At 48.5% G+C, this 143,417-nt stretch overlaps 3 protein-coding genes across 3 annotated transcripts; 1 reads left to right on the top strand and 2 right to left on the bottom strand.

The window, feature by feature from the left end:
• Window positions 1–3,488: 3,488 nt before the first annotated feature.
• LOC148118416 (uncharacterized) lies at window positions 3,489–13,383 on the bottom strand. Its single transcript, XM_087900371.1, has 5 exons — window positions 13,255–13,383; window positions 7,982–9,252; window positions 7,398–7,595; window positions 5,036–5,420; window positions 3,489–3,753 (listed from the first exon to the last, which is right to left on the bottom strand). Exons 2-3 carry the CDS (start codon window positions 9,208–9,210, stop codon window positions 7,562–7,564), a joined length of 1,263 nt encoding a protein of 420 aa, XP_087756497.1. The 5' UTR covers window positions 9,211–9,252; window positions 13,255–13,383; the 3' UTR covers window positions 3,489–3,753; window positions 5,036–5,420; window positions 7,398–7,561.
• A 29,831-nt stretch (window positions 13,384–43,214) lies between these two features.
• LOC148118415 (voltage-dependent P/Q-type calcium channel subunit alpha-1A-like) lies at window positions 43,215–109,590 on the top strand. The gene is given in 31 exon segments (XM_087900628.1): window positions 43,215–43,232; window positions 44,273–44,363; window positions 52,605–52,717; window positions 54,639–54,751; window positions 54,854–54,985; window positions 55,247–55,319; window positions 58,329–58,383; window positions 58,386–58,445; window positions 58,559–58,638; window positions 61,869–61,975; window positions 64,185–64,433; window positions 64,435–64,606; window positions 64,608–64,686; window positions 64,689–64,842; window positions 71,099–71,544; window positions 72,816–72,954; window positions 74,613–74,742; window positions 75,505–75,564; window positions 76,132–76,155; window positions 76,157–76,199; window positions 76,202–76,238; window positions 83,086–83,208; window positions 83,924–84,088; window positions 84,965–85,102; window positions 86,838–87,039; window positions 98,202–98,366; window positions 99,302–99,412; window positions 106,657–106,831; window positions 108,897–109,051; window positions 109,290–109,355; window positions 109,460–109,590. Coding segments are annotated over 31 exon segments (3,795 nt in total). The 3' UTR covers window positions 109,580–109,590.
• A 20,313-nt stretch (window positions 109,591–129,903) lies between these two features.
• On the bottom strand, window positions 129,904–139,950 carry LOC148118414 (uncharacterized). The gene is made up of 5 exons (XM_087900346.1): window positions 139,835–139,950; window positions 134,460–135,847; window positions 133,876–134,073; window positions 131,496–131,880; window positions 129,904–130,147 (listed from the first exon to the last, which is right to left on the bottom strand). The coding sequence occupies exons 2-3, from the start codon at window positions 135,803–135,805 to the stop codon at window positions 134,040–134,042; spliced, it is 1,380 nt and encodes a 459-aa protein (XP_087756472.1). The 5' UTR covers window positions 135,806–135,847; window positions 139,835–139,950; the 3' UTR covers window positions 129,904–130,147; window positions 131,496–131,880; window positions 133,876–134,039.
• Between the last annotated feature and the right edge of the window lie 3,467 nt (window positions 139,951–143,417).

The following is a 143,417-nucleotide window of genomic DNA, read 5'->3' as shown; positions in this document are numbered from 1 at the left end:
AGTGCTCTCAGGGTCGTGGGAACACAGGACTAAGGACGAGTAGTGGACCCTTCCTGAGTCTGGCTCAGAGAAAATGGACACAGGACTCCATTTATTCCACATGCAGAATTGCTCTTTCCATGCTGAGGCTAGGGGAGTTACTGGATCAACATGCCTACATGAGGATACCTTGTCATTGTTAGGCGATGATGGAGAATTCTTCATGACAGCCAGTAATGTATGTGCCTCACCTGCCCCAGGCTTGGCAGGACACCACACCATTGTGACAGGACAGGCCTCCTAGGAAGGGGACCAGACTCATTCGGTTGCCACTGAGATGATACCTGTTGCTTTGGGTTTGCTGAGAATTTCCTGGTTAGCGTAGGTCATGTGAGTTACAATGTACAAGTGCATTGTTTCTGGTTCCTTCTGGAACTGGTTGACTGTGTACAGATCTGTGTTTATGATTTAGTTAGATGTTTCATAGTGCATGGATCCTAAACTCTAGTCAGATAAAAAAGATTCTGACTCAAGCAGACAAACTTGTGACGACTGGGAACATGGAATCCATGCTCCACTGGCTGCTGCACTCACAGATTCATCTTGACAAGTTGCTGAAAACTTTCCAAACATGATTTGGGGTGTGTGTGTGCATGTGTGTGTTATCTATGTGTTAATTTCAGTGTAGTTGTTCTTGGATCCAGAATTCAACTCATGGTTCTGTTCTTGCTGGCCTTCCAGTGCGAATTTAGAGAAACTGTCTCCCACCAGTTCTGGAGCTCATTGGTTCTCCTAGACTCCGTCCTGAGACTCTCAAGAGTAGGGATCACCACTGTGTGCTAGTGCTGCCGACATTATATGTGGGTGCTGGGACACCATGTAGGTCCCACTGTTGTCTAACAAGTACTCTGCCAACCGAGGAATCCCCCCAACACAATCCCTAGTTCCGCTTTCTTAGTCCCTATGTTCGCCATGATTGTCACTCTCTGTGGCTCTCACGAGCTGGATGTTCCTCAGAAGGTGGAAACTCATATCCCATTTCCCAGGACAGAGGTTATGTGGTGTCTGTTCATCTGTGTCGATGAGACTTTTGTCTCTGCCCTGACAGAGATGATGACCCAAAATGGAGAACACTAAGCAGTTTTCTGCCTGTTGGTCAGAACCGTCATCAGGTCCTAGAGGTTTGGCTGTGTGGAGTCAGCCCATCTCCTAGCCTCATTTCTACCATTGACTGTCTCTTCTGAGGCTCTCACTGGCTCTGTCCCTAGTCTCTTTGAGCTTTGGGAACTGAAGGTGATCATGGTGTCTATTGATATTTCTCATCCTGTGATACCATTTCTTTAGGTTCTGACACCTTTCTCAGTGTGAATATCTGCTAAGAGGGACCCAAGCTACACAACATGAGTTGAGAGCATCCACACTAATTCTAAGTCCAGAGGAGATTCTCCTTCCACTTCCTGACGCCAGGCCTTTCTGTGGAATAGCCCTTCTGTACACTGTGAATATGTACTCTTTTTATTGTTTGATAATAAAGCTGATTTGACCTGCAGCAGGGGAGAATAAGGGTGCAGGTTTGGGGAAGCCAAACAGAGGTACAGGGAGAAAAAAAGGCGGAGTCGTAAGACAAGAGCCAGCTGCCTGAGAAACAAGACAACAGGGAACCGGTAAAGCCACAGCCACATGGCGATACATAGATTAATAGAAACAGGTTAATTTAAATGTAAGAGATATTTAGTAATAAGCTTGAGCTATAGGCCAAAATTCTGTACTCAATATAACAATATGAGGGATTATTTCAAAGCTGCTGCTGGATGGTACAGTCCAGAGAAACCTCTGTTTCCAACCCCTCCATGAAATTTGTAAAATGGTTTCAGGATCACCTTAGAAAGGTTGTTCCAGCATGCTACAGTATCTGATACAGATTTGTAGCACTGGACAGATGAAGAGGGAGGCCAATACCTGTAATGTCAGCACTTGGCAGTAGAGAGAACAAGTAGATGTTTGAGGTCACCATTAGAGATACATAGGGCCTTCACTGAACTGCAGACTGAGCCGCTAGCCCTGTCTCAAAGAATCAAAAATTAAAATAGGTTGAGACACACCAATCAGTCCACAAAAGTTTAATTGATCTTTTGATTCTCTCTCTCTCTCTCTCTCTCTCTCTCTCTCTCTCTCTCTCTCGTGTGTGTGTGTGTCAGTGTGTGTGTGTGTCTGTTTCTTCTCACACATATACAGATGCACTTGTGTCTGTGTGTACACATACATTCATTTGGTGTATGTGCATGTGGAAGCCACAGGGGAACCTCAGTGTTTGTTCCTCAGACACACTTTTTTTTTCGATGCAGGGTCACTTGACAGTGAGACCCAGTTATCAGCAGATGGCTGCCTTGCCGGTGGTGGGATTCCAAGCACATGTCACCATTCCTGTTTGTCATACAGGGACATGGAAGTCAGGCCTCATGCTTGCCTACCAAGCAGTGTACAGACTCAAGATTCCTTTGTTTTTTTGGGGGGGAGGGGAATTTTGATTCTTCAAGAAAAGGGTTCTCTATGTAACAGCTCTGATGTCCTGGAACAGCTCTGTGAACATGGCTGATCTTGAACTCACAGAGATCCTCCTGCCTCTGCCTCTTGAGTATGCTTCCTTAGCTTTGGTTTTCATGTTTTCCCTAGTTGTTCTGATGTCATTTTGTGCCTCTGAATTTCCTAAGGCAGACATTTGCTGATGGCTGGACAGCTGAGCAGGGACATCTGAATTGAGGCACGTTCTCTGCCTCTTTTAGTTTAATTGACCTATAAACGTTTTCCTCTGTGGTTGGCAGCTCTACATCCCTTGATGTCTCCTTTTCATTTGCCCATCACAGAAAATGTTTGTTTTGTTCCCACAAATGAGAGCCCTGTGACCATGTGACCCCGAGCCCAGAAGGCCTTCCTAGCTCCTTCCTGGATTGCTCATGTCAATGCAATCAAAGCATCAGGTTGCTGAGTGGTGGTGGTGGCGAATGCCTTTAATCCAGTACTCGGGAGGCAGAGGCAGGCCAGCCTGCTCTACAGAGCAAGTTCCTAAAGGTACAGAGAAATACTGTCTCCCTTTAAACAACAACAACCACAATAATAACAACTACTACAACAACAACAACAAAACAAAACAAACAGCATTGGGTGTCTCTGTGGCCATGCTGTAGACTTGACATGTCTGTGGGTGTCAGAAACAGTTACCAATAAGACATAGGTATCCTGACACACGAGTTGCTACAAGTACGGTTGCTCTGTCAGGAAGCCTGGGTTAACACTTCCCAGGTGATCTCCATAATGGCAAAGAAAGAATCAGAACAATATTAGCATATTGTAATCTTTTTAGGATGGCGACATCCTGTCTGGAAGTCATGTGACCACCTTCCCTGTGGCCAGGTATGAGCTGGCCTGTAAGTCTGGCTGCCATACAATGTAGGGCCTGTATAATATTGCCCCACAGGTCAGGATAAAAATCAAGTCAGCGTTTAATAAAGTAAATAATAAACAGAGGAATTTATTTATTGAATAATGAAATAATAAACAGAGGAATGTCTATGTCAGGCCTTGAACTGTTCTTTCAACTCAGAGTGGAACATAGTTCTCATGTGCCAAGTAAAGCGAAAAAAAAGGTAGCAGTGGGAAAGGCTTCCACCCAAGCTAAGGATGCCATTCTGTTGCCATCCCACAGAGGCAGCTTACAACAGGTTACCCCGCTGGTCTTCATAGGTTCAAGTGACCCGTGATGTTCAGCAGACTTATCTGAGGAGACAAAAATGAAGTTGAAACCTTTCGCTAGAATGCTGTGGACAAAATCACAGTTATCGCAGAAATCGATCCCTGCATTTTCTGCATATTTTCTTTTCTTCATGCCTCCCATCTTTTGTGTGTGTGTTCATATGTGTCTTCTGGAGCACTGCCTGTGTCCACTCCCATGTGAGTAGGAGGGTCTCAAGTGTCATACTTACCTTGCTTCCTGAGACACTCTCCTTGAACCTGTGACTTGTCAGTAACTCTAGATCACCTGTACAAGGATGAAAAGGGGACTTCTCCCTTCCACCTCCATAGAAGTAGGATGATGCTCTCCCACTGGCCTTTAAGGCTTTTATTAAAAAAAATAAAACTGAGCCCACGCCCCCACGTTTGAAGAGCGAGCACTTGGTGGAGTGAGTTATTCCTGTCACTAGGAGGGCAATTTGATAGAGACTACGTTCTCATCTCATGATATCTCTCAGGAGCCTAATGTTGTCAACGGAACAAATGAATAATTGACCCTGTGTGGTGGTCAATCCCCTATTGGAGCTCTGTATGGAAAGCAAGAAAAGCTTGTGGTTGGATGTGTTCACAAGTGCCTGCAAGCTAAGGAAGACAAAAGGCTATTATCCATTTCCTGCCATGGTGAGCAGCCTGGGGATCAGGAAGTTTGGCTAAAAAGCAAAAATAACAACAACAACAAAAAAAAGGTTTCTTGACTTGTGTGAAAATGAGCAGTGTGGATTTGCTGTCTGAATGGGGCAGAGAAGCCACCACATGCTTTCCTGAGGTAAGACCGAAGGGCAGATGAGGCTGGTGCCTTCAAGTCTTTGAAAGGAAGTGCCCTGGCTTTATTGGATGGTGTCCCTAATGGATTCTGTAACCTTGTCTGTCAAGGACAGATTTCTTTCACATTGTCCCTGGCTAGACAGTCGTTGCTTGGGGAGAGCTGACCAGACATGTGTGTCCCATTCTAACCTTCCATGGTGCTCAGCCTGAATTCTCTGGCCACCTGCCCACCTGCCTCCCATTCAGCTTCACCATGATAGGTGACAGATCATGATGTCAGAGTCACACAGAGTTTCTTATTCCCCCCTGCTTTCCAAAGGCTCATGAGAAAACTGTGAAGATCATCCTTTGCTTGATTAGATGGCTTTCCCAACACAAGGAGCTGATTGACAGGGCACTCCCTAAACTCCATGGTGCCCTGTGCTGGTCCAGGACTTATGTTCACATTGACTACTATGTCTGATAGTCAGGGGAAGGAAGACACTAACGCTGAATGCCCCACCTTTTTCAGCAAGTTGGCAGAGAGGCTGTGGCATGGGTTGGTTGACGGGCTGCCACTGTGGTCAGACTTCCGTTGTCATATAAGGCAGATCACTGATGGTTTTGTATGTTGTGTCTCCCAATGAGGATTGAGGGGTGTGCCTGTTGTTCTTTTTCTGAGACTATCTAGCCCATTCTGACCGTGTGAGGTGGTTCCAAAATCCAACTGGGTGCAAAGAGCCAAACAAGGCTCCTCTAGGTGAGGGGCTCCACTAAAGAATCTTCGTTGCAGATAAAACTAGAGTGCAAGGGTCTCTTCTGTCTTCCAGACATCTGTATGGAAGTGCAGGTTTGCAACTTTCAAGAGAGACAGTGGTGTCTTCTGCTCTCTGAGAGAGCAAGGAGAGCTGAAAAGTGGGGACAGCGACAGTCAGAACTCAGGGCGATGCCACCCAAGAGTGTTTCCTCTCCCCATCCTGGTTAATATGTGGCTTAGGTTGAATGAGAATGGCCCCCGTGGATGAACATGTTTGGATATGGAACAGGAGGTATGGCCTGGAAGGAGGAAGTGTCAGTAGGGGTCACAGAGCTTTAGGGATTCTACAGCCAAACCCATTCATTCTCTCCTCTCTCTCTCTCTCTCTCTCTCTTTCTCTGTCTGTGTGTGTGTGTCGCTTGAGAATCAGTGTCAGCTATCACCTCCAGCTCCAATGCCATGACTGTCTTCCTATTGCTAAATTCCCATCAGGATGGTCATGTCCTGTCCCCCTCTGCAACTGTGGACCCCTAAATAACATGATTTCTCACTTAAGTGGCCTTGGCCACAGTGCTTTGACAGCAGAATGGGCAAATTCAGTAAGTGAATGCTAGAATAGGTATCTGTCTGCACCAAGGTCCTATCTCAAAGGGCCTAGGGTATCTGGCAAATGATTCATGACACAGGGAGACAAGTATCAAGCCCTCCTCAGGATGACCTGCTGACCCACTGCCCCATCAACACTAGAGTTCGGCACTGTAGGCTGCCACAGAGACTGTGTGTGCAAGCTGTGCTATGCGGTGGCTGAGGACGTAGATTGCTGTTTGCTAAGCTGATGCAACACCCATATTCAGAAAAACCAATGCCAGCACTCTCAGCAGACATAAAGCCCGATTCATTGGTGGATTCCGTTAAGATCAGGCTTCAGAAACTCATCTTCCACACAGAGACATTCAGAGAACTCAAACTAATTCATCACTTCAGCGCTTCTCAATCTGTGGGTCTCAACCTCCTTAGGGATTGAATGAGCCTTTCACGGGCTCACCTAAGATCAGAAACAGGAGCAAAGGTAACTGTTTTTTGGGGGGTCTCCACAACATAAGGAACTGTATTAAAAGGTTGCAGCATTAGGAATATTGAGAACTACTGATCCAAATAATCACCTCAGACAAGAACCCTGGATTCCCTGTCAGCTGGGAAGCTCTCACTGACACAGAGCTGTTCACAACCTGCATGGTGACCATGAGGATTCTGCAGACACCTCACTCAGCAAGAATGTACACAATAACACTGGCTGATAGCTTGTAGCTCCATGACAGTGACTGTTTTCCCCAATCTAGACCCTGGATGTCATCACTGGACACAAAGCCGGCCAAGGACACAGGCCTTGTCCAGCAGTGATGTTCCACAGTCCTCTCAAGTCCTAGTTACCTTTTCACAGTACCCAAAAAAGTCCTGTAATTTTAGTCAATCAGAGGGAAAGAATCATTCACTGGGATAAAAATACTACCACAGTTTCTAAACTTCTGGAACATGGGAAGGGCAGCATGGACCCTGGTGGCAGGAGGCTGTGAAGAAAAGGACGTAGACGCTACCAGATCAGCCTGTGGTTGGATAGAGCAGGAAGAGGAGGCTCCTGGGAAGGGGTTGGCCTGAACCTAGGGAGACATGGTCTTCTGCTCCCGGGAACCCATGCCCTGCACCCCATATATCTCTTCTCCAGGGAGTTTCTCCTGATCAGGCCGCCCACGGTCCCTGTTCCTGCCCTACCTGCTCATCTCTTTTTTCTCTGCTGCCTGACTGGAACTGGAATTTCCTATGGGCAGACCCCTCCCCTTCCCCAGCATCATGCCCTGTCCCCCTCACTGTCTTACTGATTTTCTTCTCTCTTGCCTTGTCCCACAGACCCCTCTCCTCCTCTCTGCCCTGTACATGGAGTTCTTTACAGCTGTTTATCAATAAGGATCTTCAAAAATTATGGGATGATTTGATGAAGACCCCATATCGTGTGGAACATGAAGTTGCATAACGTGGATTGCAGAAGTCGGACGGCTGGCTTTTTAAAACAGGGTGGCCGTGTGTCTGACTTCTGTGTCCAGCCATAGTGCTGGGACAAGTATGAGCTTACCTTGCGGGAGCTAACAGCTCCCACTGCAGGGAGAGGAGGGATAGAGAGCTAGCCTTGTGTCACAAGGCGTGATGACTTCAGGTATATGGCTCTCAAATGTTCTGTTCCGGCCTGGCCCCCTCTTGTGGCTGGTAGGCCACACCAGGCCGAACAGCAGCCATGGTTTACGAACCATGGCCCCAGGCCTGTTCTTCAGACCTTGAAAGGAGACACAAGCAAAGGACTCTGTTAGTGACTCTGACACAGGCAGGACTCACCACTGGGCTAGCCTGTTGTCCCACAGCTCTCTACATGATTCCTCTTGCCTAACCTGATCTCCCTTCCCAAAGCCCAAACCCCTCTCCTTCCCTCCGCTGCCCCTGGTTGCATCCTCTGCTTCTCTGCTTCAGGCTCAACTTCCCCCAAATCCATATAAAGGGGTAGAGTGGGAAAGCTCCTTCTAGGGTCACAGATATTAGGGTTCATGTCCTATAACTGGTGCAGCATATCCTTGGCAAAAGCCAAGATCAAATACACAAGAAATCACTGGGCTTGTCTACCCGGTCTCACTGGGACTCCATTTCCCACCTCTCCCTGTCCCTCACCTGGGGGTTGGGGCTCCTTCCGTTGGGGTGAGGAGGCAACAGAAGAAACAGCAGCACAGACGACGGATTTGCCTCCTCACCCCTTTAAGGCGCCATCTCTTCTTCTTCTTGTCAGGGTTCTGGTTTTCAGCATGCAAGTTGTCTTCACGGTCCACATTTGGGCTAGGCGGGCTGCCCACGGATTCTTCATATTCCTCCCTCTGGCTCAGGAGAGGGTGCAGGGACTCCTCACTCTCCCAGGGGGGGCCAGGGATAATGATGACTTTGGGATATAGACAAGGGGGCACAGGACCACCAAATGTTACATCATTCTCTGTGCCCTGGCTTGGGCCATCACCTATGGTGCCCTCATTCTCCCTGCTGAGGCCAGTGCCCCTGGTGACGTCGGGGTCTTCACTATGGCTCAGGGGATCACGATTGGTTATATCCGTTTCTATGTCTTTGCTTGGGCCATGGCCAGTGGTGTTCTCAATATCCCTGCTGGGACCAGTGCCCTCAGGCACCTCAGGGTCTTCCCTGTGGCTCAGGGGATCACAATAGGTTACATTAATATCTATGTCCCGGCTTGGGCCATGGCCAGTGGTGTTCTCAATATCCCTGCTGGGGCCAGTGCCCTCAGTCACCTCAGGGTCTTCCCTGTGGCTCAGGGGATCACAATATGTTATATCCGTTTCTATATCTTTGCTTGGGCCATGGCCTAGGGTGTTCTCAGTATCCCTGCCGGGACCAGTGCCCCTGGTGATGTCAGGGTCTTCCCTGTGGCTCAGGGGATCACAATAGGTTACATTAATATCTATGTCCCGGCTTGGGCCATGGCCAGTGGTGTTCTCAATATCCCTGCCGGGGCCAGTGCCCTCGGTCACCTCAGGGACTTCACTCTGGCTCAAGGGATCACAATCTGTTACATCAATTTTTATGCCTTCTCTTGGGTCATCACCTATGGTACCCTCATTCTCCCTGCTGAGGCCAGTGCCCTTCATGACCTCAGGGTCTTCAGTGTGACTTGGGGGATCACGATGGATGTTGATGCTGCCCTTCTCCTGCACCTCATCCTCTCCGCTGTCATCCTCCATGTCTAAATCCTCCATGCAGGAGAAGTAGTCCTCCTCTGACTCACTGTCAAGATCAGTTTCATTCGAATTAGTACTCTCCATCTCCTCAGAATAAATCTGTGAGGCCAACAAAACCGGCCAGCTCTTATGCCACAGTATTCCACTTTCCTCCTCCATGACCCCCACCCTTAAGGTGGGGGATGGGACCACCACAAGATCCTAGAAGGAAAAAGACAAAAGCGGTCTAGTAGAGAAGTTATTGCTCCAAATGTCTAAATCATGAAAGTCATCAATAAATTAGCTACCTCAACCCTCCTAATGACACATCTTAGGGTCAGAGGTTAAAAAGAGAATAAATGTCAACCCAAACCCCAAAGCAATTATGAGAAAGCATAAGAAAGAGCAGAGACGAAATAAGTGGTCTCTTAGAGTTTGAATCAGAGACCAAAGAAACAAGGATCTGGTGATTTGAAAGGATGAAGTCTGACAAACCCTTGACCTACATCACCCAGAGAGAAGATTCAAACTCTTGAAATGTGAGACAAGACATAAAGTATGAAGGAAGGACAAGTAGGACCTAGGGAGCCCTGCGTGTGTGTGATGTGAACTGACTCTAGAGAGTTGATACTCCTGTAAGCAAGAGATTTCTTGAATCATATAAGAGACACTAACATTGATAAGATGTTATTAAACCTACATAGCACTTGTTGCCTTCCAGCTAATCCACCCTGGGCATGAGGATCAATTCCAGATGTTATAAAACAATGTGATCAATTTAGGGATGACATGGAAAGAGAAACAGAACTTCTGTTAGCAAGGACATCCCAGGACCAACAGAGTGCATGATGGGTCTTTCCTGACAATGGAGACCAGTGCTCCCCGGGAAGCATCAAAAAGAGAAGAAGAAAGGTCATTGCAAATATAGTCTTGAAAGCCAGAATAACCCTGAGGCTGAACCCATAACAACAACAACCACAACACACACACACACACACACACACACACAAACACACACACACAGAGGATTAAGTGTACTCCAGTGTCCTTGACCAATATCCACTTGTACATCTGTTATCAGATTCCTTGCTTCTTCACACAAATTCAAACAATCCATGACAGCTAGGATGTTTCCTATTCACAGAGAGTTTAACAGGGAATCCTAGGACAATTCTATGGGGAAACTAACAAGTATGTAAGGAGATCAAGTGAAGAGGTCCATCAAGTATTGTCATTCTCTGAAGAAGAAATAGACATGAGGTTCGTACTGCAAAACCCTCCTCCCAGTTCCAGAGAAATGGTGAATAGAGCTGTGGATAAGTAGCTCAAACCTTAGTTGAAATGGGGGACTTTGGGGCACACACCAGGGGCAGCTGTAATGTCACAGAGCAGATGAAAAGGATCCCAGGTCATTGTATACATCTATAGAAGTATTCCTTATTTCATACAGATAAGGTTTAAAATAAGAAAAAATGAAACCAAAGTAAAATGTGGCAAAAAATATTTAATGGAACAATTAAGCAAAATGAACACATAAGCAGAAATCTGTGCCTCAACAAAAAGCACTGCGTGTATGTATCAAAAATAACAACTGAACACAGAATCCAGCCAACAAAGAGGAAATCTCCCAATGTCAAGGTTCAAGAGATTAGGAGATTCCAGTTTATGAGGTCAAGTATAGAAGTCTGGCTGCTCTCTATCCAACAAGAGTTTCTCTGCAGCATCAAGACAAACCGCAGTCTGCTGCAGGGCTTTATAAGAAGAGATTTTGATAACTTCTCACAAAGGCCTTTTGTGATGTCACAGTAAGGAATGGACTAGTAACAGCAAAAAGACCAAAAGATGATTCTCTACCCTGCTCCAGGGACTACATAACTTTTGTCAAGGCTGTGAGCAAATCCCCAACAAAATACAGCTTAAATGACAAAGGGAAACCCTCTCTCAGGTTCTCAGGGGCCAGGGAGGGATGGCAGATGAGGAGCTGGGGACTTGGGAAGATAGATCTAAAGAAGTTGGGTACATGACTTTGGCTGGTCCCTGGTGCATCCAGTCACTCAATTGCTCCTGATGCCCTGGGCTTTTATGACTTCCCCAAACTGCATCAAACTGCACCTCCTGCTAGATCCCAGGCATTCAGACACATGAGAAGGTGTGAGTACCTCCCTATCAAACCTGAGCAGGACACTTTGACTTTAAGAACATAGTAATCAGGTATCACAGTAACAAGGTAACAAGTGATATAGTAACAAGGTGGACAGACTCAGCAACTCTGTGCTGACCTTTGCTAGGGACATGGATATGGACTAGTTAGAGAATGAACCTATTGTTTTCCCCAATGCCCTTTGCACTAGGATGTTAAAGTTCTCTAAGTATTCTGATGACTACAGACATCGTCTCCACACTTCGCACCTTCAGTTCCTTTATCTAAAACTCATATAGACGGTCATCTAAAGGATGCTAGCCCTCCCCGACACTGGGATGCTGTGATGAAATGGACTGTACCTCATGGTACACATGACATGTTTTTGGTTTTTTTTTGCCGGGTGTTGGGGTGCAACATAGCAAGTGTGGAAGATAGCTACCAGGGTAGATGAGCATTTAAGTGCTCCAAAGGATCTGTGAGATAAAAGATGGCACAGGTAGATGTGATAAACCTTCACACGGGGATGAAAGAGATGGCTTTAAAGCATGTCCATACTAATAAACTTTGAAAACCAGAAGTATTAAATTTAAAGAATGTCAAGGAATCATGCTAAAGAATAGATATACAGGACTAGTAAAGAGAAACTGAATGAAAAGCACAAATTAAGTCAAGAACCACCTCAGCGACAGAAATCAAAACCAGAAAACTGGGAAGCAAACTCACTGTTTGGATGTCAAAGCAAATGAACAGCGTCGGTTTTCGTAGATCAGTAATAGCAAGGTTTATGTGAATCAATGTATTAGTTCAACAACTCTTCAGCTAACCAAGCTACAGTTTCTCTGCAGAGCAAGAAGCCCCAGCCCCAGCCAGAGCCTCATGTGGGCAGAGTCTACAACTCATAATGACTTCAGTGAGGTCATGCTGGAAATGAACCAATCACAGCTATTTACAACCAAAAAAAAAAAAAAAAAAAAAAGAAAGAAAACCCACTTCACCTTCTGTCTCCCAGGACTGCATGGTTGTCTCACTGCCATGACCAATTCCCTGAGAAGCACAACATTTGCTCCATAGGTTGTGCTATGGCTCAGACTCTCAGAGGACAGGGAATCCATGTCTGGGGACTTGGGAAGATGGGTCTGAAGCCGCTGCTTACATGGCTTTGTTATGTCCTGTTGCCTCTAATGACTCAATTCCCCTTGCTGGGTTCCACCACCATAGGGTATTACAATGCTCGGAACAGCACCCCGTTAGAGATCAGAAATCCAGAGAATTGAGGAGGTGTGAAACCTCTCCCACACAAACCTTGAGGACATTTGGACTTTAATAACAGCAGCAGTAACAACAAGAGTGGACTCAGGGGCAGGAAACCCTGACTGCCCTTAGGGACGAAGAGGGAGGAGGAGAGAGAGTGGGGGGAGTGGGAGGGTGTTGGGAGGAGGGGCGGAAATGGAAACTTTTATAATTTAATAAAATTACTTTCAAAAAAAAAAGAGTGGACTCAGGTGGCTTTGGGCTAACCTGTGTTAGAGACAGGCTATGGACTAGATAGTGAACACACAGGCTTCTTCAAGGTCCTTTTCCCTCAGACCCTCAAATTCTCTGATGACTCCAACTACTGCAGCCCTCTTCCTCTCCACCCTCAGGACACTCAGTTCCTTTCCCTTAAACTCGCAGTTGTGGGCACTGAAAGGATGATGGCCTGTCTGAGCCACTGCGAGGCCACCAGGAAACTGTCGTCCCTCAAACTATCCAGAGCGTGTTCTGTTTGATGAGTGGCATGGTGGGCAGGAGAAGAGTCTTAACGTGGTAAGAGGATTTATAACCACAGGGAAATGGCGGGGAAAGTAACAAGGCAGGTGGGTATGCTCCGAGTGCACGACCAAATCCCTTATCTTTTACAGCTATCTTAACAAAAGTTAGGTAGAGAAATAAACCAATGTATGAAATGTCAAAGATGAATGTATAGAGAATAACAGAAAATGGTTGATGAGGAAATAAACTGAAGCAGGCATGAACTAAATCTAAACAAAGTCAGTCAAAATTCAGGCACAAACCCGCCCCCCACTGGGAGGCACACTCACGATGTTCAGGTCAGTGGTGATCACAGATGTTCACTTCCAAAGACGCACAATAAAAATCAAAATCTATAAAATCTATAAAAAAAATCTAGAGTAAAGTTCTCTGCAGCCAACCAACGGTTTCACTGCAGCCTAAGAACAAGGTCTAGGCCCAGGCGGTGCCTAATATAGGTGGGCCTCTCTCATTCATCACAATGGTTCCTTGTGAGGTCACGGAGTCATGCACCAATCACAGTTGACCAGAAGCCAGCATAGCTTTGGAGTTCTTTGCTCATGGCTCCTCCCACATCGATGCCAAGACTCAGTGTAAGGCTCAGGCTTGCAGAGGATCAGAACAGCAGGGTGGTGGGCTCAGCTGGTGGCACTGGCAACAGGGCCTCAGGCGACTGCTTTCACTGCATAGACATCTCCTCACCCTCGAGCCTATTGAAATATCCTTGCCATCTAGGCCACTCCTGAAATTCTTTTCAGCGTCAAAACCACAAATCCTGGTTCATCCTGAGTCAAGATCCCTAAAAGCTTAAACTGCTGAGGGTGACAGTTCGAAGTTAGTTTCCTGTCACGTCAATGACTGACATTTCAGGGGCAGAGAGCTGACTGTGTTGCCTGGTGGCCTAGGTTTACCTTCTGCATTATTCCTATATAGAATGAGAAATATATAATAAGCAGATCAGGTGACTGCTTGGTACTTATCTCTTCTACAAGCTGGGAGCTTTACTCTCTACCTGTATCACACTCCAGGCATCCTGGACTATGACCATACAGCCTGATCCCATCAGCTAAGCAGGGCTGGGCCCGGTTAGCACTTGGAGGGCACGCCAGGCATGTTGGCACACATGGTAATCTTACCATATGGGGGTGAAGGCAGGAGGATCAGAAGTTCAAGGTCATCCCTAGACATATGTTAAGAACAACATGAGCTCCATGAGACCCTGTCTAAAAAAGGAAATCAAAACATTTTAATACATTTCCGCAGCTTTGGATTCAGCAATGCTTTCTTATCCCAGCAGCATAAGCACACACCGGGTGAGAGAAGGCTGTTAAGGGAGAACCCGGAACAGACAGACCTGGGTGCTCACAGGGGAGGAAGAGCAGCTTATGTCCAAACACTCAGAAGGTGGAAGATAGACCCCTTGTTGCAACTCTGAATCATGGAAAAAGGTCAACATCGACTCTGCTCCCCACAAAATGGGAGCGTTCAGGGTTTTATGTAGCCCAGGCTGGTGTCCGATTTACCACATAGACAAAACTAGCCTAGAACCTTTGATCCTCCTGCCTTTGTCTCCCAACTCCTTATACTGCAGGCGCGATTCCATGCCTGGCATTGCCTTCTAAATTCACTTAATTATTATTTTTAGTACTCTGTGTGTGTTCCTAGTGTATGTATGTATGTTCCTATGTGTATGTGTGTTCCTATGTGTGTTGCTATGTGCATGTGTGTTTGTTCCTATGTATATGTTCCTATGTATATGTGTGTGAGAGTTCCTATGTGTGTATGTGTTCACAGCATGTGGCTATCAGAAGTATATCATATCCAAAGCTGGCACTGAACTCATGGGAATCCTCCTGCCTCTACCTCCTGTGTGCTGCTGTTATTCCAGGTGTACTTCCCCATACCTGGTTTAATTTATTTTACATTATGAAAAAAATAGTTCACTTAGTTTGTGTGAACAAAAATGTCTGAAAAGATGCTGTCTGGCTGTGAACAACAACAACAACAACGCTCCTGGAAGGAGTCTGTGCTGTGTCTGAAGAGCCAGTCAGACTAGGTAGAATTTCAATACTGTGCAGAGGTTTGAATTTGATAGGTCCAGAGGCTAATTACTTTACCTTGTGCTAGTTCTAGCTCCTTGCCGCACTCAGTATCTGAGTTTCTTCTTGTCTTCCTTCCCTCTTTTTTTTTTTTTTTTTGACTTTTCAAAGCACACAGGGTTTGGTTGCCTATCCTGGGCTGTCCTGGAATTCACCCTGTAGACCAGGCTGGCCTGGAACTCTGTAGATCCACCTTCCTCTGCTTCCTGAATGCTCGGATTAAAGGTGTCTGCCTCCACCACCCAGCTGTCGCTCTATCGAAACTAGCACCTCATGACAATAAATAAAAACCTCCTTGAAGCTATTAACTTAGCAGAACATTAGCTTCTCCAAATCAAAGCTCTAAGAATGTTGTCAGATTGCCTGTTTGCCTGTAGAATACCACTCCCCACTTCTCGATGGACCTGCTGCTCTGGTGTGCCCACAAATGTATTGAAGCTGCCTTGACTTACGATTGTCTTTGTTGTGTAAAACTGCACAAATCCTGTAAAAGGCTTCCACATCGGAACATGGAATTTTGGGTAACCTAAATTTGTGTTCCTGGGCCGTGCTCACTCTAAATGGCTCCAGAATAAACCATCTCTTATTCCCTTTAGGATGAGAGCTGAGGTGCTAATGTTGACGTTTCTTTATACCTGAGAGATCAATAACACGAGGCGTTGTCCTCAGCCACCAAATGTTCAGAAACATTGGAAACCCCGTGTTCAACACAGCGATGTGGTGTGTTGGTTATTTCCTGTTGCTGAGACAACAGTGACTTGAGGAGGTTGGAGGGTAGAGTCTGCCATGGCAGTGGGAACTGTAGGTGGCCTCTCACATGGCATCCACAGTCAGGAAGCAGAGAGTCTCTCCAGATGGAGCTACATCCCCAGCTCCTATATTTTGGTTTGGAAACAAGGTCTCTTGTAGTTACACTGGCTTCACACTGTTAGTAGCCATGCAGAGTCTGAACCTTCAAGGGTAGTCACTGTGTCAATGACGGGTGGCCTTTTATTTCCAGATAAAACTTTATAGCACAGACTGAGCATGCGCGGGAATGCACCCTCCCCATAGGAACAAGTGTGGCCTCTCTATAAATTCACACCTGTTCTTTGGTTTGAGAGAGCCCGGCTGTAGAGATGATGCTCTGATTCTCCTCCCTGCTGCAGCTGATAGGTCTTTCTTCCCTCACTTCCCTCTAGGCATCTTCATTATTTTGCCTTTGCTGGCAAAGAGGAGACTCCACTGAGATCTATCAGTCAGGCCTGTAACTTCTCACAGAAGAATGCACTCACATCCTTCCTCCATATCAGAATGTATTGAATAACACTAAAGCTGTAAGGCTGAGCAGTTTTAATGATGGCAGTTTGTATAAGTCTGCCTACCTTAGCAGTTTGGCCAAGGCAAATTTTGGTTCTTGATTCCCAACCTTTTTGTTTCTTTTTATTTATTTACTTTGAGACAGAATTTCTCTATGCAGCCCTGGTTATTGTGGAAATAGCTATGTGGACCAGGCTGGACTCAAACTCACAGAGTTCTGCCTGCCACTGGCACCCAAGTGCTGGGATTAAAGGTGTGCACCCCACTACCTGGCTTTATTTCCCTTTGAGTTGCTAATATTTATTCATATCAGACATCACACTGTAAATGTAGCTGCATATCTCTCCACATACAGACAGGTTAAGGAAAGAAAGCCACTGCAGAGTGCAAGGGTTTCAACAGTGTGCTGGGAACGTGGATCCACAGTGTAAGGAAGGAATACAGTGGAACTGCTCCTGGAATCAGGTTTGAGAATAAAGATGCAGAATTCATCTGTGAGATGAAAAGTCTGAACCAAGTCCACAGCAAGAAATGGGTCAAGAAGCATGGAACAGTAGTGGGTCAGGTCCAGGTCCATCAAGTAAGCTCTGTCAGTAGTGAGGGAAAGAGCAGAACAGGGAGTCCTCAGTTCTTGCACACACAGCATCAGATGGTAGGTGGTGTGCCGTCATGCCATTGCAGTGTTTTTGTTTGCTGTCAAAGGGTTTTACTGTTTTGGATCACGAGGAATCGAACCCAAGTTCTCACACATGACAGGCTAGGGCTCTACCACTAAGCTGTGCCCCACCTCCTGCCACTGCAGTCAGAGGGGGCATCATTTTATGAAGCCCATGTGAGGAAGTTGTGCCATTTCCACAACCTGGAGTGTCTGGTACGTCCTTGGGCCTGATCTACCTGATTTGCTTTAAATGCAGCCACGTAGTGTGGGTCACTGCAAACACCACGGGCAGCAGGGTAACAGTCAGATGGTGGTTGAAATTTCAAGTCTGATGCCAAGTAGTTCATTTGAGGCATTTTTAAGCACAGCACAATTTGATGAAGTTTCCTAGTGGTAATTCACTCAATCTTATGTGCACAGCAAAGCTAAAGACATGACCACACCAAAACTCCGTGTTAGGTACAAATGCCATCTTCTATAAAGATGGATTCTACAGATTAACTAAGAAAACAAGTGAGAGGAGGGTCTGGGTGAGGAGCTGGTGTAGTCTCGGCCACAGAGGTAACCCAAAGGTCACCAGGCTATTAAACACATCTATCCTCACCTTTCTGGGCAGAAAACCAGTTATAGCCTATTGTTTTAAGGTCAGTAGAAGTCCATAGTGGCCAGGGGAATTCTGGGCTTCCAGCTCAATTGAAGATTTGCTGTGGCTCCTGGCAGGAGTGCTCCCCAATATGATGTCAACATTTCCAGGCCAGCAAAACTTAAGGTTGTGGGAACAGGAAGGAAATTTTTTCCTAGGGAGTCACTATGGTATAATGATTGTACATATTTCCTATTCCATCCTGCCTTGACTCCTGGACCCATGGATCTTGGCTATAGGAGAAACTGTTCCCTATACTGGATGCTGATTCAAAGCATATAGCACCTTCTAGAGAACCCTGTCCCTGCCCTCCATGCTGCTGCCATCTAATCGACACTGGAACTATGTCTTCAAAAGACCATTCTATCTTTCATCAGGTCAGCTCCTGCAGGATAGAGGAGAACATGGTGAACCCAGTGGATTTCATGATCATGGGCCCACTGTCATGAACTACACTTTCTACCTCCACTTACCAGCCTACTGTGCCTTAAGTCTGGTTATAAGTCTAGAGGCAGCTATTGGTGGCCCTGAGGGGCATCAGTGTGGTGTTGCCTGACATTTCCTTCACAGCTGGTTTAGAAGACAATGAAGAATGAATTTTCTCAATCACAGGTGACAATGATAACATTTCAAGAGGGGAATAAGGGTGGAGTGATTATCCCCCAGGTGGGATTAACCCTTGAGAGCCTGAGAGCTCACCGCTCTCAGCCCTAGTAGAGTACCCCAACACATCCGCATCTCAAGTCCCAAGATCCCATACTTTACTATTTAATGCCCTGGCCTTAACTGCAGACACTCTCTGAGTCTGGGACTTGAGTATTTGCTTTAGTTCAACAGGCCTTGTCACGTGGGCTTCTCTTTGATTTTCTGTAACTTGAGGTCTATGACAACTGATCATGAATTAATAAATCAGGAGGGCCATGAAATTGATCATCTAAAATCATTGTATGAGTTATTCTGATATGGTACAAAATCCCTGTCATCAAAACTCTCAGTTTTTTAAATCTGTGTCCATGCCTGTCACCTTGCAAACACAGCATGAACACCATCAGGGTAATCTACATATCTGTCTGTTGTAATAAGAAATTGAGATCCATGTAGATGGAGCACGGGACCCTTCTTTTGTGTAATCCTTGATGCTTTTTATGTTGGCCTCACAACGGTTGCTTGAACACCATGCAGTCTTCCAAATATAGACTCTCCTTTATAGTCAGTCTCTGTAGGCTCTCCTGTTTGTATGATAAAAATCCTCCTGTACATTGTAAATAAGGCAATGGTTGTAATATTTTATTTGCACGATGTGGTAGTTTGAACAGGAATGGCTCCGATAGCCTCATTTATTTGAATGCTTCGTCATCAGCGAGTGACACTACTTAGAAGATTTACGGGTGTGGCTTTGTTGGGAGAAGTGTGTCACCGGGGCAGGGTTTTGAGATTTCAAATGCTGAAGAAAGGCCCTGTGTCTCTCTCTTCCCCTTCTCCGGTTCAGAGAATGAGTGCCTTGGTGTTCATTTCACATTTTCCAGAATTCTCCACATTTACAAAATCAGAAGAGAGCTGGCATGTTCAGAGTGAGTATAAACCTTTATCCTCTTCCACATTTTCAAGGTCCATGTGACTCATTCTGGCCAATGGGCTGTCAAAGATGGTGCTGATGGGCAGAGGGGAGGGGTCAGACTTTAGAGCACTTGTTGTGCAAACACGAGGCCTGAGTTTAGTCCCCCAGAATTTACATGAAAAGTCAGCCCTAAAGCACTGGGGTGGGGTGGAGGGGGTGCTGTGGCAGGTGGGTGCCTGGGGCTTTCTGAACAGGCAGTTTAGCCAACTTGGCAAGTTCTCGGCCAATGAAAGACCCTCACTAAACAAGCTGGGGCGGCTGGAGAGATGACTCAGCAGCCAAGAGCTCTCCCTGCTCTTCCAGGAGGACATGAGTTTGACCCCCAGAACCCACGGCATTGTAAATAACTCCAGTCCCAGGGGATCTGACGTCATCTTATGACCCATGAGGGCACCAAATACACATGTGCACATAAACACACAGAGATACACAGACACACGTAATAAAATTAAGTCTGAGAGAAAAAAAAGAAAACACTAGATGCCTGGGATCTAATCAAATAAACGTGGAAAATAACAGAAGGAAGTTTCTGTTCTACCCAGATGACGGAGTCCCCCCAAAACCAGCCAGGAGACCAAGTCCTGTGTGTAAAAGCAAAGAGCCTTTAATCTTAAGCAAGTTTACAGACTCGGACTCTTCATGTGTCCAAAGTATTGGACTGATCTGAGAGCCCCAAGCTCAGCTGGGGTTCGGTTTTTAGAGTAGCAAAGGTGGGGGTGAGGGACTTCCAAGGTGCCAGACCCCTGATTGGCTGACATTTGTCTAGGGGTGTCCTGGTGAAAAGTGATAGGTGTGTGCTAGTGGGTGATCCTATCTGCAATGGTTGGGACGTTAGGAATTTCCTTTGGATAGTCTGTTCCTGGTGGTGCCAGCTTATGGTTTTTCCTGGAACCTGGTGTTGCCTGCTATGGCAGCTGTGCTGCCTGGGTGTCATGTGTGACCAGGCTGCCCTGGGTTCCACAGTTTCTAGTAAGTCCTTTAACAGTGGCATTCTGTTGGAGGGATGTGTTTTAAGTCCTTTCCTCTTCCTACTGTCTGGAATATGCATACGATGGTTGTAGCAGCTATTTTGTGGCTTTGTGGCAAACTCGAAGATGGAAATCAAGACTCACAGATCCAGCCAGCAGGTCTTCCTCAATGGGTTTTCCTTCTGTTTCCTGGGAGTTTATGAACAGTAGAAGTCAGTTGGATTGCCAGCAACAATTACAACCTAGAAGTACTTTGGGAAGCCATCACTGTCTTTGGAGAACTTTTTTGGTCCATGCTAGCTCTTGTCTTCAATGTTTTGGGATCACTTTTCAGTTGACCCATCAATTCTGAAGCTTTCATGCCAAAGCGACCATTATGGGCTGCTCTATGTCACTCCTTCCTGACTTTGGGAGATTTTTATCCAAGAAAGTGTTCAGAGGGCACAGCGAATCCTGCTGGAAGGAAGTTAAAAACAACAAATGAAAGGGGAAGAAATTTAGCAGTGCAAACCCACAAGGTGAGCCTTCCCTTAATCTGCTAAAGGTATTTTGAAAACTTGACACTATCATATAGTTTATATATAAGTTAAGCACACAGGCTGTAGAGTTTTGCATCACCGGCATATGTAGGCAGATATAGGAATGACGGACAATGTAGGCATTTTGTTTGAAAATAAAACTGACTGGCAGAATAAAAAGCAAAACAAAAGAAAGGGCCAGAGCCTCCCAGACAGTTAGAAAGCACTGACCTTTTCACTAGCAGCAGGAGAGGAACGTTCACTCTGCTAAGCCACTGTCACGCAGAGTGTCCACTCTACAGAGCAGAAGTGAATGCCAACTGAGATTTCTGCACAAAAGGAGGAAGGGTCTATCACTAAGGCATGCCCCTCCAGCTCTTTCCATTCCCGTTGACCTTGTTCTGTTCCTCCGCAGCACCCCGACAGGATGTGAGTTCCAGAAGCTGGATGCTCATTTAGCTGTTCTAGGATAATAGAGGCCATCTTTGGATACTTGGCAGTGCTCTGTGCTCTGTTTGCGTTAATTCAGCAAGGCCATCCCAGGGGAAATGACGTACCGAACTACTTCTCAGATGTCCCCGCATATGCCTGCTTATTCTCACGCTGCAAAACTCTACAGACTGTTTAGTTAATTGCCCTGATTAGAGATGCAAGGGGTTGCATACAGCATCAGGCAACAATGCAATAATGGGTTTGCTGGAGAGCACCAGCATGCAGTGTGACTCTCCTCATTCCGACAATAGAAGTCCCCCCAACTAGCATGCCTGTAACTTCCCACAAAACCCTCCAGTCAGTGTCTAGAACTCTCCTCCCTCGCCAGTACCCTCCACACATCCGCCTCTTCTCCTCCTTCGTCCACCCTTCCTTTGACAGGGCTCCACTCTGCTGCTTAGGGTCTCATCATCAATCCTCGTCCTCCATCTTCTTCTTGCTGATGTGACCTAAAGAATGGGGTCTTTCTCCAGTGAAGTGAGGTCCTCCCCTCCTCCTCCCTAAGGGTAAATGCAGCGGGGTAGGTCAGGGACCTGACTGGGGAGCCACCCCTAGGAAGGCAGTCACCTAAAGATGATGCTCACCGGCCCTCCCTACCAGATTCCTCAGCCTGTGGCATGGTCCCTAGCAGCTCCATTAGGTCCGGCTCAGTGTACTTGCCTTGCCTCAGAAAGGCATAGCTATTTATTTTTCCTTTTCTGTCCTTTTCTTTCTGTTGTTGACCAGAGTCTAAGTATGTCTTAAATCGCCCACTAACTCTTTCTGAAGGGCCCCTCTCTGCCATGTGGCTGCTTGGCACCAGGTGGCTGGCCTCTGACCTCCAGCCTCATCTGCAGCTGCATGGCTTCTGCTTCTTCTTTTCTCTGTTCTCCTCCTCCCTTCCAGGAAGGTGTGACACGGCAGCTCTCTTCCTTTCCTTTAAAAACCCACATGTTTCCCCCAAGATCCTGCTGGAGTCTGTTGTCTTTGCTCCTCTCGTTATGTCTGATATTAAATTATTTTGTTAATGAAGCCAAGAGGAGCCCTGATTTGTCCAGTATCGCATCATGACTCTTCGGGACTCCCTAAGATGTTCAGTGCATTTCTTCCTTGCTTTTAAGTCTTTAACCAGCAGAGGAAAAACAAGAACAAAGAACCGGTTCCTGCATCGCTGGTTGACACCAGTGTCACCACACATGGCTCTTTCTTGTGTTTCTGAACAAGGAAACCCTGAGGTGTTTTTGCTCATTTTTAGGATGCAGTTATCTTAGAGCAGTTGGCTGGGCAGGTGACTCTGTGTGTGTGTGTGTGTGTGTGTGTGTGTGTGTGTGTGTAAATGGAGGAAGGAGTGGGTGGATGTACTGTTAGGTGGCTGGAAGAGTGCATGGCTGAGTGGGAGGTGGATAGATGGGTGACTGCAGAGGGAGGGATAGGTGAATCAGTGGATGAATGGAGGAATGAATGAACTGATGGGTAGATGCATGGTGGGTAGGTGGGTGGCTGTGTGGATGGATGAGTGCATGGATAGATGAATGGGTGGGGGGTGGATGGATAGGTTGGTAAGTATTTGAATGGATTCATCCATTTATATTATTGCATTCTAGTTATTAGCTCCTCTAATTCTTCCTTAGTAACTCAATTTCAGCATCTCCTGAGGATATTGTAGGGGTATTCAACAGGCTCTTGAGTGAGATCCCCAGACCAATATCGATCCATTGCCTCTAATCCCAGCATGGCCCCTGCAGAATATCAAGAGGAGGGTAGCTCTGAGCATCCTCAATAGCTCTCAGCACCTGGGGTTTTGTATACAGAGATACAGGTGAAGAGATATGTGGCTGGGACCTGTCTCCAGGGACAGGCATCTGTCCCACGGCCTAGCACAAGAGGCTCTCTGGTGTCTAAGGACTCAGATCCAGGAAACAGCTGTTCCCCTAGTTCTGTTCCCCAATTCTAGATCCCAGGGCTTGGCAGGTGTCTGCTTGCTGAAGATTCATGCTGCAGGGGAAATCCAAGGAGCCAGGAAGATGCTTGAAGATCCTTGAATTGTCCTCTCCAGTTGCTGGAATGCTGCCATTGGGTAGCACAGGGCTACATAAACGGATTAATTCATCTAACTGACTGTCTCAGGAGCTGTCCCAGCTGTAGCAGGACAGCAGGGACTCAAAGACGTGTTCTTGTTTTTGTGAGATGTGGTCCTCACCAGGAAGACAGTCAGTAATGAAATAGTTTTGCTTTACTTTGCTTCTTGGAGACAGGGTCTTGCTATGTGCCCAGGCTGGCCTCTAACACTTGGTTCTTTTGCCTCTGCTTCCTGAGAGCTGGGATCCCAGGTATTCACCATCACACCCAGGTGGGTACTGGAGATTATTCTGAACAGAAATAAGTCAATAGACAGATGGGAAGATGGCTCAGTCAGTACAGTGCATAAGCTCCAGAACCTACGTTCTAGGATCTACAGACCCTAGAACTCACCTAAAAAGTTGGGTATGTCGGTGTGGTGGCACACTTTTAATCCCATTACTTGAGGTAGAGACAGGTGGATCTCTGTGATTTTGAGGTTAGCCTGGACTACATAACAAGTTCCAGGCTAGTCATGGCTATATAATGAAATCTTGTCTAAAAAAATAAAAATAAGAGTTGGGTCGTGGTGGTGCATGCTTTGAATCCCAGCACTCAGGAGGCAGAGGCAGGCAAGTCTTTGTGAGTTTGAGGCCTGTCTGGTCTACAGAGTTTCAGAACAGTTAGGGCTGTTACACAGAGAACTCTCATCTCATAAGTAATAAAACAAACAAACAAATAAAAACAATAAAGCAAATCTCAGCACAGCAGTGTCCATCTGTAATTGCAGAGCTCGGGAGGTCATGTGATGTAAGCCTTCCCGCCACCCCTAAAATGTTATAAGGAGTCAAGACTTTCCTTTGTTCTGGAGATCAGTCCTTGAGTCTTCAGGAGCACCATTCAGAGATTTGGTCTGGAGACCCCTGGGCTTGCTGGCCAGCCAGTCTAGCTGAATCAGTGAGCTCAGAGGTCAGTGAGAGACCTGTCCACAAAATACCCTGGGAGATGGGCTGGTGGGGAAGAGCCTGTGCAAGCATGAAGACCTGGGGTGGATCTTCAGCGCCTACACGGATGCGGAGCCTGGTGGCACAAGTCCCTTCTCCAGAGTCAGAGTAGGGAGCAGAGACAGGCAGACCCCAGTCTAGCAAAAATGGTGAGCCTTTCTTAGGTGAGCTTTTAAGCACAAAACCCCACATTCTGGGTTGAAATACTTCAGTTAACAAGAGGCTCACCCTGAGAAAGGCTCAGTGCTACCCTGGGATCCTGAGAGCCCAGCGTAGTGGCTGGCTGCCTAGGGAAGACTCTCTTCTGGCTTAAAACCATGTCTGAGCAGTCTTCTCTGGCAAACACCCCACATTTCTGGAGGTCTCACGGTGATCCCAAAGACCAGACCTTGAGACACCAGGGGTCTCAGAGCCCCTTGGAGTGAGGAAATGTACAATGGTCAGGGGACTCCTGGGGATGCACAACTTAAGATGTCCTGGGTTCCCAAGTCTCCCTTTGATCATTTGCTACCTGATACTTCAGAGGGGTCTGAAACCTCCACCCAAAAGGAAACAAACAGAGGTGAGTTTGGTTAAGTTGCCTTCTGCTTTTATGCACAGGATGTGGCTGCCAGAGGCAGAGCTGTAGAAGCCAGAAAGCAAGGTTAGCCATGTAGAGACTTTCCCAGAGCTCTATGGATTTTGATGGATCAGGTCTTTGTTTTAGTTTTGACAGGTGGTGCTGAGTTTTATGACCGGAATGGTACTTCCATCATGTAGTCTATTGTGCTAAGGTCTGGGGACCTGTTACATTGTCTCCTAAAAATGGAGGTGGGTGGAGAGAAGGGAGGAAGGGAAACAGAAAAGAATTTCTTTTAAACCTAAAGAGAGAGAGAGAGAGAGAGAGAGAGAGAGAGAGAGAGAGAGAGAGAGAGAGAGAGTGTGTGTGTGTGTGTGTGTGTGTGTGCATGCCCATGTACACAGATGGCTCAGCAGTCAAGAGAGCACACTGCTCTAGCAAGGACTGGACTTAGGGTCTCAGAACTCATATCAGGTGTTGTTTTTAAACAAAATTTCAATCATTCAGTTTTACCAATAAAGACTCAAGAGCCAGATGCTGGTTTGAAAACCTGCTAGCTCAGAGTGGCAGAGAAAACACCTGACTGACCTTCCTCTTCTACTGACATCCCAGAAATAGACCTTTCTCCTACACTGTCTCAAACAAAGCTCCTCAAACAGAAAGTCCTACCCTTCTACTTCCTGTGTGTCTCTCTATCCACCCTCCTGACTCTATGGCTCTCTGTTGTTTTATGTTTTTTCCTATCAACTGGTTTCTTGCTCCACCTCTTGACCAATGATTGACTTTATTTAATCCGGGGGCTGGGTCTCTCATCCAGGGCTCCCTGACATCTAAGCAGAAGGCAGGAAGTGCCCTCCACTGCTGAGCCACTGACTTGGCTGTTAATACACAATCATAAACTAGTGAGGCCTATTGGTATTCTGACGACGGACCCCAACCCAGTGCTGCTTGAGACTCTAAGGTAATGAAGAAATGGGCAGCTCAAGCCCACAGGCTGCTGAAGGACACCAGAGGGAAAGGCCATTGTCCCAGGAAAAACTGGCAGGAAGGCTAGCAACTGTCCTTCACCAGACTGCGCAGGTGGGCCCACAGAAAGTTCCGAGTCGCTTGGTATGTTTTAACTAGACTGGATGCCTAGCATGGGATGTCTGAGCCTGATGCCAGGTTTGTGCTCAATTAAATCGGAAACAGAGAGCCCTTATGTAGGAAGTGTCCAAAGAGACGTCAACACCCCAGCAAACTCTGGGAGGATTGACCTCGCCATGACCCTGCCTGCTCCAGGAGGATACAAGTACTTGTTAGTTTTAAAAGATGCCTTTTCTGGGTGGGTAGAAGCATTCCTCACCTAGACTGAAACTGCCCAAATAGATAAGAATTTCTTCTAAGAACTGGTCCTTGTCGGGTGGTGGTAGCACACGCCTTTAATCCAGCACTCGTGAGGCAGAGGCAGGCAGATATCTGTGAGTTTGAGGCCTGCCTGGTCTACGAGAGCCAGTTTCCAGGACAGGCTCCAAAGCTACAGAGAAACCCTGTCTCAAAAAAACAAAGAAGGAACCAAAAAAGGCTCTGATTTAGCCTCCCCTTAGCAATGGGGTCTGACACTGACCTGGCTTTCACAGCTAAAAGCTCTCAATTAAGAGGCAATGCTTTAGGCAGAGATTGAAAACTGCATTGTGCATATGAACCTCAGAGTTCCTGGCAGGTAAAAAGAATAAACATGGTGTTAAAAGAAACTCTAACAAAACTCTCACATCATCAGAGCCCAGAGAAGGATGGAGAGGCCTCCTTCCTTTGCTTTGGCCTGCTACACCCCTTTCAGGGAGGATTTGCTCCACTCTGAGATTGTGCTTGGAAGGCTTCCCCACTGCTTCTGAGGCTGAGAGAGCAGCAGTTGGCAGAACTCTCTAACCATTGCTTTCTCAGGTCACTACAGGCACCCGAGTCCTCCACAAAGACCAATCACTGGACTATCTGAGAGACCCGCCAGTTTCCCCATGTTCCAGTCCAGGGATACCGAGTCAGGCTGGTAGCCAAAGGGGCACTAAACCAATCTGGAAAGGACCCTACCTGGTGATTCCTTCCACTCCTATGGCTATGAAGGTAGCTGGCATTACACCGTGGACCCACCTCACCCAGGCCAAGAAAGTGGAAGCCGCAGATGCTGCCAAGGGAACTGTCTCTGAACTATGGACCCTGGAAATTAAGGCCCTTCCACTCCCTACCCTCTGCCTCCTCCTGAGACTCATGTTTGATGTGAATACAGGAATCTGGTCCAGTCCTCACGGCCCTCAGGCCTGGACGTGGGAACTGAGGAAGACAGACACAGGGAAGGAATTCTAGTGTGACTACAGACCAGCAGCTGAAGAACCTGGCTGACTCCATTTTGAAGGCAGGGGCCGTTATGCTGTATTGTTAAAAACAAGTTTCCATTTACTGTAAGAGCTGAGTTACAGTTTTTAAGTCTGTTTACTGGAGCCTCACCTGCCCCAACTGATGACCTCAACTTGTTTTTGAGTGTGCCCTTCCTAGTCACCTTTCTAATCACATGGGGACCACATGGTGGGGTTTTTTTGGGGGTGTTTTCTATATTTCCTTATTGCTCCATCGTCTCTCTTTTGCAAACCTGTTTTGCAGCTACTTCTGATTTTACTCCTTTAAAGACGCCAAGAGATGGATTCGGGGCTGCTCTCTTTAACTCTACTTAGGAGGCAGTCATTGACCAGCTGTTGGGTGCACCCCAATAAAATCAAGCTTGCTTCAAATTTGGCTCAAAATTATGGTGGTGGTCTTATTCTTGTCCAGTGAGATTAATATTTTCTGGAGGCCCCAGTGAGATTCAGACCACACGCTGGGGTTGCGGGGCTGCTTCAGAAGCATGTGCCTTGACACGTTCCCAGGTCCCAAGGTTGCCTTCTGTTCGCAGATTGTCAAGGTGAACTGCTGTATGGAATATTAATTTAAGATGTGTTACATTTGCTTATATTGTGGAAAATTTGTGTAATGATGCAAATATGTGTTGCATTCCTTTATGTTGCCTTTGTTTAACTCTGTGAAGCTGTGTTACTTTGCCTGCCTAAAACACCTGATGATTTTATAAAGCGCTGAATGGCCAATAGCAAGGCAGGAGAAAGGATAGGCGGGGATGAGAAAGGATAGAAAGGATAGGCAAGTGGAGAGAATAAATAGGAGGAGAAGTCTGAGAAACAAGGGAGATTAAGGAAAGAGAAAAGAAGGTGGAGGACACTAGGGTCAACTACCCAGCCACACAGCCAGCCACGGAGTAAGAGTGGAAGAAAGATATACAGAAGTAAGAAAAGGAAAAAGCCTGGAGGCAAAAGGTAGAGAATTAGTAAAGACAAGCTGACTAGAAACAAGCCAAGTCAAGTCTGGGCACTTATAAGAAAGAAGAAGCTTCCATTTGATTTATTTCAGAGTTGGGTGGTGGGCTCCCCCAAAGGGTCAAAAGAGCAAAAATCCTCAACACTGTTGTGCTGGGAAAAGCAGCAAGCATCCGTGGAGACCTCCTGGGGAGTCATAGTCTGGTTCTGTTGTGTGGGATTCCCATCTGGGATGTGAACATTTGGTGATTCCTCAATATTCTCCCATCCAGGGCACACAATGAGATGTCACATCACCCATCTCAGGTTCTTGGTTTGTTTTATGTCCCGATTATCCTGTCTTTGGCTTCATTTTTGCTGTCTCCATTCTGTCTCTTGTAATTAATTGTGTTAATTGGCTTATTTTGGACTTAGGGTGACTGAACTGAGGGGCAGTGTGGGTGATAGGACGAGCAGCCTAACCGCCCTCTGGCCTGTGCTCTGAGAGTTTCGATGCACCTTACCCTACAGTTAAGGAGGATTATGATTACCCTATCATCAAGAGTCACTTTCAAACATTCTGTGAAGCTGAATGCACATTCTGTGAACCCACATCGGGGTTTACTAGCCCTACTGGGGTGCTTTGGAGTCTCAGATACCCTCAGTAATCCCTGCCACCCAGATCAAATTGGGTACATCTTGCCTTGAGCTGAAGCAACTTCTAGCCTATCCCCCTGGACGGAGGTCTATTTGGTCTGGAACAGGCAAGGTGGCCAAGCCTTGGTTGTCAGCCTTGGTTGTGAGAGCCTGGAGCAGGGACCAAAGAGACCGCTCTGAAAACTATCCTACAGGACTCCCAGGAGGAAGAATCCTTTCTTCCTCCATATAGTCATCTTTACCCTCCACCTCAGCCCCCATCTTGGTCACCCCATTCTCACCACCATGGTCTCACTCTGCCCTCCCATTTATACCTCCCCCTGCCCAACCATCTAGCTCCTCCCTACCTCTGTTTATCATCTTCTCCCCACAGCTCCTCCCTACTTCCCCCTGTCTTTTCTCCTCCCCATACTTACCAGGGAGTCCCATGTGGCCCTCCCGTTTCTCCTCCGATTCTGGTTCTGGGTGCCACGTCCTTCAGTCCTCGCTCCCCTGTGGTCATTTTCTTCCAATCGGTATCCATGCAGCCCTTTCTCCACCACATAGCTCTACAGCTGAAAGAACCAGAACCCCCCCTTTCAGAACTAGCTCCGATTCCTTAATTTCTCTAATTGACTGTTTTTTCAATGATCTCCCTATGGATGACTGTCAGCAGATTCTCCTTGCCCTTCAATGACTGATGTTCAGAGGACAGAGGTGACTGACCGTGCTCTGCCAAGTTAGAGATCTCAATCAGACCACAACCCAGAGAGGTAGGAAGTCATTCAGTGAGTGACACCAGGCTCTGCTAGAAGGGATGAAACGGGCAGTCTGGAAGTCCACTAACCAGTACAAGGCTTGAGGGAAGTGAACAAGAGGGTAGAATCCATTTGCCTCAGGATTGCTGGTTATTCCTAGACACTAGCTCCTGTACTACATAGGGATAGGAACTAACCAGGCAGCCCATTGTCTGACAAACCCATGTGAATGGGGGCAGACCAACCAACTCTAGAGGACTCATAAGGGGCTGAAACTTGTCCAGTATCCAAAGCCTTTAACCTAAGCCCTTCCCCTTCTTCTGATGCCTGCTATTCTTCCTGATGGCCATAGTTAGTTCATAGTTAGTTAGTTTGTTCATCTGGGTAATAGGTCACTCTAAAATAGTTAGTTCATAGTTAGTTAGTTAGTTCATCTGGGTAATAGTTCATTCATTCTGGAATAGTTAGTTCATCTAGATAACAGCTATATTACCAAGCCCTTGAGACTACTGGGTGGGCATGTTCCAATGATCTGACTAAACACACCTCTTCAGATGCTTTCCAAACTAAGCAGACCAGATGATCAGGGCCTAGAGGTATTAAAAGTTTCCATTTCTGAATTGTAACAGCAATAGATTCCCTTGCAGAAATGATCCCACAAAACAGAAAAGGCTTAGATTGACTTCTCATGGGATAAAGGAAGCTACACATGGCTGTGGGAGAAACCTGCTGTTTCCATGCTAACTGAGCAGAAGTATAGATTAGGAAACCTCAAAAAGATAAAGAGATGAAAACACTGGTCTCTGTTCTCTTAGTCCCCTTGACTAGCTACTGTGTTATTAGCACTGGCTGGGACTTTGATTCTTATTCTGATTGGACTAAATCCCAAACACCCACTATCATCACCGACCAGCGAACAAGACTTTCTATTGGCTTAAGACCATGTCCAAGCAGTTTTCTCGGGTGAATGCCTCACAAAGGACTTTGTCACATTGCCCTGGCCAGCCTCAAGTATGTTCTCCTGTGTGCCAAACAACAGGCTCACACCATTGCTTTAGTTTCTTTCCCATTGCTGGGGTACAAAACTCTGCAAAAGCAACTTAAGAGGGGCAGTTTATTCCGGCTCCTAGCTAAGAGGCAGCATCATGAAGGAGGACCAGAGGAGCGTGAAACACTAGCTACTTCCCATCCAGTCAGAAAACAGAGGGATGATGCTGTGGCTTGGCTCATCTTCTCTTCCTTGCACAGAGCAGGACCCCTGTCCAGAGAATGGGCTCACTTGCAGCTAGGATGGGTCTTTCAACATCAATTACAAAGTCAGTGTCACCCCACACATGCACAGAGGCCTGTCTTCCAGGTCATTCCAAGACCTGTCAAGCTAACAACTTACACTAACATTCTATCCATTGTGCCTTAGTTATTGGTGGTGGGCCAGCCGTGACCTTGTGCATACTAGACAAGTGTACTACTTCTGAATCACACCCCAGTTCAGCTTACTGTGTCTGTAAGTTATCCCTATCAGGCCCACGGAGTTTCTTATATTCATTGTCTCTTGCTGGGTCACAAAAGTATAGCGCCATCCACGTGGCAAGGTTTCATCCTCAGATATGGTCCATGGTATCATAGCTGAGTAGGACTTGGGAAGCGAGCATGGTGTCTCTGGTACCATGAAATATAGTACCAGGGAGGCTAGCTCTCAGGCAGGAGGCATTCAGGTCAGTTTCAGCCCAGGGTCCTCTGGGCCCTGTGTCTGAAGTGCAGTGTCTTCGGCAACAGTGACTTACCTCCCACTTCTCACTGGGGGAGAACCAAGGCCATACAATAAGCTATATGTTTTGGGAGTCTCTTGGACATTCCTGGACAGCAACTCAAAAGGGGGAGAAGGGGGCTTCTTATGTTTAATATCGGGGGGTCCTTGGCCCAAATGAGAAAAGTTTATTAAAACTATATATACATATTTATACACTGAATTTTTTGTATTATAGTCTTTAAGGTAAATAGTTAACAGTAAGATTTTTTGTGGCTTTTCCAGACATCTTTATTGTTATTTTACCCACCTCCCTTCTTCTGCGTTTACCTTCCTCTCCCTACCTAAGAAGCACCTCCTTTCCCATTTCCTTGATCAAATCACTTGTACCCAGCTGTTCCCTTCTCTATTGCTCCCTAACCTTTCTACCCTGGCAATGATCCTGTGTTACTTTCCTGTAGTTACTACAGGCCATGTACTCACATCTCAGGGGTTGGAGCGAGGAGCCCCCAGTAAGAGAGAACATGCACTATATATGTTCCTGGGTCTGGGTCACTCAATGTGATCTTAGTTCTGTCCTTTTACCTGTGGAAGTTCATGATCTCACTTTTCCTTACAGCCGGAGAGCATTCCATGGTGCGTATGGACCACATTTTCATTCTCCCTGCCTCAGTCACAGGACGTTTAGGTTGCTTCCATTTCCTAGCTGTTGTGAGCAGCGCAGCAATGGACATGGCTGAGCTAGCATGCACCCGTGGAGTAGGACATCGCATCCTTTGGGCATCTGCCAAGGAGGAATATAGCTGAGTCATGTGGTAGATTTATTCAGAGTTTTAGAGATTTCCCCCCACTGATTTCCATAGTAGCTGTACCAGTTTGCTGTCCCACCAACAGTGAGGGAAAGTTCCCTTTCCCCTATCCCCCCTCCATCATTTGTTCCGTTGTTCTTCTGGTTTTTGTTTTTCTGACTGGTGGAAGATAAAATCTCCAAGTTGTTTTGAATTGCAGTTCCCCAATTACTAGAGATTATTGATAGGTTTTATGCTCCCCATAACAAGTTTCTTCACCGACACAGGAAGCCAGATCAAGTCATATTGAAAAAGAATAACAACAGGTCTATTGAGCAAAGCAACTTCCAGGCGGCTTCTCAGTCTCAGATTGGGGTCAGGGAAGTTGTGCCCCTGTACCAGGGCAGGAAAGTCTTATAGACTGAGGGGTGATGACAGGTCCACCAGAAGCTTGGTTTGTGCCCAAGTGTGAAGGCCTGCCCTCAGCGTTTGTCTATAAAATTGATTAGTTGCTGTGTGTGTGTGTGTGTGTGTGTGTGTGTGTGTCTGTCTGTCTGTCTGTCTGTCTGTCTGTCTGTGTGTCTGTCTGTGTATCTGTCTGTGACAAAATGCCTGACAGGAGGGATTTGGGGCTCATGATATCTGGAAGCACAATCCACAAGACTGCTGAGCTCAGTGTTGGCAGCAGGAGAGAACAGCTTGCTTACACCATGGTGGATCAGAAAGCAGAGTTACGACTGAACCATCTTCAATACCTGGCCCAGAGTCCATATACATCAGATAGGTCCATGTCCCAAGGTCCTACAGCCTCCCAAGACAGTACCACCAATCAAGGAGCAGGTACTGAAATACACAAGCCTGCCAGGGCCATGCACATCCAGCCATACAAACACTCTGGACCTGACCCTTAGAGGAGCAGCAGGAGCAGGGTTAAACATGCTCAGCTCCCCAGCTGTGTCCCGGGGGAGTTTCCTGGAAGCAAAACCCCACATCTGGTCAGGAACAGGACATCAGAGCTTCCTCAGGCTCCCTGGAGCAGGAGATAGATACCCTGGCAGCTGTGGAAGCTCCTCCTGTCCCCTGCCTCCCACAGCGTTTGTCTATATGAAGTCCACTTTGGTGTCTCTTTTCTGTTCTCTTCCTCTTTTTTCTATCCTTTCTTCTTCTCTCCTCCTTCCCTCTCTCCCTCCTCTTTTCCTCATCTCCCCTCCACCTTCTCTCCCATCACCCTATCCCCTCCTCTTTTATCTTCTCTTCCTTTTCTTCATCTCCTTCCTCCCCCTTCCAGTTTCTGGTTTCAAGCAATCCTCAGCCTATTAAGTAGCCGGCACCCTAGGTGCCATCCCCACAACAGGCTGGCTTCTGCCATGCACTGTGATATTTCCCACCCACAGGCTCTTTGTATCGCTGGCCACTCAGCTCTGGGCAGGTAAGCCCTGTCACTGCCTCTCCCTGTTATCATCAAGTGATGATTAGGTCTCTCTAATGACCTGCCCAGAGAGACAGAGAGCCTCTGGGCTCCCAGCGAACCTGGGAGTTTATATTTATCTGCTGACCTCATGGGAGGTGTCTGCTGAGGATCTAACAGCTGCTATTAGGTGGTAATGATCTCAATTCCCCAAAGCAACACGGTGAACAACAAAAAATAACTAGCAGGTTTTCCCTGCCAGGGGATTCACACTGGCTCTCAGTCTGCCTGCTTGGGACTAGAGGGATTTGTAGCAGAACCTATGCCGGCCAGGACATTAAACCTGGGGTTGACACCCCTTTGAATCCATCTGAGGGGTGACTGGATTATATTCTTAGGGTGCTGGGCTCTACTGAATTACCAGGAAGGTCTGCTTTTCTTTACTTAGTAACAGTTTGCTTCCCATGTACTAAATGGCTGCTATCTAGATCTCCCTCCCTTCCTCCCTCCTTCCCTCCCTCCCTCCTTTCTTTCTGACTTTCTTTTCTCTCTCCTTCCTCCCTCCCTCCTTCCCTCCCTCCCTCCCTCCTTCCCTTCCTTTCTTCCTCCCTCCCTCCCTCCCTCCTTCCCTTCCTCCCTCCTTCCCTTACTTCCATGAGACAAGGGTGTTGTTTCATTAGCTGCATAGTGGTTGACCTGAGCCTGCCACCCCTTGCTGATGAGGCCTAGGCCCAGGCAAGCCTTTGAGTCCTGTTGCAGCAAGCTTCTCTGCTGCCACCTCCTCTGCTGCCCCTGCTTCTGCTGCCTCCTCAACAACTTCCATGTCAGGAGCCAAATGCTGTGTTTTTAATGAAGTCTCTGTTGTTCTGTTTTACCAATAAAGCCTTGGGAGCCAGATCCTGGGGTGAAAACCTGCTAGCTCAGAGAGGCAGAGAAAGCAGCCAGCTGCTTCCTCCTTTATCATCATCCCAAAAAAGAGAGTTTACTCCTCCAGCCCCAAACAAAACCTCCTCCAACCAGATGTCCCTCCCTTCTACTTCCTGTGCATTTCTCTCTCCATTCTCCTGACTTCCTCCTACTCTCTCTGACTTTTTCCTGTCAACTGGTTACTTGTTCCACCTCTTGACCTGTGGTTGATTTTATTTAATCCTATTTACGATATTCCAGCAGAAAGCTCTTGGATTAAAGGTGTGTGCTTAGGGCCGAGTCATACCACAGCTAGAAGCAGGTTCCTCCAGTAATCAACACAATCTCAGGGCTCACAGTGTGATTAAACATCCCTCAACACAAGGTCTCAGTATGTAGCCTGGGCTTTCCCGAACTTTGACATTTATGTTGGATACTTTGTCTCAACTTTGACCAAGCTAAAGTCATCTGAGAGTGGGAATCTCAGTTTAAAAAATGCCTCTAAAGTCAGGTTATAGGTAAGCCTGTAGGGCATTGTCTTAATTAGTGGTTGATGTGAGAGGGACCAGCATGTTGTAGATGAGGCTACCCCTACACTGGTGGTCCTGGCTGCTCTGAGAAAGCAGACTGAGTAAGCCACGAGGCTCAAACCATTAAGCAGCGCTCCTCCATGGCCTCTGCGTCAGCTCCTGCTCCAGGTTCCTGTCCTAGGTGAGTCCCCGCCCTCACTGTTCTTACTGATGAAATTGTGGGTGGAATAAACCTTTTCCTCCTCAAGTTGCTTTTGGTCATGGTGTTTCATTGCAGCAACGGGAACCCTGATCCATCATCCTCCTGCCTCTGCTTCTTAGGTGCTGAGGGTACAAGCATCCACCATCCTGCCACCTTTGCTAGCTTCCTCTTTCACCGTCCTAGGCAAAGCCTTCGTGTCCCCTTGAGCAGTCACTGTACCAGCGTGTGCAGGCCCCTTTTTGAAGTGGCTGTTCTTACAAGTTTGACCCAAAGAGATTTTGTTTTCTTTTTTAATGCTGCGGACAGAACTCAGAACCTTACACAAGCTGTTGTGGCAATCAAATTCACTGGGAAATACCGAAGACCTAGACTCAATTCAAATTTGAATGAAATGAATTTGTTTTTATTGCTAGCAGAAAGAGGGCAGCCTGAGAGTCAAGCAGCATGAAGTGAGGAAGGGGCTTAAGGGGGCGTTTGTAAGGGTGACACCAAAGATGGAGAATTATCTGTGGAGTCCACGTCTGGGCAAGAGAATCATTTCACTCCCTTCAGCTCTGCTCCATCCTGCTGTAGAGCAATAAAAAGACCACTTCACCCACAGAGACAAGTAAAGTTACAAAAGCAGAAAGCAAGTGGTTAAATACCTGGCGGGAGGAACACCACTGTCTTACTCTTATCTCACCTGCAGGCCACCAGGCTCTCACACAGCCTCCCCCCCCCCCCCCCCCCGCAAAGGTCATCCCTTAAGGGATGCCTGGTATTATGTTAAGTGTCTTTAACTGTCACTGGGGAGTTTATGTGTAATTTATTACGCAGTCTGAGCACTCTGGAAGAGGTGTCACTAATTGACTGGGACAGAGCAGGCAGTGACACAGTGACATCAGCTGAGGGCTGGCTGTCACATGCCCACAGTGCCAGGCGGGTACCTTAGAGTCATGCACCCGGTCCCTCACTGAAGGATTCTAGTCAGGTGCTCTACCACTAAGACATTCCCCAGTCCACGCTGAAGACCTAAAAAGTTTATGACATATTTATTCATTCCTTCATTCAGTGTGTGCGTGCATGCATGTGTACACGTGTGCACTCATGTGCGTGTGCAAGTGCCACCACACTTATGTCATGGCATGCATGTGGAGATCGGAGGACAACCTTGGGTGTTGGTCTTAGACACCTTAGATACAGGGTCTCTGATGTGAGGCATTATGTAAGCCAGGCTGCTGGCCCATGAGTTTGTGGGGCTCTCCTATTTCCACCTTCCGTCTTGTAGGCGAATTGGGGTTACAGACGCCTGGTACTGTGTCTGGCTTTACATGTTTGGACTCCAGAGATTCAAGGTCAGGCCCTTAGGCTTGTACACAAGTCCTCCTCACACACAGAGATTTGAACTTGTGATCTCCATCCTAGGCTCCCTGATGCTGACACCTCAGTTCCTCCACTTGAGTCTTTCTAGGGCTGCTTTAGGTGAGGTCTCATGCAGCTCAGGCTGGCATGAACTGATCTTCCTCTCTCCACGGTGCTGCGATTACAGATGCTGACCCCACTTTCCAGCTCCACCTCCACCTCCACAGTGCCGCCATTACAGATGCTGCCCCCACTTCCCAGCTCCACCTCCACGGTGCCGCCATTACAGATGCTGCCCCCACTTCCCAGCTCCACCTCCACCTCCATAGTGCCGCCATTACAGATGCTGCCCCCACTTCCCAGCTCCACCTCCACGGTGCCGCCATTACAGATGCTGCCCTTACAGATGCTGCCCCATGTAACAAACTTCCAGTTTGTTCCCTCTCTGAGCTTGCCCTCTTGTTTTTTGTTGATCCTGAATCTTAAATTTGAGACCCTGTGTATGAACTTACAGAGACTGTGGCAGCGTGCCAAGACTTCCAAAGGTTAAAGCCAGCTGTGGGAGGGGAAAGCGGACACAGACTCCTACCCATAACCAAGAATGCTGGAAACCCCACTGTCAGCCCACTTTCAGTAACCTAGTGACAGCAGGACATGTCACAAGAGTATTTCCACTGTCACCACGGGTTGTGCATCCTCCCTGTGTGCATATCCTATATCCCCTTACAAAAAGCAAGTGTCTTGTCTCCCTGCCCTCTTTCTCTCCCGCTCAGAGGCGGTGTCTGCATCCCCTGCCTCACTCCCCCACGCCAATAAACCTCTCCAGTGAGATCCGCTGCATGATGTGATCTATTGTGGCCTACCTTGGCCCAGACCCACCAAAGGTACTCTTCGGTCACTTAAATCATAACAGAGAATCTAGAGGCAGTCTATACAACTGCAGACAAAAGAAAGGTCAATTTTCTGCAATGAAATGTTACTAGGTACAATGACCACATTCCACACTCCAGGGCAGGCTCTTTGCCCAACTATAGTGGGCTAAGACAAAATAAACTCTATGACATTTTGTGGACTTTTTGGTTGATTTTTTTTGGTTTGTTTTGTCTTATTAGTTTTTTTGTTTTGCTTTTTATGATTTTTTTATTTTTCCCTCCCTCCCCCTTCCTTCCTTCCTTCCTTCCTTCCTTCCTTCCTTCCTTCCTTCCTTCCTTTCTTTCTTTCTTTCTTTCTTCCTGAGACAGGGTTTCTCTGTGTAGCTTTGGAGCCTGTACACCAGGCTGGCCTCGAAGTCACAGAAAACTACCTGCCTCTGTCTCTGGAGAGTTGGGATTAAAGGCCTGCGCCACCACTACTTGGCTGTAGCTTTTTTCTTAAGAGAAAGAACAAAAAGTTAGGTAGTAGGGTGGTGGGGATGTGCTAGGTCCAAAAGAAACTCAGAACAAATGACTGAGGTGTCTATTAGCATATCAAAGTGGATAATGGCTCCTGGGTTCTCCCAGCATTTCCTAGCATTGCAAATATAGAGTCCTGGCTCCTCTGGGCACTTCTCACTGGGCACTGCCCCTACTCTAAACTACTCCAGCCCCTGGGCTTTGCTTCCCATCATCCAGCTTTCCCTTCCTTTATGACTTCAGCCATTTTGGTCACTCACTCTATTGGTCCCCATTTTCTGGACCTCTTGGTCCTCTCTGTGCCTTCTTGGTTCTCTGCTCTTGGTCCCCATTTTCTGGGCCTCTCTTGTCCCATAAACCTGAGAATCTTGAGGAGAAAAGGCCAAGTCCATGATTGTCCCATTAACGCAAGCTGTATTTTTGGGTACAATAAGGACTGGCCAGCCGGCTATCTCACCCTGTCCGGATTTAAGAGCAGCCTCTGCCAGCCTCTTGAGGTCCATTTTATAGGGGAGATAAGGTATTCAGAGAAGTAAAAGAGTCAGGTGCTATACACTGTTAGGAAACCCCAGTGAAAAGGAAGGAACAAGGGTAAGGACAGACATCATTTGAATGGGGCACACATATATTTAGTGTAGGCTGAAAAACATGATTTGCAATTTACATCAGATCTAAGAAACAGGATTTTTTAAAAGACAAGTTTCTTTTATTTTGTTTTTGCTTTGGTGTGTGTGTGTGTGTATGTGTGTGTGCGCGCGCAGTTCTACCTCTCCTGGAACTAGCTCTGTTGCCTTGAACTCAGAGATCTGACTGCCTCTGCCTCCCAAGTGCTGGGATTACCACCCCAGGCAGGAACTTGTTCTTTATTACAAATGGAAACCTAGGAGTGGCTATGTCCTCATTTTGATTTAGGGAGGATCTGGGAGGAGATGCGTGAGGGGAAAACATGATCAAAATATATTCTCTGAATTTTCTTCTTTTTTAAAAAAAAGAAAAGGAAAAGACATTTTGTGTTCAAAACTAACTTCCTAAGTTTTTAATTGGCTTCTTAAGTTTTCATGCACCATAATATAAGGTGGTATTTGTTTGGTTGGAGCTCTTGACTTGCTCCTGTGTCGTCTTGGAAGCCCCATTCCTCTCTCCTCTTCCTCTCTCTCCAAATCCAGTCTGCTCAGAGAGTCTCCAAACAAAGGAAAAGCACCAAAAACCTAGTTCCACCTTCTAGGCGGCTATTGTAGCTTCGTCCTCTGAAGTTGCCAGTCACCCAAGTCCCTACCTAAGTGCTCAGCTTTTGAGCATACTTAGGCACAACCCCAGCTTGTGGCAGACATGTCATCGCCTCTCACCTACAATCTATAAAACTTTCCTGCCCTGGCTTGGGCCTGTGACTTCTCTGACCTGGACCTCTGGGACCAGCGAACTTGCTGGGAAGTTGCTTTGCTCTCAATAAACCTATTGCTATACCTTTTCTATTCTGTTTGATCTGGTTTACTGCACCAGCAGAGAAACTTATTATCTGTGGCAGAAACCTGTTAGTATTTTTTAAAAGAAAAGGAAATATCCCACTGCAAAGCCAGGCAAGTTTTCCATCATTGAGGTGTAGCCCAAGCCCCCCTTCTGCCTCTTTCATTAGATGGACCTCGGGTTTAGTCATCTTCCACCTCGGTTACTACCTCTACTTCATGGATCTCGTCTTTTTATCTCATACTCAGGCTATTTCTTCAGCTTTGTCTCCTCCTCCAGTCCTGTCTGGTCTACCTTATGTCCTTAGAGTTTCTATAAGTTCCTTTGGAAAAGCACTTCATTTGTATGTTCCCAAAGTTTATTGATCTTTGGTTATCTTTTATTTCTTTTGTCCTTTTATCCAGCTCTATTCTTTATCTATACTTGACAGCCTTGCAGTGTGTACCTATTATCTATTATTTCTTCTGTCAAAGCAGCTCCTCATGGATTTGGTGATTTTTAAATTCTGGGCTTGGGTAGAACTGTGCAGACTGTAGTATCTGGTCCATGAATTTGAATCCTTTCTCCACCACATACCATCAGTGTGAAAGTCACTTCTCTGTCTTCAGTTCACAATTCATAAAATGCTGCCAGCATCACGAGGGGATTTGAAAACGTCTTAGGCTACTTTGTATTGCTGAAAGAAAATGCCTGAGACTAGGTATCTGTGTCATATTGCATTTAATATAGTATTCAGGTGCCCGAAGGATGGAAAGACTATGGCTGTTGTGTTCTGGTCTTTCTGGATGTGTTACCAGTGGCAGAGAACCGCAAAGAGAACTGGCCACGTGGAGGGTGAAGTTGCAATGTAGTCACATGAACCAGACATGTATTGTCAGTCTGGACTACATGAGATCTTGTCCTAAATCTAACTAAATCAATTAATTAAATAAACAGGCATATTAATAGTCTGTGTCTTGAATATTTTGGGGTTGTATGTCTTTAGAGGTGTCTTTAGCCCAGGATAACCTGAACCTGAAGAAGGCAGATGAAGCAGTTTTCCTTGGAGCCTGTTTGGTTTTGTGCCATGCACACATACCAGTCCCGTAATAGTGCCCTTGGCAGTCTATTTCCTTCACCTGCGTGTGCTGTGCACACGTACCCCTCTCCACTCCAGCAGCCTCAGAACCCTCAATCCCCAACTGCATCAGGCTCTACCGCTCCATCTCTGAACCGACGCGTTAGTTTCTACCCCAGTAATAATCAAATTTAGACAGCACAAGTGTGTTCCCAACAGCTGGGGAGACTGGAAGAGCCAATCTGGCCTGAACTGGCTTTGGGTGCATGCACAGTAAGGCAAAATCATGTCCTTTAGTAACGTTTTAGGGAGAACCCCTGTTTACTATCTTGCACCCATGTCTAGCTGGGTGTGCAAATGAATAAAATCAGACTCATTAAGAGAAGGAACATGCACAGTAGAAAAATGAATTTGCAGCCTCCTCTATCAATTAAAAGGACCAGCACAACCATGGCCCTTAGTAACAACCATGGCCCTTAGTAACCAGTCTCTTCTTCCTATAGAGGCCATGAATAAAAGACCCTAGACTGTAACCTGGGGCCCTTGAGAGCTAATTCAGGGTTTTGTGCATACAAGCCAAGGAATAAGGTCTTGTTAATCACCCTGGCGGTCTGGTACCTGCTGTACATCACACAGTGTACTTCTAACATTTTTTAAGTTGAAAAGCATTTTAATTAAAAATATACCCCCATTTCCCCCTTTCCTGTGCTCCTTCCAATCCAAGATGTGTTCCCTTCCTCAAACTTCTCCTATGTTCCCTTCTTACTGCTTCTTAAATCAATGGCCTCTTTGTAATGATCAGTTACATGTATTTATATAAATGCATAAATATATAGCTACAACCTGCTGAAATTAGTGTGGCTTCTGTGTACGATTTCAGGGTTGACCCCTTTGTGTTTGGGTAACCAGTTAGGGGAATCGTTCCTGGGAAAGAATAATTCTCCCTCTGTTAACAGTCATTTGTTTCCTGTAGCTCTTTGCATTGGGCAGGACCCAGTGATAACTCCCCTACTGAGTTAGCATATCTGTTGATGTTGTCATTGCTCAGTCTTTGTTTAGCAGCCATACTTGTAATGTATGATCAGTGAAGCTTCCCTGTCATTTCTAGGACGTGGTTTCAGCAGACCTCCTGGTTCTCTGACTCTTGCAATCTCTCTGGGTCATTCACTGAGCCTTAAGTACACAAGTCACATTGTAAAGGTATCTGTTGGTATGTTGCATGATCTGTTGATATTGCATTATAATCTGTTATGATTTTTTTTGGCCCCCATTTGCTGTAAAGATTCTAACATTTATGTTGTTCTATTTACCAACAGACTTGGGAGTTAAATGTTGGGGTGAAAACCTGCTACCTCAAAGGAGCTGAGATGCAACCAGCTGGCCTTCTTTCCAGCCAGAGAACCAGCAAGAGAAGCATCTCTCCACACCGTTCCAAACTAAAACAGCCTATGAATCTCTAAGCCCTCCCTTCTTTCCTTGCTTCTTTCTCTCTGTCTTCCCAGGTCCTCTGTACTCTCTGTGGATAATTCTTGTCAACTAGTCATTGACTCTGAACCTTGATCCAAGGTTAACTTTATTGACACAGTCTTGGAATGTCACAGTATGATCAAATATCCCACAGCATTTTCCCGTCTCCTTTGTCTAAATAAAAAGGAAAGGTTCTAACTCTGACACAGCAAAACTATACACAATAACAACCATTATCAGACAAAAATTGCATTCATAATGCCCAGTCCATTAGCTTTTTGGCAAACTCCGAGGAAGTGCTCTATTGTCTCTCTCAAGCAATGTGTCTGATTCCTGCTTCTTTCAGGAGGTTTGTCAAGTCTGAGAGTCCAGCAGCAGCCCTTGGGGAGGGAGAGGCCTAATGAATCTGGTCAGTTTCAGAGGCTTCCTGAGGATTTTGAGTTGTTTGCTTCCTGAATTTAAGGAGCGTCCCTGCAAAGTGGATTGTTTCACCTCCCCTTAGAACATCCTCTGTCAAAAACAAAACAAAGCAGCCCTCCCCCCAAAAGAACATCCTCTGTCTATTAAGAAACTTCCCTCTGAAGTCACTGGTTTTATCTCAAAAGAAATTGCTATACAACATGTAATTCTGTGTCTGGCTGGGAGTCACATGTGTGTGCTGTCTGTGTGCGGAAATTTTCACTTGGCGTTGCTGTACAGGTTCCTGTGGCAGCCTGTCATCCGAATTCCACTCTTGTATACTGCCCCATGCTGGTAATGTTCTAGATTGTTCACAGCTTGGAGCATTTTTCTGGTGTGCACTGTGAACATTCTTGTGCATGTCAGAGGTGAACATAGTTCACATTTCCATTGGGTAACCATCTGGAAGTGGTGTGGCTAGGGCTTGCACCCATCAGTTTGAGTAGAAACTGTTCTTTCTCAGAGTGCTCTGTCCTCTCAAAATTTGCATTATCTTGGCGTGCTAGTGCCTGGCTGTCATCCCAGGCAGCAAGATCAGAAATTTGAGGACAGCCTGGGCTACATTATGCTACCCTTCCTGAGAAAACAACAGGTCTGGGTGTGTGGTTCGGTTCTAGAGTTCTTGTTCTTGTTCTAGCACAAGGCACTAGGTTTCAGCCTTGGCACCACAAAAAAACAAAAGCACACAATGACAACAAATCATAGTAAAAATCTTATCACCACCACCACCAATAGCTCAAAATGTGACTTGGTTTGGAAATAGTCACTGCATATGTAATTTATTATATTGGGGTCAGTAGATGTCCCTAAACCAGTATGACTGATGCCTTTATGGAAATGATAAATAGAGTCACAGACACACACAGGAAGCAGGCCATGTTAAGATGAAGGCAGAGTTGGAGGTGAGTGACCAGGACGGCCAGAGAAATATCAGATGCCTGGAGAAAGATGGGAAACAGATCCTCTTCCGGCCTTCAGAAGAACCCACGTTTTCCAAGTGCCACAGGTGATCAACCACTGGAAGGATCCACTATCCCTAGACTGTAGAAGAATCTTCTCCAGGACACACAGATTTGGACATTCAAAACCCACATCTGGCACTCTGTGACTCTGGGCTGGTTGGTTGTCTTTCTCAGCCTTCATTCCAGTTGTGAAAGAGCACATGGTGGTTATACAGTGCTTTGTGAAGGGGATGCAAGTGAATTATATAAGTGATATGTTTAGAGGAGAACAGGCACATAGTAAATGTTCACTTAGTGCTCATACCAGTCATTCCCTGCAACCAGCTCTCCCCCTTTTCCTCTCATCCGTTCCCCCTTCTTTCTCTATCCTCTTCATTTTCTGTTTCATATTCTTTTCCTCTCATTCTCTTTCAGTTTTCTGTTCTCCACTTCAAAAGTATTCTCTCTGTGGACTCCTGCTTCCTAGAGATATTTTCTGTCATGTGATGCTCATCACATTCCAGGGAGTAAAAGAGATAAACTTGAGGAACAGGCTTGTGGCTCTGAATTTACCAGACCATGAGACTGTAGCCATATGCTTCCTCTAAGGGGAAATGGTGACTCTGTAAAGACAAGTGTAGGATCCAGGGATTCATTCCTTTCTACATTTTAGTGGTGTGTGTGTGTGTGTGTGTGTGTGTGTGTGTGTGTGTGTGTGTGTGTCTGTTTCCTTCTCATTTCAGACTCAGGTCCAAAATCCTCTTCGGCATCACCTTGGCTCCCAGATGCCTTGAGAACTGTGTGTGACATGAGAGCTTTTTCCTCTGGTGTTACCTTGATGATATTCCCCACCATCTAAACTTTATCCTCCACTTGGCTTCCAGAGTGCCAGGATTCCACAAGTCAATCACAGGCGATGTGAAGCTAACCCTATTGCCCCCCCTCAGTCCCACCTGGGCCCGACTCCTATCTCACATGGCTTCCCTCTTTGCACTCTGCAGAGCAACGATGCCTCAGGGAACACTTGGAACTGGTTGTACTTCATCCCCCTCATCATCATCGGCTCCTTCTTTATGCTGAACCTTATGCTGGGTGTGCTATCTGGGTAAGTCCCTGCTACCTCCACCCTCCATCCCACTCCTCCTAATGAATACACTTCTTTCCTGGTTTCCTTAGCAAGCCCACTGCATAGATTGTGTACTGCTAGGGATTGATCAATGAGGAAGCCCTTATGGGGTTTTCTTATCTGTTGGTGTATATATATATATATATATATATATATATATATATATATATATATATATATATCCAATACTTTGGGGAGCTGGAGAGGTGGCTTGGTGTTTGAGAACACTGGCTGCTCTTCCAAAGGACTTAAGTGAACCCAGATGACCATTAACAACCATCTATAACTCTAGTTCCCGGGAATCCAGCAACTTTTTTTGACCTCAGGGTACCAACCATATACATAGTACACAGACATACATGCAAGCAAAACACCCACACACACAAATAAATAATTCTTTAAAAAAATAAAATAAATAACAAGCTATGGGTAGTGACTCACACATGTAATCCCAGTACTCAGGAAGTAGAGACAGGAGAATCGCCACAGATATACTTCATAGTCATCCCAGGCCAAGTTGGGTTACAGAGTGAGACACTGTTTCATAAAAACAAAACAATGACCTACACACACACACACACACACACACACACACACACACACACACACACATATATATATATATATATATATATATATATATATATATATACACAGAATCAAACATGCATTTTCCTTGGGACTGAAGAGATAGCCCAGCAGTCAAGCATGCTTACAGATAGGCTGGTCATGTTGATGCACGTCCTTGATCCCAGTGCTCCAGAGGCGAAAGCAAGTGCATCTCTGGGCGTTCAAGGTCATAGTGAACCCCTGTCTCAAAAAACGTTTGGGGCTGGAGAGATAATTCAACAGTTGAGGGCATGGGCTTGGTTCCCAGGGGTCTGATGCCCTACTCTGACCTCCTCTGGCGCCAGACACATACCTGATGCTCACAAATACCTGCAGGCAAAACGCGCAAGCACATCTGAAACAGAAAACAGTGATTACTGCTATTGCAGAGGACCCGAGTTCAGTTCCTGATATCCACATAGGGCAGCTTGTAACCACCTGTAACTCCAGCTGTAGGGGATCTGACACCTTCTTCTAGACTCCAAAGGTACCTGCACAAGTTTGGTACACACACACATGTAAATAAAAATTGTAAATAAGTATGTTAAATGCATTCTAACACAAATGTCCCCCAAATCCCCAAAATTACTTTACTTTAAAAAAAAACTTAATTATAAATAGACTTCATATTTCTCAGCAAAGAATTGTGGGAGCACGTGATGCAGCCCAATGCTGCCAGTAGCAACCCCTGGTTCCTCCAGGTTTCCGCTCTGATTTCCTTATCCAAGACTTTTGCTGACAGATAGTTGATGTCTCAAAATGACCACCTGATACTCACAAGATGGCTGCCATGTGAGCCAAACAGGAAGAAGCAGAGCCACAAGGATTGCTGCTGACAGCAAGCAGACTGGAAGGGTTTAGCAGGAGTGTTCTGAGAGAGAGAATTGGTGTGTGGCAGCACTAGTTGGCTTAGCTTTGAGCTCAGATGTATGGGGACATCAGGAACTGTGTACACACTGAAAGATTAGGACGCCCTCCTAGAGGGCTGACTTCCATGTTGAGAACCACTGCCTTCACCACATCCCCAAACACACATGGCTTCTGAAAGTTTTCCTAACAACAGAATCTGTCTTTTGGGGGGAGTCAAGAGAGTGTTTTCTGGTTTTAAGACAGGGTCTCCTGTAGTCCAGAATGACGACCTTCTGTTTGTGATTCTCCTGCCTCCATCTTCTGAGGGCTGGGATAACAGGCATGTGCTCCTATGCCAGGTTTATGTTGTGCTGCAGGGGGGATCCCAGGGCTCTGCCCATGGTCGACGGGTGTTTACCGATCAAACCCTATCACCACCAACCTCTAGCTTCCTTGTGATCCTGAAAGGAGTTTGCAAAAGAAAGGGTGTGTGTGGAGAACCGGAGGGCTTTTCTGAAGCTCAGGAGACAACAGCAGATTGAATGTGAGCTCAATGGATACATGGAGTGGATCTCAAAAGCAGGTTAGGTCCTTTCACCCTGGGGTCCAGGGATGGCATCCCAGAGTCACAGTTGCCCTTTGGAGGGGTCTAAGGGAGGGTGATGGGTGGAGACAGAGGATTCAGGTTGCTAGCCTGGGATTTTAGCAGGAAGAATCCACTGCAGACCAGGGCCTGTGACGCACAGCTGGAGCCCAGCATTGGAGGCACTGCTGGCTCACTTGCTCTTGCTCTGGCAAACACTATGACCAAAAGGGTTGATCTTAGCTTATTCTTTATACCCCACCCCTGAGGGAAGTCAAGGGCACAAGTTCAAAGCAGGAACTGAAACAGACACCATGGAGGAACACTGGTTACTGGCTTGCTCTCCACACTGCAAAACCCAGAGACACAGTAGTTCCTCCATCTCCAGGCTTGGGTGCCTTGGAAGTCCCTATCTGGTACCAAAAACCTGAAAAAGTTCCTGGAGAATCACATGTCCTCAGTGACAGAAGCCTGGAAAGGCTGGTCCTGATACCAGGGAAGGATTAGCAAATGAAGGAGAGATTGACTCCTGTGAGAGAGACCCAGACAACCTCCTCTGCCTTGTCATTTGTCATTGCCCTTTGGGCTGCTGCATAGTCTTCCCATACCAGATAAAACAAGACCATTCCTCAGACAAGGCTTCCCACTCAAACGATTCTAATTTGTGAAAAATTGACATTAAAACCAGCCATCACATGAGACTGAGACAGGAAGGCTATTGTTTGAAGACAGCCAGGGCTATCTCTCAGACAAGAGAGAGAGAGAGAGAGAGAGAGAGAGAGAGAGAGAGAGAGAGAGAGAGAGAGAGAGAGAATCCACTTTGAGATGAAATCTTGTTTTTGTTTGTTTGTTTGGTTTGTTGATTGGTTTTTTTGGTTTTTTTAAGGCAAGGTGTTTCTGTAGCTTTGGAGCCTGTCCTGGAACTCACTCTGTAAACCAGACTGGCCTCAAGCTCACAGAGATCTGCCTGCCTCTGCCTCCAGAGTGCTGGGATTAAACACATGTTTGTTTTTCAGATGGGCTCATTGCTCACGTAGACCAGACTAGTCTCAAACTAGCCAAGGATGACCTTGAACTCCTGATCCTCTTGCTTCTGCCACAGGTGGTTTATCCTAGTCACATTTTAAATCAAACATGGGTGCATGTCCCATCTCCAACTCCTCTTAGCCCTGTACCTCTACAATGACTCAGTTTCCTTGACTATTAAATGAAGGTGATGATGGTGAAGTAATCCAGTGGCATCTGGGTGCTTGGTTTCAGGAACCTACAGACACCAGAATCAGCAAACACCCAGAGCCCTACAGAATGACCCAGTATATCTGGACAGCCTTCACACCACCTCCCGTGGGGTCTTCTGACTCACAGTAGCCTAGTGCCTTAGGCAGTTGTGTATTGCTAAGGAATGACAAGAAAAATGTCTGTAAATGTTGGGTATAGATGTAGTTGGGTTTGTTTGTTTGCTTGTTTGTTTGTTTTTTATTCTTTGGGAACCCGCCACCCAACTGCCAAATAAATAAATAAATACTTTTGAATGCCTGGCCTTAGCGTGGCTTGTTTCTAGCCAGCTTTTCTAACTTAAATTATTCCATTTCTCTTCTTTTGCATTTTGCCTCTGGGCTTTTTACCTTTCTTTATTCTGTATGCCTTTCTCCCCTTCTTCCTCCATGGCTGACAGAGTGGCTGGCTGTGTGGCTGGCCCCTGGTGTCCTCCTCCTCTACCCTGGATTCCTCCTCGTATTTATTCTCTCTGCCTGGCAGCCCCACCCATCCCTCTCCTGCCTAGTTATTGACCGTTCAGCTCTTTATTAGACCAATCAAATGTTTTAGACAAATAACATAGCCTTACAGATTAAACAAATGCCACATAAAAGAATACAACACATCTTAAAGTAATATTCCACAACATATAGGTGCATTTTGTCTCGGTGTTTCGGGACTGTGTTGGGGTCAATCCGTGGAAGCAGAACCAGTACCTGTGGGGAGCTGTTGAGGATTCAGTAAGACAACCAGGCTGAGCTGGTCAGAGGAGCACCTCACAGTCAGTAGGCAAGTATTTATTTACCAGGTACCTAGCAAACACAGGACACCTGCTCTGTGCCATGCACAGTGGTCATACACACTGAGAATATGGCAAATCCCTGCTGCTGGCTAGTGAGAGACAAGCCCCCCACCAAGTCTAAGAAGGAAAGCAAGCAAGACCAGGCATCCTGAAACACCTTGCTGTCTCAGCACTTGGGCGGGAGGATCAGGAGTGGGAGGCCAGCCTGGCCTACACAGTGAGACTGTCTCAAACACAGAAGGAGGGAAGAGAAAAGGGAAGGTGGCAGGGAACAGCTAGGGTCAGGTGAACAGCTAAGGTCTCCCTGAACAAAAATTCTGAACACAGACATAAAGGAAGTGAAAGGGAGGTTCTGGGGTTGCTGCGTGGGAGAGAGGTTGAGAGAGGGGAAAGAGCAAGTGCAGAGGTCCTGGAGCAGAAGCCAACGGAAGCAGAAGGAATTGGTGTCCCTATCAGGCCAGGTCGAGCAGGGCCCATAGCCTGAGGTGAGCCGATGCTGTTCCATTAATGCAGTTGTAGTTATAACATAGTACCCGAGGCTGAGCAAAGACAAAGGGTTTGTTAGCTCGTAGTTTGGCAGGGTCAAGGGCGTGATGCCACCTGCTTTGGCTTAGTTCTGGGCAGAAGCTCAAGGTGAGTGACATGGGACGGAAGGAGTGTGTGTGCCAGAGCCTCTTCTTACACCTGCAGCCAGGAAACCAAGCCAAGACACACAGACGAACAGACATCCAAAAGAGAGAAAGACAGGACCTGGGTAGATGGCTCAGTGGTAAAGACTCGGGTGTCAAGCCTGGAAACCTGAGCTGACTTCCAGAACTTACCTGGTAGAAAGAGAAAGGATTCCCACAAAACCTCTGACTTCACAGGAGCACTGCGGCATGGGCATGTACACACACACACACACACACACACACACACACACACACACACACTTACACGCATGCGCAGGCACACACACACATGCACAAAGTACCAAGTAGTAAAAACAAAAAAGAAAAGAGAGACTGGCAGAGAAAGATATGAATGCAAAGACAGACAGACTCAGAGTAAGACAGATGGACAACAAGGCACACTGTCAGCGTCCTAAGCACCTCCCACTAAGCCCCAGCTTTTAAGGCCCCAATCTGGTTCTTAGTGTTCCCACTCTATAGTGCAGCCTTCTGTGACATGAACCATTGAAAGGGACACAGAACACAGTCAGGCTTGCCCAGCCCGTCTTTCTCACAGTCTGAGAATCCACAGCTACTGTTTTTAAGTGAGATACAGGAATATAGATGAAGTACAGATGGAGGAGGTAAGAGGCAGTGACCAGAAGAGATGCACAGAGACGGTGGCATTGCTCAGAATGTCCATGGGATGTGCGCTTTCAAGTCGGAAGCCTTAAAACCACAAAGTGTCTTTCTAGCGACCCCTCTGCCCCTCTGCTGTCCTGTAGACAGTGACCCCCTCTGCTGTCCTGTAGACAGTGACCCCCTCTGCCCCTCTGCTGTCTTGTAGACAGTGACCCCCTCTGCTGTCCTGTAGACAGTGACCCCCTCTGCCCCACTGCTGTCCTGTAGACAGTGACCCCCTCTGCCCCACTGCTGTCCTGTAGACAGTGACCCCCTCCGCTGTCCTGTAGACAGTGACCCCCTCTGCTGTCCTGTAGACAGTGACCCCCTCTGCCCCTCTGCTGGCCTGTAGACAGTGACCCCCTCTGCTGTCTTGCACTGCAGCATACACCTCTGCCCCTCTGTTCCCTCCCTCTTCTTCGCAGTTCTAGCATTAGAATTAACACACAGTAGGCAGGGGCTCTACCACTGAGCCACGACCACAACCCCACCATGGGGAATTCTAGGCCCCTGGCCCCTACCTCCTTCCTTGTTCACTCTCCTCTCCTTCTCTGCCTGCTCCTTTTGCCTCCCTTCTGCCTGGGATGGGCCCTGTAGAACAAATGTGAGCCTGCCTTAGTTCCTCAGAGGATGCTAGGACCCTCAAGGTTTTGTCCTCTGGACTCTACCCATGTCAGGATTTTCTAAACTGGGCATGGGCACTGGAAGGTGGGAGCCCCCAGGATTGAGCAAACTCGAAGGATAATCAACAGAAGAGAGTGTGGGCCTGACAGGGATATGGATGGCCTGGCTCTCCCCTTGAGGCCGCTCGAGAACTGCTAAATCTTTGTGCCTACTGGCTACCTCCTCCTGGAGCTGTTAGCCTTCTGACCTGTGTCCTTCCTTTGCTCAGAAGTAGCCTAGGACAGCACTAAGGGATGGTCATGCCTCTGACCTAGAAAGGCCTAAATTCTAGTCTAAGGGACTGCTTTTTTGAACCATCGTGGTCCCCAGGTCTGCTGTCTGGCCCCACAGGACACCCCAAGGGGACTGTCCTTTCCAGCTAATGAAAAAAGAGACAGAGAGGCGAAGGACCTTTTCCCAGGCCACACAGCTTGTAAGGATGAATCCAGGATTTCTGTTCCTAAGTCCAGACTGTGTCTGATGGAAGTCCTACCCCCAAGCAGGTTCAGGCTGTCGTCCATTGAGCAGAGGTTTTCAGTCCTAAGGTGTTCTGTAAGGAACAAAGAATGAAACGGTGTGACTCTTAAGATGTAGCACAGTTTCAGAGAAATCCAGACCAGAGCAAGTGAGCACCCTTGGGATCAATGACATGTGTGTCTGGGTCTCAGGATCTCTCTGTAGAGGGTGGGTCTGACCATCCTGAGATTCTCCTGGCCTCTCCAATGTTGCCTGTCACTAGCTCCCTTGTTTCCATGGTAACTAGGGAGCAAGCCGCTCAGAGATGTCCTCTTAGAGCGCCCCCTGCTGGATCTCAGAGGGACCAACTATTATAGGCAGATCTGCTTCTCTAGCTGCTCAGGGGTTTCTCCTGAAAACAAGGAGTTTTAGAGAACCCTACAAATCAAGGGAAGTTAGCACCAGAAATCACAATGAGGGGTTTTTGGTAATCTATTCAAACCACCTCTTTAAAGCGGGGCCTAGCTAGGGCTCTTGATGATCCTCTTAGCCAATCCACACTACCATAACAAAACACCAGAGGCTGGGCGATTTAACATCAACAGACAGTTCTTTTCTTGAATTCCTGGAGCCTGGGAAGAATTCGGGGAGACTTGGTTGTCACTGGATAGCTGTTCTGTGCCGTCAGTGCTGTGTCCTCTGGAAAGGGGGACTACCATGTCCCCATGAGAGGCCAGAAGACGAGCTCCCACATCAGACCCGCCATGGCACATGGAGTGCTGTTGACAGGACTCTAGGACCTGATGCCCCTTCAGCCTCTGCACACTGTTCTAATAGCTTCATACCCCGTGGGAGCTGCTCCCTAGGGGGTTGATCACCATTCAGCACCAATTTTAGAGACCAGGTGTGGTGGTGCACGCCTTCAATCCCAACATTTGGGGAGGCAGAGGCATGCAGGTCTCTGAGCATGGGGTCAGTCTGGTCTAAATAGGAATGCCAAAACTACATAGTGAGATCCTGTCTCAAAAAAAATTATTACATATTTCCATAGAGGAGCACAGGCATGCAAACTTTGGCAATCGTCAAGCAGAATTAGCTCTGGAGTCGTAATTCTGAGGTCTGTGGGAACTGCTCTAAATCCCCAGTCTGTCCTTTCTTTCCACCTCCTCTTCTGCTTGCCCCTCTATTTGTTTATTGCAGTGCTGGAATGGAATCAAGGCTTTATACATGGTAGGTTAGTGCTCTACCACTGAGCCATACCCCCGCTGATTTATTGGAGGCTTCTAGGCCGGCTTTCTATTGCTGATCCAAAGCCTCCGCCTCTCAATATCTAGTTTAAACAGGTGTTCCACACATGTATGGCGATACCTGAAACCCAGCTAGTCACGTAGTCAATGTAATAAGGCACACAGGGATCCATCAGTCAACACAAAACTAAGTCCATAGCAATATCCTACACCCAGCTTTCCTCATCAAACCAGGACAAAAACTATGAGAAACTGAAGCCCATGGGAAAGAATCCTTGCATAGCTATCCTTGGCCATGTTACACAGAGTATCGTCTCTACCTCCCTGCGTGCCCGGGAGACACAGGAGAAAGAGTAGAGGCTTGGGGCCTTCCCCATGGCCTAACCCATTGCTCTTCCTTTTCCTTCCAGACTATGCAGAATTCATTTTCTTAGGACTCTTTATGTCCAAAATGTTTATAAAAATGTACGGGCTCAGGACGCGGCCTTACTTCCACTCTTCCTTCAATTGCTTTGACTGTGGGGTGAGTACCGCATTCTCTCAGGCTCTCCTTCGGGATCTTACTGGTGGTAGCTGATACCCAGGGACTTCATATGAAAGTGGAAGGAGCCGTGTGCGGGTCATGCCTTCAGCCCTAGACCTGAGGGTAGCCTCGGCTGTCCAGTGGTGGAATCAGGAGGCTGGCGCCACCTCTGGACATGAGGTGGGGAGGAAGGAGGGGGCACCGAGGACACACAGCTGCTGTCACCGTAGGTAGGGACAGTTAAGTTGTCTTAGTAGAAGTGGAGAACCCAGCAGTTCTGCGGTGAGCATGGAAAGAATGGAAAACTCAAGGCAGTCAGGTAGTGGTGGTGCATACCTTCAATCCCAGCACTGGGGAAGCAGAGGCAAGTGAATCTCCGAGTTCAAGACCAGCCTGGTCTACAGAGCAAGCTCCAGGACAGCCAGGGCTACACAGAGAAACCTTATCTCCAAAAACTCAAGGGCCAGCCATGGTAGCAGACACTTTAATCCCAGCTCTTGTGAGGTAGAGATTCTGTCTACTTTAATATCAAGAGTTCAAGACCAGTCTGAGCTATATCGTTCAAGATTAGTTTGTTCTCCATAGAGCAAAGGACTCATAGTTCAAGCTTGGGCTACACAATGAATTCAAGGCAGACTTGAACTACATGATACTTTAAAAAAAAAAGCTTGGGCCAGTAAGATGGCTCAGTGGGTAAAGGTGCTTGCTGCCAAGCCTGCTAACCTGAGTTCAACTCCCAGGACCCACATGGTACAAGAAGAGAACCAACTCCTGCAAACTGTCCTCTGTTCATATTGTGGCAACACACCCAATCATATCCACAATAACAATAAATAATTTAAAATAAATAAATATAAATTAAATAGAGACAGAGAACTTGAAGAAAACCAGACATCAAAGGTTACGTATCACCTACTTCCATTTCTGTGAAGTGGCCAAGGAGGCAGACCCCAGACAGGAAGCAGTCAAAGATCCTCAGCACCGTGGCTCAGGAGGGGATAGATGCATGGGGCATCTCTGAGGCTGCAGGGCGGCCTGGGCAGACAATAGGCTCTTGTGGATGCCTCCGTGTACCCGGAGGGTTAATTTTATAGTGTGTGCTTCATGGCTGTGTGTGTGAGAGAGAGGGAATGTGTGTGTGTGTGTGAGAGAGAGAGAGAGTGAAAGAGTGTGAGAGAGTGTGTGTGTGAGTGTGAGTGTGCATCTGTGTGAGAGAGAAAGTGTGTGTGAGTGTGGGGGAGAGTGTGTGTGTGAGAGAGAGTGTATGAGTATGTGAGTGTGGGGGGAGAATGTGTGTGTTTGTTTGTGTGTGTGTGTGTGTGTGTGTGAGAGAGAGAGAGAGAGAGAGAGAGAGAGAGATATTGAAACAGTGTTTCTTTGTAGCCAAGGCTGGCCTCCAACTTCCAGTGATCCTCCTGCCTCAGCCTCCAAGTGCTGGGATATCAGACCTATGTGAGCTTTTAATAAATAGAAACATAGAGGGAAAAGATGAATTTGGGCCACCATCTGTTAGTCTCTGTGACAAAATACCTGACAGATGCCCAGGCACGCTGGTGCGCACTTTTAATCCCAGCGCTTGGAGGCAGAGGGAGATCTCTGGGTTGGAGGACAGCCTGGTCTACGGAGTGAGCTCCAAGAGAGCCAGGGCTACGCAGGAAAACCCTGTCTCAAAAACAAAACATACAAACAAAACCTGACAGAAACAACCTAAAGGAGGAGGGGTTTTGACCCCTGGTGATCCTCCAGCCAGGCCCTACCTCTTACCAGCCTCACAGGCTTCCTATAAGCCTAACCCTAACCTGTGGAGACTTCCCCCATAGAGACCACTATGTGCCCTGAGGGGTGGACCTGGTTCAGGCCCTGGAAATGGGTGGGAGTTTTGAGGTCAACCGCGACCTTGAGACTAGGTCCTCTGTTGCAGGTCATCATTGGGAGCATCTTTGAAGTCATCTGGGCTGTCATAAAACCTGGCACATCCTTTGGAATCAGCGTGTTACGAGCTCTCAGGTTACTGCGTATTTTCAAAGTCACAAAGTAAGTTTTGAGGTTTCTTAGCACTCTGATGAGAGGATGAGGAGGGCACCCTGCCTAGCGTGCATACCCTGCTCTGATCCCTACCTTGGCTTCTGTCAGCAGGTACTGGGCATCTCTCAGAAACCTGGTTGTCTCCCTCCTCAACTCCATGAAGTCCATCATAAGTCTGTTGTTCCTCCTCTTCCTGTTCATCGTTGTCTTTGCCCTCTTGGGGATGCAGCTATTTGATGGCCAGTAAGTACTGCCTGACACCTGGACATCCCACCCAGGACTCCTGCTCAGCTTCCGTGACACGCCCACCACCACCCGGCCTCTTCAAGCTAACCTCATCCTGTGACTTGCCCTCAGGACACGAATGGTCATGTAGGGCAGTGAGCTTCTGGGTACGAAATACAGTATTATCTTCCTGAGGAACAGATACTCTACACGTTACTATGGAAACCAGAAACTGTTCAGAGTGGAAGGACTAACACAGAATGTCCTTGCTGTCCACAGGTTTAATTTTGATGAGGGGACTCCTCCCACCAACTTCGACACTTTCCCAGCAGCAATAATAACTGTGTTTCAGGTATGAACTTTCTCAGCCCGATGCGGGCCCCTAACCACAGGGCAAGCTGGAGCATCCCTGAATTCCTTCATTTCTTCCCTTTCCCGACTGTTTTGGAATGCTTGTTTTTATTGTTGCTGGAGATGTAGCTCAGTGTTAGAGCATTTATTTAGCATATGAGGCCCTGGATTCCAACCCAAATACAGACATACATACGTGCACACACACACATGCACACACAGAGGAGAAGATAGCTTGTCACTTGTACATCCCAAGAGAGTATAGGATGCCCTACAGGACCACAGAGGACGGTACCAGGGGTACTTGGGGTACCGAAGAGCCTTGCTTGTGGTTTTCGTGAGAAGGAGCAAGTAAAGCGGAGCATCTGCCCCTGCAGTCGTGACTCTGACAGCTGTCAGGGTAAGCTGTTCTATATCAGAGCAATAGGCAGACTCTTCCCCATCTCTAGGAATTGGCTTCCCCAGGGCAAAACCATCCCTCCAGGGTCTGCCAGTAAAGCTGGCTGGGCATGATGCACACTAGACTATCACCCCAGGACTTGGGGCAAGAGGAAGTAGGAGATCGTCATTATCAGTTCATAATGAACTTGGAGTCAGTCTGGGCTACATAAAACACTGCTGAAAACAGAAAGGAGTCGGGGAAGGAGAGGAGTGGAAAGGAAAACCAAAAAGGAAAGAGAACCTGGGGTAATAATCCTAGTACTCAGAGGCTGAGACTGGAGGAGATCCGGTTCAAGGCCAGGCTGTGAGACCCCGCCGGAAACAAAAAGGAAAAGACCTGGTTAATGCATCTGCCTGTCTTGGAAGCAAGTGTCTCCACATTTTCCAGGATAAGGAGGCTTGCATCTTCTTGGGGCACCTACACTAAAGCTTGGGGACTGGCTGATCAGAAATCTCTAGGTTTATTCAAATTTAATTTTTTCTTTGGGAGAGAAAAGGATTGTATAGAAGATGTGGCCTACAATTTGAGGCCAGCCTGGTCTATTCAGTGAGACCCCCGACTCAAAAATTAAAAGATGGATGAGATGCCTCAGTAGGCAAAGGTGTTTGTTTCCAAGTCTGACAAGTTGGGTTTGATCTCTGGGACTCATGTGGTGGAAGGAGAGAACTGACTTCCACATGTTGTCTTCTGACCTCCACACTAGCACTGTGACATATGCGTGAGTGTGCACATAAGTGCACACACACACACACACACACACACACACACACACACTAAAAAATACATAAGTGTAACTTAAATTTGAAGATGGCCTAGGCTCTCAAAGGAAAAAGGAAGAAAGGAAGGAAGGAAGGAGCCATTAATAGCATGTACTGCTCAGAGGGCCCGAGTTCAATTGCCAGCACCCATGTCAGTGGCTCACAACCACCTGTAAGTCCAGCTCCAAGGAATCTGACACCCTCTTCTGGCCTCTGAGGACATCTCCATTTGTGTACAAACCCACACACAGACACACACCACATACACATAATTATGTGTTTATCTTTAAAGAGAGGGAGAAAACTTTTTAAAGACTATGGGATGATTATCTACGTAGGGTGGGAATTATGGCATGGCAGAATGTTGACACCGTGTACATGGCCTTGGGGCTCAGCACATCATACAGCCTAGAGCATCACGGCTGTACGTAAGATGCCACGCACCATTGTCCCTCTCTCCCCACTGCTCTTCGTGGGGGCTTCTCCACTTCCCTCCCTGGCCTCTAATCAGCTAGTCCATCCGCTAGGTCAATCTGTCTTTCTGTGCCAAACTTATATGAACTCACATCACACTCTCGATTTATTCAAGCATTTGAGCACTGCTCAAGTATCTTTTTGGAGCCAGATACGGTGGCACATGCCTGTCATCCCAGCACTGACGTGGGGGAAGCAAGAGGATCAGGTGTTCAAAGTCATCCTTACTTATTTGGGAAGTTTGAAGGCAGCTAGCTACACAAAACCCTACCTCCAACACACACACACACGAGAAAGCCTGGTATCCCGTGTCTTCTCCTCCATGCTCATCAGAGGGACTGCCACCTTTTGCTCCAGCTGTTCGCTCCCAGTGTGTGACCTGCCTTTGTACATTGCCACAGGAGCAGTCTTGGGTGGGTACACACCTTAGCTCCCTCACCTCACAAGGCTGAACCCCAAAATGTCCACAGTGGAATCTTGCTCCATAAATTACCCTTTTTGTGACAGGGTCTCATGTGGCCCAGGCTAGCCTCATGCTAGCTATAGAGCTAAGGCTGGCCTTAAATTCCTCATCTTTGTGCCTCCACCTCCCCAGCGCTGGGATGACAGGCTTGTGTCACATGCCTGGTCTATGCAATCCTGGGGCTAGAACCCCAGGTTTCGGCCAGGCAGTGGTAGCACATACCTTTAATCTCAGCAGTCATGAGGCAGAGGCAGGTGGATCTCTGTGAGTTCGAGGCCGGCCTGGTCCGCAAAGTGAGTTCCAGGATAGCCAGAGCTACACAGAGAAACCCTGTCTTGAAAAGGGGAAAAAAAACACCAGGGTTTATACATGCTAGGCAAGTATTCTATTACTGAGCTGCATCCCCAGACCTCTCTCACTCTCTCTTTCTTTCTTCTTACACTAGCAGGAATCTCACATCATACAGCTCACAGGTTCATTAACCATGTCAGATAGCTAGGCAAGAACTCTGCCACTGAGCAACAACCCCAGGACTCCTGCCATTTAAAATTATTGTTTTTCTGTCTGTTTATTTGAGACAGGGTCTTGCTAAATTACCAAATACCAACTCACTGGAAGCTGAGCCTGTGCTCTGACCCGTGCAGCCCAGAGCAAACCCTTGTGTCACATCAAAGACAGGATTACAGCAAGCCATGAGACACCCAAGTCCCCTATTTCCCACGCCAGATTGGGAACCCCCAGTTACAGGCACAGAGATGGGAGTTCACATGAGGTCAATGAAGACCTTGGGCTGATGGATCATGGCTGCAGCTGTGACTCCAACGAGCTGCTGGCTGAGAGGGGCTTGGCTGTGTGTCTGTCCCTGTCTTTCAGATTCTGACGGGCGAGGATTAGAAAGAGGTCATGTATGATGGGATCAAGTCTCGGGGTGTGTGCAAGGCGGCATGGTGTTCTCCATCTACTTCATCGTCCTCACCCTCTTCAGGAACTGTATCTTTCCTGGGGACCAGGGACAGACTGGGTGTGGGCGTTGGAGTAGGAACCTAGATACCCAGGCTCTGGGCAGTGCTCCCATCAGCTGCTTTCCCTGACTTGACATGCAGACACCCTGCTGAATGTGTTCTTGGATATCGCAGTGAACAACCTGCCCAATGCCCAGGAGCTCACCAAGGTGGAGGACACAGTAACCACCTGCTCAGGGCAGATCATGACAGCAGGGGGTGGAAGGATGTGGGGATGGATGGACGGGGTCAGGGCTCTTGCTGGGGATGGAGCATTGGGTGCTTCTCCTGGAGCCATGCCATCCCTGATCAAGCCGGTTTACAGCCCAGAAGGGAAAGCGGATAGCAAGGTGTCTACTGAGGACAGATAGTCAGCTACACCCAAGGACTTGAGGAATAAGGAGTTCCAGGGTAATGGGCACCACTACCAAGCAGAGGGCGGGCCAAAAAGTGACTTGATGAGGCCACAGATAGAGCTGGACCTCGGGAAATGCAGAACCATGGCAAGGCTCAGATATAGTGTCCAGGAATATACTTCCCACTGCGCCTTCCCTCTGGCTTCCATATGGAGCCTGCTAGGGACAGCTGATGGGAGGCCAAGAGACAGGATGCTCACAGGTCGGCTGCCTGGGAGGACAGAGAATGGGGCTGAGGGCATATTTACCACCTGTGACCATGTGTTGAGGGGCTGGCCAGATGAATTTCCTGCAGGCTGGCCTTCCAAGAGACAACAGTAAAGAACTATGGTGTTTGGGTGCCACACACTACTCCAGTCTCCCTTTGGAGAGTCAGAAAGGCAAAATCCCTTGTCCAAGATGGTATGACGGCTATGGCCACTACATAAAGCATTGTGCAGCCAGCATGGTGGCGCATGCCTGTGAGCACAGCACTAAGGCAGGAGGATTGCAAGTTTAAGACCAATCTGTGCTACATAACAAGAGCCTGTCTTCCTTTCCCCCCAAAAGTGTGTGTGTGTGTGTGTGTGTATGTGTGTGTGTGTGTGTGTGTGTGTGTGCGTGCACACAGACATAGACATATATCCTCACTCCACAGTGGGAGTGGGAAAACTGAGGCCAGGGAGGGTAGATGCATGTGCCATACACTAGGAACTAGGAGAGCAAAGACAGAACCTTGCAACCCTGCAAAGGACAGAGGAAAAGAGATGGGACAGGGAGAATGTCAAAGTGGGAAGAAGAGCCACCTGGGTGAGATGAAGCCCAGGTCTTCATTCATACTCAGTGACAGTGAGTTATCTGGGGTATCATGTGCCCCTCAAGGCAGCATAGGAGACAGGGGAGGTAGTACTGCTTTCAGCAATGCATCTCATGGCCTGTGGTGGGCTAGCCTGTGAACAGGGTTGCCAGGATACACACTACACAAAGGAAACTGGACAAGGTGATGCATGGAGGCTGTGTGCTCAGAGACGGGTGCTTCCACCTGGGGGAAGAGACCCCAGGGGTGATGGTTGGTGGGGCCTCCACCTTGGTGTCAGGACAGAGGCATCTTCTTTGTGGTCATAGCTGACTCGGCAAAATTAAAAACCACACAGCGCTTACAGGCAGGCTCTTCCTGGTAGCCCTGGAATTCCCCTAGTTTCAGCTTCACGGTCTCATCCCCAGTGCCTCAGAACTCAGACACTGGGGCTACAGAGGTAGGACTGCCAACCCTCCATCTGTTGACCCTGGCAGGAGGGAGGGAGGGAGGATTTCCTGGCCCCACCTCCATCGGGGAAGAGCATAAGTCTCCCACCCCAGGCGTGAAGCCAAGAGTTCAGCCACTATGGAACTGGCTGGCATGTGTCACCACAGGTCGATCCAGCCGAGTGCTCATCCAAGATACAGGAGGCTAGCATGGGAAGACAGGCCAGCTACACTCCAAAGTGAAGGTGGCCATTCCCCTACACACCCCATCTTCCCTTTCTGTTGTACATGTTTCACACAGGTGTGATCCTCAAGCAAAGGAAGGCACCTGGAGCCCCTGTTTATGCAGGCCATCCCTTAGCCAGCAATCACGTACTGAGCGCCTGCAGTGAGCACAGCCCTGGCCTAGAAGCCGGGGTTGTAGCAGTGCATGACACTAAGATGCCTGGCCTCTTGGTGCAGGAATCCAGGCTGTGGAGACAGGCCAGGAATCAGACACATTTGTAAAACCACAGTTTACCAGATGGTGCTGAGAAAAGTGCAGCGGGGTGAGTCAGAGTCTTCGAAGTTCGGGTGATGAAGAGAAGACACAGAGAAACTAAGAGACCTGCTGAAGGTCACATGGCAATAAGTGGAAAGGCTGGGATTTGAACCCTGCTGTCTGAATCTGAAACGTGTGGTCTTCTCCACTGCACACAAGATGCTTAACCCTGAATTGTTCCATGCCCTCCTGGGAACTTGCCGAAAATGCAGATTCTGGGAGGCAGCCCTGGGTCTGCAGGTGCTGCCAGGGGCCTGGGAACCTGTTTTTTCAGTGTTGTTGAGGCAGATGCTTCCAGGACTTGGTTCTACGCTATGCTAGGCATGGTGCCTGGAGAGGAGACACCCTACCTCCTTGTCACTGACAGATTTTAAGGTGGAGATTACTCCTGGTCCCAGAAGAACTCAGAAGGTAGGGGTAGCCATCCTGTAGCCCTGCCCCAGGGCTCCTAGTCTTGGTGGGTCTCTCTCTCTCTATATTTTTTCCCTTGAGACAGGGTCTCACTTTATAACCTTGACTGCTCTAGAACTCGCTTTGTAGACCAGGCTGGCCTTGAACTCATAGCAATCTTCCAGTCTCTGTCTCCTGAGTGCTGTGATTAAAGGCGTGCGCCAGCACATCCAGCCTTTGATGGTCCATCTAGGCCATGGACTTAAGCATAGAGCCCTCCCCCTCCCCATCTTCCCAGAGGCTGACGATAGACCTTAGGGACCCCAGCTGCCCCCCCACACTGTTGACAGTTGTATATGCTGTGGCTCTGCCTTTGGGGCTACCTGATGTTTAAGGGCGCGGTTCAGAGCATTTAAACAACTGAAAAGCACAGAACACCCACAGGCTCAGGTCTAGGGGTGCAGCTCCCTGACAGCTCAGTTCCAGCTGCCGTTAAGCCTCAGGGTCCTTCCCCAGCACCAGAAAAGAAGTTGGGGAAAAGACGGTAGGAGGAGCCAGGCATGCTCACAAATGCCTGTTATTCCAGCACTGGGGAGTGCTGAGCCAGAGCGATCTCAGGTTCCAGACCAGCGGGGCTACAGAGGGTTAATGGGCTAGAGAGCCAGCCTGTACACAAGGGGTACATTTCACCACCCAGTATGACTGGGGGCCTTAGTTCCAACTGGTTAAGGTCCAGGCCGAACTTGTTTCTCAGTACTGCAGATTTTGCCCCGGCTGGCAGCAAGGTGGGAAGTGAGCCCCAGGCCTGTTCTTGTGCACAGGAATCCCATTTGCTTCCTAGGATGAACAAGAAGAGGAGGAGGCAGCCAACCAGAAACTGGCACTGCAGAAAGCCAAGGAGGTAGCAGAAGTGAGTCCCCTGTCTGCGGCCAACATGTCTATAGCTGTGTAAGTGTCCCCAAGCCTCGGGTGCCACTCAGGCAAGGATGTGGGGAGGGTCAGGGTGGCCCTTCAGGGCTGAGCCTGGGAGAGGCTGGGAAAGCAGCATCCATGTGGGGCGGGACGGACACTTCTGTGTCGCTGTTCAAGTCCAGGGTTGACAAATAAGAAGTGAGATGACTGAGTAAACTGCACACTGTGGAGCCTCCAGGAAGCAGCTGGGAAGGGGCAGAGGGTGAGGAATGAGGAATTCGAGCCATTCCGCCCTTCTGTGCCCTGTGTGCCCTGTGTGTGCACCCCAGGCCAGTGCTCTGCCACCGAGCTTCACTCCATCCCCCAAAGCGGTGACTTTATAGCCAGGTGTGTTGGCACACACCTCACTCTGGAGGCAGAGACAGGCAGACGTGTATGATTTCAAGGACAGCTGGGTCCAGACTAGACACAGTAGGATCCTGATCCAGAAAACAAACTTGTTAGGCAAGGTCTCGGTTAGAAGGAAACAAACTCGAAAGAAGTGAGAGAGGGAAGGCTCTGAGGCAGGGGTGTTTCAGGGATGGGAAAGAGGGATGAGGAGACAGACATGGAGCGGGGCGGAGTGGGCTAAGTCTTGAGGGCCACCGAGTAAACTTGGGTTCTGGATCCTGAGAGCCAAAGAGGGTTCTTGAGCAGTGCAGTGTCCAGACCAGACTCGGATGCTCACAGGTACCCTCTGGTTATTCGTGGGGTAACAGACTGTGGGAGTGGTTGTGTGGGCTGAAGGTCAGAATCAAGATGCTGGGCTGGCCATACAAAAGAGGGGCGAACTAAGCAGGATGGTGGGTGCAGCTGGGTTCAGGCCGTATTCTAAAAGTGGGGCAGACATTGCACAGTTACCGTGAAAGTGTCTTCCTTAAAGGGAGGTTCCCAAACACCCACATTCAGAACCACACCCCTGCTGATAGCCAGGGGAAGTGGCTATGGCAGGGCAGACTTCCATAGTGCCAGTGCTATCCCAAAGGCAGGCACAACTGCTTTCCTCTAGAGCTGCCCACAACCCCTACCTGTGCACCCCAGCTTCTTACAACCCCTACTTGTGCACCCCAGCTTCTTACAAGCCCTACCTGCACACCCCAGTTTCTTACAACCCCTACCTGCACACACCAGCTTCCCACAGCCCCTACCTGTGCACCCCAGCTGCCCACAACCCTTATCTGCACACCCCAACTTCTTACAACCCCTACCTGCATACTCCAGCTGCCCACAACCCCTACCCGCACACCCCAGCTGCCCACAACCCCTACCTGCGCACCCCAGCTGTCCACACCCCTACCTGCGCACCCCAGCTGCCCACAACCCCTACCTGCACACACCAGCTGCCCCACAACCCCTACCTGCATACTCCAGCTGCTCCACAACCCCTACCCGCACACCCCAGCTGCCCACAACCCCTACCTGCACACACCAGCTGCCCCACAACCCCTACCTGCATACTCCAGCTGCCCACAACCCCTACCTGCGCACCCCAGCTGCCCACAGCCCTTACCTGCACACACCAGTTGCCCCTACCTGCACACCCCAGCTGCCCACAACTTGGAAGAAAAGGATCAAGCATTGACTTTATGTACTACTGTTTAAATTATTTATGTACTCATTCATTGATTCATTCTGGCAGTGGGGATGGAACCCAGGGACTCACACGTGGTAGGCAGCCAGGCCTTCACCAGTGAATCACACACCCAGTCCCTCTCTGGTAGAATCTAGGCAGGAGCGCTCCTGCTGAGACAGCTGGAGCCTGTGGTGAGGCAGGGCATTTTAATGGAAGCCCATAATGGAACCAAACTGCTCAGCTCACGGTGCTGGAGAAGAGAAGGGAGGTGCCAATATGCCCTTCAGAGGTAGGCTCTAAATAACCTTCCTCCAAGTAGACCCTGCCTCCTAAAGTGGGAAACTGACCCCTACTCAGCAATCCAAAAGAAAGGGCCATTAAGTAAAGGCCCCACACCTGAATTCAGTCCCTAGGAGCTTACACAGTGGAAGAGAACCGACTGCAGATAGTCGTCCTCTACCTTTCACACACTTGCTGTGGCCAGGGCACACTTACATACAAATGCATACATCAATTTATGAAGTTGAAAGAACCCTCTGGAGTCGCGGGGGAGGGGGGTCGCAGTCCTCGCTATCTGACCACCTTCACCCACAGCCGCATGGCACGGCAAGCAGCCTCCTTCATGCCTTGCAGAAAGGAGCAGCAGAAGAACCAGAAGCCGGCCAAGTCGGTGTGGGAGCAGTGCACTAGTGAGATGCACAAGCACTACCTGCTGGCCAGCCGCGAGGCGCTGTACGGGGACGCAGCCGAGTGCTGGCCCACCGCCTATGCGCGCCCACTGCGGCCCGACGTCAAGACGCACCTGAACCGGCTGCTCATGGTGGACCTGCAGGAGAACCGCAGTAACAATACCAACAAGGGCCGCGCGCCCAATGCGCTGCGCCCAACCGCGCGACCCCGCCGCGCGGCTCGCCTGGACCGGGAGTTCTGAGCGCGCGCCTGGCCGGGAAGGCCCGTATGGCCAAAAGAGCGAGCCACAGCAGTGCGAGCACGTGCCTCCCCGCGAGCATGCGCCCTGGGACGAGGACACCACGCTCACCAAGGCCAGGGACGCGCCCAGCCGGCCGCCAGGCGCACCGGCCTGGGGCTGACGGGGAGCCTCGACGTCACCGCGCTCGCCGCCGGCCAGGGATGAACTCGAAGACAGGCCGGAGCGCAGGCCTCGTCCCTGCGATGCCACCAGGCCGGCTCGTGCTGCCGACGGCGATGGCGACGATGGGGAGCGCAGGCGGCGACATCGACATGGGCCGCCCGCCCACTACGACAGGGAGCGCAGGCACCGGCACAGGAAGTGAGTGGGCTCCGGGAGGGATGTGCCCAGTTGGATCTTCACTCTGGGCCGGGCCGAGAAGTTTCCCCGGTAACTAGAGTGAACAGTCGCCAGGCCTAGAATACTGGAAGCGGTGGGGATGGGGATGTACCCAGGGCCCACAGCCCGGGGTTAGTAGTTGGGGAAACAGATGTAGTTCTGTGCTGGGATGAACCCAGGGTCTCATATACAAGAGTCCACAACAGAGCTACGCCCCTCAGTGAAGGATTTTAGGTTGGCACTCTACAGCAGAGCCAGCCTGTCACAGGGGAATTCTAGGCTAGCATCTATCACTGAGCTATACCCCAGCTCCTCACTGGAGGACTCTAGGCCTGCCCCCTACTGCTGAGTCACGCCCTCAGCCCCTTACTGCAGGATTCGAGGCAGGGACTCTACTACTGAACTACATCCCATCCCAGCATTATATACAAGAAGTCTAGGGTGCTGCCGTCTTGGCTTTCAAAACGGCTAGAGGACTAAGGCATTGTACGTCTTGCACAGGCCCTAGAGAGAGCCCATAGTCTCCACCAGATTCGTGTAGCTTTTTCATTCTTTGCTGTTTACTGTTGAATTAGTGCGTTCTTTTTTGGGTTTTCGAGACAGGGTTTTTCTGTAGCTTTGGAGCCTGTCCTGGAACTAGCTCTTGTAGACCAGGCTGGTCTCGAATTCGCAGAGATCCACCTGCCTCTGCCTTCCGAGTGCTGGGATTAACGGCGTGCGCCACCACCGCTGGGTGAATTAGTGCATTCTTGGCATCAGTGTTCTCATCTGATGATCGGACTCCCCAGAAATGACCCAGTCATTGCTAGAGTTAAATAAGTCACCTCTGCCAAGGGCTCGCAGGGGTGCTCATGTGTGCGAAGCGTCTGCGACTGTCATCTTGCCAGTCCTTTGCTTACTTGATGGGGGAGGGAGGGCTGATCTCCAAGACAGAAAGGGAGCCACCTTCCTTGACAGTACCCCACCAGTAGCTGTTTTCTTCTTATCTTTCCCATAATATTTTGTAATGTTTCACGGAAGACCATAAAGGAACTCTCTATAGAGAGCCCAGGGACTTCTGTGTTGATAGCAACATCTGTTATAAAATACAAGCCAAGTGTGGTGTTATTCCTATGATCCCAGTACTTGGGAGGTGGGGCAGGAGGATCTGGACTTCAAGGCTAGCCTTGGCTACATAGAGAGTTTGAGACTACCCAGTGCGACATCCATAGTAATAATCATAATCATAATCATAATCATAATTTAGTGTCCTCTTGATCCTCCTTCTTATTGCTATGAGAGCGTCACACTGGTTTCTTGAAGGATGTACTAAATCTGCCCCCGGTCTATGGGAAAGGGGTATTTGTACAACCTGCCAGAGTCAGCTTTCTCTTCTGCTGTGTGGGTCCCGAGGTGTCAGGTGTTTTACCAGCCTGCAAGACACAACTCGTGACTGGGTGGGACTCAGGCTTCAATGAGACTATGTTCCTAACAAGAGGAGCCCAGTGCAGGTCCCAGGACCACATACCGAGTAGTGGGATTCTCAACCAAATGCGTTTAGACAAGGGTCTGCAGACAAAAATCACTACCAGGTAGATGCGGGGGGGGGGGGGGTCACAAGCTCAGGCCAGCCTGGGATACACAGGGAAATCCTGTATCAGAGAGGGGGGGTGAGAGGACTGGTTGAGGAGAAGGAGGGACGACTCCTTCTGGAGGGCTGGTCCTGGTCATGGATACTGACTCACACTCTTCCCACTCCTAATGCCCACAGCCCTCCTCGGTTATATCACCACCTCTGTCTGCACCGTGCTCCCTTAAACACCATTGTTCCAAATCATTCTTTCCCTAGAGTTTTCTCTCCTGGGTGTTTCCCTCTGCTCAGAGAAGTGTGAGAAAGGCCAGCTGTAATCTAGCCCAGACTGAATTCCAGCCAGTAGCTGCAGGTGTTTGGGGCCTTCAAAGTTGGTTTTATCCATTTCCACTGCTGTAACCAAATGCCTGAGGTTGGTTACTCATTTAGAAAGAGTGGAAGTTTGTCCAGCTTCCTGTTCTGGAGGCTGCAGAGTCACAGGGCACAACGCCAGCACTCTGAGGGCTTGTTGCTGCATCCAAACATGGTAAGGGACTCCCACGGTGAGTGACCCAGGGCCGTCATGACTATTCCAGTCTCTTCTTTCTCTCAGAATGCCACTCATCCATCATGGGAACCATGCCCTTGAGACCTTATCTAGCCCCACTTACCTCCAAATACCATCATCAGGCAAATTTAGGGATTAGGTTTCTCAGTACATGAGTCTGGGTACTGGGGCAAACACATTAAAAACATAGCAGAGACATTCTGAGAAACGTGACCAAGATGGACCAGACCACAAGAAGAGCAGCTAGAGAAAAATAGAGCGTTTTGGGCAAGAACATTACATGTTAAGGTCCTGGAATCACTCAGAAGACAGCCAGCTTACAGGATGTGAGGGAGGGGGCAAAGGGCCAGAGATGGGTTAGTAGGACTCTGGCTCCCTTAAGAGGGTAAGGAGCAACCAAAGATGTGAGGAGGGGCTTTGTCCCTGTATTGTGTCTGCTGCTGCTGTACCAAAGGAGGCAGGGTGATGAGGACAGAATGGCTATTCCTAAAAGTGTTCCCGGAGGAGGGTTTTCTGTTGTTCTGAGATAGGACCTCATGGTGACTGGTCATCCTGCCTGCTGGGATTACAGATATATACCACCACATCAAGGTTTATTTGGTGCTGGGAATGGAACCCACGGCTTTGTTCACACTCGGCAAGCACCCTTATTAACTGAGCCACACCCCATCCCTGCAGAACGTTGAAAGTCAGTCATACCATGAGCAGAACCTGGGGCTGCAGTGCAGGGACTCTCAGTACGCCTGCCCATCCCTGCCTGGCTGTGATACTATCAGTATGTCACCTTACCTTTCTGGTCCCCATTTCTTCAGATGTGGTGAGCAGTAGGGTAAAATGTACAGGTTTAAATGAAAGCAGAGACATGAACTGTGTTGAGAGATGCTGAGCCAACAAGTACTCAGTAAATGTAGCATGGTAGAATTACGGAATTAGTAGCAGTTCTATGTTTAGCCATTTTTGGATGTCTTTAGGGGTCATTTGGAGGCCCTCTGGGATAGCAAAATCTACACGTTTGGGCTCCATCTGTAAAACAGCCTAGTATCTACATGGAACCCACACTCCTCTTCTGTGGGCTCCAGATCATCTCCAGGTAACTTAGAATTCCTGATGCAGTGCAAGCACTCTATGGGCAGCTATTAGACTCTATTTTTCAAACAAAATTTAGAAAGCAGATTGACAATGTGGCCATTTAGCAAAAAACCAACAGTAGGTTCCCCTCTAGAGCCTATGACCTCCACACTCATCAGGTTTACAGTTCTAGGCATGAATTCTCTGCTGTGGAACAGCCCTCAAATTCAGTCGGTAAGCAGTGGTCACCCCCACACCAGTAATGCCCCTGTTGCCCCAGTGAGCACATCCTTGTTGCAGCATGCAGGGACCAGTACTGGGTAAAATCATTGATATATTCTGTATTTTCTTCTTTGACACAGGGTTTCTCTGTGTAGCCCTGACTGTCCTGGAAGTCACTCTGTAGACCAGGCTGGCCTTGAACTCAGAGGGTGCTGGGATTAAAGGCACCACTACCCAGCTGTATATTCTGTATTCTTTAGGAAAGAGGTGAGGGGAAAGTGTATCAGGTTTTTTTTTTTTTAATATATTTTCAGTCTTGGGTCTGGAGAGAGAGCTCAGCGCTTAGGATCACTTTCTGCTTGCATGGAAAACTCAGGTTCGGTCCCCAACGCCCCACATGGAGATTCACCACCTTCTGTAACTCCAGTTCCATGGGATCTGACGCTCTCTTATGGTCTCCAGGGGTACCAGGCTCCCAGATTCTCAGGTGGCACACAGACTCACAGGCACTAACAGATCGATCAGTTCAGTCCCCACATGCAGAATCTGTAGTGGGAAAAGGTGAACCACAGTACAAACATATCAGTTCACCAGGCATGATGGTGCACTCTCAGGAGGCAAAGGCAGGTGAGTCTCTGTGGGTTCAGGACCAGTCTGGTCTATATTGAAAGTTCTAGGTCAGCCAGGTTACATAGAGAAACCTTGTCTCAAAATAAACAACAAAAGGCCATATCAAGTGTTTCAGCATCGTGTGAGCACTCGGTGTATACATATCATACTATTAGTAATACTCAGGCTCTCTTTGCTACAGACATCAAAAACCTTAGAACTTGGTATGATGGTGCGTGCCTAGAAACCTGCACCCAGAAAGCTGAGGCAGGAGGACTGCCATGAGTTTGGAGCTAGCCTAGACCAGAGTAAAACTGTTTAAAAGACATTGATTCTCAGCCAGGCATGGTGACCCATGTCTTTAATTCTAGTACATGGGAGACAGAGGCCACAGATCTCTGTGAGTTCGAGGCCATCCTGGTCTATAGAGCAAATTCCAGAACAGCCAGGGCTACACAGAGAAACCCTGACTTGAGGGTGGAAGGTGGGGGGGGGGTTCAAATTTTGATTCTGTTTCAGAGAGCTGGGTGCTCCTGTGATCTTCATGTCCTTTTCCTTATCATAGGCTGCCCTCTGGCCTTTTCCAGAGCCCACCCATGTGTTTCATTGTTGGGATGTTGACAGTGTCATTTTTCCTGTTCTGCTTAACCCTACTCCCATTTCTACACTCACCATTCTCTTCCCCTCTGAAGCCTGCACCAGAACACCATTCCTGCACCGTTCAGTAGTTGCTAAACTCAGGTTCCCACACGGGTCCAAGTGAGGCACAAGCTCCAGACTCCTGGTAGAGACCCGTGAACTACCGGACATCTGCCACTCCTAGGACTAGTCTCCTGACCAGTGGGGGTTAGCTGTTTGCAGCCTAGTTCCAGCTGCATCTGTCACCATGGCCACCCACTCCCCATTGGTACAAGGAGGGTTACTGCAGTTGTGGGTTTCCTGGCTCACTCTCCCTGTATAGCATAGAATCCTGATCCTTTAACACACTCCTCAACACCTCCACTTTGATCACCACCTGTTTACTTTGCTGAGTGACGCTGGAGCTAAAGGTTTCTAGATAGGACCAGATTCCAGCTTAGTCCCATCTGAGCAGGTTCATCAGGGACAAATGTCTTCCCCTCTGCCTCAGTTTCTTACTCTGTTAAATGGAGCTGATCTTGTTATCCATTTCAGGAGCTGTAATGCATGAAGTATTGAAGGCTGTCAGGAACTGTGTCAGGAAGCCTGCAGAAGAGGGCAGCCAGGAAGTGTGCAGAGGAGGTCAGTCAGGATTCCTATAGAGGAGATCAGTCAGGAAGTGTGCAGAGGAGGTCAGTCAGGAAGTGTGCAGAGGAGGTCAGTCAGGAAGTGTGCAGATATCAGTCAGGAAGTGTGCAGAGGAGGTCAGTCAGGAACTGTGCAGTGAGGGTCAGTCAGGAAGCAGGCAGTGAAGGGTGCTGTTTTATGGTCTAGAACAGTCTCTAGGTCTCAGGAGAGTACACCACAAGGGAGAAGTACATGGCAGCTGGCAGTGGGAGCCTGCATAAGACTAACTTAATACAGAGAGCACCTGTTCTGGACGCTGGGACAGGGCCCAACTTCAGTTTTATGTATCCTCTGAATCTTCCCTAAAGATACTTAAGGATTAAAATTAACTGAAAATTTAGCTGGGTGTGGCGGTGCACCCATTTAATCCCAGCACTCAGGAGGCAGAAACAGGTGGTTCTCTGTGTGTTTAAGGCCAGCCTGGTCTACAGAGTGAGTTTCAGGACATCCAGGGCTACACAGAGAAACCCTGTCTCAAAAAGCAAACTGTTGACTGGAAATTTATGCTTGGGCTTTGCACACTGGGCTAGCAAAAATCCCCAGTAGAACTGGGGGTATGAGTCAGAGGTAGAGCCCCTTCCTAGAGTCCCCAGTGAGGGGTGTGGATGTGGCTCAGCGTTAGAGGGTTACCACAGCCTGTGTGAGGCTCTGAGCTCCTCCTCAACACTACAAAAAGCTCATAAGAGTTCATAACCGCTTGACCTGCCTGGAGCTGCGCAATGCTTTGTGAAGTGTAGAATCAGTAAATAATTGTTTTTTTTTTTTTCTTTCGGGGTGGATGATGCTCAGGGCCTCATATGAGCTGGGTAGTGTAGCAGATTGTCCTGGGCCATGCTGTGGGTCTGGGTATTGGTCCTGGCAGCTGCAATGCTGATCCTAACCAGTTCTGCACTCTTCCACTTTGATCCTCTCCTTAGAGAGAACCAGGGCTCCCGGGTCCCCATGTCTGGTCCCAACCTGTCCACCACCAGGCCATTCCAGCAGAACCTGGGCCGCCAAGACTTGCCACTGGCCGAGGACCTTGACAACATGAAGAATAACAAGTTGGCCACTGCGGAGCCTGTCAGTTCCCATGACAGCCTGGGCCACAGTGGTCTTCCCCCAAGCCCCACCAAGATCGGGAACAGCACCAATCCTGGTCCCACCTTGGCCACCAACCCCCAGAACGCTGCCAGCCGCAGGACGCCCAACAACCCGGGCAACCCGTCCAACCCCGGCCCCCCCAAGACCCCTGAGAACAGCCTTATCGTCACCAACCCCAACAGCACCCAGCCCAACTCAGCGAAGACTGCCAGGAAACCCGAGCACATGGCGGTGGAGATCCCCCCAGCCTGCCCGCCCCTCAACCACACTGTGGTCCAAGGTGAGGAGCTGCAGGGTTGCTGGGCCGTTTTCTCCACAGTCCCTGCTCACAGTCTTGGGAGGAAGAAACACTAGACCCTGTGTGCAGCCCTCAGTGGACTTGGCCTGAGGCCACGCTCCACACCCTACCTTCCCTCCACAGAGCCCACACTACCACAGGGGAGAAAGGAACCCCAAGTGGAAACTGGGGGCCTGGGGACAGCTTGGAGTTTGGGTGCAGCACAGCTGGAAGCATCACCATTGTAGACGGTCCAGTGGCACAGTGAGCAAGGAAGGAGCTGGGGGCCTGGCCCGGTTGGTAGAGTGCTTGCCTAGACACTCTAGCACCACAGACAACCTACAGCCATGGTAGGTGGAGGCAGGAAGTTCACAAGTTCAAGGCCACCCTTAACTGCACAGTGGCCTTAAGGCCAACCAGGACCCCATGTCTAACAAGGATAGTGTCTGTTTACCCCAGAGTCTGTGTCTCTTAGAACCGCTGTGGCTGCAGCACACACTTAGGAACACTTGCACTCTCTTCTCTCTCCTGGAGATCAGATGTCTCACGTACCAGTGTGGCCTATTTGGATTGGCCTCACTCCTTTGGCCACCTGGACTGCGGCCCCTAAAGACAACTGCGTACATTCCTGTGAGGAGTGAGTCAGTTTTTGGCTTAGGGTTGCTGTGTTTTGAGATAGCATCTCACTGTGTAGCCCATGCCTAAGCTAGAAGTGACCCTCCTGTCTCTCTTTCCCTGTGGTGGCAGAATTACAGGTGTGTGCCACTGACTTCACTGTGATGGTTCTTGATAATAAACTAATGTTATTAGTTTTTGGATGAAGAAACAGACCCCAGGGGAGATTCAGCCTGTCCACAAACAACCACACAGGGCTGTGGAGCCTGCCCAGGGGAGAGGTGCTGCAGTCAGGACTGGGTGTTCTCACAGGGTCTGAGTTCTCTACTCTGTGGGTAGCTGCCCCATGCAGGTCCTAGTCACATCAGAAAATCTAAGGGAGCAGAGGCACCATTGCTCTGTAGAGTGGGAGCTGGTCTTCTAGGGCCAGTTCACCGGCAGCTGTGTGACCTTGGACTAGCCACGTTACTTCCCTGTGTCCGGATTCCCTTCTCTGTCAGGTGGTGGGCACAGGCACCAAGCCCACAGGGTCAGGGACGCCTGGTGCACAGGAAGCTCTTCCCCAGTTCCTATGCTTAGCGTTGGCTCCAGGAATGACCAGGAGTCTAGAGCTTTGTGGGTAATCATGGAGGAACCCATGTTTGTTCTTGTTCCAACAGTAAACAAAAATGCTAACCCAGACCCACTGCCAAAGAAAGAGGAAGAGAAGAAGGAGGAAGAGGACGCAGACCCCGGGGAGGACGGCCCAAAGCCCATGCCGCCCTACAGCTCCATGTTCATCCTCTCCACCACCAACCCGTGAGTATGGGAGCAGCGGCCTGGCCAGGCTCCCCAGGGTGGGCGGGGCAGGCAGTGGAAGATAGATTCTCTTCAGCACCATCTTGAGTCTTGAGACCCTCAGTAGACCCTCTTGCTTCACTCATCGGAGATAAAAGGTTGTCATAACAGACTACCATGGAAAAGACCCCTTCCTGCCATGAGATGGAAGCCACTGCCGTAAATACCAACCTGTGCCCTGCTGGGACAGGTGTCCTTTAGAAATTGTTGCCTTGTGCTGTCCACGACCTGCACGACCTGTGTGGCAGTCGTGCATCTGAATTCTGTGAATAACCATGGCGCCACAGATGTGGGCTCTGGGCTCTTTTTTCTAAAGTTCAGTTTTTCTCCTTTACTAAACAAATGTCTAAGTGGCACTTACTGTCAAGTATTGTTCCAAGTGCTTTATAAATTTACAACTTTTTTTCAGAATAGCCTCTTAGCATTGGTGCAGTGAAAGCGGGTGAGGCTTGAGCCAGAACAGGCTGCTTCTAACAGCCCAGGGTTTGCTTGTTTGGGTGGCCCTGGGGTTGGACCAGGCTTCGTGAGTGCTAGGCAAGCGCTCCCCCAGCTAAGCTGCAGCTCAGGTTTTCTGCTCATGGTGGAAGTGATGGGATTTGTTTTGAGTTTTGTTTTTAATTTTATTTATCACTGGTGTGTGTGTGTGTGTGTGTGTGTGTGTGTGTGTGTGTTTGCCATGGCTCCCATGTGGAGGCCACAGAGACCCTGGAGTCATTGTTCTCCTTCCATCTCCATGTGGGTTCCAGGGATTGGACACTGGGCCCAGGTTAGCAGGGAGAGCGCCTTACAGCTCACTGGCCCTTGTCTTTTGTTTTGTTTTGCGCATGTATTGTTAATGTTGTATTTGTGTGTGTGTGTGTGTGTGTGTGTGTGTGTGTGTCTTGTTTTGGGTGTGTGTGATTTGCCGATATGTGTGTGTGTTTTGTTGTGTTTTGTGTGTGTGTGTGTGTGTGTGTGTGTGTGTGTTTTGAGTGTGTGTAATTGGTTTTCAGACCAGATCTTACTCTGTGACCACACTGGCCCTGAACTCATAACATAGTCCAGATGTCCTGAACTCTTAGTGATTCCTCAGCCACAGCCTCCCTGTGCTCAGATTACTGACAGGAGCCACCACTGTCGGTTTCTTCTTTTAGACACTGGAATATTTCACACATGGAAAACCTAGCCTTGAAATGGCTCCGTGGGTAGAGAGGCTGTGAAGCCTGCCAGCCTGAGTTCCGTTCCCAGGAACCACAGAGTCAGCTCTCACAAACTGTCCTGTGCTCTGTGCAGGGAGCCTTGGCACAGCACCATCCCCACACACAAATAAATAATGTAATTAACTAAAAGAATAAGTAAGTGAAGTCTTTCTATGTCCTGCAGAATCATCAGTAGTAGTGATTCCACTAGCTTCAGAAACCAAGTAGTTCAGTTGTTTGGAGAGTAAGAACTCTTCCACAGGTAACAAGACTGTCTCAGGGAGCTGAGGGCTTCCAGCTGCACTGGACTATGGGACCCACCCAGTGCCCTGTGGAGTCCTTGACAGATGGTCTGGGTGGGGCAATGGAATTGGACTGTACGTGAGTGGAGGGAAGGGCCCGTGAGCCTGCAATCTGAGTGGCTCCCTGCTCTGCCCACAGCCTTCGCCGGCTGTGCCATTACATCCTAAACCTGCACTACTTCGAGATGTGTATCCTCATGGTCATTGCCATGAGCAGCATAGCGTTGGCCGCTGAGGATCCTGTGCAACCCAACGTGCCCCGCAACAACGTGAGTCCTGGCTCTGCTCCCTATCTGAAACGTAGACGAGATAGACGTTCACCTCTGAGCCACACCTGCAGTTCCATTATATGACTAGTGGGCCTCTTATCCTAAGGGAGGCAGGAGCCTGACTCTGGTGGTTATAAGCACCCGCTGCTTGTCATGTTCAGTAATTACCAGCCCTTGAACCTGTAGCTCCTGCGCCCCCCCCCACCCAAAGTTTCCTAGGTGGCTCCTGAAGCTAGAAGCAGGGACATTGGCCATTTTTGCTAATCCAGACAGAAACAACTAGAGCCCAATTCTGGGCAGAATGGTGGAGAGAGGAAGGGGAGGCTCCATCATCCCAGACTGAGTGGTACCCTCAAAGTGAAAGAGAACCAGATGGCCAGGTGGCCCCAGAGTTTAGAAGATACTCCTGGAAACAGGAGAGCCCTGAGTGTGGACACTGGCCCGTCCACCCCATCACCCCAAGGACAGTGGAATGGACTCCTCCAAGGCCCTCTTAGTCCACAAGCGGCTTGGAGTACTTAAAACAGGCACTCTTAGTGACCAGCCCTCAGCAGGGTAAATCGGTCGGATTTGCCGCCATCTGCTGGACACTTTGATTCACAATCTACACATCTTTAATCCTGCCTGGGTGTAGCTCCTGGGTGGAAGCTCTGCTTCTGAGGAATTTTCAGTGTTCCCGCACCCCAGTGGACAGCTGGTAGACTTACTAGGAGTTGAGCAAGCCTGTGATTGGGTTTCCTGGCCCTTTGTTTGTCTGTGCAGGTGCTGCGGTATTTTGACTATGTTTTCACAGGCGTGTTTACCTTTGAGATGGTGATCAAGGTAAGAACAGTATTGGGGACATCCACGGACCTTCTGAGAAGAGAAAAGCTCAACCCAAGAGTAGATGTGCTGAGTGTGTGTGAGGGGAATTCACCAGACAGTGTGGTGGAGAGAGGGAGGAAGGAGTGGGGAGGGCAGGGAAGAGCAGGGAAGTAAGGCGTGACTGGGGCTAGGAGGACTTTAGTGTGCACACCAAAGGAAGTGAGAGCTGTGGAGAGCTCTGGGACTCTGCAAGAGCGCTCTCAAGCACCCTCAGATGACAGATGAGGGGATTGTCAGGGACCAAGTGGGCCATGACGAGGGCAAGAACCACGGATCACAGAAGAAGTAAGAGGTAGACAGAGTCTTGGAAGGCTCCAAATATGGTGTACAAGGCTTCCTGGTGCATGGTCTCCTGCGGGGTCAGGCAGAGCACACTCTGATGCTTGTGCTTGAGGGCTTCAGAGTCAGGTCAGGCTCCCTTTCCTCAGAAGGACCACTTGTCATCCTGCCAGTTCCTCCTTCCTCAAGAGGGTGTTATCCTAGCAAAGGGTTGAGGGCTCTGAACAAACTGTTCTCTCCCTCTAGATGATCGACCTGGGCCTTGTCTTGGCATCAGGGGGCCTATTTCCGTGACCTCTGGAACAGTTTGGACTTCAAGTTGTCAGTGGAGCCCTGGTGGCCTTCGCCTTCATGTAAGTCTCCATGCCCGGCTCCCCACCCTCAGTCTGAGTCCCACTGTCAGATGTGGGTCGTATTCCAGAGTTCTGTGACAGGAACGAGAGCTGTGGGCCAGTGGGGGTGGGGGCGGGCAGGGGATGCCCAGTGGGGCTGCAACTGGCTTTGTGCATGCCATCACCATTAAAGAAGGAAGGAAGGGAGGGACCAGAGCCACCTTCCACTCCTCCCACAGCAAGGTGGTGGCCTCTTGCTGTGCTGCTTCTGGTAGTCTTGCCTCTGGGGACATCTCATCTCCCTACCCACAGCCCCTCTACATGTTGTCTCTTTGAGATGCCCCTGAAAAGGCAATCAGAACGCAGTGTGCGTGAGATCCCACCTGTTCCCCAAGGCTCCTCACCATACACCTGGTGGCCAGCTTCTATGTGTCTCTGTCCTTCCAAGGCTCCTAGGATGCCCTGCCCTCAGCAAGGTTATATACTATGGCAACTCTCCACAACGGCACCCTGGTTATAGGTGGCAGTTTCAAATATGGTTCCCAATTTCTGAGTGAACATTTTAAAATGGCAACCATTTCGAGATGGCACCCAAGTTCCGAGTTCCCATTCCAAGCTGGCACCCACTTTGTGGTGGTGCTGGAGAACGGGCAACCATTCTAAGATGACATGAATTCTCACCATCATCCCAAGATGATGTTCTAGGGTTTAGGGACCATTGCAAGTTGGTGCTCAGGCCTGGTGATGGTGGTGCACAGCTAAGATGGTACCCAGGTTCTAGATGGCCTTTCAAAAATGGAGTCCAGGTTCTTGGAAACCATTTCAAGACAGTGCTCAAGAAGCAGACGGCCATCCCAAGATGGCAGCTGAGTTCTAGGAAGCCTTCTCAAATATACTCAAGGGGTCAGAAGCCATTCCAAGATGTTACTTGAAATCTCACCATCATTTCAAGATGGTACTTAAGTGCAGAATGGTCATCTCAGTGTCCCCAGAGGTCTGTGCATCCACTTGATGTGGTATCCAGTGTCTCAGTGGCCATTCTCAATGGTACATGAGCTCTGCCATCCAGGTTTCTAGGTAGCCATGCCAGATGGTGTCCAGCTGAGATGGAGCTCAGGTTAGGTCTAATTGGAGAGGGAGCCCGAGATCCCAGCAGCAGGCATCTATATCAGGGAGAGACCTAACTTGTTCCTCATCCAGAAATCCATTTTGGGAACTAAGATTGTGCTTATCACATAGGTCAGTCCCAGAAAGAAAGGTCTTACAGGGTCTCTGACTGCCCCCCTCACCTGGCACAGAGACCTGAGGGTTTCTTTGGGTTTGTCTGACGGGCTGCCTCTCAGTAGTGATGGCCTCTCAGCCTGCTCCCTCCCCTGGCACTAAGTGCCGATTTCATGACAGAGGGCCCTGACTGTTGCCCATTTCCAGGCGAAGGGCTCCAGTCGGGCCTCCCAAGCTGCCCCCTGGAGCACAGCACGCTGTGGTTGTGGTGGATGTGCATCAGCATTTCCATAGCCAGCAGGCCTAACTCGCCTGACTCCCAGCTCTCTCTCCTTTTATCCACTCTTCCGATTCTCTCCCTGTCCTCCTCGTATTCTCTTCTCTTCCCTTCTTTTCTTTTTTCTGGTCCTGAGGATGGAGCCAGAGGGTGGAGCCAGGGGCCTTTGCCCTGAGCCCCAAGGGATGCTCCCAGCTCTGGAGTCAGACTTTCAATGTTCTCATGAATTCAGTGCAAACATAGTGCTGTGCTGTGTTCCTGTAATTCCTTGTTTTTAACCCTTTTCCCTAATTCCTACATAAGAGAAGGTCAGACCAGGGACAGCCATGTGCCTGTGCAGGCCGGCAGTTATAACATAAGCTGGCATTGAAAGCATGGGCCAAGGATTCTCTTGGAATTTTGGAAGAACTTGGAATTGTGGATCTTGCTGTGAGGCGGGAGAGGAGACACCCTGACCCCTACCATTCCCCTACCTCACTACCAAGAATCCACTTGGCCCTGCCACTTCTCACTGACGAGAGGCCTGCAGCTCGGTGCAAGCTGGCCAGCACCTTGTTTAAGTCACTCCTGCATACCCAACAGCAAAAGTGATTGCCAGTTGCTGCTTGCTTCCCAAAAGACGTTTCTGAACTCCCCTTGTCTCCCAGTCCCCAGCAGCAGGCTCTGCTCTCTTGTACCTGAGGTGTTTCAACTTGTGAGTCTTTGCTTGGTATCTCCTTGTTGTCACGGTAGAGCATCAACTTGCTGTTTTCCTTTCCTTTGTCTATCCCGTGAACTGTCTGCTCACAGACAAGGTGGAAAAGCCCAATAAGAGTAAGCAGTACCTCCATCTGGGTGTGGTGGCAAATGTGAGGTCGAAGCAGGAGGATTGCTGATCTAAAGCCAGCCTGGGCTATGGAGCACAGATGTCTCAGTAAAGGAAAGAAGAAAAAGTTCCCTAAGTCTGGTAGACTGTCGGTGCCTCAGTTTCCCCATGCAGCAGGTTGTAATGGTTCAAATGAGAGGAAGCACCTTGTGTGTGTCATCTATGATGCTGTCACACCAGAGTAGTGGTCCCCATTCTACAGATGAGAAACTGAGGCTGAGGTGAGGTGTGTGGAGAATGGAATCTAGGCCAGCAACCTGTCCCACTGAGTCCTTCCTTCCCTGGAAGGTCTGAGAGGCCAAGGAGCAGGAATGAGAAGGAGGAAGGTTGCTCCCTTCTTGAATAAGGGGAACTGGGGCAAGGACTCTGATTGTCTGCCTGTGCTCTCCCAGGGATGTGCCGAACCCTCGGAATGATCCCACCCTCCTCTCCTCACCGAGATCTGTGTGTGTGATCTGTGTTGCATAAGTGTGGGTGTGCATACACGTGCTCTCCGTCCACTAAGCGTGCTCCATCTTCCATGCACCATCACTAACGAGCCATCTCACAAGCTGTCACCCTGAGGGATGTCACGCTCAGTGTCCATGCTTTGGAGCAGCTAGCTGACATCTCACAGCAGCTGCTAGCTAGATCATGATCCCACCCTCACTGCCAAGAGCCCATCTGGCACCACTGCCCCTCCCCCAGAGCAGGTCCCCAGCTGCTGGCAGACTCTGGCATAGCTGCCAGAGTGTAGCTTGATCCAGCTACTCCTGCACCTCAAAGCCATACTCCCAACAACTGAAGAAGAGGCCCTCCAGCAACACCCTCACAATAGCCCTGTCCCCGAAGGGCCCTCCAGCAACACCCTCACAATAGCCCTGTCCCCGAGGGGCCCTCCAGCAGTATCTTAAAACAGCCCTGTCCCCGAGGAAGGCAAATTCACGCTCAAGATGCAGGCCTGTGGGTTTGACTCTCAGTCTGCCACTTTCTGGCTAGCTTCCTCATCTGGAAAATGGGCACAATGGTGCCATCCTTCTGCAGGTAAATGCAGTGACACAAGACTCAGTAGCACATACACATTTAGGGGAAAGCCATGGGGGCTGGAGCTCAGGGGTAGTGCTGGCCTGGTGTGCAGGAACTCTGAGTTCAAACAAAACATAAGGTAGATGCCAGTGCCATTGGAAGCATTGCTAACGCCCATAGGGAAGGGCTGTAGACTTCCAGGCAGGGCTGAGAGCCCTAAGCTGGACCTCAGGGGAAGGGTCAGTAGACATATTTGTAGACATTAAACCATTCAGGGTTGAAGAAAGAAAATTGTTGAGTATAACATGATGCCTAGAATCCCAGCTCCTCAGGAGGCTCAGGCAGGAGGACCACAATGTCAAGGACTGCCAGGAAATTTAGCAAGACCCTATCTCAAAATGAAAAGTAAAGAGAAGTCTCAAGGAGTGGCTCAGAGGTGGACTCCTCCAGTGAGGGGCTGGGGGCAGCTCTGCCGTAGAATGCTGACCTAGCATGTGTGAGGCCCTTGATTCCATCAGCAGCAGCTCTCCTTCCAGAAAGGTTCACCCACCAGAGTGACACACACGTCTACATCCCAGTTACTTAGAAGTTGGAGGCAGGAAGATCAGTCGTTCATGCCAGCCTGGGCTACATCTTGATAAATCAGTATAAGCCAAGGTGGAGGCTCCTGATACTGAAGCATCATGAAGACAAGCCCATTTTCCAGATGAAGCTTGTTGGCAGTCAAAGCGCCATTCAAGCCTCTGTTCCCTCCCCATGAAACTCACCTACAGCAAGCTGAGTCCCCGTGCCAGGACTGCTGCAGGAAGCGACCCTGCTCTTGGCAGTGACTGAGTGGTGAGTTCACCCAGGGTAATAGGCAGCCCCAGGGCTGCCTTACTCCTTGGACATTTGCCTTTGCGAGCTGCTGTCAGGGCCATGTCCTGCCCAGTGCAGAGACTGAAGGAAGGGCTGGTCCCCCTGGTCCCCGGGATCCCAGAGCCCAGTGCCCATGTGTGTCTGTGCGTGTCCTGTGTTCTCTCTGAGGCTACTCACAATGTGTCTCTCCTTCCGATGCCACCTCACCAGGAGCAGTACACGGTAAAGTGTCTCTCTCTCTCTCTCTCTGTCTCTCTCTGTCTGTCTCTGTCTCTGTCTCTGTCTCTCTCTCTCTCTGTCTCTGTCTCTGTCTCTCTCTCTCTCTCTCTCTCTCTCTCTCTCTCTCTCCTATTCTGTCTTGTCTCCTGTGCCCTGTTCGCAGCCTTGTTGGTTCTGGCCTTCTTTTTCTGTGGCCTTTGTTCTTGCTGGTGTCCTGTTGCTTACCATGACCAGAGCCTGCTCCCCAGGGGGCAGAGGAATCACAAGGGCTCACAACCTCACCTGCCACTGTGGCACACTAGCTCTTACCCAGAACAGAAGGGGCAAGACGTGTTCTTCCTCACATGTGATGTCAGTAGGGCCACGCAGCTGGGGAGAATACTCACCAGAGCAGCTGAGGTGTGGGAAACGGTCTTTCCAGAGAGGAGGTGGCCATAACACTGAGGAGCCTCTACCTGACACATCTTTCTAGCCCACTGTGGTAGGGCACACCTAACCCTTAGGGACTGAGGCAGGAGAATCTTAGAGGCTCAGGTTTGCCTGACTTACATAATGTGTTCCTGCCTCAAAAACGAAAAGATATATATAGAAGTCAGTGTTCCTCTTTAATACCTAACAAGCAGTTAGAAATAAACACTGATCAGTGGACAAAAGTATATACGAAGAAATATCGGAACTGGGTGGTGGTGGCGCACACCTTTAATCCCAGCACTCAGGAGGCAGAGGCAGATGATCTCTGAGTTGGAGGCCAGCCTGGTCTGCATAGTTCTAGACCAGCCAGGGATACATAGACAGATTCTTTCTCAAAACAATAAAGACACCTTAGTTAAGTGTTTGTCATGCAAACATGAGGACCCAAGTTCATTCTCTAGAACCCATGAAAAGCCTGACATGGTGGCACGCACATATGAACGCAGAACTCGGGGTGGAGAGACAGATCCCTGGGGATCCCTTGCTGACCAGGATGAGATCCTGCTTCAAATGATAATTGGTGACACCTGGAGAACGTCACCTAAAGATGACTTGTCTCCAGCTGCACACATCTGCACAGACACATGCACATCTGCACAGACACATGCACATCTGCACAGACACATGCACATCTGCACAGTCACATGCTCACATCTACACAGACACATGCACATCTACACAGACACATGTGCATATCTACACAGCCACATGCACACATCTGCACAGACACATGCACATCTGCACAGACATATGCACATATCTACACAGACACATCACACATCTGCACAGACACATGCACATCTGCACAGACACATACACATATGCACAGACACATGCACATCTGCACAGACACATCACACATCTACACAGACACATGCACATCGGCACAGACACATCACTCATCTACATAGACACATGCTCACATCTTCACAGACACATGCTCACATCTACACAGACAGTGCACATCTGCACACACATCACACATCTGCACAGACACATGCACATCTGCACAGACACTTGCACATCTACACAGACATATGCACATCTGCACAGACACATGCTCACATCTACAGAGACACATGCACACATCTACACAGACACATGCACATCTGCACAGACACTTGCACATCTACACAGACATATGCACATCTGCACAGACACATGCACACACTTACATAGACACATGCTCACATCTACAGAGACACATGCACACATCTACACAGACACATGCACATCTACACAGACACATGCACATCTACACAGACACATGCACATCTACACAGACACATGCACATCTACACAGACGCATGCACATCTGCACAGACATATGCACATCTGCACAGACACATGCACACATGTTCGAGTCAAGCCTGGTCTACAAGAGCTAGTTCCAGGACAGGCACCAAAAACTACAGAGAAACCCTGTCTCGAAAAATCAAAAAAAAAAAGAAAAGAAAAGAAAAGAAAAGACCAACCGTGTCCTTCAACATGAGGGAAGTGCACCATTCCGACTCCTTCCTCAGAAGGAGGGTAGATCTCTGGCAGCTTCTGAGGCCAAAAGGCAAAGAGCAGTGGAAGAGTTGATGTGAAAGGCTGCACGTGGTGGTGCACGTGGTGGTGCACGCTTTAGCCCCAGAACCTGGTGGCAGGTGAAGGAGGAGTTCTATAGCTCCTGGCAAGCCACAGCTCCATAGTGAGACACTGTCTCAAGAAACCTAAAAGGAAATAGTTAGTGCAGAGGCGGGGTCTTCAGCAAATGATGAGATCAGGATCTCCTCAAAGTCATCTGGTTTCGAGGCCAAAACTAGAGCATCCATCGGAAAGGGATGGGATGTGCCTGACTCAGCCCAGACCTGGGTGCAGGCAAGAGGGACCACATGGGGTGTGGGCCCCTCCCCAGCCTGACTTCCACTCCATCTCTTCCCTTCCCCAACCCTGACATCCCCCAACAGTGGCAATAGCAAAGGGAAAGACATCAACACAATTAAGTCTCCACGAGTCCTCCGGGTGCTACGACCTCTAAAGACCATCAAGCGGCTGCCAAAGCTAAAAGGTGAGACAGGTCGGGAGAGAGGGTCCTCAGGCTGGCCACGCACAGATCGAAGGGTTGCACATTACTCCAGAATGGTCTGAGAAACAGACCATGGTGGGAAGACAATCCCAAATTCAAGGTCAGCCTGGATCCACAGGGGATCCCTGTTTCAAAACACTTTAAAGGAGATGCTAGTTGCCCCTTGGCCTTTGTATATGGGTGTGCTTACTAGGCTTGTACAGCAGACGGCAGCAAAGGGGTTGGCTGGCAGAATCTGCCCTAGGTCGGGATTTCTTTTGGTGGTCACTGCAGAGACAGGGCAGACCCTAGTGATAAGGCACTGGTTCCAGGGTAACAGAACTACTTAAATAGTCAGGACATGGGGACGGATCTCAGTTGGCAGATGCTTGCCTAGTGTACAAGAAGCACTGGGTTCCACACCCAGGGACTGAAACTGTGGAGGCAGGAGGATTAGAAAGTCAAAGTCATTCTTTTAAGGCCCTCCTGAGCTACACAAGACCCTGCCCAAAAACGGTTGTAAGGTACCTGGAACAGGACACCTGGTGCACAGTCACCATACTGGTGTTAGGGGACAAGGGTGAGGAAAGGTCCACGCACACATGGAATCTACTTTCCCCCAATGTTTTCAAGCCAACTGTTAGAACCCGCAGATGCCTCGGATCCAGAGGGAGCGGCAGCCATGCTTCCAGCCTCATGCCTCTTCCCCTGATGCCCGCTGTGTTTGCCTCTTCCTCCAGCCAGGCCGTGTTTGACTGCATGGTGAACTCACTCAAGAACGTCTTCAACATCCTCATCGTGTGCATGCTCTTCATGTTCATCTTTGCTGTGGTGGCTGTGCAGCTCTTCGAGGGCAAATTCTTCCACTGCACGGATGAGTCCAAGGAGTTCGAGCGAGACTGTCGGTGGGTGGGCCACGGTCTCCGGGACATGGCAGGGGAGGGTGAAGTACAGGGTCAGCGGTCCAGACACTGAGGCAGAGGGATGACTGGGTTCCATTGGATCTGGGGTAGGATTTTTAAAGCCAGGTATGGTGGCACACACCTAGGTCCTCAGCACTCAGAAAGCTGAGTTGTGAGACCAGCCTGAGTTACAGAGTGGGCACTTGTCTCAAAAACTAGTGTACGCACTTGGTGTGTGCAAGGCAAGGTGCACGCCCACTCCCTGGAATAAAAAGTAATAGCAAGGAAGAAGTGTATGGCACGAGGCACAGACCCTTGGGAGCTGAGATGGGTGGTTGGAGAGGTCCAGGCAAGCCTGGGCTAGACAGAGAGACCCTATCTCATCAAAGAAACAGTTTGAGAATTGGGGCCCACAAACTGGGTTAAGCCATTCTCCTAGTCTCCCAGTGACTTGGTGAAGTGGGGCTCCACAGTCCCTCGTTGGGGCGTGTCTGAGCAGCCCTGTTCAGATAGTTCCAGGCACAGTGACACAGGCCTGTCATTCCACTGCTTGGGACACTGAGGCAGGAAGAGCCAAGAATTCTAGCCAGCCTGGGCTACATTGTGAGACCCTGCTATAGAAAACGGCTCCTAGACTCTATGGTGGTGTCTGAAGCTCACTCCTTCCTGCTCTGAAAGAAGCAGCCATTGCCTCTTGAGGTGTGAGAACCCTGAAATAGGGCGTCCCTGTGTTTGCCTCCTCGCCCTGCCTGTGTCCCCACACCCACACTCAAGCCTGGGTCTTGGCTCCCACAAGGACAGCGCTATGCACCTCCAGGCAGCACAAATGGCCTTAGGGAGGTGGTGGCGCCCTGCTGACTTACCAGCTCTCTGTGACAGAGGCAAGTACCTCCTGTATGAGAAGAACGAGGTGAAGGCCCGAGACCGAGAGTGGAAGAAGTACGAGTTTCACTACGACAACGTGCTCTGGGCCCTGCTCACGCACTTCACCGTGTCCACGGGCGAGGGCTGGCCGCAGTGAGTGGCCCACACGGAAGGGCGAGGGCTGGGGACCCCGGGAGCAGGGGAGCAGAATGGAGGGGTGAGGAGGACAGGGGTGTCAGAGCCTGGTTCTGTGCCCAAAGTCGTTACCAAGATGACTTATAGTTTAGGGGCTGTCCTCGGGGCTGAGTGTGGCTCTGATGCTGAACTCTGGCCTAGCTGCTGGGAAACCCAGGTTACTCCCCCAGTAGCACAGATATGAATACAAACTAAAAAACAACAGCCTTACTGGGCATGGTGCCTGTGACTTTAACCCAGCATCCTGGGACAGTGGCAGAAGCAGGGGTCTCTCTGAGCCTGATGCCATGACCACCCAGGGCTGCACAGTGAGACTCAGAATAAAGACTCAAGGCTGCGAGGTAGCTCTGAACGGGCCTTGCTATTCATCCGGAAGGCAGGAGTTGGGTTCCCAGCTCTCACACCAGACTTCCCCACCTGCACTTCTGGGGATCTTGTACCTCCGAGCATGTACTCACACATACACACAGTTTTAAATAAAAAAAAAAATCTTTTAAAAAATAAAAATTAAGAAGAAAGAGCAAGCCCTAGGGCTGGGGGGATGAATCAGTTGGTAAAAGCCTGAGTTTGAATTTCAGCAGCTGCATAGTAGCCAGGCATACAGACAAACACTTCAGTCCCCCAGGAGCTCCGTGGCTATCCAGCTTGGCTAAACCAGCAAGCTCCAGGGTCAGCAAGAAACTCTGTCTCCCAGAATAAGGCAGGGTCAGCAACGTAGCTCAGCAGGCAAAGGGACCTGCGTGGTGCAAGGAAGGAACTAACTCCCAAAGGTTCTCCTCCCTAATATAGCAGGCATGTACACACAAGCAAATACATTTAAATGTTGGGACCCAGTGGGCAAGAGTGCTTGCAGTTCTCCTAGAAGACCTGACAGTCCCCAGAACCCAAGGCTGGCGACTCACAGCACCTGTGACTCCAGCTCCAGGGGACTCAGTATCCTCCTCTGGCCTCTGGATACCTGCACTCATCTGCCTCCTAGGCACACTCACAAAGATGAATTTAAGAAGAAAGTCATAGACACACAGAAATGATTTGTCCAAACAAGGTACCCGTGTTCATCACGGTGAGCATACATGTTACCACATCTGCTATACACAGGCACTGTTTAGACACCAATTTTTTTTTCTTTGGTCAGAGATTATTTACAGAGCAAGACAGCCATGAACACTGCATTCACCAGACAGAGAACTTTTGTGTCTGTGTGTATGTGGTGCTGGGAACGGAACCAAGGGCCTCACACATTCAAGGCACCGAGGCCCACCAAGAGAGTTTTTAAGCCACACATCCTGTGCGTCTTTGCGGTGCTGCTTTGACCACACTTGCACACATGCTGTTCCTGAACCTTCTTCACACCCACCACCACCTATGTTTAAATGCCCACGCTGACCGATGCCTGCTTCCAAGATGCCCTGCCTCATCTGCCACCACAAACTTGACTTTAGATACCAACCAAGGAGTCCTTTGAAGAGTCTCCAAACTGCTGAATGTCAGTTTCCCTGTGTACAAAGTGGAGCCAGGGCTGCTGGGAAAGTGTGTGAAATGCTAGACATTCTTTGGCACATAATCAACCCAGTGCTTCACAGAAGGCATTGACTGGGTTTATCTCTTTTCCATCTCCTGTCTTCTTCCCCTCCGTGTCCCTGCCCCTCCCATCCTCTCTGCTACTCTCCTGTTTCCCTCCCACCTTTCACAGGGTCCTCAAGCACTCAGTGGATGCCACTTTTGAGAACCAGAGCCTCAGCCCCGGGTATTGCATGGAGATGTCCATCTTCTACGTGGTGTACTTTGTGGTGTTTCCCTTCTTCTTTGTCAACATCTTTGTGGCCTTGGTCATCATCACCTTTCAGGAGCAGGGAGACAAGATGATGGAGGAGTACAGCCTGGAAAAAAATGAGGTACCACTGCCTGGTTGTGTTCCCAGTTTAAAAACTGGTACTCCGCCTTGTTCTCTCTCTCTCTCTCTCTCTCTCTCTCTCTCTCTCTCTCTCTCTCTCCCTCCCACACGCACGCACGCAGGCACACATACACACACACACACACACACACACACACACACACACACACACACACACACGTACAGCAAGAAACCTGAATGAAAAAAAAGGAAGGGTGTCACTGGAGGAGTTGGGTTTATTATACATAAAAGGGAAAGTATAGCCAGAGACAGAGACATCTGGGAGGGTCCAGAAGGTACGTGATCCTGAGCCTGGCCACGTGAGGAGAGAGGGGAGGAAAGACGGGAGAGAATTGCCTCGCCAAGAGGGGCAGCCTGGACCAAGAGACTGACCAAGAGGGTATAAAGTAGACCAAAAGGCCTGGTAACCAAAATGGCTGGATTATATATATGGAAGAGCAGCTGGGGGAAGGGTAGTCTAGCCCATGGCTGGGGAATTTGGGGTAAGGGTAGGGATATGCCAGCCATACCCTGTGATAGGTAGGGACTGAAGGATGCTGGGAAAAACTGACAACCACGTCCACTTTGTGTAAATAGGCAACTCAGTTAGCCTTTTGTCCCAGGTTTGAGACCTAACATCCCACTCTTTTTGTTGATAATCAGTGGTAAGGGGGATGCAGTCTTTTCTGTGACTACTTCCTGTTGACATTGGGGCATCATTGTTAGGTACCCAAGAAAGTTGGGATGTTGACCAAGGCCGAGAAGAGCAGGCCGTTTCACTAACTATCCAGGCTCTTCAAGACTCTCTGGGGTTAGAGAAGTGTAGGCCTTATTGGAGCAGTCTGTGAGGCTGGACCACCTGGGATGTCTTAGGTAGGGTTTCTATTGCTGTGAAGAGACACTATGACCACAGCAAGTCTTATAAAGAAAACATTTAATTGAGGTGGCCTCCTTACAGTTCAGAGTTTTAGCCCATTATTATTGTGGCAGGAAGCATGGTGGCATGCAGGTAGACATGATGCTGGCTACATCTTAATCAGAAGACCACAGAAAATGGCCTGTGACTCTCAGAGTAGTTTGAAAATAGGAGAACTCAAAGCCCACCCCCCACAATGACACACTGCCTCCAGTAATGTCACACCTATTCCAACAGGGCCACACCTCTTTAGTGAGTTTTTTTTTTCTGAACTTGTAACAAGGAAAACTGTAACGTTTTCAACTCCTTTGGAGACCCAAGAAGGAAATAATATTACCTGAGTAAGCAAGAAATGTAAGCAAGGAACTTCCAAAAAAAATGTGAAAAATGACAAAACAGCTGGCTGCCTGGGCAGTCACCCAAAGGTCCTCTGCAGTGTTGGGCATCCGTCTTTGGCCGACAGGCCTAGCATATTTGACAGACTTTTCTGTGAAGCAGGATATTCCAAGGGACTGTCATAACTTATTTTGGCAAAGTTCGACAGTCACTTTCTTTTGTGTCCTGTTTGCCCAAATTGGACAGCATACTGTCAGCAATTGAGGCAAGGGCACGTTCTTGCCCAGTGGCTAACTTTTACCACAAAGAAAGTAAACTCCATATTGAGTTTCCTCAATGTCCATCCTCTTCTCTGAAGCAGATTGGTGCTGCCAGGAGCAGAAAGTGTCTCATTGTCCTTATTAATTTAAATGCCATATTCTGTAGATCTCTGAAATGTTTGAAGACAATCTATCTATCTAAAATATGTTTGACCTTGAAAACATACCTAATATGACTACAAGTTCAATTGTAGTCGGTGACTAATTACTAGCTTGCATTTCCTTATTATCCTAAATAGTTGGTAATAATAACTTTCAAGGAGTAGAAATTTCCATTACATTTTTCAATGAGCTGTATAGATACAATACTTTGATCAAGATTAGAAATGTATATACAGAATGTTTTAACAAAAATAACCTTAAATATGTATCAATATACAAAAATCCATACCAGTGTAAAATATTTAAAACTAGTGGTTGCTTTTTTGGCTTAAAAGTAGATTCAATAATCTACCTTTTGGGCTGGAGAAATGGCTCAGCAGTTAAGAGCATTGCCTGCTCTTCTAAAGGTCTTGAGTTCAATTCCCAGCAACCACATGGTGGCTCACAATCATCTCTAATGATGTCTAGTGCCCTCTTCTGCCCTGCAGGCATATACACAGACAGAATATTGTATACATAATAAATAAATGAATAAATATTTAAAAAAATAATCTACCTTTTTATCCTATTTCTATATCCCCCTTTCTTATTCAGAGTAGGCTCAATAATCTACCTTTATATCCTATCATATCTATATCCCCCTTTCTTCTTTTCAAAATGAGAACCCTGAATCTAAACTCCTTTGTTCATCTTTTTTCCTGACCATTACCAATAACAATTTGTAACCAATTCCCCAAAACAATGACAAATATCCATAACTCACTGAACAACCATAAAACACCCACCCCACCTCTTGGGAAAGTGGGATTCATGTTCTTAAAATACTTCCTGCTGTCTGGGGCGATGGCATCTTTAGGTGACCTGAAAGGAAAAGTTTAGGTTAATTGTCAAGTCCTGGGAGAGGTCACTATATCATTTGTTGTCCAGTCTCTGCATACTGGGAATGTCCCAAGTCCTGCTAGAGTAATCTGTTAGGCTGGGTCATCTCAGCTAGCCACCTCGAAACTGTTCTGAGCAGTTTGTAGTCAAAGCCAATCTTTAGGTGGTGGTTTTCAGCTTAGTGGTGTTATCATAGTCCTGGTGGAATCGTCATTGTGGGCTCCCTTCCTCCTTTTGGAGACTTCAAAGGTTACTGTTAGGTGGTCATGGTTCCCTGCAGAAAAATATTTTAAATGTCATATGCAGTGGATCTCAAAGAGGTTAAAAGATCAATATTTGTTATGTACATCCATAGTATAAAAACTTATTTCCTAGTTACCTAGGATTTAAACCTCAAACCAAGATCACGTACAGAAAGCTAGAGGGAGTCATTTTCTAGAATTAGTACTCTATATGACCATTAATAACATGGCAAAAATGTTTAAAATACATACAGATATATTAATCTTATAAATTTTGAGATAATATTCATTCATGGCTTATGAAAAAGTTCCAAAGAGTCAAAATAAAACCAAAGGATTATGAGATTAGTAGCAATAGAGTAATTCCTAATTTTGGTTTTTTTTTTTTCTGTCCCATATCAGGTGGCTCTTCTGACATGAGACAGAGATTTTCGATTTTACTTTAACAAGCATGCTTGGGTTTAGAAAAGGAGAGAGTCACATTCCAATTCCAAAGTCAGCTTTAATTTTTAATTGGTTTGGGACTACAGAAAGACCATTTCCATTAAATGTCTGTAGAGAACAGCAGAAACAAACATTTGGGAAGATTTATTAAATTTCATCCTCGGACTGGAAAGATGGCTCAGTGGTTAAGAGCATTGCCTGCTCTTCCAAAGGTCCTGAGTTCAATTCCCAGCAACCACATGGTGGCTCACAACCATCTGTAATGAGGTCTGGTGCCCTCTTCTGGTCTGCAGTCCTGAAATTTCATCCTCTTGGAAACCTGATATACCAATAGGCCAATTTACTCTTTTTCTTGGTGTGCTTTTTTCTGAATGATTTGTCCTTTTTCTTCAGATGTCTCATTTGTCCAGTGGTCTTCAGATTCCTTAGCTGGATGTCTTCATTCTCCTGGAAAGATAAAAAGACAACCCTTGCCCAACCCTGACTTTGGGAAGTTATATCTGATCAAATGAGAAGCATTTGTTAGTCATATAAGTTAGTTTAGATTGAATGGTCACACTGATTGATGAACTAATTAAGAGATCTCTCTTGATCTGATGAACTATCATCTCTTCTAATTAAGAGATCTCTCTTGTTCAAATTGAACATTTATCAGCTTTGATGGTGTCCATACCTTTTCTTCTCCTGTAGAAACAAAAGCAAAATCCCTCTCCAATGTAACACATATCTTTGTTTTCATTCTGAGGTCAGTAGATCTTTAAAGGCTGATTTAATTCCATAGTTTTTTCTACTATCCACTGTCTCTCCACTGCTGTTGTTCCTTTTCATTAGCATTTAGAAAATTCAAAGTTAAAGAATTAAACAATCTATTTCTGGGAGTCTTTATTACCTTTTTATGTTTATTTAACATATCCTTTAGAGTTCAATTTGATCTTCTATAATTGCTTGCCTGTAGGATTATATGGTATACCTGTAATACGCTTTATATTGTAATAAGCAAAAAACTGTTTCACTTGCCAGAGACATATGCTGGAGCATTGTCAGTCTTAATTTGTACAGGTATACCTGTTGTAAGGAGGCCGCTTGTTCATTTTCTGGCTGCCCAGACTCCCGAAATAATCACACACAAACCATACTATTTAAATCACTGCTTGGACCATTAGCTCTAATTTCTTATTTGCTAACTCTTACATCTTAGTTTAACCCATCTTTATTAATCTTTATTAATTTATTAATAATATTATTAAATTAATTAATTATTAATCTGTGCATCACCACAAGGTTATGACCGACCAGCAAAGTTTCAGCAGGTCTGTCTCTGGCAGTGGCTCCATGACTTCTCTCTGACTCTGCCTCCTTTCTCCCAGCATTCAGTTTAGTTTTCCCTGCCTGTCTCTATTCTACCCTATCATGGGCTCACGACAGTTTCTTTATTAACCAGTGGTATTCACAGCATACAGAGGGAAATCCCACATCACTTCCCAATAAATCAATAAAACTGATAATGTTTATAATTGACATTACATAAATCTCACCTAAATTATTTATCCTCTCATGTAAATTGTTTCATTTTCAGACCGTCCAGCATATTATCATACAAGGACCTAACTCCTCCCTCCATAGGAATAGTGTTTCCCATTTTTTAATGTGGGAAAAAACTCTCTCTCTTAACGAATTCCTCCCTTTAAGAATTCCCAGTCGTCTCACCAAACCTGCTGACAAGGACGGTGAACTGTGAGGTGTAGCACATCTGAGGGAGAGCACAGGCGGTCACAGTCTGGCTGAGGACAGCTGCAGCTGTTAGCGGGTAGCCGTGTGCTGAGAGTGGCAGCCAGAGGAGAGGGTTCTAGGGAAGCAAGAGGGAGCCAGCTGTCTGGAAAATGCACACAGGATTGTGCAGAAAAAGCACATGTGGCAGGAGCTTCTAGGTTGTTCTAGGTCGGGGAAGTTCTGTGGCATTTGGAGCCCAGGTGCTTCTGTAGTTTGGGTGGTAGGTGGAGACTGTTGTAGAGAGGCTGTAACAGGAAAACCCCAAGCTTACTCAGGGGCTTGGGGGAAAAAGAAAAGAAAATCTAGCCAGCAGGGACGGTGACCCCAGTGGGAGCCTCCACGTGCAGCTCCAGCCTGTGCCAGCAAAGCCCCGGGCACACAGCTCTTTCGTGAACTCATGCCTTAGTGTTAGGCACCAATTGCTGCATGAGTTCTAATTGGTCTTAATAATTAAAACCCAGAGTCAGATATGGGGCAAATGCTGACAGATCAGAGAGACAAAGGAGCAGCCGCAGCCAACTCTTACCTGGCTGACTCCTCAGCCAAAAAAGGAACCGAGTGCCTGTCTCCTCCCACCTTGTATTCTTCTCTCTGCCCATATCACTTCCTGCCTATCTCTCTATACAGATTTTCAGACCTCTGTGGTTAACTAGTGACTACCTTGGCCCTCTGATCTTCAGGCAAGCTTTATTTGCTAGAGCACAAAATATCACCACACTAGACAAATGTTACTGTAACCTCGAGTAGACCTTAGGAATTTATAAACCTTATCAAATATATCTTATTTATCAAACATATATTGTTACTTATCTAAATTTTCTAGAAGCCTGGGGTTGAACCGTTAGCAAAGCCGTAAGTAGTTAGGAGTAAATCTCTAAATCAGCTTTTGTTAATCTGAGTGGACCTTTATAACCTTAAAGTTTTATCATCATAATCCATACCAGAATATTTTAGGCCTGTTGTGTTTCCTGAGTCTAAAGAGAAATACAATAATAAGCAGTAGGACCAAGAGGTTTTACAGGCACTGCCTTTCTTAAGACAGTGAGGTAAAGTTCATGGCACAGACCCTGTAAGTTCAGTAAAGTCGACTGCCAGCCATGTGGCTGTTATTTAAAATACCATCTTTTGTAGATCACTTTTAAACATGAGTTGAATTTAAGTTACATATACAGTAAATAGATCTATTTCCTAATAAGACTTGAATTTAAATAAGAGTTGAATATAGCAACTTAAGACTCAGTCTTTTGTTACAAGGTTTTTTTGGTTTGTTTTTCAAGACAGAATTTCTCTGTGTAGCTTTGGAGCCTGTCCTGGAACCCGCTATATAGCCTGCCTGCCTCTGCTTTCCGAGTGCTGGGGTTAGAGATGTGTACCTCCACTGTCTGATGTTTCAGTACAAGTTTTAAATTCATTACAAATTTTAAAGAACTTTTTAACCATACCCAACAAACTTAGAACTCAACTCCTGAGACAGAGTTTACAGCATGGTCTTCAGAGATGTTTTCAGAGCAGTGCATAGAGGCGTATTAGAGAGAAAAGATTTGTAGGAGTGGGGAGTAGAGCCTTAGAGGTAATGGACTTGGAAGTGTTGAGCAGAGCAAGTTTAGACACATGAGATTTAGGGACCATTTGTTTGTTCTGTGGCAGAAGTTACAAGTTGTGAGAATTTGGAAATCATATTTTTGGCCATTGATCTGTAGCAAAAGGTGTAGTAATAAAATCTGAGTCTGTGGAGGAGGAAAGGGGGGGATTCTGTAAGCTCCAGTGGGTGTGGCTTAGAGAAGCTGTGGGGGGAGTTCTGCCCTAGCAGGGGCATCCTGGCAGTACCTGAGGAAGAGACAAATCAGGCAGCTCTGAGTGGGAGCTGAGAGCAGAAGCTCTGGGATTGTAGGCAGGATCTGAGATGAGAGAGCAGGTCACACAGGCCTGGACTGGCTTAAGGAAGCTGCGGGAAGGAGCTGAGAGGGAACAGGGTTGCAAAGCATTATAGACCAAATAGAGTATAGAGAAGTGGTGGGGGCGAGGATAGGGTAGACCAAAAGTCTAGGTAAACAAGGTGGCTGGATTATATAGGGAAGAGCAGCTGGGGGAATGGCACCCCAGCCCCTGGACTGGAGAGTTTAGGATAGAGGCCAGGATGTGCCAACCAAATCCTATAACAGGTAGAGACTGAAGGATGCTGGGTCCACTTTGATATGTTAATGAGTACCTCTGATGGCCCTTGGTCCCAGGTTTGATATCTAACAAAACCAGCTTGTGGGGGGGGGGGGGGATGGGGAAAAACAACAGCAAATGTTTCCAAGGAGAGGACAATCTGCAAGATATCTCTTTTTTGAGTTTCGGGGTGTGGGGGACTCATACACACATCAGATATAGGGAGATTAAATCAGTCATCCTGGTTGAGGTTCTGCTACAATAACAAGCAACCCCACGAATCCACAAAGGAACTGATTTTTTGCTCATGCTGCGTGTCCTATTCAGTGATCCTGCCCATACCTTCTTTATTCTTGTTGGCCAAGCTAGCACACAACCTTATTTCAAGATACTTGAGAGCAAAGGATAGTGTGCCATGGTCTAGGTCTTGGTTCCTCCCCAAGTAATGTATGATTTCTCTAAGGACATATAAACAAATGTCTATTTACTCCCAAATGGTGCACCAAAGTCAATCAAAGAGACAATGCCAACCAGTCCTGGGTGTGTGAACCTGTGAGTTTATTGGGGTCACTTAGAGAAACGTAGAGAAACGTAGATGACTCAGAGACAACTACGTCACCAAAAAGCCACATCAGCGTAGGTGACAGCTCATGAGGACTGTACCCGTTCTTGGAGATCCCTACACAACTGCAGGCAGCTCAGTGGAACAGTCTCTTCTCCACACTTCTTTATACATATGTAGCACTATGGAGGGACTGCCGAATACAGCTCTGTGATCTTCCTTCGTCACATGGGCTCCCTGCACTTCCTGAGCCTTGTCGTGAGCCTTCTTACTTGTTTAGAGGGAGGGTTTTTCTAGGAGAGAGCTACACATAACTCTGGCTGTTACATATTTTCTGCCTCCTCTTCACCAGTGTTCTCTGAGCCTTGCATCTGGTGATATAGATAGCAATTTTCCTCCACTTACAGCTGAGCATTGGAACATTTTGCAACAAAAAGCCACTTACTCTCTGAAACTTGACCAGTTTTGAGTCTCTGCAATAACCACCACTTGTTACCAAAAATAAAATAAAGGAAAGAAGGGAGGGAGGGAAAGAGGAAGGAAGGAAGGAAGGAAGGAAGGAAGGAAGGAAGGAAGGAAGGAAGGAAGGAAGGAAGGATCCCTGTTGGCATTAGGTCTTAAATTAACCAATTTCTATTCTTTTATATTTTGCTATGAGGCTTATGACCTACCAGCAAGGTTCTGGCTAGTGGCTCATGTCTTTCTCCTCTGGCAGCTGCATGGCTTCTCCCTGACTCCGCCTACTCTCTCTATATCTTTTCCAGCCTGGCTATATTCTGTTAATCCATTGGCCGAAAGCAGTTTCTTTATTCATTAACCAATGAAAACAACACATATACAGAAGGACTTCCCACACCACATCCCTTCCCAACCCAAACTGACAACAGCAGATCTGTAGGTGTGGACTACAAATGTTTAGAAGACAGTATGACAGACATACCACTTCTGTTTATTCAAAGAGTGCAGTGGACTGTCCACTGGAGCCTGTGACTTCAGCAGCTACACATTTGGTCCTGGCTTACAGATCAGATGGCATCCTTTCCTGCAGAGCAAGCCTTAAATCCAATCAGATAGCAGCTGTTAGCACCCATAACTATTGTACCGTTATTGTACCAAAGAGTACATCTTGTCTAGTATGGTAGTACTGTAGGTCTGTGGGACACTGTAGGGTTAGCATTATATAATGAGATCTTGCTGTGAGACTGTCTAGGATCTCTGACCATCCACTGCCATCTATTCTAAGCAAGTGCCCATTGTTCCTGAGATTCAGCAACTAAGGGAACACTAACAGGAAACATTAGTGAGTGTTATGATTCTGGTGGCACAACCCTAGCAGGTCCCCTGGCAGGTGGGAGACAGACAGATACACCATGCAGAGATAGAGCTTGGGTATAGAGTTTATTTAGTGGGTACTGGAAAGGGTATAAGGGTAGGGGGTATGGAGGAGAGAGAAAAAGGAGGAGAGAGAGATAGAGGAACAAAGAAAGAGAAGAAAGAGATAAAAGGGAAGGGAGAGGCAGATACTACCTCTTTAGAAGAAGGACGGAGAGAGATGAAGAGAGTGGTGGGAAGGGGAAGATGGGGGGGCTTGTCTGTTAAAGGGACAGGGTGCCCAGGAGACAGGGCAGACCAGCAGATTTGTTATTACAACATTCCCACCTTTCTCTTATAATAAAAGGGCAAGGAGTTAGGCATGAGGGCGCGAGTTCTCAAGACTGCTTCCTGCTTATTTGTGGGTGTCAGAGTCTTGGGGAACCTGAGAAAGCTGGGATTCCGGTCATGGGGTAGCTGGTTTCTTCACTCTTGCCCAGGATTTATGGTGGGGATCTGTCCAGTGTCTCTTGGGCCTGGCAAGGTGTTGGCAGAGCAGAGGACAAGGTTAAGTTTAGGAAGAAAAAAAATTTCCTTAGGTCCTATTAGTTAAGGAGGAGGGTGTCAGGACCAGGGAATTGAGAGAAGTGTATCTGACCTGTTTAAAGTGAGTCCTTCAGTTCGGCTCCCTGGAACTCACTGGAATTCTTTGACTTTGTAAAACCTAAGTTTTAGACACATACATTATATAAACAGTAACATTCTTATGCCAGAATGACTGTGACAGATGTGTTTGTACAATGATAAGTATCCTTAGAAAATGACCAAAGAGAATTTAAAATCTTTATCTTGCAGCAGTGGTAGTACTCTGCCAGAATTAGATTAATAGCTTATCATCATTTATTGATAATGTTAAGACATGAATGACAACACATGAGAGAGAGAAATCTGATAACTTGCTTTTGTCCTTAGACCTTTATAACTTGCAGGTACACACCTTAGTAACTTGCCTTTGTATATCTTAAACCATCTTTTATTTAGAACATGGTAAGAAGTTAGTCTTTCCCACCTGTCCTGCACACTGTCCTGGCAGCCACACCTTCCTTCTTCAGGGAACTGTTGCTCAGGTGTCAAGCACCTGATTCACCTTCTTTCCTTTTCCTTCAGAACTCAATCTATGTCTTCCCAAATCTGTCTTCAGGTGATAGACCAGGCCCTTTTGTCTGCCTTGCCTTTTTCTCATCTTAATTGTTTGGTACTTTGCAAACCAGATTTACATGCTCCTGTGAGTCATTAAGATATACATTCCAGAGCTTCTCCTACCTCATAAAGATGGGTAAAACCATGAAGTCCCATGACAGCCGAAGGTCCCTGATGGATCAGCCTTCTTAACTCTCCCGTGAACACAGCTCTATCTATCTGATCCACTGAACTAGACATCGAGCACCGCCTGTCACACACCCAATTCCCTGCATGATGTCTGTCCCTCGGTATTGTTCTCTAGTACCTGATGCCCATGGAGACCTCAGCTGGTAATAACCAGATTCCTCAGGACTCTGTCAGGCCAGTCCCTCATGGCTGCATGCTATGCGGCCTTCGTAGTTGTGTAGCCCAGCTTCTCTGCCTCCACAGCCCCAGACAACCCCATCCTCTTGTGTGTCCCACAGCCTCCCTCACATATAAGAAGCAAGGGACTCATGAAGAATAGTTTAGCTGGCCATGGTGGCAGACCTGTTAGCCCAATACTCAGAAGATGGAGCAAGGGGACCACTATTTTTAAGGCAGCACTGACTACAGAGTGAGACTTTGTCCCAAAAGAAGAGAAAGGTGGTAGGAATGAAGCCCAGTCGGTAGAGTCCTGGAAGCCCCGGACTCCAATCCGTAGCACCATAGGAGGTCATCTTGCTGACTTTGGCAGCTTGGAACCAGGCTGGGCTACATGAAGTCCTGGAGGGAGAGGGAGAGAGGTATGGGGGAGTGGGGGCAGGGAGAGCCCAAGGGCAGGCACTGCTCTGTGTCACTCACAGTCAGTGCTTTCCTCAGCTGCGCCTCAAGCAGCTGCACCGGAGGTTGTGAGCAGCTGGCCTCCCTGCGTTGGTCCTTCTCATGCAATGGCATCTCCCACAGAGGGCCTGCATCGACTTTGCCATCAGTGCCAAGCCACTGACTAGGCACATGCCCCAAAACAAGCAGAGCTTCCAGTATCGAATGTGGCAGTTCGTGGTGTCCCCACCCTTTGAGTACACCATCATGGCGATGATCGCTCTCAACACCATCGTGCTAATGATGAAGGTGAGTGAGCCCCCATCCTCCTAATGTAAGACCCTTGTGCAGCATCCCAGCCAGACCACACGCCGCTGCCTCTGAGCCTTCCTACTGTTCTCTCTGCCAGCCACACTGTTCCAACCACACTGCCTGGCCAGCTCCTCCCTTCCTCCCAGAAACCGTGAACTAGGTCTGGGGCTGGCGTCCGCAGCTCTCCATAAACTGTGGACTAGGTCTGGGGCTGGTCTCCGCAGCTCTCCAGAAACCGTGAACTAGGTCTTCGGCTGGTCTCCACAGCTCTCCAGAAACCGTGGACTAGGTCTGGTGCTGGTCTCCGCAGCTCTCCACAAACTGTGGACTAGGTCTGGGGCTGGTCTCCGCAGCTCTCCAGAAACTGTGGACTAGGTCTAGATGGCTCAGTGGTTAAGAGTCCTAACTGCCTTTCATGAGGATCTGAGTTTGGTTCCTGGTACCTATGCAGGGCAGCTCGCAACTGCCTCTACTCCAGCTCTAGAGGGCCTGTAGACTTTCTGGCCTCCAGGCATTCACACACATAATGCACACATACACACACACACACACACACACACACACACACACACACACACGAACATACATGCCTGTAGCTGTAGACAAACACCAAAGTCCATACAAAAACCTTTTTAATTGACAAGAAAAAAGTTTGGCTACATTATCATTGAGATGTTTTCTGATAAATAAATAAATACTCAGCATATCAGAGATAAAAATCACCACAAATAAAGACTGCTCTGTGGCTCGTGGCTCATGTGTGACTGCAGCACTTGGGAGGCCGAGCTAGGATCATCACCATGATTCTAAGGCCAGCCTGTGCTAGGGTGAGACCCTGTCTCGTCACTCAAGGCTTTGCTGAGCTGTTGTCCTCTCTGGGCTCTCAGGTCGGACCTGCAGCCACTGACTTCTCTGCTTTCCTCTTCATCTAGTTCTATGGAGCCTCTGTAGCCTATGAGAACGCCCTTCGAGTGTTCAACATCGTCTTCAACTTCCTCTTCTCTCTCGAGTGTGTGCTGAAAGTCATGGCGTTTGGGATTTTGGTATGTGGGGCCTGCGGGTAATGGCAGTGGAACACATAGGGCCCAGGGTGTCGGAGGTGGTTGGTGTGTGCACTGGGCCCCATGACCTGGTCCCCAGTGAAGCCCATGCCCAATCTGCACAGCTTTGTACTGACCTAGAAATAAATACCAGGAAGACCCAATCCAGGGTCTTTACCATGGGCTAGTGGTCTATGTATTCATCTGTCCTCCAGATGACCCGGGTCTGGGATACTGAAGTCAGGAAACCACGAACACAGAGGACAAATCTCTAGTCACACAGGTCTGCTGGAGCACCCCTGTCACCCCAGTACTTGGAAGACTGAGGCAGGAGACTCTGGAATTCAAGGCAGCCTGGGGCAAAGTAAAACATGTCAGAAGTAATGACAGAAAAGAAGGAAGGGAGGCAGGAAAAGAAAGAGACAAAACAGTTTTGACCATAACCCAGCAGATCTCGCACCACAGTGAGCAGACACCAGAGTGGGATTCTCAGGACCCAGCCCACTGTTGTTTCTCTTTCATCTGGATTTTTAAATCAATTTTATTTATGTGTATTGGTGTTTTGCCTGCATGTGTTTGTGCATCACATGAGGGCTTGGTGTCCTTGGAAACCAGAGAGGTCAGCAAGTCCCCCGAGAGTAGAATCACGGACAGTTGTGAGCTGTCACGTGGATACAGTAATTGAGCCCAGGTCCTCTAGAAGAGCAGCCAGCGCTCCTAACTGCTGAGCTGTCTCTGTTCCCTGACAGAGTTTCACTGAGTTACCAGGTTGAAAGCTGAGAGATGGCCCAGTCAATAAAGTGCTGTCCACGAAAGCATGAAAAATTCAGTCCCTAGAGCCCTATTTAAAAAGCTAGGTGTGGTGCCAGTGATCCTTGCTCTGGGGAAGGAGAGGGCAGAGGACCCTGTGGCTCCCTGTCCTGACAACTAAACCTAATTGATAATCCTCCAGACCAGTTGGAGACCTTGTCTCAAAGGTGACAGACAACATTTCTAAATATGACTCTTGGGTGTGTGCCCTGGCCTACACGCACACAATATATACATGTGCATACACACTAACATGCACACATACACACATACATGAAAACAAGAGTCCCAGACTGGCCTTGCCGGCTTCGAACTTGCAATTCCTGTGTGTCAGCCTTTCAAGGGCTTCGATGACAGGCTTGTGGTATCAGGCAAGGATATGCATAGTCTTAATCTAAGGCACTCAGATCCCCAAGGGAACTGATGAGTAGGTAAGGGAGGAGCTGTGGAAGTAGATGGGGAAATACCAAACCCTTGTTTTCAGCAGCTGCTGACTGAGCTAGAGTGCTTGCTTCCACCTGGCTGTGTTAGTTCCCCGTTGCTGTGACAAAATACCTGATATATCTAACTTATTAAGCCGGGAAGGTTTATCTTTGGTTCACAGTATCAGAGATTAGCCCGTGTCATTTCAGCCCTATTGCCTTTGGGCCTGTGGGAGCCCGCGATAGAGCGGGATGTCCACTTCATGGCAGTGGGAAGCCAAGAGCAAGGGACAAGAGCTGGCTTGCCCCAGTGGCCTGCTTCCCTCCCACGAGAATCTAGCACCTCCCAATAGCACTGGCTACCTAGCCTCTACCCGTAGGTCTCTGGCACAGCCCCTACCAAATGCATGCTGTGTTCCTAATAGCATTCATTTTACACAGAAATATTAGGTGTTTTTAAACCAGGGCTGGTAGCATGTACCTGTAACCTCAGCACTGAAGGCTGAATCGGGAGGATTACATATTCAAAACCAGCCTGGTTCACATAGATAGCAAGACAAAGCCTAAAAAAACTCAGCATTTTTATAGGGCTTTAGAGGGCTCACAGATACCTCGAAATTCAGCTTGTGCTAGTTGTTTCAAAACTCAGGTAGTTAGCTAGGCTTTGAGATACATACTGTTCTTGAGAGACAGTAAGGTCGGGAGCTTAAGGCCAGCCTGGACTACATGAAACCCTGTCGTTCCCCAAGAGAAAACTATTATGCACAGCCAGTGAGGTGGTGCTCATCCTTAATCCCAGCACCCTGAAGGCAAAGGCAGGGGGGAATCTCTGAATTTGAGAGCAGCCTGGTCTACACAGCGAGCTCCAGGCCAACCTGATCTATACAGTGAGCCCCGAGCCAGCCTGGTTCAGTGAGAGTCAGAGCTAAGTAGTGAACCACTGTCTTACTGTCTTAAAAATAAAAAAGGCAGCAGCGGGGGTGGGGGGGGGGGACGGGGCGGGGAGGTGAGGTATCTGGGAAAGAGGGGAAGAGCTTTCAGCTTACAACCCACCCCTCCCCCAGTAGGAGCTCACACTGCCTGTGACCTCACTTCCCTTCATTAGGCCCCACTTCTTAAGTTTACACCACCTTCCATGGCAGCACAGGTGAATGACCCAGCCTCCTGCCCTCAGGGACTCTTACTGGATCCATCCCTCCATAGCATGCAGTTTTTGTTGTGTTGAGGGACCAGCTTCTTTCTGGGTGACTCAGGCTGGAGTAGTGGGCGGTGGCAGGAAGGGTGTCCAGAAGCAGCAGTTCCGGGTGACACAGTGGGCTATGATCAGAGCTGGGCTTCAAGTGCACAGCGTGAGACGGGAAATGGGTGTGGAGTTGCCTGGGTGATGGTTTTGGGGTGCACAGATAGTCCCTTTAGATCTCAATGAGGGGAGATGGGTGTGTTCAAAGCCAGGACATAGACCAGGAATGAGCAGTGTGCTTCCCTGCCTGGTGGTTGGTGAATGACAGATAAAGAGTGTGACTTAGGACAAGCAATACAGTTCACTGCTTTGAGAATTCATACATTTAAAGGCAAATAGAACTGAGCTCCAACCTGTTCACAAGGTTGGGTTCCACTGCCCCCTGCTGGTCATAATGGGAATAGCACTATCAAGGCCTTAGAGTAGTTCCTGGAATACAGCCCTCCCCCAGACCCAGGGATTCCAAATAGGGCTCTCAGGACACATTGTCCTTACCCCTTTTCAAGTAAATCCAGAGTCGCAGAGTTCTCCAAGACCTTGTCCTTGTCCATGAGCCAGTAAGCTCAGGCTTGGAACCCCTCAGGAGACTAAGTAGAAGATCCAGGGACCAGAAGGCAAAAAGCAAACCATCAATGCCCAGGGCCAATTGTGGGGTGGGTTCTGCCTCCAATGACAATGGGAATAATAATAACCGGACGGGAGTGTGGCACAGCAGCAGAGTGTTGGCTTGACCTATGTAAGACCCCAGATTGGTCTCCTCCCCCCAAAACAAAATTCAAAACAAAAAACACATTGAGAATATTGTACCAAACACCTCATATGAACTGACTCCCATTGAAGGTCTGGGCTCAGAGCAGAGAAGAATTGTCTCAAAGGGTTGGACTGGAGGAATGATGAGTGAGAACACTGTCCAGGGGAGGCATTCGAGGACACCCAAATGCCCAGCCACCCAGTGAAACACCATGCCAAAGTGGGAAGGGCTGGAGCAGACCAGAGTAGCAGCCAGCAAAGCACAGTGGGGAGAGGCCCTGTCTCCCTCGTCCTCGCCCACCAGTGCCCCTTGCAGACCTAGAAGAAATGGGGGAAGGAAAGAAGTCCTGCATGGAACGGATGGGAGTGAGCTGTCTCAGTCCACACAGCAGGAAACTGACCCCAGCACCAGGAGGCCAGAGGTCACCCAAGGCTTGATTGATTCCTGCCAGCTCTGGAAACCCCAGAACAGACTCAACCATTTCCCCACTTTTGTAAGGCTGGCACTTCTAGGGTCTTCAGAAGGGAGAGTCAGGGCAGCCTTGAGATGGTGTCCCTCTAGGGCCTTCAGGAGGGAGGGTGAGGACAGCCTTGAGCGATATCCCTGTGGTTTAGAGGTTGGGAGGAGATGTGTGCACCCCAGCAGAGCAGGTGGAAGAAGCTGGTTGAAACTTGGAGTTGCCAGTAAGACATCCTTAGGATTCATCCTGACTGCTTTCTCTAGCAAGTAGGATGGTGACACACAGAAGTTAATTCAGAGACACTAGACCATTATAATAGCCAAACAGCCCTCCCAACCACCCAGTTGGCTCTTGTCAGATCATCTCTTAAGCAGCAGGGATAAACTCATCAATTCCACACATGACTTGCGCAGACACATATTGAGCACCTGCTGTTTCTAGCGGCGCTATAGGTGCTAGAGACAGGGCAAAAAGAGCAAGACAAAGCAGCAGGCACACAGAGTGCCTGCCGCAGAGGGCTTCTGCTGTAGAGGGAGAATAGATAATAACAGTTAGGGGCCATCAGGAGGGCTCCGTGGGTTAAGGTGCGCTCGCCACCAAGCCTGACTACCTGACTTAAATTACTTTTCTACTGATGTGAGGAGACACCGTAACCAAGGCAACTGTAAAAGAGACATTTAATTGAGGGCTTACGGCTCCAGAAGTAGAGTTCACGATCATCGTGGAGGAAGCACGGGAGCAGCACACAGACACAGAGCTGGAGACGTAGCCGAGAACGTACATGAGGCACACAGAGGGAAGGGAGCAGGAGCTGCCTAGGAAGGACATGGACTTTTGAAACCGCAACCGCCCCCAACCTGGCAATACACCTCCTCCAACAAGGCCACCCTTCCTAATCCTTTTCAAACAGTCCCACCAACTGGAAACCAAGTATTCAAATATATGAGCCAATGGGAGCCATTCTCATTCAAAACTAAGTTACCGAAGTTCAATCCCTGGGACCCACAAAGGCACACAAAATAATAACTTTAATTTTAAAAAATTAAAGGAAGAGGGCTAGAAGTGCAATTAAATGGTAGAGCCCCTGCCTACAATCCTACAGTGAGGGTTAGGGGCATGGCAGAGCACATGCCTCAGATCCTACCCCACCCACCGGTGAGGGTCTGGGTGTGTGGCTCAGTGGTAGAGCTCTGGGTTTGCTTGTGGGAGACCCTGCACCTAGCCACAGTTGCACACACACAAAAAAGTCAACCTTCTGAAGTGCTTGGCACAAAACCTGCCACAAAATTCGGTTCCCAGTGGCTATTATTATTACCATTGTTATTGTCTCCATGTGTCTGCTTTGGTGCAGTGAAGCTGCCCTAAGACACCATCGTTTTGAGGGGAAGATGTTGGATAGGCATATGACCTGTCCTCACCCTGCATTAGGTGCTGGTAGCCCCTGTCTGGGACCCAGGTAAGGCCACTATCCTTAAGGCTAGAGCCAAGCTGAGCTAGGAGAGCAGGAAGGCAGTTAGTTCCCTCTGGGTAGAGAGGCTAAGATGCTAGCACAGCCCTAGGCTTTAATGTCCTGCCCAGATCTGGCTGGGGGCGGATTTGCCCATGCGCAATGGATAATGACTGTGTTTCTTGTCTTGTCTCTTTCCATGCCTGCTGCTTAAACTGTATATTGGCTCAATGCCGTCTAAAAAACTCATCCAATCAAAGTGCACTATGAAATCCATTTGTTCACCCATGACGTGGTCTGTGTGTCCATACACCAATGACTTACCTCCCAACCCACCGCCACCGCCACCCCACTCCCCGCCCAGAACCGAAACCCATTGGTTTTTGGCACTGGTTACAAATCCACCTTAAAAATTAAATTTAAAAAACAAAACAAAACGCTGAATCACCTCCCCAACTGCCCCTGCCCGCCTGCTCCCCCTCCATCTTCAACATCTGCATCTAGTATCCGGTTGGTGTTACCTCTTTCTGAAGTGTAAATGCCTTACATTAACTGTGACTGCACTGCATGCCCCGCCCACCCCGCCTCTGTCTCTTGCCCTCTCCCCCCCTTTTCTAGAGCTCCTTCTGGTTGGTTTTTTATTGGACTCTGGATTGGGCTTTGGCTCCAAAGGGTTGTGTCCTTGTCAAGAAAGGAAGGTTCTCCCTCCTCTAGGACCCCAGGGTGTGACCCTTCTCCACCCCACTCACATCCCTTAACTCTGAACCATCCCAGAGCTGACACAGTGGTGGCACGGAACTGTGATCTCAGAGTTCAGGAAGTTAAGGCTACAAGATTGCAGCTTGAGGCCAGCTTGTTCTACATAGCACGTTTCAGTCCCGCCAGAGCTACAGTAGCCCCGTCCCAGATTTAATAAAAAAATTAAAAAAAAGCTGGGCGGTTGTGGCACACACCTTTAATCCCAGCACTTGGGAGGCAGAGGCAGGTGGATCTCTGAGTCCAAGGCCAGCCTGGTCTACAGAGCAAGCTCCAGAATAGGCTCCAAAGCTACAGAGAAACTATAAAATCCTGCTGGGGGGAGGAGTGGCATATGAATCAGCAAAGACATCTAATATTAACCTCAGGATCGCAGCGTGCATGTGTATCCCACACACATAGCCCCGTGTGTGCTCCGCGTCTACTCCCACCACATTTCCTGCCCTTCACAACCCTTAGTAGCTGTGAGTCCCCATCCCTGCCCGTCTGCCGACCTCCATGGAGACACACTGAAGGACCTCCAGTGGCGTGCCCACAGTAAACACGCATTCATGTACCAGACACCAGTGGGACCCTGTTAGGTGCCACTGAAAATAGAGCACGTTGTAGCCCCCATTGCCGTTCTGCTTGGCTACTGTGAAGTAGGAGGAGGTGGACTTTGGTCCTACAACTGTGATTTGACTTGAAACTGTAACTGCACTGCTGGAAGAACAGGCAGCATTAGCAAGGCATTCTGGGCCCCCAGCCCTGTGGCCAGGAAGAGTATGCATAGGTCAGGGTCTGCAAGTGAGAGGATTTGGATACAGCAGAGAGACAGGCTGGTTCAGAAAGGCAAAGGGACGGGGCATCTAGGCTTCATCCTGAGCAGTGAATAGATCTGGAGGATCTGAATCGGGCACTTCTGGGACAGACTGGACAAGATTGCCAGGAAGCCAAGGGAGGTAGAGGTGGCAGGAGAGCCCTGTGCAGGGCCCGGGGAGGGGTAGAGCTGGGTGTCTTTGGGAAGCTAGCGATGGAAGTTAGGATTGGGAGGAGACCAGGGCTATGGGGAGAACACCTCTAGCCAGTCTGAGGCACCCTATGGATGCCCCTGAAGAACCCCAGTTAGGGGCCTGGGGCCTGAGGGAAGGGCTGGGAGAGAAGCACATGGTAGGTAGTGAGGACTTGGAATATGGAGTAAGTGGTGCCCATGTCTTTTGCAAACCCAAGGGACACCTGCCCTTGAGCCTGTCACTGGAAGGGAACACAAGGTCCAGGATACCCCACACACCTGAGCCTGCATCCTCCGCTGCTGCTCAGCCTGGAGCACAGGGTGGAGTTTGTGTAGAAAGGACTCCCTTGGGAATTCTGTGTGCTATCAGGACTCCATGCAGACCCAGGAAGAGCTGGAGGAGCAGATGAGGCCTAAGACCCCTGACTTCTCCAGTCCCTACCCCTCCTCCCTCATGTGTGAGCATGCTCAGCAGCTGCCAGATCCCTGCTTCTGCATGTGCCAGTTCGCCCCCAAGCTGCTCCTGAGAACCCTTGCCTCTGCATGTTTGGCCGAGCCCACATGTTATGATCTGCCCCGTTGAAGGGATGGCTTGTTCTCTGGAGGGTTGAGGGGACAGGTTAGGAATACTTCTTGATTAGTGGTCCCATCCCCAGCGGAACTGGTGGCCAGGCAGGACTAGGCATCAGGTCAGTGGGGCACGGTGGGTGACTCTTAGCTAGGTCTGCAGGCTCACAGTGGTTAGACCCAACAGTGTCCTAATGTAGGAGCCCAAGGTTTATTCCCCATCCCAGAAGTCCTAGGGACAAGTTGTTTATCCCAGAGGCCTCTTACCAGCCTCAGAAATTCTTCAAACTCCAGTCACTGCCTCTCAGCTTCCAAGCCAGAGCTAGCTCAAGGCACAGGTTCAGCAAAGAGAAGCCTCTGGGAGGCAGGTTAAACACATCATTCACTGCCCGAAAAAGAGAGAGATGCCCGCTGTAATCCCAGCATTTGGGAGTCAGAGGCAGGAAGACCTCAAAATTCAAGATCAGCCTGGGTGATAGCACAACCATGTTGCAATAAATAAATGATCCATTGTGCAAATTGGGACATGTCAACAACAGGAAGGAAGCTGTTGTCAAAGCCACTGACTTCCACAAGCAAGCACCTTTTGTCATTAGCCCTCATTCGGGCTTGCCTCATGACCTGTATCCAGGATGCCTACAAATCCTTAGACTGGGGCGCCAGGAAGCCTCTGGCCCTCCTGCCTCCAGGTTGTGACCACTACATGGTCCCCAGGCAGAAAACTCAAATGCTCTGTGTGCCAGTGATCCGAGAGATTAGGAAATTGGAGAGCATGGAGCTGGACTCCAGGGCTCAGCTATGAGAGGCTTGGGGAGCCAAAAAGCCAGAATGGTGGGCAAAATCTGATTTTTAAAATTAGTCACTTATTTAAAAAAAAAAAAAGCTCAGGCCCAACAAAGTACTTTCATTGGCTATGTTGGGTCAGTTCCCACCTTCACCAGCCTCACCTGAAGCCCCCTGGAGAGTCCTGGGCCTTGCCCACAGTTTCCAGCCAACCTCTCCCCAATTACAGCCTGGGTGGGAGGCTGCAGAGGCAGCGACTAGACCTGGGTTTGGAGAACAGGAAGGGTCCATTTAGGGAAATCCTGGGACCAAGGATAGCTTCATCCCCCACCTCCCAGCACTGGCCCCTTGGTGGGTCCTGGGCTGATCAGAGCTCACTGTCCCCAGGAGCTGAGACCTTCCTGCTTCCTGCAGGCCTGGTCCTGAGACACCACCCAGCCCCAGAAGCTGAGAAGCCATCCCTGAGAGGGGGGAAAAGGGCCCCTAATGCATCTTCTCCGACTCGGCGGGCAGCTAGGACTCACCCTGCAGCCGAACAGCCCCAGCTCCCTCCAGTCCTCCCCGTTCCCCCTTGCCAAGGGGGTAAGAAAAGATGCCCTTCCCCTTCTCCCCATTGGCTCCAGCCGCTCCTCCTCTGGGCCATGGGGTGAGGTCAGGGCGGGCAGGAGCGGGTGGGTAGCTCGGCAGGGCAGGGCAGGGCAGGGTGCCCGGTGAGACCCAGGACAGATGCATTTCTGGCCCCGAGCTTAACATGCCTGTAACCGCACTTGCCCCTTAGACCTGCTTGTGCTGGCGCCCTTCCCCCACCCCGCCCCTGTCTATGCTTCCTACTCTTGTGCTGGGTTCTGCAACTTGACCCGCTTGTGTCTTACTGTCTCAGTGCATTTGGTTTTTGGGAGAAATAAAAACCATCTCGATTTTTTTCCTGATTGGATGATTCGGATGTATTATTTTCTTTTCCGTACTCTTTTGTTATTTCCTTCCTGATCCTGTTCCTTTCTCCTCCTCCTCCCCTCCCCCCTACTTCCCCCCAACTTGTGAGTGGGCCTGGCTGGGTGGACATAAGCTTTTGAGTTGATATCTCTTCCTTCCACACCCGCCTCCCCTATCCCCCCCTTTTTTTTATGTCCCCCCTGCTCTATTGCATTAACAGTGTTTTCTCTCCTCTCCCTCCTTACTTGGGGTGTGGCTTGCTTTTTTCCCTATTGGTTGGCTTCATGTAGGGGCCTCTGTGAGTGTTGACTACTCTAAGCTCCTCAGGGTGGGTGGATGGTCACCTTTCTTCCTTGTCTCCTCAGAATAACTTCATCAACCTGAACTTTCTCCATCTCTTCCGTGCTGCCCAACTCATCAAACTCCTCCGGCAGGGTTACTCCATCCGCATTCTCCTCTGGACCTTCATGCAATCCTTCAAGGTGAGCCAAAGCGGCTGCTCCTGCTGCTGGTCCAAGCCAGAGTAGATCCCTAACTCTAGGCGAAATGAGGAAACAAGACTGAAAGTGGTTAAAGCAGGATCCTGGGCTAACGTCTGTACCTAGTGTCTGCAGGGCCTCATCACAGACCCTAGCAGCCAGGGGCACGTGATGGCTTGACTCTGAGGACAATCTGGGCAAGCTGTCTGGCACCCTTCCTCACCATCTTCCTTCCCTCCAGGCCCTACCATATGTCTGTCTCTTGATCGCCATGCTCTTCTTCATCTATGCCATCATCGGGATGCAGGTGATCCCGCACCCTTGGGGTACCAGGGCTGCGGGAGGGGAGCCTGCCTCAGAGGGAGCCAGGGTCCCTGTGACCGCCCCAGTCGTCACCCTCCAACTCTCCAGGTGTTTGGCAACATCGGCATTGATGGGGAGGACGAGGACAGCGACGAGGACGAGTTCCAAATCACTGAGCACAATAACTTCCGGACCTTCTTCCAGGTGCTCATGCTCCTCTTCCGGTGAGGGGGTGGGGATCGTGCTTCTCTTTGGGTTGCCTTTGAATCTGCCTTCATTCTGTGTGTTCATTGATCTCCTGACTGGGGATGTGGGATGAGCTTAAGTCTGCCCAGCTGGCCTTTTCCCAGTGGCGCTCTTGGGACAAGGATCCCCAGGTTAGAAGCATAGAAGGAATGCTCCAACTGTTACCTAGTTGAATGCTCCTGACCCCCTTTTGAAGTGAGAGACTTTTGAGACCTGTCTTCCAGAAGTTAGAAACAAAGAATAATCCATGTCCCACAAAGGAACATGCTAATGAAACAAAGCATGCAACAAGGCCCAACCAGTCTAGCAAGCACATCTGATCCCAGGTAGCTTCTGTCGCTTGTCCCTGACACAGGTAGTGGCTCTTTCATCCCATTGGGGGCAACTCTACTTCACACACTGCTGTGAGTCGCCAGTTGTGCAAAGGACAAGGAAGATCCAGAAAACATGAGCCCTTGCCAGGCTAACTACCTTCAACAGACAAAAGATGTTTCTCACAATTTCCCCTCTTTGTTACACGCCTCCCCCAAACTTAGCCAGATATGTGGCCCATTAGAAGTTTCTAGTAACAGTAAACTATTGTTAGTCTAGGTGATGGCTTAAGCATAGTTCACAGTGAGCCCACCTTCCTACAGAAAGGTCCCTTCACCACTTGGTTGGCCTGGCCTAGCTGGAACGTGAGCTTTTCACCCTACATGGGAAGTGTTCTCTTGACCAGGAGTTTTGTCTCAACAGACATTTACTAGTTTATCTTAGTCAGGGTTTCTATTGCAGCGAAAAAGCCCCATGACCGAAAGCAAGTTGGGGAGGAAAGGGTTTATTTGGCTTTCACTTCCACATCATAGTCCATTATTGAAGGAAGTCGGGGCAGAAACCTGGAGGCAGGAGCTGATGCCGAAGCCATGTCAAGCGAACATAAAACTATCCGGCACGCTGCTGTTTTATTATGCTCTGCTGAAATGGTGGCCCTAGAATTATTTAGCAAATTGATCAAATATCAGGGCCCTCGAAACACTTTAGCATATGTCTTAGGGTTTGTATTGCTGAGACAAAATGCCATGACCAAATAGTAAGTTGGGGAGAAAAAGGAGCCCCTCAGCTCTGCACCACCTGAGCCACAGCCTGGAGCCCAAGTGGAATCATTTTTAATATATATATATTTCTCAAAAACAGAGCCATCTCTCTCTCTCTTGCATTACACTAGCAAACTCTTAGCCTCCAGAATGCGGCCATGCAGACTCCACGAAGCATGGGACATTACCTCTGTTCCCTCCGAACATCTGTGCTTGCTCTTAGCTGAAGCTGCCTATCCCGTGGTCTCAATGACACCCCCAAATCAGATGCATCCCTTGGGGGAGTTGTAATTTTGCATTTCCTTACCCCCACTCTCTCCTCCACCACTCCCTGCCTCCTGAAGCCTCCAGCCCCCTTCCCACCCCCATGCCCTGCCCTAGCCCCTCGTCCTCACCCAGGCCCCTCAGAGACCAGCCTCAGCCAAGCCAGAATACTCGGCCCCTCAGCTCCGCACCACCTGAGCCACAGCCTGGAGCCCAAGTGGAATCTGACTGTTTCTCTTTTCTCTCTCTCTCTGCCTGCTTGTAAGCAGTGGAATAATCATTTTTAATTACCTTTTCTTCCATTTTTTTCTCCTCTTTTCCATTTATTTGAAACATCTATTTTATCATTCTCTGCCTCTTTCTCTATTTTTTCGGCTCGTGTGGTTTTTTTTTGTTTTTTTGGTTTTTTTCTTTTTTTCTTTTTCTGTTTCTTCTCCGCCTCTCCCCCCAGCCTTTTGGTTCTCCGCCCCACCCACCCCCTCCTGTTTTTTGTTTTTGGTGCTGCCAGGGATCGCATGCCTTACCCGGACATGTATCAGATGCTGAGACACATGTCCCCACCCCTGGGTCTGGGGAAGAAGTGCCCGGCCAGAGTGGCTTACAAGGTAGTCTATCTTTGCCAACACCGATGTCCCAGAGCTGGGGACTTTTCAGTGCTGACCACAACACCCAGCGAGTCTTCTGCCGACACCCTCTTCTTTTTTCTTTTTTTCTTTTCTCAAGTAACTGAGTCGTGAGCATCCTTTGACTCTCGGCAGCACACTGTGTCCTTTCTGATGAGTGTCTAAGTGTTCTCAGACTCCATTTTGGCCAACAAGCAACGGGGAGGGGGAGGGAGTGCTCCAATCCCCTAGCACCCACGTGACACCCCACCCCCACCCCCACCCTGGGGAGCCAAATTGTACATCTCTGCCCTTTCAAAATCGCATGCCTCAGGCCCAAGCCAGACAGTTCTGTGCCTTGAGCCCTTAAACCCTGGCTGGCCTCCCCACACACATCTGAAGCTGATCTCTGACTTAGGGCCCAGGAGATCTGACACCTCCCACAACTGAGTCCCCCATCCTCCCTTGCCCTGGAGATGTCTCCCCATGCCACCCTCTACCCAAGATGCCCCAACATGCCTCTCAACTCCATTGTTTCAGAGCAAGCAGGAGGGCTGCCACTGCCCCCACCCCGAACGTGGTGCACCAATCAGGCCTTGCATGCTGCTTTGGAGGGTTCTGGGGGAGGGTGGGGGTGTATGCCAGCCGAGGGAGCGAGGAGACCCCCGCTCCTCTAAACTTCTGTCCTGGAATCTCCCCGGAAGATTCTCTCCCTGAAGGACATCTGCTTCCTCAGTTCATCCTCAAGGTGGCCAGGGAAGACCTTCAAACCCCATGCCCCAAAAGTGACTCCATAGCCCAGCCTTCCCATCCATCTTGCCCCCCTCTCCTTCCAGTGCTCCTCCAAGCCTGGTGTGACTGCTTCCCTATCCTTTTCAGATCTAAACCTCTTGCCACAAGTGTCCCTTTTGTAACTCCCCAACCTGATGTCTGGATAAAGCCACCATGACTCCCTAAGGCAACTTTGTGCACATTTAAAATAGCACATTTAACACAGAACACTGTCTGCTGGAAAATTTTGTTACAGAGGAGACCCTTACCCACTGTGCAAGCAAAAGCTGGGTCATGTTTAACACAGTACAGTGCACACCTGCCCAGTGGGACACAGTGCCCTCGGCTACATTTATCTACTGCCTCCTCCCTGCCCCACCCCAGCACCCCACTTCCTACCCTATTCTTGGTTTACTGCCTCCGTACTATCTCTGTGTATCCCCTGGTGAAACCTCAGAGTCCAACATCCTGCTGCCCAAGCCACTGAGCAGGCAGAACCCTTGCCTGGGACACAGAATTCCTTCCCTGGGCCTCAGGAATGTCCTAGCCCCTTCTCCCTGCTACTGCACAGGCAGCCATGATCTGGCAAGCCCCAACAGTCACTTCCCACGGAGCTATGAATGAGTCTTGAGATTCCATCTGCATGTGCCCGTTTGTACCGCTCTGTGTAGGCCTCGCTGCATGTCCACAAGGGGGCCTGCGTGGGGAGATGCCTGCCGCTTCTGAGGATGGAATGCTGGGGCTGGGTGCCCATCATCTGCCCATTGTGGGCTGAGCAGGGGGTGGGGGCGGGGAGCGGCGGCTGTGGCCGTGGACCCCACCGCGAGACTGCTGCACGCACACGCTGCTGACATCTGCCTTCTGCTCTTCTCTTTGGGTGGACATAAGAGGGAGCCTTTGAGAAGTACTCTGGGGCAGGGCAAGAATCTGAACCCCTAGACCTCAGGTCCCAAAGGTGGGATTTAAAACAGAAAAAAACCAGCTTGGGCTAGAAGTGGTGGCATGCTCTGGCATCCCAGCTGCTCAGGAAGCCAAGGCAGGAGGATTGCCATAAGTTCCAAGGACAGCCTGTGCTATTAGCAAAATCCTGTCTTCAAAAACAGAAAAGAGGTAAAAGAGAGGGATGGGGTGGAGTCAGCAGTGTGGAAAGCCCTGGAGAGGAGTGGGGTCAGAGAAATTCTGCACTGGCTTAGGTGACCACAGGGAGAGTGGCCCCAGCTTCAGAGTTCTTTCTGGGTCTCCCTGGGTTGGAATTTCCTTGCAAGATGCCGGTAGGGCCCAAGAATGACTGTCCTCACCTGGGGTTTTCTGTAGAGACTCCTGCGGATGGATCTTCCTGTAGTGGACGACAACACAGTACACTTCAACTCCACCCTCATGGCTCTGATCTGAACAGCCCTGGATATCAAGATTGCTAAGGGTAAGGCAAGCTGTAGACTTGGGGGAGGGGTGGGGTGGGCTCGGACTGACAGCAGAGTTGTCTGAGGGACCCCTGTCCTTGTCCTCATTCTTGTATCTGTGTAAGCATTTACCCTCCAGCCAAAGGGATGCAGCACCTTACAGAGGAGAGCCCTGCACTCCCGCCCATCTTTGAAGTCAGCAGCACAATGAGTTGTGTGTTCTCAGAGGGAAAAGGAGCCCTGGGCTGAGACCAGCCTGCGCCCAAAAGCCCCAAGAGGTAGGAAGGAGTGAAGCAGGGAGTAGGAACCACATGGGGTCCCACTGAGCTGACTTGGCCTTTGAGTAGGGAGACACCCCCAGGATCCAGAGAGAAGAGGTAGGATCTGACCCACATCAGAAGGGTGTCGAATCTGTGGAGACAGCCCAGTGGGAAGAGGTAGGTTGAGGGCCTGCATTAATCTGACCTTAGTTACTGTCCTGAACTAGCTAGGGCCCCAGTCTTTATAAAGAGGCAGGCTGGCCACAGGGCCAGCACTTGCCGCCAAGTCTGACTGACCTGAATTCAGTTGCTAAGAGTTGTTTCCTCTCTCTTATATGTGCGGTATGGCAGCCTGCTCCCCACCTCCTCTGCCCTCCAACACACACACACACACACACACACACACACACACACTTACACACATACACACTTACACTTGAATAAAAGTAATTTTAAGAAATCTCTGAGCTGGGTGGTGGTGGCACACACCTTTAATCCTAGCACTTGGGAGGCAGAGGCAGGCAGATCTCTGTGAGTTCAAGACCACAGTTCTTGGTCTACAGAGCAAGTTCCAGAACAGGCTCCAAAGCTACAGAAAAACCCTGTCTCAAAAAATATATATATAAAAAATAAAAAATCTCCAAGAGTTCTGATGGCTCTCAAGAGAGAGAGACCCCATCATCAGAGAGCCCGAGTAGCATCAGAGTCTCCTCCTTTGAAACAGAATTGTGTTCCTTTGCATAGAGAAGAGGAGGAGGACAGTGTGAGCAACTGAGAGAGTTAGAGTCCTCGGGCTCCATCCTTGTCCTCCCACAACCTCCATCCTTCTTTCTTTCTTATTTGCTGGCATCTCTCCCTTTATTCTTTAATTTTTTATTTTTTTAATTAATTAACTTATTTATTTTGATTTTTTTTGAGACAATCTCTGTATGTAGTCGGAGCCATCCTGGAACTCACTCTGTAGTCCAGGCTGGCCCAGAACTTAAAGCGATCCCCCTGCCTCTGCCTCCCAAGCACTGTGAGTGGTGTTGGGCTCCCTATTTTTCTAAATATTGGCAGGATGTCCAGTGCTCCCTTCGTCCCGAAAGGAGCATTGTCGCCGTTTATTCCATGTGAGGCTCTGATCTGCAGCAGAGCAGGCTGCCAGCTCTCATCTCAGTTCTGTTGCTGCTTCTTTTATTTTAGTGCTAACAATTCTAGGGACGCAAACCGGGTGGTCACAGCACACACCTTTAATCCCTGTAGGTGCATCTCTGAGGCCAAGGCCAGCCTGGTCTACAGAGTGAGTTCCAGGACAGCCAGGACTACACAGAGAAACTGTGTAGGCCTGTGCACCACATGTGTGCCTGGTGTCCAAGGAGGAAGTCATATGCCCAGGAACTGGAGTTATAGGCGGTTGTGAACTGCCCATTATAGATGCTGAGACCCAAAAGCGGGTCCTTCACAGGAGCAGGAAGTGCTGTGTGATATTTTGATTGCATTCTGACACTTCCAAGACTGTCAAAACTTTGCTTTGAAACAGAGGGTGGAGCTAAACTACTGACTGACTAAAATTAACCATAGAGGTTTAGGAGGATTGGAGGACTGAGAACAGATAGAGAGACAGGAAGTAGTAGAGTGGGTCTTAGAGAAGGATGGAGAGAAAAGAGGTGACTGGTAACTTCTCTAATCATTCAGGTGCTTACCACATATCTGATTCCTGAGTTTTTACTGGTAAAGAATAATTAGATAAACGCATCTGGCAGCCAACATGGGCGCCATTTGTAGGCAGACTTTTCTGTTCCTCCTGCCAGCTCCCAAATCACAACACAGAGACTTATTACTAATTATGGTAGCTTAGGCATGTTTCTAACTAGCTTATAACTTAAATTAATTCATTTTTATTAATTTACATGTGACCACGTGACTCACATGCCTCAAGTAAGTGTGCATAGCCACTGAGCCATCTCTCCAGCTCTCTCCCGTTTCATTTCTTCTTGAAATTTTCAATCTTTTATACTAACTGGTAAATTTTTCTTGTTTTCATTGGTTTCTGTTTGTTTTGTTTTGTTTTTCAAGACAGGGTTTCTCTGTGTAGCCTTGGCTGTCCTATGTCAACCACACTATGTAGACCAGGCTAGTCTTGAGCTCACAAAGATCTGCCGGCCTCTGCCTCCTGAGTGCTGGGATTTCTTTTCTTTTTTTCTCTTTCTTATTTTTCTTTTCTGGCTTTTGCTCTGCAGCCCTAGCTGGCCTGGAGCTTGCTATTCCAGACCAGACTAGCTTAAACTCACAGAAATCTGAGTACCTCTGCTTCCTGCGTGCTAGCATTAGAAACCTGGCCACCATGCCAAGCTGGATTTATTTTGAATCAGGCTTTTGTTGTTTGTTTGGCTAGTTGGTTGGTTGTGACTGGGTCTCCATGTAGCTCTGGCTATCTGGGAACTCACTATGTCTGTGAGGCCACAGGCTGGACTCAACTAACAGAGAACCACCTGCCCCAGTCGCTGAGTGCTAGGATTAAAGGCGTGCCACCATGTCCTGCTGAGAGGTGTCCTTTAGTCTCTAAGGTTAGCTTCCCACTCTGTCTTAAGTTTATTCTGCATGTTGACCGGAATATGAGGGGAAGGCCCTGGGTGATCACCTCAGGTGTTTCATACCAACACTGTAAGATTCCTGCCAAGTCAGGAATGCACGTGTTGTCTTGGGCTCTCCCATGAGGTCACTGCACATTGTGGGAAGTTCCTCCACACTACCACTCTGCAGGATTTGGGGAAACTGATGGCCCTTCTGTGTGGCACTGGCACAATCAGGTTCTTAGATGCAGTCTAAACTGAAAGAGGCCATGAGAAAAGGGGGTGGGGCTAGCGAAGGTTCTGAGCTTGTGTTGCAGATGCTCAGGAAGCTACTTGGACCTTGGACACAGTGGGCGGTGCCACGAGAAGGTGGCAGGGAACTGGCAAAGGCTCTGACCTTGTGGTGCAGAAGCTCGGACACAGTGGGCAGTGGGTCTTGTTGCTGACCCAGCAGAAGGAACTTTGGGAGAGAAGGTGTTTATTTTGGTTCAGTTTCAGAGGGATACAGTCCAGCAGGGACACATTGCTGCAGGAACAGGAGACTGACTGATCGCATGCATCCACCCCAAGGGAGCTGGCAGTACAGGAAATGGGATTCACTCCTAGCAGTCCCCTTATCTAGAGGGTCAACTGGCAGGGAGGGGGGAGTTCCAAAACCTCCCCAAACAGCACCACCAGCTGGTGATGAACTGACGTGGGGGATGTTCATATCCAACAACCCGGCCATAGAACCAGTGGAGGGAATGCACGCTTTTAATCCCACTACTTAGGAGACAGAGACAGGCAGATCTCTGTGAGTTTGAGGCCACCCTGGTCTACAAAATGAGTTCCAGAACAGGCTCCAAAGCTACAGAGAAACCCTGTCTTCAAAACAACAACAACAACAAAACATCTTGGCAGGGGAGATGGGAAGACGGCTCCGTGGATAAAAGCATTTGCTGTGCAAACTTGAGGACCTGAAAATCCCCATGTGCATGCGCACACACACACTAAAAAAAACAGTAACAACAAAACCTAGAGCATTACGGCTCTGCTGTAGTTCCTGTATTAGCAGGCAGAGACAGGCAGATGCTGACTCAAAACCATGAGCTTTAGGCTCCAAGAGACCCTGTCTCAAGTAGATAGAGAGGAACTAGAGAAGGGCACCCCAAGTCCTGCTCTGGCCTCTGCATGGAGGGACCACACCTGTGCACACAGCACACCCCACACCTGTGCACACAGCACACCCCACACCTGTGCACACAGCACACCCCACACCTGTGCACACAGCACACCCCACACCTGTGCACACAGCCCACCCCACACCTGTGCACACAGCACACCACACCTGTGCACACAGCACACCCACACCTGTGCACACAGCACACCCCACACCTGTGCACACAGCACACAGCACACACCTGTATACACAAAGCATACCCCACACCTGTGCACAGAACACACCCACACCTGTGCACAGAGCACACCCCACGCCTGTGCACACAGCACACCCCACACCTGTGCACACAGCACACCCCACACCTGTGCACACAGCACACCCCACACCTGTGCACACAGCACACCCCACACCTGTGCACACAGCACACAGCACACACCTGTATACACAAAGCATACCCCACACCTGTGCACAGAGCACACACCTGTGCACACACCTATGCACAGAGCACATGAGCACACCACACACACACACACACACACACACACACACACACACGGACTAAAGGCTAACAACCTGATTTTGATCCCTGGGACCTACATGGTGGAAAAAGAGAATGACTCCCACAAGTTTCCTCTGACCTTCACAAGAACCCACACAGGCACATACACACAAATAAATGAATAGAATTAATCTGATTGAGGTTCAGCCTATATTAAATAAAACATATCATTTTTAAAAAATAGTGGGGCTGGAGAGATGACTCAGTGAGTAAGAGAATTGCTCTTCCAGAGGTCCTGAGTTCAATTCCCGGCAATCACATGATGGCTCACAACCACCTGTAATGAGACCTGGTGCCCTCTTCTGGCCTGCAGGGACACATGCAGGCAGAACATTGTATACATAGTAAAATAAATCTGAAAAAAATAGCACTTTAACACAGGCAGTCTACATGGCTCTATGCTCAGTGTTCCACGAGGCCAAAGTTGAGCCAATCAAGCTGAGCTCTTTTCTGAAGACTTCAGGGAGAATCCATTTCCAATTCTGTCCACACATGAACATTAATTACTTGATCCAACCACAGTGGAGCTGAGGGGTAAGATGGGAAGTTTGCTAGGGTGTGGTAGCCTACCTGTGAGTTCTAGGCCATCTACGACTCCATAATAACTTTATTAAATTGCAAACACACACAACCTTCATAGGCCTGGAGAGATGGCTCAGCAGTTCAGAGCACCCAGGTTTGGTTCAAACCTCCTAACTCCAATTCCAGGAGATTGGAACCTTCTTCTGGCCTCCACAGTCACCAGAAATGCACATGGTACACACATACAAAGAAGCAAATCATACACCCAAAAACAAAATCTTTCTTAAAAATAACTCCCCCCCCCAAAAAAAAAGCCAGGCGTGGTGAAGTATGTCGTTAGTCCCAGCACTGGGAAGCAGAGGCAGGTGAACTGTCAGTCTGAGGGCCTTCTGCTCTACATATCAAATTCCGGGTGAACCAGGGCCACACAGTGAGACCCTCTTAAAAATAAAATGTAAAGAGATGGTAGGTCCCTCAATGCGCCCCTTTTTTCCTCACCCCCTTTGGTTTTTCAACACAGGGTTTCTCTGGCTTTCCTGGAATTTACCCTGAAGACCAGGCTGGCCTTGAACTCACAGAGATCTGCTGCCTCTGCCTCCTAAGAGTGCTGGGATTTAAAGGTGTGTACCACCACCATATCTTCAGTATGCCTCTTTAATAAAACATTGGACACAGACCTGAAAGAGCTGTGTGAAGCAGCCATATGTAAGAACAGTCACTGCAGAGAAAATGACTTGTTCAGAGGTCCTGAAGCAGGGCCATGTTTAGTATACCTAAGACAGTAGTCAGCATGTCTGAACCATCATAAGAGGGGAGGGAGAGCAGAAGAAACCAGGGGCTGGGGAGACAGCTCAGTCACTAAAGTGCCTGTCACCCAAGCATGGGGACCGGAGCTTGGATCCTCAGTATCTGAATAAAAGCTGGACATGTGAAACACACAGCTCTGGAGAACAGGCAGACAGATCCCTAGAACTCACTTACTTTACAGCCAGTCTAGACAAAGGAATGAGCGCCAGGAACAGTGAGACCTTGTCCCAGAGGTGCAGGAGACCCCACGAGAGATGGCTCCGTGAACAAAGGGCTTGTCACCAGGTCTGCGAATCCGTGTCCAGCCTCCCAGACCCATAGAGTGGGAAGAGAGAACCAACCCTAAGCATCAGGCATGTACCACCTGCCACTTGTGTGGGCCAGGCTGGCCTCTGCCTCTAAGCACTGGGACTAAAGGCATACACCACTACACCTGGCAACTGTTCTGTCTGGGTGGTGTCTGTGCATCGTGTGTGTGCTTGGTGCCTGCACAGACTGGAAGAGGTTGTCGGATTCCTCGGGTTCCTGGAGCTTGGGTTACAGGGAGTTGTGGTCCTGGGAACAAAACCTGGCCCTTTTGCAAAAGTAGTGTGTGTTCTTAACCACAAACAATCTCTCCAGACTTTAGCTAGATTGCTTTTGTTTGTTTGTTTGGTTCTATTGTTGTTTTTTGTTGTTGTTTTGGATTTTTCGAGACAGGACTTCTCTGTATAACATCTCTGGCTGTCCTGGAACTTGCTCTATACACCAGGCTGACCTGGAACTCACAGAGATTCACCTGCCTCTGCCTCCCAAGGTTTAAAAGTGTGCACCATCACACCTGGCTTTATTTTATTTTTCAAAAGAGTTTGTTTCTTGTTTTATTTGGCTTATTTTGTTTATTTTATGCAAATGAGTCTTGCCTGGATGTACTGGTACCACCTACAAGCAGAGATCAAAAGAAGACATCAAATCCCCTGGAGCTGGAGTTGCAGGTGGGTGGTGGAACTGAACCTGGGTCCCTGAAATCAACAAATGCTGCTAAGCACTGAGCAAACTCCCCAGATGGTAACGAGCTTCCCTGTACAGCCCAGGATCGCTTGCCCACAGTAGGTGGAGCTTTCTTTTTTTAAAAAAAAAATTATTTATTTATTTATTTATTTATTTATTAATTATGTACACAATATTCTGTCTGAATGTATGTCTGCAGGTCAGAAGAGGGCACCAGACCTCATTACAGATGATTGTGAGCCACCATGTGGTTGCTGGGAATTGAACTCAGGACCTTTGGAAGAGCAGGCAATGCTCTTAACCACTGAGCCCTCTCTCCAGCGCCCTAGGTGGAGCCTTCTTACATCAGCCATCCAAACAGCCCCACAGAAATGCTCCAGGCCCATCTGATCTAGGTGTCCCTCAGCTGATACTCTACTTTCAGGCGACTCTAGCGAGGCTGTATCAAATTAACAGTTAAAGCTAAGTAGGACACTACAGAAAAGGTAGACCACTGAGTCACATCTCCAACCAAGCCTCCAGTGTCTGGGACTTTAGTCCTGCTCCAGGGGGCCACACAGGTGGAGGTGGGGGGCCAGGCAGATGTGTCCCTCACGATGAAGGCTGTCACCGTAACAGCCCCAAGGTCTCTGTGACTCAAACCAAATGGGTCATTTCTCTGCTGTCTACCTCCTGTTTGTGAACGGGAACTCTGCTGGTCAGAGTCCCTTAAAGCTAGGGCAGAGGAAGCTACTGCCACAGCGCACAGTGACCCCAGCACTGCAGAGGCTGGAGCAGACGGACTTCAAGTTCTGGACCAGCCTGGCTATTGAGTAAGATTCTGCCTCAAAACACCAAAGAAAGGATTGCCTTGAAAAAGACTCTCTGACCCTACTGTCACCTGCCTTGGGTCACAAAGTAAAGGGATACATGGAGGACCCCCATACTGCTAATGAATCCTCCAAGTGGCAGGTCACTGTGCTCATACCCGTCTAGACGGGCCACAATCCTGCTCTCCCAACCTGGGGCTTCAGGGACCCCCATGGCTGGGATAAGGGGCTAGAAACACACAACAATAAAGCCACATGTGCAGTGGACTAGGGGGGAAAGGGCAGGTAGCCTCTGTCAGGTGTCAGGGTAGCCCAGGCTCCTGTCACAGATCACTGGGTTGCTTGTCTGAGTTCCGTTACTAATGATATTCCCCAAACTGGATATGGTTTACTCAGGAGGCAGAGGCAAGTGGATCTCTGAGTTCAAGGCCAACTTGGTTTACAGGACAGCCAGGACTGCACATAGAAACCCTGTCTAGAGAAAAACAAAACAAAAAACCACCACCAACAAAAAAACCGACAACAACAAACGTAAAAGATTAGACTTAGTCATGCCACTGCCTCTCCCTAGCACAGTAAACATTCCCCTCTTACTTGGTATTAGAACCCAAGCCTTGTACATGCTGGGCAAGTATCTGGTTTTTAGTTTGTATTTATTTATCCTGGGTCCTGGGGATGGAACCCAGCTATCTGTATGCAAACACTTTACCACCCAAGCCATATCCCCAGCCCTCCTTATGAGATAGAGTCTCACTAAATTATCCAGGCCAACTTTGAACTCATTTTGTGATTCATTCATTTTCCCTCCCTCTTCTTCCTCTTCTCCCTCTCTTCCCTCCTCCCGTGTGTGTGTGTGTGTGTGTGTGTGTGTGTGTGTGTGTGTGTGGCATATTTGTGTGCAGTATCTACACATGAACCTCCAGGAGTACTCACCCATTGGTGGGTGTGCCAGAGGAAGGATGTCAGGCCCCCTCCTTTGTTGCCTGCCCCCTTGCTCACGTTTTGGTCGTGGCTCTGGAAGTCCAAGCCCACAAGGCCACATCTGCTCACCAAATGATCCCGGGCAGCATGGCCAGTCAGCAAACTCTCAGGACCTCCACCCTCCAGGGCTGGTGTACAGCTGTGCACAGCTCTTTCCATGGCTTCTGGGAATCCAAACTGAGGTCCTTGTGCACACACAGCATATTCTCCTGCCCGCTAAGCCATCTCCCTAGCCCCAGGCCTGAACGTTCAGTCTGCCTACCTCAGGCTCCCTCGTACCAGGATAGCGGGCTTAGAGCATCAGTTTTTATATTTTTGTGTAGTGGAAGCTGGCCTAGAATTCCAATCCTCCTGCCTCTAGCTCTGGGTGCTGGGTCTGCAGGCATGCACCACCCACTCAGTTCTGTGTACTCAGATAAGAGCACAGTAGGGCTGGAGTGTGGCTCAGCAGCAGAGCACACTCTTAGCATGTCTAAGTCCTGAGTTCAGTCCCCAGCCCCACATACCCCCAAATCAGTAAGAAGATAAAAATTTTAAATCAAGCTGGGTAGTGGTGGCACACACCTTTAATCCCAGCACTTGGGAGGCAGAAGCAGGCAGAAGTATGTCTGAAGTGAGAAAAGGCAGATATATGTAGTTGGTTTTCCTTTTTATTCCATTTACACACACACACACACACACACACACACACACACACACCCTCCGAGACAGAGTTTCACCATGCTGCCCTGCCCTAGAATTCACTATGTAAATCACAGATCTGAGTGAATCTCTGCATTTCAGGCCAGCCAGGGTCACCTGGTGAGATCCTCACCTCCCAAAAGGAGGAATTTGGATTCCAAGCTTCCCCGGTGATATGTAGTTTTTGCAACTCTATTCTGGTGTTGTCGTGTAAGTAGTGACAAGCGTGGTGTCTGTTGCCCTTGCGCTGTCTGCCCCTTCTCTGCATTGTTCTGTGCATCCCCACCCCTTCCAGTGAAGGCGGTGCTTCACGTGTTACCCACACTGCTATGTGGTGGGATGGGAAAGAGGTGATGTAGGAGCTCTGCAGACATTCCCTCACCGACAGGAAAGAGATGGGCTTAGATGGGGTGCATTCAAGGTGCTGTCAAAGAGCGGTGTGAGAAGAGCTGAGGGAGGGCAGCACACGGGTTGGGAGCTTTCCTGGGAATCTGTCCTGGAAGGGCAGTTCTTGTCCGCATGGTCACAGGCTCAGGAACCCCGAAGTGCTCGGGTGGAAAAGCAAGTCGGCCAGTAGGCACAGGACAAGCCTTCAGGCCTCTACATCCACCGCTTTTTCTCACAGCCAAGGCATTCGAACCCAGGAACAGGCATGCAGATGAAGCTTCCTCTGGGTTTCTATTGCTCTGGGTTTCAGAGAGCATAGTTGTGTGTCCTGGTGGGAAGCCTCACTATCTGCTTTTATTGACAGCACATAGCACCATTGACAGTTGTGCCCTTTAGAAGTGAACTGAAATGTTTATTAACAAAGACCTTAGCCAAGTGTGGTGACTCCAACCTGTAATCCCAGAATTTTCGAGGTCGAAGCAGGAGGATTAGGGATTCGAAGTCATGCTCAGTTACATAGTGAATTCTAAGCTGGCCTGGAATTTGTGAGTTCCTGTTGGGAAGTGAGGGTGGTGAAAATAAAAACAAGTCCAACTTCCCCAAGTTCCTAAGAGTTAGGAAACTGTTAAGTTGTTTTCAGTCCCGCCTAGGAGTCGCTGCCACTGTGGAGAAGAGCGGCCGCCTGCACCTCAGAGTCCAGTGACTGGGCTTTTGTTTCACTGTCTTTGTTCATGCTCAAGAAATAACACGTCCATTCCTTTCACAGCTTTTGTTCTGTTTTGTTTGTATTTTAGATAGTTTTCACCAGTGGCCCTGACTGGTCCTGGAACTCACTATGTAGACCAGGCTGTGCTCAAGCTCACAGATAGCTGCCAGCCTCTGCCTCCCGAGTGCTGGGATTAAAGATGTGCACTGCTGTGCCTGGCTACTCACGATGTTTTAAGAGGGTTTAGACAGGGGTTATCTTCAGCAACAGAACAATATTCTTTATTCCTTATTCTTACTCTCTTTCATCACTGTGTGTCCATGAGACCCTGTGTGCTGGAACACACCCGGAATCCCAGCACCGAAAGGTCAGGGTCATCTTTAGTTCAAGGCCAACCTAGGAGAGTTAAGACCCTCTCACATATAGGGCTATGAGTTTAGTGATAGAGTCCAACGGGATCCCCAGTTCTCCAGAAGGTTGTGGGTGACCCCAAAATGGCAGTCATGGTCATATAGTCTGCTTAAGCTGGACTGTAGAAGGAGTGCTGTCAGAGATGAAGGCTCCCGCGTGCAGCATTCCTGCCTAGCAGAAAGGGCCGCTTCCTTTGGCTGTGCCTGTGGTTACATAGCAGGCCCCAAACTAACCTCCAGGCTCCTCCATCCCTAGTAACTTGTATGTGTTATGACTATCCAAGCCCCTGCTAATCTCACTATTCCCCCTCCCCTGCACTATGCTTCCAAACTGGAGAACACGCTCTTTGGAATGGCAAAGAAGCCCCTCTCGATATTCATTCTTTCCAACTTCTCTTTATTGTCATGTCTCCACTGACCCCTGCCCCCCAAACATATTTGAGAAGGATCCACAGCCAGTCTGCTTTCCCTCTCTGCTCTGGACTCTTCCAGATGCATCTGGCTGTTCTCTCTCTCCTATCCACACTGTAAAAACTTCCCCCAGCCATCCAGCCACGGAGCAGCCATCTTGGTTTCTTTACTGTGCCCTCACTTATGCTTGCCTCGCCTGTCAGGCCCTTAGTTTGATCCCAGCACCACAACTTTTTTAAGATCACAAAAGGCACTTTGTCACCACGTGTTCTTTTGTAATCGAGGGAATCTATCTATATTTAGGCCAAAATGATGTTGTCTTCTTAAAGCAAAGCAGAAATTTGTGATTGTTCTTTAGAAAATTGCAGAGCTGACTGTCAGCTAACACTGAAGTAAACTCAGCTGAAGTATCTCATAGGCCTCTTACCTTTAGCTTGTCCTTGGCTCACGTCTTCATGCACTGTCACCACGATTTATTGGTGGGTCTGTTCTAGAAAATGTAGGAATCAGTTGAAATCATTTTTTTGTAGAACTGGACTGCATGAAAAAAAAAAGGTGTTTTATAATCCCACTGATGATTCCAGAGATGCTTATCGTTTTATCCGTCTTCAGTGGACGGGACCTAACTTCTCTGTATCCGACCTTGTTTAAAGTGGCTGTTTTCTTATTCCACTATAGCCCAGCTTCTCTCAGCGAGGCATGCTGTCTGCTCATGTTGAACTCTCTTGTACCCATAGGTTCCTGCTACACTTAGCAGACAAAACTGGGGGTATAATTGTAACAAATGATAACTTCAGAGAGTTCGTGACTGAGTTGGTGTCCTAGAGAGAAATTATTACAAAAAGGTAACCTTTTTTTACTTTGCTTTGATCAGGAGTTTGGTGTTTGCTTCTTGTTTGCATTTTGTCTGTGCTGCTTGCCAGATGGTAGACCCTGGAGAGGGTGAAGGGGGGCCTCCTCGGAGCACCTGTAAGACGGGACCTCATGCCGTCTGAAGTGTCAGCTCTGGGTACTGTGACTCCAGCAGGAACGTAGCCCAAAAGCAATATGCCGAGGGAGGGGGCACCTAACTGCGGGCACGGGCAAGTCTAGTTTTGATGGCTGGTGTTTTCCATGAGTTTAGCGTGCAGCTTTTCTTGTTGCTGCCACTGTGAACGTGTTCAGTCGTGAACTGCTGACAAGCGGTGAATGCTGGCCTCCATGAGCCCACAGAAGACTTGACACTTGAGCAGCTGCTTCCCACAAGAAGGGAGATTGCTGTGCTGTGGCTCAGGGATAAGGCAGATCTGCTGTAGATCTGAAGCATATAGGGAATGTTCAGGGCAGTGCGGGTAAGCAACACATTTAAACACACGTGTCTCTCGGATTCCAGTCGGCCCTTGTCTCAGACTCACAGCTTGCTACATCCTAACAGGGTTTCTGAAAGCTTGGGCTGGTGAGATGTGCCAAGCCTGAGGACCTGGAAGTCTCCAGAACCACACAGGAAAGAGAGAACCAAAGTTGGGGGCACACAAATAAGGAAACAATGTAACTTTAAATTTTTAGAAGAAAGAGAAACTTTGGCTACAGACTCTTGGATGAAAGTAAATTAAATTGAGTCATTTTGAGCTCTGTGTTGCTCAGAAGGTCTTGGTAATGGGTGGAGGAAAGTGTGACCTGGTGGGCACAGTTGATGAGTTGCTGAACTTCTCAGACACTGGTGTGCGCTAGACACAAGTCTGCACACAAGGAGGCTCACACAAACCCACTGCTTTTAGACCTCGCAGAAGCAACTTGGATACCAAAATGTACATCACAGACATAGATGCTAAGATTTTTTTTTACTTCACTTTAATTCATTCATTTATTTGAGAGAAGAGCTTACTATATAGCTCTCACAGGCTTTCTCTCTCCTGCCTTTGGACTGCCGGGATTAAAAGCATGTGCCACCATGCCCAGTCAGTACTTTATTTCTTGTGTGTATTAGACCCCACGGTCTCTTGTGTTCCTGACAAGACTTTCCTGCTGAACAGGGCGAGGTCCCCTGCCCTGAATGAGTAATGCCGGATCTACCCTGGCTTTTTCTGTCAAGTATGATGTTTTTTTCTCTTTTAAATCAGAGGTTTGCCTATGAGCATGTGTTTCCAGTTTCACTTTATGGCACACCTGCTGATTCCCAAGCAGAAATTTTTAATCATGTTTTCTCATCTGGTAGAAAATAGAATACCTGGCTGGTGTCTGGATGAGACTTGCGGACAGCTGAGAGGAGTTTCTTGCATGACTGTGTTCACTACAGAAGTTAGGACGCTTTCACTTGCATGTGGGGCTTCTTCCCCTCCAGGCAGATAGCACTGACTGGGAATGTTCACTGACGTCCCCAGGTGGGGTGTCTCCTTTGAGGAATGTTCCATTTCCTCAGCAGTGAAGGGGACTGATGGTCAGCACTGTGACTTTCTGTGTTGTAGGCTGCTTCAGTACACGTTCGTGGGGGACATGTTCATGGTTCCCGATGACCCCCTTGGGAGAAACGGACCTCAGCTAGAAGAATTTCTTCGCAAGGAGGGCTTTCTTAGGTATTTCTGTGTATTTCTTGGATGTGAAAGATTTTTTATTTTAACCAAATGTCGTGCTTTGCAACAAATGCTGTCCTTGAAAACTAGAATGGCACTTGAATGTCTTCTAGGGTTAGCGTTGTGTGACCGGTATAGAAGCCAGTCAAGGAAGCAGCCCAAGGCTGATCTTCTGTGTGATCTTTTTCAGTGTTGTTTTGCCTGCCTGCCTGGCAGCCTTAGAACTGTTTCCTCTGAGTCAGCAGGCTAAGCTCAAACTCTGATCCTCTGCCGCTGCCTCATGTGCCAGGGTCTAGGCCTGCCCTGTGTGGGGCTCCTTTTCATTTTAGTCTAAGAGCACACAGACATTCATGAGGGGCTCGGCAGAAGCAGGTTTTCAAGGTGGTGCTAACTTGCAGGTCACTGCTCCCTGGGATCTCTGTGTGGGATGCTTTTCCATGCACTTTCTGCAGCCGTTTCTTTTGAGTGTCCAGTGCTGCCGTGAACTTGTGTCCTGCTCGGAACCGCTGTGGGAAGTAGGGTGAGGGCCCACAGCTACTGTTTACCATCTCTGCATGGGAAAGCCTGCTCGCTTTATTGTCTGCCACTGAGAAGTAGAGGTTATTTCTACGTTAAGAATTCCCAGGTGACCTTGTTAACCACAGCCTCCTTCATGCTAACCTAGTGGCAGACCTTTTTTTTTGAAAACGAAAGTGAGCTGTATTTTTATGGATCTCGTGGCAGGTTTTTGTATGGGGTTGGTCTAGGTCCCTAAAATGAGAACATAGACACTGTCCCATCTTTCAAGGCTGCTAGTTGGCCATTTGTAGCCTAAGCCTTTGAGATCATCAGTTTGAACTTGGTGGTGCACTGCGGTGGGTTGATTTTCACCCAGGGATCTTCTTCAGTGGAGACCGACACACTTGGAGAGTCCTGGCCTTGTTATCATTTCTCTGGGAGCCTTTGGGTTTTATCACACTGTTAAGGCCTTGACTCGGTCCAAGAACATGGCAGCCTGCTGTATGCTTTCCCAGTCCAACCCCTCAACCCCACCTCCTCTATGGGAAATCCTCATGGCGTTTTAGGCCTCAAGGCCTGTGTTTGAGGCTGTGTGTGGGCCCCATGCTGAGCTGAGGCCCAGGTCAAACTAAAGGTGACTTCTTTGCTACCTGGTCCTCCTTCAGTAGCCTGGTGACAGGATCAGCCCTGCTGGTCCTTTCCCTCTCACCTAGTGTCATCTTCAAAGTGCCTGGTGGCCACCAGCTGTCACTCCTTCATGAGGGGATGCCGCTAATGTTAATGGAGCTTTTGCAGGCTGTCAAGCTTCTGACATTGATGGCACTGTTAGCCTCAGTTCTCAGCTACAGCTGAAATTGGTGGGAGTTTTTAGACAACACCATGTGCACACGCATTCAGAGCACACTTGCCCCACCCAGACCTCACTGGAGACAGGGATTCCAGGAGCCTCTTGGAGTTGCCCCTGCCCAGAGGGTTTCCTCTCCCCAGTCTGCCTACACTGCCTAGAATAAAACCCTCCAGATGAGCAGGGACCTTGCAGAAGCAACAACCGTGGCCCACCCTCAGACAGCAGACTCGGGCGGGGCTGTCCATCCCAGAGGTGTTTGTTCCCTCATTGGTCTGGAAATGGTGCCGGGTGCCCTGTGAGCCACTCTGTGGGGCTGATTTCACATCCCCTTGGCTCTCTGGCCTTCAGAAAACAATGGAACTAGCTAGCATCTAGATCCTCTGTGTTACATACGTGCTTTCCAGGGTTTCTCTCACTGTCGCTCTCACCATGGTCACTTTATCTGCAGAGACATGCAGTCGCTGCTCAATGGCCTGCCAAATGTGGGCACATTTGATCCTGGCTTCCGGAGCCCCAACACCCAAGTAGCCAACACCAGCCACCAGCCTCCATCCTGGAACCAGTAAGCCTCTTCGGGCCCTTGGCTTCCTCAGCAGCCCCACTTCACACCCCTGGCCACCGTTCCCAGTATACAGCAGAACCTTCTCGTACCAGCACAGAGATCTTCCGCAGAGACCAGCGAGCTGAGGGCGGCCCTGCTGAAGATCTTCCCTGACTCTGAGCAAAAACTGAAGATTGACCAGATCCTGGTAGATCATCCATACATGAAAGACCTGAATGCCCTTTCTGCCCTGGTATTGGACTGAAGGCTGGGCAGAGAGCCCACTGCTGATGGGGACCAGAGGGAGCTGCCAACTGTGGAGTTCCGTAGTGGGGAAAAGTTTTCCAGAGTGCACAGTGCTGCTCTCAGTAGGAAAAGAAAGGGCTGTGTTTTATGTATACAAAAATCTGGATTTTCAAAGTCAACTTTTTTCTATATATAAATTATGCTGCTATTACAATATCATGGCCTGCATAATATTGCCCCATGGGTCACGATAAAAATCAAGTCAACATTTAATAAAGTAAATAATAAACAGGAATTTATTTATTGAATAATGAAATAGTAAACGGAAAAATTCTGTGTCAGGCCTGTAAAATGTGGAACATAGTCCTGATGTGCCAACATCAAGTAAAAAGTAACAGTGGGAAAGGCTTCCACACAGAGCTAAGGATGCCATTCTGTTGCCGTCCCACAGAGGCAGCTTACAACAGGTTACCACGCTGGTCTTCATAGGTTCAAGTGACCCGTGATATTCAGCAGACTTATCTGAGGAGACAAAAAATGAAGTTGAAACCACAATTATGCAGGAACCTTTCGCTAGAATGCTGTGAACAAAATCACAGTTATTGCAGGTTGAGAAATCGATCCCACACATAAGAACAATCATTTATGAAAGATGAAGCCTTCACTCATGTTTCTTTCTATTCCCTTTTCTTCAGGCCTTCCAACTTTTGTGTGTGTGTGGGTTCATATGTGTCTTCTGTAACACTGCCTGTGTCCACTCCTGTGTGAGTAGGAGGGTCTCAAGTGTCATACTTACCTTGCTTCCTGAGACACTCTCCTTGAACCTGTGACTTCTCAGTAACTCTAGATCACCTGTACAAGGATGAAAAGGGGACTTCTCCCTTCCACCTCCATAGAGGTAGGATGATGCGCCCCCACTGGCCTTCAAGGCTTTTATGTGGCAGCTGGTTCTGAGCCCACGCCCTCACGTTTGAAGAGCGAGCACTTGGTGGAGTGAGTTATTCCTGTCACTAGGAGGGCAATTTGATGGCTACGTTCTCATCTCATGATATCTCTCAGGAGCCTAATGTTGTCAACGTAACAAATGAATAATTGACCCTGTGTGGTGGTCAATCCCCTGTTGGAGCACTGTATGGAAAGCAAGAAAAGCTTGTGGTTGGATGTGTTCACAAGTGCCTGCAAGATAAAGAAGACCAAAGGCTATTATCCATTTCCTGCCATGGTGAGCAGCCTGGGGATCAGGAAGTTTGGCTAAAAAGCAAAAACAAAAACAAAAAGAACAACAAAAAGGTTTCTTGACTTGTGTGAAAATGAGCGGTGTGGATTTGCTGTCTGAAAGGGGCAGAGAAGCCACCACATGTTTTCCTGAGGTAAGACTGAAGGGCAAATGAGGCTGGTGCCCTCGAGACCTTGAAAGGAAGTGCCCTGGCTTTACTGGATGGTGTCCCTAATGGATTCTGTAACCTTGTCTGTCAGGGACAGATTTCTTTCACATTGTCCCTGGCTAGACAGTCGTTGCTTGGGGAGAGCTGACCAGACATGTGTGTCCCATTCTAACCTTCCATGGTGCTCAGCCTGAATTCTCTGGCCACCTGCCCACCTGCCCCCCATTCAGCTTCACATTGACAGGAGACAGATCATGATGTCAGAGTCACACAGAGTTTGCTATTCCCCCTGCTTTCCAAAGGCTCATGAGAAAGCTGTGAAGATCATCCTTTGCTTGATTAGATGGCTTTACCAACACAAGGAGCTGATTGACAGGGCACTCCCTAAACTCCATGGTGCCCTGTGCTGGTCCAGGACTTGTGTTCACAATGACTACTATGTCTGATAGTCAGGGGAAGGAAGACACTAATGCTGAATGCCCCACCTTTTTCAGCAAGTTGGCAGAGAGGCTGTGGCATGGGTTGGTTGACGGGCTGCCACTGTGGTCAGACTTCCGTTGTCACATAAGGCAGATCACTGATGGTTTTGTATGTTGTGTCTCCCAATGAGGATTGAGGGGTGTGCCTGTTGTTCTTTTTCTGAGACTATCTAGCCCATTCTGACCGTGTGAGGTGGTTCCAAAATCCAACTGGGTGCAAAGAGCCAAACAAGGCTCCTCTAGGTGAGGGGCTCCACTAAAGAATCTTCATTGCAGATAAAACTGGAGTGCAAGGGTCTCTTCTGTCTTCCAGACATCTGTATGGAAGTGCAGGTTTGCAACTTTCAAGAGAGACAGTGGTGTCTTCTGCTCTCTGAGAGAGCAAGGAGAGCTGAAAAGTGGGGACAGCGACAGTCAGAACTCAGGGCGATGCCACCCAAGAGTGTTTCCTCTCCCCATCCTGGTTAATATGTGGCTTAGGTTGAATGAGAATGGCCCCCGTGGATGAACATGTTTGGATATGGAACAGGAGGTATGGCCTGGAAGGAGGAAGTGTCAGTAGGGGTCACAGAGCTTTAGGGATTCTACAGCCAAACCCATTCATTCTCTCCTCTCTCTCTCTCTCTCTCTCTCTCTCTCTCTCTCTGTCTGTCTGTCTGTCTGTGTGTGTGTGTCGCTTGAGAATCAGTGTCAGCTATCACCTCCAGCTCCAATGCCATGACTGTCTTCCTTTTGCTAAATTCCCATCAGGATGGTCATGTCCTGTCCCCCTCTGCAACTGTGGACCCCTAAATAACATGATTTCTCACTTAAGTGGCCTTGGCCACAGTGCTTTGACAGCAGAATGGGCAAATTCAGTAAGTGAATGCTAGAATAGGTATCTGTCTGCACCAAGGTCCTATCTCAAAGGGCCTAGGGTATCTGGCAAATGATTCATGACACAGGGAGACAAGTATCAAGCCCTCCTCAGGATGACCTGCTGACCCATTGCCCCATCAACACTAGAGTTCGGCACTGTAGGCTGCCACAGAGACTGTGTGTGCAAGCTGTGCTATGCGGTGGCTGAGGACGTAGATTGCTGTTTGCTAAGCTGATGCAACACCCACATTCAGAAAAACCAATGCCAGCATTCTCAGCAGACATAAAGCCCGATTCATTGGTGGATTCCGTTAAGATCAGGCTTCAGAAACTCATCTTCCACACAGAGACATTCAGAGAACTCAAACTAATTCATCACTTCAGCGCTTCTCAATCTGTGGGTCTCAACCTCCTTAGGGATTGAATGAGCCTTTCACAGGCTCACCTAAGATCAGAAACAGGAGCAAAGGTAACTGTTTTTTGGGGGGTCTCCACAACATAAGGAACTGTATTAAAAGGTTGCAGCATTAGGAATATTGAGAACTACTGATCCAAATAATCACCTCAGACAAGAACCCTGGATTCCCTGTCAGCTGGGAAGCTCTCACTGACACAGAGCTGTTCACAACCTGCATGGTGACCATGAGGATTCTGCAGACACCTCACTCAGCAAGAATGTACACAATAACACTGGCTGATACCTTGTAGCTCCATGACAGTGACTGTTTTCCCCAATCTAGACCCTGGATGTCATCACTGGACACAAAGCCGGCCAAGGACACAGGCCTTGTCCAGCAGTGATGTTCCACAGTCCTCTCAAGTCCTAGTTACCTTTTCACAGTACCCAAAAAAGTCCTGTAATTTTAGTCAATCAGAGGGAAAGAATCATTCACTGGGATAAAAATACTACCACAGTTTCTAAACTTCTGGAACATGGGAAGGGCAGCATGGACCCTGGTGGCAGGAGGCTGTGAAGAAAAGGACGTAGACGCTACCAGATCAGCCTGTGGTTGGATAGAGCAGGAAGAGGAGGCTCCTGGGAAGGGGTTGGCCTGAACCTAGGGAGACATGGTCTTCTGCTCCCGGGAACCCATGCCCTGCACCCCATATATCTCTTCTCCAGGGAGTTTCTCCTGATCAGCCCGCCCACGGTCCCTGTTCCTGCCCTACCTGCTCATCTCTTTTTTCTCTGCTGCCTGACTGGAACTGGAATTTCCTATGGGCAGACCCCTCCCCTTCCCCAGCATCATGCCCTGTCCCCCTCACTGTCTTACTGATTTTCTTCTCTCTTGCCTTGTCCCACAGACCCCTCTCCTCCTCTCTGCCCTGTACATGGAGTTCTTTACAGCTGTTTATCAATAAGGATCTTCAAAAATTATGGGATGATTTGATGAAGACCCCATATCGTGTGGAACATGAAGTTGCATAACGTGGATTGCAGAAGTCGGACGGCTGGCTTTTTAAAACAGGGTGGCCGTGTGTCTGACTTCTGTGTCCAGCCATAGTGCTGGGACAAGTATGAGCTTACCTTGCGGGAGCTAACAGCTCCCACTGCAGGGAGAGGAGGGATAGAGAGCTAGCCTTGTGTCACAAGGCGTGATGACTTCAGGTATATGGCTCTCAAATGTTCTGTTCCGGCCTGGCCCCCTCTTGTGGCTGGTAGGCCACACCAGGCCGAACAGCAGCCATGGTTTACGAACCATGGCCCCAGGCCTGTTCTTCAGACCTTGAAAGGAGACACAAGCAAAGGACTCTGTTAGTGACTCTGACACAGGCAGGACTCACCACTGGGCTAGCCTGTTGTCCCACAGCTCTCTACATGATTCCTCTTGCCTAACCTGATCTCCCTTCCCAAAGCCCAAACCCCTCTCCTTCCCTCCGCTGCCCCTGGTTGCATCCTCTGCTTGTCTGCTTCAGGCTCAACTTCCCCCAAATCCATATAAAGGGGTAGAGTGGGAAAGCTCCTTCTAGGGTCACAGATATTAGGGTTCATGTCCTATAACTGGTGCAGCATATCCTTGGCAAAAGCCAAGATCAAATACACAAGAAATCACTGGGCTTGTCTACCCGGTCTCACTGGGACTCCATTTCCCACCTCTCCCTGTCCCTCACCTGGGGGTTGGGGCTCCTTCCGTTGGGGTGAGGAGGCAACAGAAGAAACAGCAGCACAGACGACGGATTTGCCTCCTCACCCCTTTAAGGCGCCATCTCTTCTTTCTGTCAGGGTTCTGGTTTTCAGCATGCAAGTTGTCTTCACGGTCCACATTTGGGCTAGGCGGGGTGCCCACGGATTCTTCATATTCCTCCCTCTGGCTCAGGAGAGGGTGCAGGGACTCCTCACTCTCCCAGGGGGGGCCAGGGATAATGATGACTTTGGGATATAGACATGGGGGCACAGGACCACCAAATGTTACATCATTCTCTGTGCCCTGGCTTGGGCCATCACCTATGGTGCCCTCATTCTCCCTGCTGAGGCCAGTGCCCCTGGTGACGTCGGGGTCTTCACTATGGCTCAGGGGATCACGATTGGTTATATCCGTTTCTATGTCTTTGCTTGGGCCATGGCCAGTGGTGTTCTCAATATCCCTGTTGGGACCAGTGCCCTCAGGCACCTCAGGGTCTTCCCTGTGGCTCAGGGGATCACAATAGGTTATATCTGTTTCTATGTCTTTGCTTGGGCCATGGCCTAGGGTGTTCTCAGTATCCCTGCCGGGACCAGTGCCCCTGGTGATGTCAGGGTCTTCCCTGTGGCTCAGGGGATCACAATAGGTTACATTAATATCTATGTCCCGGTTTGGGCCATGGCCAGTGGTGTTCTCAATATCCCTGCTGGGGCCAGTGCCCTCAGTCACCTCAGGGTCTTCCCTGTGGCTCAGGGGATCACAATATGTTATATCCGTTTCTATATCTTTGCTTGGGCCATGGCCTAGGGTGTTCTCAGTATCCCTGCCGGGACCAGTGCCCCTGGTGATGTCAGGGTCTTCCCTGTGGCTCAGGGGATCACAATAGGTTACATTAATATCTATGTCCCGGCTTGGGCCATGGCCAGTGGTGTTCTCAATATCCCTGCCGGGGCCAGTGCCCTCGGTCACCTCAGGGACTTCACTCTGGCTCAAGGGATCACAATCTGTTACATCAATTTTTATGCCTTCTCTTGGGCCATCACCTATGGTACCCTCATTCTCCCTGCTGAGGCCAGTGCCCTTCATGACCTCAGGGTCTTCAGTGTGACTTGGGGGATCACGATGGATGTTGATGCTGCCCTTCTCCTGCACCTCAGCCTCTCCGCTGTCATCCTCCATGTCTAAATCCTCCATGCAGGAGAAGTAGTCCTCCTCTGACTCACTGTCAAGATCAGTTTCATTCGAATTAGTACTCTCCATCTCCTCAGAATAAATCTGTGAGGCCAACAAAACCGGCCAGCTCTTATGCCACAGTATTCCACTTTCCTCCTCCATGACCCCCACCCTTAAGGTGGGGGATGGGACCACCACAAGATCCTAGAAGGAAAAAGACAAAAGCGGTCTAGTAGAGAAGTTATTGCTCCAAATGTCTAAATCATGAAAGTCATCAATAAATTAGCTACCTCAACCCTCCTAATGACACATCTTAGGGTCAGAGGTTAAAAAGAAAATAAATGTCAACTCAAACCCCAAAACAATTATGAGAAAGCATAAGAAAGAGCAGAGACGAAATAAGTGGTCTCTTAGAGTTTGAATCAGAGACCAAAGAAACAAGGATCTGGTGATTTGAAAGGATGAAGTCTGACAAACCCTTGACCTGCATCACCCAGAGAGAAGATTCAAACTCTTGAAATGTGAGACAAGACATAAAGTATGAAGGAAGGACAAGTAGGACCTAGGGAGCCCTGCGTGTGTGTGATGTGAACTGACTCTAAACAGTTGATACTCCTGTAAGCAAGAGATTTCTTGAATCATATAAGAGACACTAACATTGATAAGATGTTATTAAACCTACATAGCACTTGTTGCCTTCCAGCTAATCCACCCTGGGCATGAGGATCAATTCCAGATGTTATAAAACAATGTGATCGATTTAGGGATGAGATGGAAAGAGAAACAGAACTTCTGTTAGCAAGGACATCCCAGGACCAACAGAGTGCATGATGGGTCTTTCCTGACAATGGAGACCAGTGCTCCCCGGGAAGCATCAAAAAGAGACGAAGAAAGGTCATTGCAAATATAGTCTTGAAAGCCAGAATAACCCTGAGGCTGAACCCATAACAACAACAACCACAACACACACACACACACACAAACACACACACACAGAGGATTAAGTGTACTCCAGTGTCCTTGACCAATATCCACTTGTACATCTGTTATCAGATTCCTTGCTTCTTCACACAAATTCAAACAATCCATGACAGCTAGGATGTTTCCTATTCACAGAGAGTTTAACAGGGAATCCTAGGACAATTCTATGGGGAAACTAACAAGTATGTAAGGAGATCAAGTGAAGAGGTCCATCAAGTATTGTCATTCTCTGAAGAAGAAATAGATATGAGGTTCGTACTGCAAAACCCTCCTCCCAGTTCCAGAGAAATGGTGAATAGAGCTGTGGATAAGTAGCTCAAACCTTAGTTGAAATGGGGGGCTTTGGGGCACACACCAGGGGCAGCTGTAATGTCACAGAGCAGATGAAAAGGATCCCAGGTCATTGTATACATCTATAGAAGTATTCCTTATTTCATACAGATAAGGTTTAAAATAAGAAAAAATGAAACCAAAGTAAAATGTGGCAAAAAATATTTAATGGAACAATTAAGCAAAATGAACACATAAGCAGAAATCTGTGCCTCAACAAAAAGCACTGCGTGTATGTATCAAAAATAACAACTGAACACAGAATCCAGCCAACAAAGAGGAAATCTCCCAATGTCAAGGTTCAAGAGATTAGGAGATTCCAGTTTATGAGGTCAAGTATAGAAGTCTGGCTGCTCTCTATCCAACAAGAGTTTCTCTGCAGCATCAAGACAAACCGCAGTCTGCTGCAGGGCTTTATAAGAAGAGATTTTGATAACTTCTCACAAAGGCCTTTTGTGATGTCACAGTAAGGAATGGACTAGTAACAGCAAAAAGACCAAAAGATGATTCTCTACCCTGCTCCAGGGACTACATAACTTTTGTCAAGGCTGTGAGCAAATCCCCAACAAAATACAGCTTAAATGACAAAGGGAAACCCTCTCTCAGGCTCTCAGGGGCCAGGGAGGGATGGCAGATGAGGAGCTGGGGACTTGGGAAGATAGATCTAAAGAAGTTGGGTGCATGACTTTGGCTGGTCCCTGGTGCATCCAGTCACTCAATTGCTCCTGATGCCCTGGGCTTTTATGACTTCCCCAAACTGCATCAAACTGCACCTCCTGCTAGATCCCAGGCATTCAGACACATGAGAAGGTGTGAGTACCTCCCTATCAAACCTGAGCAGGACACTTTGACTTTAAGAACATAGTAATCAGGTATCACAGTAACAAGGTAACAAGTGATATAGTAACAAGGTGGACAGACTCAGCAACTCTGTGCTGACCTTTGCTAGGGACATGGATATGGACTAGTTAGAGAATGAACCTATTGTTTTCCCCAATGCCCTTTGCACTAGGATGTTAAAGTTCTCTAAGTATTCTGATGACTACAGACATCGTCTCCACACTTCGCACCTTCAGTTCCTTTATCTAAAACTCATATAGACGGTCATCTAAAGGATGCTAGCCCTCCCCGACACTGGGATGCTGTGATGAAATGGACTGTACCTCATGGTACACATGACATGTTTTTGGTTTTTTTTGCCGGGTGTTGGGGTGCAACATAGCAAGTGTGGAAGATAGCTACCAGGGTAGATGAGCATTTAAGTGCTCCAAAGGATCTGTGAGATAAAAGATGGCACAGGTAGATGTGATAAACCTTCACACGGGGATGAAAGAGATGGCTTTAAAGCATGTCCATACTAATAAACTTTGAAAACCAGAAGTATTAAATTTAAAGAATGTCAAGGAATCATGCTGAAGAATAGATATACAGGACTAGTAAAGAGAAACTGAATGAAAAGCACAAATTAAGTCAAGAACCACCTCAGCGACAGAAATCAAAACCAGAAAACTGGGAAGCAAACTCACTGTTTGGATGTCAAAGCAAATGAACAGCGTCGGTTTTCGTAGATCAGTAATAGCAAGGTTTATGTGAATCAATGTATTAGTTCAAGAACTCTTCAGCTAACCAAGCTACAGTTTCTCTGCAGAGCAAGAAGCCCCAAACCCAGCCAGGGCCTCATGTGGGCCGAGTCTGCAACTCCTCATAATGGCTCCAGTGAGGTCATGCTGGAAATGAACCAATCACAGCTATTTACAACCAAAAAAAAAAAAAAAAGAAAGAAAACCCACTTCACCTTCTGTCTCCCAGGACTGCATTGGTTTTCTCACTGCCATGACCAATTCCCTGAGAAGCACATTTGTTCCATAGGTTGTGCTATGGCTCAGACTCTCAGAGGACAGGGAATCCATGTCTGGGGACTTGGGAAGATGGGTCTGAAGCCGCTGCTTACATGGCTTTGTTATGTCCTGTTGCCTCTAATGACTCAATTCCCCTTGCTGGGTTCCACCACCATAGGGTATTACAATGCTCGGAACAGCACCCCGTTAGAGACCAGAAATCCAGAGAATTGAGGAGGTGTGAAACCTCTCCCACACAAACCTTGAGGACATTTGGACTTTAATAACAGCAGCAGTACCAACAAGAGTGGACTCAGGGGCAGGAAACCCTGACTGCCCTTAGGGACGAAGAGGGAGGAGGAGAGAGAGTGGGGGGAGTGGGAGGGTGTTGGGAGGAGGGGCGGAAATGGAAACTTTTATAATTTAATAAAATTACTTTCAAAAAAAAAAAGAGTGGACTCAGGTGGCTTTGGGCTAACCTGTGTTAGAGACAGGCTATGGACTAGATAGTGAACACACAGGCTTCTTCAAGGTCCTTTTCCCTCAGACCCTCAAATTCTCTGATGACTCCAACTACTGCAGCCCTCTTCCTCTCCACCCTCAGGACACTCAGTTCCTTTCCCTTAAACTCGCAGTTGTGGGCACTGAAAGGATGATGGCCTGTCTGAGCCACTGCGAGGCCACCAGGAAACTGTCGTCCCTCAAACTATCCAGAGCGTGTTCTGTTTGATGAGTGGCATGGTGGGCAGGAGAAGAGTCTTAACGTGGTAAGAGGATTTATAACCACAGGGAAATGGCGGGGAAAGTAACAAGGCAGGTGGGTATGCTCCGAGTGCACGACCAAATCCCTTATCTTTTACAGCTAACTTAACAAAAGTTAGGTAGAGAAATAAACCAATGTATGAAATGTCAAAGATGAATGTATAGAGAATAACAGAAAATGGTTGATGAGGAAATAAACTGAAGCAGGCATGAACTAAATCTAAACAAAGTCAGTCAAAATTCAGGTACAAACCCGCCCCCCACTGGGAGGCACACTCACGATGTTCAGGTCAGTGGTGATCACAGATGTTCACTTCCAAAGACGCACAATAAAAATCAAAATCTATAAAATCTATAAAAAAAATCTAGAGTAAAGTTCTCTGTAGCCAACCAACGGTTTCACTGCAGCCTAAGAACAAGGTCTAGGCCCAGGCGGTGCCTAATATAGGTGGGCCTCTCTCATTCATCACAATGGTTCCTTGTGAGGTCACGGAGTCATGCACCAATCACAGTTGACCAGAAGCCAGCATAGCTTTGGAGTTCTTTGCTCATGGCTCCTCCCACATCGATGCCAAGACTCAGTGTAAGGCTCAGGCTTGCAGAGGATCAGAACAGCAGGGTGGTGGGCTCAGCTGGTGGCACTGGCAACAGGGCCTCAGGCGACTGCTTTCACTGCATAGACATCTCCTCACCCTCGAGCCTATTGAAATATCCTTGCCATCTAGGCCACTCCTGAAATTCTTTTCAGTGTCAAAACCACAAATCCTGGTTCATCCTGAGTCAAGATCCCTAAAAGCTTAAACTGCTGAGGGTGACAGTTCGAAGTTAGTTTCCTGTCACGTCAATGACTGACATTTCAGGGGCAGAGAGCTGACTGTGTTGCCTGGTGGCCTAGGTTTACCTTCTGCATTATTCCTATATAGAATGAGAAATATATAATAAGCAGATCAGGTGACTGCTTGGTACTTATCTCTTCTACAAGCTGGGAGCTTTACTCTCTACCTGTATCACACTCCAGGCATCCTGGACTATGACCATACAGCCTGATCCCATCAGCTAAGCAGGGCTGGGCCCGGTTAGCACTTGGAGGGCACGCCAGGCATGTTGGCACACATGGTAATCTTACCATATGGGGGTGAAGGCAGGAGGATCAGAAGTTCAAGGTCATCCCTAGACATATGTTAAGAACAACATGAGCTCCATGAGACCCTGTCTAAAAAAGGAAATCAAAACATTTTAATACATTTCCACAGCTTTGGATTCAGCAATGCTTTCTTATCCCAGCAGCATAAGCACACACCGGGTGAGAGAAGGCTGTTAAGGGAGAACCCGGAACAGACAGACCTGGGTGCTCACAGGGGAGGAAGAGCAGCTTATGTCCAAACACTCAGAAGGTGGAAGATAGACCCCTTGTTGCAACTCTGAATCATGGAAAAAGGTCAACATCGACTTTGCTCCCCACAAAATGGGAGCGTTCAGGGTTTTATGTAGCCCAGGCTGGTGTCCGATTTACCACGTAGACAAAATTAGCCTAGAACCTTTGATCCTCCTGCCTTTGTCTCCCAACTCCTTATACTGCAGGCGCGATTCCATGCCTGGCATTGCCTTCTAAATTCACTTAATTATTATTTTTAGTACTCTGTGTGTGTTCCTAGTGTATGTATGTATGTTCCTATGTGTATGTGTGTTCCTATGTGTGTTGCTATGTGCATGTGTGTTTGTTCCTATGTATATGTTCCTATGTATATGTGTGTGAGAGTTCCTATGTGTGTATGTGTTCACAGCATGTGGCTATCAGAAGTATATCATATCCAAAGCTGGCACTGAACTCATGGGAATCCTCCTGCCTCTACCTCCTGTGTGCTGCTGTTATTCCAGGTGTACTTCCCCATACCTGGTTTAATTTATTTTACATTATGAAAAAAATAGTTCACTTAGTTTGTGTGAACAAAAATGTCTGAAAAGATGCTGTCTGGCTGTGAACAACAACAACAACAACGCTCCTGGAAGGAGTCTGTGCTGTGTCTGAAGAGCCAGTCAGACTAGGTAGAATTTCAATACTGTGCAGAGGTTTGAATTTGATAGGTCCAGAGGCTAATTACTTTACCTTGTGCTAGTTCTAGCTCCTTGCCGCACTCAGTATCTGAGTTTCTTCTTGTCTTCCTTCCCTCTTTTTTTTTTTTTTTTTTGACTTTTCAAAGCACACAGGGTTTGGTTGCCTATCCTGGGCTGTCCTGGAATTCACCCTGTAGACCAGGCTGGCCTGGAACTCTGTAGATCCACCTTCCTCTGCTTCCTGAATGCTCGGATTAAAGGTGTCTGCCTCCACCACCCAGCTGTCGCTCTATCGAAACTAGCACCTCATGACAATAAATAAAAACCTCCTTGAAGCTATTAACTTAGCAGAACATTAGCTTCTCCAAATCAAAGCTCTAAGAATGTTGTCAGATTGCCTGTTTGCCTGTAGAATACCACTCCCCACTTCTCGATGGACCTGCTGCTCTGGTGTGCCCACAAATGTATTGAAGCTGCCTTGACTTACGATTGTCTTTGTTGTGTAAAACTGCACAAATCCTGTAAAAGGCTTCCACATCGGAACATGGAATTTTGGGTAACCTAAATTTGTGTTCCTGGGCCGTGCTCACTCTAAATGGCTCCAGAATAAACCATCTCTTATTCCCTTTAGGATGAGAGCTGAGGTGCTAATGTTGACGTTTCTTTATACCTGAGAGATCAATAACACGAGGCGTTGTCCTCAGCCACCAAATGTTCAGAAACATTGGAAACCCCGTGTTCAACACAGCGATGTGGTGTGTTGGTTATTTCCTGTTGCTGAGACAACAGTGACTTGAGGAGGTTGGAGGGTAGAGTCTGCCATGGCAGTGGGAACTGTAGGTGGCCTCTCACATGGCATCCACAGTCAGGAAGCAGAGAGTCTCTCCAGATGGAGCTACATCCCCAGCTCCTATATTTTGGTTTGGAAACAAGGTCTCTTGTAGTTACACTGGCTTCACACTGTTAGTAGCCATGCAGAGTCTGAACCTTCAAGGGTAGTCACTGTGTCAATGACGGGTGGCCTTTTATTTCCAGATAAAACTTTATAGCACAGACTGAGCATGCGCGGGAATGCACCCTCCCCATAGGAACAAGTGTGGCCTCTCTATAAATTCACACCTGTTCTTTGGTTTGAGAGAGCCCGGCTGTAGAGATGATGCTCTGATTCTCCTCCCTGCTGCAGCTGATAGGTCTTTCTTCCCTCACTTCCCTCTAGGCATCTTCATTATTTTGCCTTTGCTGGCAAAGAGGAGACTCCACTGAGATCTATCAGTCAGGCCTGTAACTTCTCACAGAAGAATGCACTCACATCCTTCCTCCATATCAGAATGTATTGAATAACACTAAAGCTGTAAGGCTGAGCAGTTTTAATGATGGCAGTTTGTATAAGTCTGCCTACCTTAGCAGTTTGGCCAAGGCAAATTTTGGTTCTTGATTCCCAACCTTTTTGTTTCTTTTTATTTATTTACTTTGAGACAGAATTTCTCTATGCAGCCCTGGCTATTGTGGAAATAGCTATGTGGACCAGGCTGGACTCAAACTCACAGAGTTCTGCCTGCCACTGGCACCCAAGTGCTGGGATTAAAGGTGTGCACCCCACTACCTGGCTTTATTTCCCTTTGAGTTGCTAATATTTATTCATATCAGACATCACACTGTAAATGTAGCTGCATATCTCTCCACATACAGACAGGTTAAGGAAAGAAAGCCACTGCAGAGTGCAAGGGTTTCAACAGTGTGCTGGGAACGTGGATCCACAGTGTAAGGAAGGAATACAGTGGAACTGCTCCTGGAATCAGGTTTGAGAA

This window comes from Myodes glareolus, chromosome 22 (genome assembly GCF_982192425.1).
Source record: "Myodes glareolus chromosome 22, mMyoGla1.1, whole genome shotgun sequence".
Classification (NCBI taxonomy): Eukaryota; Metazoa; Chordata; class Mammalia; order Rodentia; family Cricetidae; genus Myodes; species Myodes glareolus.
This window is presented reverse-complemented; position numbering and strand designations above follow the sequence as displayed.

Coding starts and splice junctions, on each gene's coding strand:
- LOC148118414 (XM_087900346.1), bottom strand. CDS start 135,805: ATGGAGGAGGAAAGTGGAATACTGTGGCATAAGAGCTGGCCGGTTTTG. Junction 134,074..134,459: donor GAAGGAGCCCCAACCCCCAG/GTGAGGGACAGG, acceptor TCTCCTTTCAAG/GTCTGAAGAACAGGCCTGGG.
- LOC148118416 (XM_087900371.1), bottom strand. CDS start 9,210: ATGGAGGAGGAAAGTGGAATACTGTGGCATAAGAGCTGGCCGGTTTTG. Junction 7,596..7,981: donor GAAGGAGCCCCAACCCCCAG/GTGAGGGACAGG, acceptor TCTCCTTTCAAG/GTCTGAAGAACAGGCCTGGG.